This window comes from Pinus tabuliformis, chromosome Q, assembly GCF_031772625.1.
Source record: "Pinus tabuliformis cultivar Carrire ecotype Pingquan chromosome Q, CPIR1, whole genome shotgun sequence".
Classification (NCBI taxonomy): Eukaryota; Viridiplantae; Streptophyta; class Pinopsida; order Pinales; family Pinaceae; genus Pinus; species Pinus tabuliformis.
Genome location: NC_142296.1, coordinates 825,339,875 through 825,484,053, shown reverse-complemented (window position 1 = coordinate 825,484,053; position 144,179 = coordinate 825,339,875). Strand labels below are relative to the sequence as shown.

Here is a 144,179-nt window from a genome sequence, read left to right as displayed (position 1 = left end):
AAGATATTACTAGTACCTTCTTTCAATGGGATCACTCTTTTCTCTTTGGTCTGAAAGAACCTTTTATACATTGAAATTGATATCTCACAACGTTCACACACTTGATATCACCAAAGTTATGTGTAAATCATCTTATGTGTTCATTGCAGCCAAGGCACATCTTTGATATCACCTATTTGGAAACTGACCATATTTCGGTTGGGCTCGTACTCAAAATGGTGTGGGATCTAATTGGGACTTCACAGTGGGGAGACCCCCTTTCCTGTTGTCGACATCCAACACCATCAACAAGATTTTGGTGCTAGGAGGGCCAGATGACGGGTTGAGCCCGTGAAGTCTAGTTTCAATTTCTCATCTTGAATAGCTTCTTCCCATGTCATAACTTGGGGATGTTGTTCTAAATTTTCAAGTCTCAAATTTCCTGCACGCATAATCCATAACTTGTCAAATTTGAAATTTTATGGTTTGGGTGAAACAACCATCCTTGAGCACACCCTCTGCTTTCTCAAAGTTTTTTATTCTTACGAAGTTAATTGTGAGGATCTTCCTTGAGTTTTGTTCATTCTCACATTCATGGATCGTGTTAAAGAATGGTGTTATACATTACCAACAACGCCTATCCACTCTTTCCAACAACTTGGCATGGAGATTCACTAAGTCTTTGATAGGCATAATTATCAAAGTGATTATAAAAATATTATTCGTCTTAGAATGGAATATGATGAATCCGTCAAATATTTTCATGATCACTTTGTTCACTTTTGTTATGAGTTTTCATAGGATGACATATATTGGGATATTATGAAAGAGAAATTTCATTATCTTGTTTACATTTCTTTGAATCATCCTAAACTTGAATCTCCTTCAAGTCTCCTAGTTGTTCTTTCTCGTGGATCTCTTAAAGTTTCAAAGGAAGGACTCGATCTTTCTTGTGAATATTTGTCTTATTTCATTTATTTATCAAATGAAGCAACTCCATGTGCCAATGTTAAGGTTGGAAAACTTGAGCATCAAGTTGTTGATCCCATCCCATGTTCTCCTTCCCCTCATATTCAAGACTTGAAATCATGTTTCAACCTTGAATCTAATTTGATCAATGACATTGCTTCTTCTATTTATGTCTCTTGCTCTCCATCATCCATTCCCACTAATCCTCTTTATCCTAATTCATTAAATCAACCTGTTCAGCCTCTGTTGAATCTCATGAGGATCAAGTTCAAGATGGTTTTAATGGAAATCAAGAGGGTCAAGATATCTTTCATGATGATTATTTGTGGGCTTTCGATTATGAACAAGAATATGTTATTAAATATGATTTCTTGGTTCACCTTTACTTTCCTTCTCCACCATTCACTCACTTTCCGGACATATTTAATGAATTTGTCATACAAGTTTGTTCATTTAGTGATTTATGTCTTAATGTTAATGGTGTTGATTGTAATCAGGAGTGATGGGATATTGATTTCAGATTGAAAGAATATAAGGAAGAACCCATTATTCATAATCTATCTCATTCCTCTTCTTTTTAATGTTAAGAAGTAGAGGTTACATCTTAATGTTTTAAATCAAGCCCCTTTTCTGATTCATAAAATCATGTGACCCCATGGACTTGAATATAAAATATGATCATAATAGTTTCTTTCTTAATGTATTCATTGATTCATATTATAATGATTGTGTATATTCAACTGTTGATCTTTCCAAGCCACTAAAGTTTGATGATTCATCTTTTGATAGTTTGGAATCATGTCAAGAATTTGAGACACTTTAACCTTCGTTGATGGTTATGTTATGATGCAAGAGCATAAGGCTTGAAGACAAATTCAAAGAATTAGTCCAAAAATACAAAAAAAAAATATTACAGGCAAACGAGTGGGATCCTTTAGCCATCAATTTCCATGTTTTTCTAGTTAAGCATAGAGCTAGAATATAGGATTTGATCATGATGTAATAAGTTTTAGTTAGTTAGCTGTAGTGGAGATTCTCGAGGAGAATTCCTTCCAGGACAGATAGGGTTAATAAATTTTATCCTTTGAATTAGGATCTAGTTGTTAGGATGAACCATTACTTATGTAATTTTCACATTATTGTAAGGGGATTTTCACTGTTGAAGAAATTTGGCTTTCCTTGAGTGAATCCAGTAAAGTGGGAAAATTTAGGTTTTGTGTATGTGGATGAGAAATTCTCTGTCAAATCCCAAAGGATAATCTCCTTTGAAATCTCTGTGTTATTGTGAAATTCGAAGTTTAATTGGTGTTCTGTAAGATTGAATGAAATTGTGTTGACTGTGTTAAATTCCGTGTTTTATTTTTAACTGAGTTTCTCATGAATTCTGAGTGTGGAGTGGATGGTTGAGATCAATGGAGGAAGAATATGGACGCAACGCGTGAATATTTAATTTGGACTGTTAGATCTCGTTCGAGGCAGATAAATGGTGTTCGGGCGCAGAAGTTAACTGACACTTAACGAGTCGAAGCGGTTGGAGAAACCCACAAGTGGATTTCGGGTGGAAGAAATGTCGTAAGCGGTATTTTCCAATTGGCTCTGATTCCATATACATCATGACACGCAGCAGAGAGGAGAGAGGGAGAAACCGCTTATCGGGCGGGTTTAAAGTGCGCAAGTTAACCAGGCGATATTCATTTGAGTCGTTAGATCTAGGGGAAAAAGATCAATGGTTGACAGGCGAGGAACAAGTTTGAGGTCGGGAAGTGAGGTGACCATTGGATCTTGAACAAATCAATGGTGAAGAAGTGTTGACGAGTTTGTAGAAGGCAGACTTCAAATCTTAATAAACTATGGCTTGTGTTACCGTCAAGTCCAGACTAGTGGAGGTTTAGTGGAACTATACAGTTTTAGAGGAGATTGCTAATTTAGTGGAAGCTCTAAGGTTATCAGTGGATGACAGAGAGCCCATTGAACCAGAAATTACATCCAAAAATAGAATTAGAAGATATAATCTCACAGTTAAGTAGATTAACACTCCTTCCTGCACCCAGAATGCCATCATGTTAGGATCTCGCAATCTTGGTAATTGTTCCAAAAATGATCGGATCGATATTCTATCATGGGAAAATATTCATGAATTGACTTCACATGTTGAAAATAAATATATCTTTCAATTTCAGGATTCTTCACCCAGTTATCATGATCCCATTGTCGAGTGGTTGGAAGAGTATTACTTGGGGAGCCCTTTTGCTAGAAACAAGCTTTTATCTTTCTTAATGTTTGCCAAGGTTGAAAGTTAGAATAGATGTTTTAACATAAAAATGATTTGAACTTAAAAAAGAACGCAACAAATTACGGATATAACCATAAATACTGAGATTCAACAGAAATAATACTTCATTTCATTAATAGAAAATATTGAAATATGCTTACAAATAGAATGGAAATAAATTAGCTCGGGCGATGGTAGTTTTTCTCTGATAAGAGGTGGTGGCTACATGCCTTTGAATTGTGCTACAATGAAGCTCAAGGGTGTATTTATTATTGAACAACAAGGAAAAACCCTAAACAACCAAAACCCTAACCACAAGAGATGGAACGCCAAGAGTTTGTGGGCCCCGTTAGGGTTAGTTGGGCAGCCAACTTCCCGGGGTCGTAACTTGGTCATATTATCTTTGTTCAGCACATACGATACCTTGTTGGAAATATCTCTCTGATTACTACAGGATTTGTAAAAATCCCCTACCCATGGTTTTTGGTCTATTGCGAACCTAAAAAAACGTCATTTAGGTGGTCAAAACTGCTCTGGAAGTTCAGGACCCAAAAAAATGCTAAAAATAGTAAATGCTGCAATAAACAAGGAAATGGATGAAACAGACTAGAGGTCTAGGTGGAATAGGCGGGTGGCCACCAATATCTAGCTAGATCAGTCCTCCCTCCTTAGGAATAAATGGTCCCCATTGCGTGCAAAGCCTCCATGAGGTGAGGAAATTTTTGTTGAACCTGGTCCCTGGTGAACCAATTGCCCTGCTGAAGGAGTTGGCCTACTTAGACAACTCAATATAGTTGGATCCTCTATTGGTGAGTTCTCTTGATTTGTGTGTCCATGATCTAATCAGTTGTGGCTTATTCCATGTAGTCTGGGTTTAGCTCTATTGATGTGAATTATTCTTCAATGTCGGAGGTGTCTAGAAATGGTGTACAGTATGGCTGAAGGAGATCTACATTAAACATTGGATGCATACCAAGGAATGGTGGAATGTTGAGCTCCAAGGAATTTTCCCCTATAGATTTGGTGATGGTGTATGGCCCATATCAAAGCAGGTGAGGCTTGCGGTGGGGTCCAGAGAGGTGCTCCTTTTGCAAATGTAGCAAAACTTTGTTAACCACCTAGAACTTGCGCGGCACCTGATGTTTATCATGGAGCTACTAGTACTTAGCATTACTTATGTCAAATATATCATGGACCTACTGGAAAATGTGTTGAATATGCTTAATGAAGTTTTTAGCCCTGTCGACTTCAGACTGCATGTGACCAAATCTGCCTGAGTAGCTGCAAATGATATGGCCACATCAATGGGACATAATGGCTTAAATCCTAGCCCTACCTGAACGGGATTATGGCATGTTGAGATATGGAGAGATTTGTTGTAGTTTTATTGGACATAGGGGAGGCTTTCATCCCATGTGCATGGATGCTTCGATTTTTACATGCGTAGAATGTGTACGATCATCCTGTTGACAACCTCTATTTGGCCATCAGTTTGGGGGTGGAAATTCATGGACTTAGTAAGTTTGGTATCCAGCATCGACCATAAACTTGACCAAAATTCACTTAGGAATCTGTTGTCATGATCTTAGACAAGGGACTGTGGGATCCCAAAGTGTACCCACACTCGCTTAGATAAGAGCTTAGCAATGGCCTATGATGTGATACTCTTCTGGTAGGCCGCCATAATGGTCATCTTAGAGAATTTGTCGACGACCACGAAAACACAATCATTGTCGTGCTTATTACAAGGGACAGCCAACATGTAATCCATGGATATGGAATCTTAAGGTTGACTAGGAGTAGGCAGAGGAGTATATAAGCTGGTGAGCACCAGTATTGCAGCAATAATGTTGCAACTCCTGGGTTGCCTACTTTACTCTTATCAACCCGATAGTTCGTAACAAACTTGGAAGCATCGGTGATGTATGCACAAGTACTAGTTCTTAATGCAGGTTGTCACTTGGTCAGCCAGTGCAAGATCACTAGGAGCTCAAGCTAACTTTTATGGATTCCAGAAGAAGCTCTATATGTGATGAAAGGAGAGAAATATTACTCTACAGATGCTACTCTAACTGCAGAAAGGAGAAAGACTGAAATGACCCACTAGCAAAAATGACCCACTTACAAATATATTCAACGAAACCCTTTATGCTAATGTGCACTTAGATATGCAATGGAGATTCAAACTTCTTCAAAACTTCAGAATTGCTTCTAACTTATATAACAATGCAATTGAATAGCAACAACCTTCACTTCAATTATTAAATTAAACAATTTATGTGCCTTGAGTCTTTTGCCACTGATGTACTTGAATATTTCTTCGAATTTGTTGGTTGCCAAGAATATGCCTGAGGAAGTATTTTTGCTACACTGATCTGACATCTACTGGTTTACCTTCACTACCCTTATCTTTTGTTAATATTGTCCCTCGAATTCTAACACACATAGATTCCACTATTGAAGATGACGACTCCTAATGTGTGATCAGTTAAGGTTTTATACTCTCAAAGAAGCTTGTAATTTATAAATATTCATAAAGCTATTGTAGCCCAAAATTTAACCTAAACAAAATTGCTTCTTAATGACACTTATATAATTCTCAAATATAAACATAGTACTTCAAACCATACTTTTGTTTTTTATGCCAAGATTCACCTCTACTGCTTAAGTATCAACTTGTCATCAACCATTCAAAACACATATGCAATACTGTTGAGAAATCCAAAGAGGTGGCAGTTAAACGATTTCTCTTATTATGACATTATCTTGTGATGTTTTCATTATTATTTTTTCTTTAGAATTATCTTTTCTTATAATCAAGACTAATGTCATGAAACAAATAGAACAGAACACGAGATGTAGGCACGTTGCTAAGGCAAAACCCCACTCTAGGGGAAGGCTCAGTCAAAGTTCTTCCTTCAGTAGATTCAAAATGAGACAACCAAGACCCTTACATCTTAGACTCGAGACTACCTCCATCCATCGGGTCAAACTTGTCATGTCAAACCTTAGTTATTCTTTGCTCTTGTAGCAATCAGTCTTCATCACACTTGTGTCTTTAAAGAGATCATTTCTGCAACCAATCTGAGCTCCTTATCTACTGTGTTAGCACCACTATAATAGCACCGATTAACTGTGAAAGCATCATTGTAATAGCACCGAAATGAATTCATGAGGTCACTGTAATAGCACCGAGATAAGGTCACTATAACAGCACCCATATGAGATCACTATGGTCATGTGATAGCACTGAATTGAGGTCATTATACTACGAGTTTGTCTCTGTAATGACACTGAATTTATCCTTCTGCAATAGCACCGAAACTCATCTCTGAAGTTATCTAAATCGTGCTCACATAAAATCAAACTAAGTTTACTTATCTGAGCTCCTTCCTTGTAATGACACTGAAGCTTATCTCTGAAATCATTTTCCGAATTTTCTGTGTTACTAATGTGAAGTCCTCATCCTTATATATGTAGTTGCTTCCATTTGAAAATAGGCCAACATGTGATCATGAAGAGTAGTGTTTATGAATTGAGTCGACATGAGTTCTTTTGAGGAAGTCAACTAAGTGAGGATTCTCTTTGAGGCCGACATCAAGGAGACTTTGATGGAGGAGTAGTTTTACAATGACAATATAGACTTTGACTCAAACTAACAATCCTGAAGCCTTCAATGGAGGATTGACATATACATTTGTCCCAAGCATGAAACTCGTGCTTTAACAAGTCAATTAAAATAATAATAAATTTATTTTTGCTTTCTTTCAACAAATATATTACATTTTGACTTCAAGTAAAATTATGAAGACAGAACCTAGTTACGTTCTTCAACACTCCCTCTTAACTAGGGAGGCCCTTCATATTTACATACAATAAAAGAGGTACATGGAAGATCTCAAAACACATCATCTATGAAGAAGTTTAGGCATCGCAATGCCATGGACTAGATTCCTGACCAGGGCATTCTATCCATTGGTCTCTTGAACAATTTAGGCACCGCAATGCCACATACTAGATTCCCAACTAGGGAAATCTATCTGGGTGGGACTAAGATGGACTCAAGCTTTGAGTCTCTCTAGGTACCATCAGGCTTACTTGCAAACCATCAACCCCAAGATCCAGGTGTGTGTCAGATCTCAATGACCAATGCCACCTTTCCAACTTCAAGACCTAGACATCATCAGAAAGTGTTGACCAGATGTCCTCCCAGGAAATGCTTCACTCACAAAGCCTCAATACCCCTTGATCCAGTAGATCAAGGACAAAAAATATCTCCCAATCACACTAATCAGTAACCAGCATGCTATCAAAACCTTTGAGAGGTTTACCTATACAAACACAACCCCAATCAATAATACTTTCACATGTACATAATCAAATATAAACCTTTGGGGTATTTCAAACAACAGATGTCACTTCTCAACACAGTAGGACTTTCAACTGAATCTTTGACAGAAGATTCCTTAATCATACATTTTTCCTTTCCTACTTCACCATGAGAAATAGATCCTTCAAAATTCATTCTCCAATCAAAACTATGCTCTCCCTTTCAACCAGGGAGATTTCCTTCATCCAAGATCCCCCTTAACTCAGGCAGATTTCTTCTATCCAAACTCCCTCTTAACTCAAGGTTATCAGCTTCTTCTTTTCGTCATCAGATAATCTTTTGTGGCTTCCAACCATCACTATTCATTTCATGTGTATCACATCAAGAAACATCTTCACCATCTTGAAGATTGTGTACCTACACAACTTAGATAGCAAGTACAACCAAATCTATAGAAGCATGAAATTAACCATATCAAAATCTTATATAACGGAAGCATTTATAAACATAATAAGCAAGAGCCTATACTTCAACTTCTTTCCCAGGTTTTGTTACAAACCCTAAATCACATTCATGACTCATCACATATCAAGCTCATTATATCTAGGGTTTCAATATTCTTTTAATGACATGACAAGTTATTTCATATAGAAAACCCTAGAAACAAATCAGATGTATCTAACAATTTTCAAATTTCATATGTTAGACTTCCTACTAGGATTTCACGTAACCCTAGATTTTATACATGAGCTCCAACAATCAAAACCAATCAAAGCATAATCAACATCATGACTATAATCTACTAGGGTTTGATGTAAACCCTAGATTCCCATCTACAAATTCTTGGCAATCACTATATAGATTCATAGTTTTCAGATTGTTATATCACACATACTAGAGAAATTAACTACTACTGGGGTTTTTCTACAAAACCCTAGATTTCTCAAACAGCATCATCCTAGAATATTAAACTTACACAAGGGCTTATATTAAACCCTAAGACTTATGACCATCAATAATTAGGCCAACACACATATCTAGGAATTCATCAGCAATCATAAGCAAATCATATGTCAGGCAATATTAATATGTTAGACAATACCGAACTAGAACATACTAGGGTTTCAACCAAATGGACACATACCTAGGGTTTCATTCCTAGGACTCTAAATACATAACAAGGGTTTTTTCTTATAGACCCAATCAAACCCTAAGTATCTAGGGTTTCAATTCATAACATATCAAACCCTACTTTACTAGAACTTCAAAGGTTCGAAATTTCAGACAACATCAACTCAACTCTAACAAATTAGGGTTTATCAGGATCATACCAAAACCCCAAACATGACATCATCAACAAAAACTTCAAATAACATTTTCCAGTAACCCTAACCAGTTTTAGGGTTTTAGAAATTAACATTTGCATACCCTTAGGTTAGGGTTTTCCAGAGAATTTTTCTACGGTTCTACAAATTCAATTAAGAATATGAGGGGGGTAGATTTATCAAGTGATGAATCACCAAAAACAAGAATCATTATGATTCAATATAGCTAGACATGATAATGTTAGTAATAGATTATCAAATGAATAAACATTTATTATAAAGAATTGAATGTTTTGTAGTTTAATGCATACCTTTGTTCCTTGACAAACCTTGTCTTGGGATGTCCTCTTCCATACTCCTTGAGGATATAGCAGATGTTTTCCAGCAAACCTTGGAAGGATTGCTTGAATTGTCTTCCAAGATATTTTATACCTGTAATACATACTTACAAGCAAAACATGTGGTACCAAGAACATGATTTAATTTCTCAAATTAGATCTGCTACATAACTGTGGAGGATGGAATCTATGAAAAGTTATCCCTTCTTTAATCAAGGACTTTTGCTTGGAATCGTAGATTACGTGTAATCCCTTAAGGAAGAAGATTAAGGTTTTAATATGTTATCTAGAGAGTACACTCCTTATCATAGACTAGTTAGAAACAAGGATTATATGAACCATTAAAGATAATAGAAATTCAAACGCTTATGAACATACGTACTTTGTGAATTACATATCTCTGAATTTAACAATGTAAACTTTGAGATTGGAACTGATATGATTCTCCGTTTCATAGAGGTAGCAAAAAAGTGACTCGATTTTGAAAAGTGGTGATGCAGAATACACATATTTTTTTTAGCATAGTTTTTGACACTTTAAATTTTTTTATGTACATTGGTTTTGTTAGGATATTCCGACACATAGGAAATAGTTAAGTACAACTTGGTCTAGTATAGAGTTAGGTAAAGTGTGTTTCTTTACTATGTACATTTTGTAACTTACAATCTGATGGTCACGATATGTAGTGATCCGACGATTCATTCTCTCCTCGATATTACTGACACTTGATCCGTGGCTTAACACCCGATTGGTCCATGATCTCTATTTAAAGAGCATGGAGGGTCATTTGTAGGTTAACTGTTCATGAGAGAAGCTTATGTAAATTTTCATTCTTTTATTAATAAATTTCCTGAAGTGGCCGCGTTGGCTCAGGCCGTGCACTGTTTCCCTCTTTGAGGGTTTTAACCACGTCAAAATTACTAGTGTATTGGTCTGCGATCTGTTTGTGAGCGGTGTCCTTTGGTGTTCTGTCTGAGGAACTTACCCTGTAAATTCCTACATGGTATCAGAGCTATTTGAGGGACGCGTCCGTTGGTGATCCAAATCTGAAGCCGGTAGAACTACATCTGACTACCGTTTCCTAGATCTACTGTTTCTGTCTGCTTTTGGGCCTAGAGGACTACTCTGTTGTGTTGGGATCATCTATTCCAGTGAGGAACCCCTTTCGTTTCACGTGAAAAGGTTTCTGGTAGCCCTAGCTGTGTAATTTTTAAGATCTGGAGGTATACAGTGTTTATTTGCAGTTTATAGTTATTTTCTCTCTGTTTATTTCGGTTTTTGGTTTATTTAGATTTTTTTTATTACCGGATCTATACCTTTCATTTCTGTGTATGCTCTTTTCCCTGCGACTCTGTGAGATCTGGGCAAATCAAAAACAGAAAGGAAGGATTTTTCTCATGCGTATGCTCTTTTCCGCTGCGCCTTAGTGTGATCTCGGAAAATCAAAAACATTGAGGAAAATATTTAGTTTCCGGCTAAAGCTAACTTCGAGCCGCAAGATTCATTTTTGAAAATATTTAGTTTCCGGCTAAAGCTAACTTTGAGCCGTAAGGTTCGTTTTTTTTTGTATGTCCGTGTTGGGTTTTGTGTTTTTTGTTTTGTAGGGAAAAAGAGCTTTCTCAAAGCAAGCACGCAACCCAAAGCATCAACCTCTCTCTCTCACTTGGTGCAAAGCTAATTTATGAGAGTAGAGGTCTTGGGTTCAAATCTCCATTTTGTGGGGGTGGATTTTTCATTTCCGCACATTCCCGCACTTCATCGGTGACTTCATCAAATTTTCTTCAAAAAGCCATAACTTCTTCACTCGGAAGCCGTTTTCAGAACCGTTTTTTTTGAAACAGCCTAATTTTTCGAGATCTTCCATTGAAACACTTAGTTTCAGCATCTATAGCTTCAGTTTTTTTTTAAATGGAAATTCCATGCCAAGTTATTCTTGACAACACCAACTACTTCCAATGGTGGTCCTACATTGTGGATTTAAAGGTCTTTACAGAATAGCCACAGGCCAAGAAACCAAACCGAAATATAAAGACAAGGCAGCTAAATGGGAAAATAGGCAAGACCAAGCACGTGGGTTGATAGGGATGTCTATTTCTACAGATCTTAGATTCCATATTGCAGAACTTGATACTCCTGATGAAGCAATGAAACAGATTACTAAAGTCTTTGGAATTAAAAATGAACTTAAATCCCATCAACTTGAAAATGAATTGCTTACATTGGACCCCAATAATTTTTCTTACATTGAAGATTTTTTGTCCAAGTTCAAGACCCTTAGACTTCTCTTGGAAGGTGTTAAGGTTAAGAAAGAAGATAGTAGCCTTATCTACTCCATTCTTACTAAGTTGGGACCAGCCTATTCTGTGTTTGTCTCCACCTTCAATTCTACAAGAGAAGCCTTCATTTCTCAAGGACAAGCCTACAAGTCCCCTTCCTTTGATTCCTTTTGTTATTCTTTAATAAGAGAACAAGAAAAATTGTTACACCTTGGTCTTCTTCATCTTGGAAACTCTTCTAAGAAAGTGTTAGCCGCCCAGCAGCAACCAAATTCAAAGAATCCTAAGAAGTCGTATCCTAAAAGGAATGGTCCTAAACCAAACAAGGGTCCTAAGCAATTTCCGCCTCAAAATGAAAAATCATTTCAACAAAATGATAAGACAAATAAAAACAAATGGAAGAAGACTGATAGACATTGCAACTTTTGTAATCGAGATGGCCACTTAGAATCCAAATGCTTTAAGAAGATGGAAGCCTTGGAAGCAGCAATTGTTATAGACATTTTTGTGCCTTACAGCATTGAGCATGAAATGTCCATAATCTAAGGGATCCAAAGTCCCTAAACATGTTGTTCCTACCCCTAGAGGAACAAGGCTAACAAACCACAGCAATTCACAGAAGTTCTCCACCAAAAACTGCTCAAAAACAAGTCAATTCAGGATCATTTCAGTGGATACACTAGCTGTTTGCGCTGAATGTCAAAGCCAACACTGGCTACCTGCGTTGAATGTCAAAGGGAACACTGGCTACCTGCGCTGAACGAGAATGGACATGTGGCAAGCTCATTTCTCAAGGTGTCAAAACCCAGGAAGCTTCCAAAATGACACTTGCCTCAGGGAATTCGACTGGTGATGAGTAAGAGGTTCCAAATCTCCAAGTGGAAGCAAGAACCTCCAAGTGGAATCAAGAACTGACAGAGGGAGAGGACACTAGTCAGATCTCAAGCTGACTCATCCTCTCTCCAAACATATATATATGGATCTCTCCTCCATGAGATCTAGAGGCTGGAATTTTGTTATTGCAAAGAATTGTTGTTGGTTTGAGATTGGAATCATTGGGTGCTTAATGCTTTGAAGGGGGTGAAGATAGGAATTCCATTTGCTGGGAAGGAGATGCTGGATTGGAGCCCTCTGGGTTGTATCTCTTCCTGAACCTTGTTATTCATCAATAAAGCTATCTTGGTTTCTCCTATATGCTGATGTATTTTTGATGTATGAATGCATTAGTGTATTTGGTTTATTTCTAATCCTAAACTAGTTATGAATGTGAATATCTGTCTTTGTTTAGTGTTCTTCTCTTGTCGCAAGTAGTTGTTCTCTTGTGATCTTGGAGGAACCCGTTGAAGCTGGACAAGCAAGAAGGCAAGTAGTTGTTCTCTTGTGATCTTGCATGAACCTGTTGAAGCTGGGTGAGTGAGAAGGCAAGTAGCTGTGAACTCCCAAAGAGAAGAGAGACCGGATCGAGGGACAAACGGAAGACACCAGTAAGTCTATTTATCTCTCTTCTTTCACATTTCGTAAAGGAAGAAACCAGAATAGTTGTCCTTGTTTGTTGCTAAGGCACTGTCACACCTTAGGTGGATAGGATCGTCCTGCATAAGCATTTTTCCCCACAACAAATTGGCGACTCCACTGAGGAGATCTGTTTAGTCATTTTATTTGTGTTTCCATCATTGTTTATTTCATAAACTTGACAGCAACAATCGAACTGCATCTGCTATTCCCGGATGCAAAGTAGACAGTTGCTGCTTTGATCCAATTACTGGACTTGTCTATGATCTGAACAATGGACTCACAAATGATTTAATGATCCTTTGTGATAGATCTTAGTACTCCCTCAAAGCATCCCTTTGATTGTACCTTGCTTGTTGCTTTTATTTGGCCTGAAACAGTGAATTAAATAGCAATCTGTGACCCAGAACCCAGTGAGAAACGAGAGTTTCTCCTTCAGCGCAGACCCAGTGAAGGGATTCTGCATTTCAACGCAGGTCCCGTGAAGGCTACCTGCGCTGAATGTCAAAACCCCTGTGTTGAGGTTGCGCTGAACCAGTTTGCCCTTATGCAGCTGGGGTTCTGTGCTCTGTTTTGCCTTGTTTTGATCTCTGATTTTTGCAGCATGTAACCAGCATAGGTACCAGTCTAATAACTCCTTTTCTCTGCTTAGATTCCGCCTCCTTTTGTACAAAAAGACTGTGAGTGTTTTTATGTGTTTGTGGCGTCATTTACAGTTTTCCTTTGCATGAGTGAAATAGTCATCCTGTAGCCCTTGATTCAGATCTGTTGATTGTGATCTTAGAAGAGAGTTCATTGGTTGTTTGCAGATTGATTATACATTTACTCTTGCTTATTGGTTTGAGTTTGTCTCTTTTAAGTGTCGAAACAAGCATTCATTTCGAAAATCGTTAAGTGTTGTAATATCTTCTACCCTCTCTGATTTCGAAAAAGTAAACTTGTTTGTACTTGTCATTTAAAAGCAAATTCAAAGTTGTACAAAAAGCTTTCTTTGTAGGCATCAATACTAAGAAAGAGGAAAACAAACACCTGCATTGTGCATTTGCATTTTGATAGTTTGCATGTCTGATTTAGGAAAAGTGCAATAGAGTGTGCTGATTGCTCTTTGAGAAAAGATGGTGTCTTTCTTTTCCCTTAGTAGCTAGGATTTTCAAAGTTGAAAAGATATAAAGCTTGCTTATCATCTTTAGACTGCATTTAGGAATTGTATCATACATCTCGTGGTGAACCTTGAAAGGCAAACTTCTAAAAAATATCAACCTAAAATAAATTGAATGAACTTAACAACGCTTTGCAACATAACGCACAACATAGAGGTCTAGGCTAGAGACGTGTTCCGGCGTCGTTAAGCCTGGTGACTGTCGATCTCGTGGATGGTGGGTGATTCCTCCTGAGGGACGATAGCGCCAGTACGGATTGTGCTCCCGCGTACCGTCGCATATATATTGGGAGACCCCTATAGGCATAAAGCCTTTATCCTTAGGAAGCCGTGTCGGCCGCCCTACTGATCGCAATGCACTGAACACAGCATTCAGGAAGATCGACCGCCCGTACCCTAAAAAGTATTCTGCGGTTTTGCGAAAATTTTGGCACACGCTCTGCCTAGAACTCCAGAGCAGTTCCTTTTGGCCTTTTTCAGACTCTATAACGGAAAAATTCCATCCGAGCATTTGTCACTTCGGGCTCGTTAAAACATCGAAGGAGACTAGAGTCATATTTAGCTTTTTCTCGACTCTTTAAAATTGAAAAAGCAAGTTGTGTCTAAAGCGTCGTTAAAATTTATTTTAAACGGAACAATCACCCTTTATTCCTGCGTTGGTCTTTAGGTTGAAAAAATGGAGCACACCAACCAAGGAATTCCCCTTGGTGGAAATCCTAGTCCCTTCTCCTCTTGGGGAGATGTTGGTGCGCCCCATATGGCCACATTGTCACTTCCAGGATTGACAATTGGCCTGTCGGTCTGGCTCTTTTCAACCAATGTCGTTCAGAACACCACCATTCCTGAACAGTCGAGTCAACAGTTAGACCAGACCAGAGTCGCCCACCAGCCTTCTACTTCATCTAATTCCTCCTCTCCTCCTTCCTCTTCGCTTGACGGAACTGGTAAAACAAAAAACCAAGTTCCTAAGGAGAAGAAGGAAAAGAAGAAGAAAGAGAAGAAGAAGAAGGAGCCAAAAACGACTGGGGGCAAACGAGTGTCGTCTGACAAAAATCCACACACAGCACTGACCAGGTCTAAATCGCCATGTGTCATATGCAAGGGCGACCACTTCCACAGAGATTGTCCCTGCATCCCTCGGATACTAAGGGACTGGTCTCCCCATTTGCACAATTCGGTAGCATCAACCTCTGATAGCCATGTTGACTGCTCACCGTCGACTAGTGAAAGTGAAGTCCCAGGACAGAGAGGGAAAGCTAGATTTCCCTGTAAACTGTGTGAAGGTTACCATGCCATCCACCGTTGTCCCTTCTTAGATGAGGCTAAAAGAGTTCTGGAAGATCGCCCGATTTTACGAGCGCAACTTCCTCCTGGATATCAAAAACTCCTGCCAAGTCCTTCACTAGTTGAGAACCCGGCTGGCCCGCCCAGGTGGTCAGCCGAAGCACCTATCATTGAAGATGAACCGTCTGGATCCATGCCTGATGAAAGTCAAAAGGTTGAGGCGGCAGTTGACCCGGTTTTGCCTTCAAAGGCTCTATCTTCGAATGATACCATCACAGAGGAGAATAAAGACGACACCGTCCAAATTCTCTTCATCAACACAGACTCCAACGAACAAGGGGGAAATTTGCCCATTCCTTTATCGCAGGAAGGAACTTCGTCAGAGTCATACCCGGCCGTCTATTCGGTCCCACCACCAAGCAACCTAGTTGTCTCGTTCGACTGGAACCAACTAGGCAGACCCCGGTTGCCGGCAAGCCTACCATCCAGAATTATCGTTCAAATATACAGAATGGTAATGGATGGCACTATCATTGATGAGGGGGCATCTGTGAGTATCCTTTCCTCTATTGCTTGGAAAGCGCTTGGTTCGCCAGCGCTTTTTCCTGAAAAGAGAAATCTATCAGGCTTTGATAAAGGAACCAGTCGACCTTTAGGGATCCTCCCCAATGTGCCTATAACATTGAAAGGGAAGGCCGTTCAAATGAACGTGATGGTCGTTCAAGGACCCTTGGATTATAACCTACTCCTTGGACGAGACTATATATATTGCATGGGAGCTACAGTCTCCTCACTCTTTAGAGTAATGTGTTTTCCGCATGAAAGAAGAGTGGTCAAGCTCGTGGACCAACTTTCATTTCCCGGATCACGCATCGCAAATAGTCACATACCATCCCTAAATGGTCTATTCACGCAAGAAGTGTCTCAACCCACGGTCCGTCCTCCTGATGAGCGCGAGTAATCCGGGAGGATATAACTGGAACCCAGGGGGCATGCGTCCTGGTCTGCTTCGGCAGGAAAACTTTGGGTATAGGGTAGGTTTCTGTGAGAGAATATGACTAGTCCGTACCCCGTCCGTGGTTGGAAGAGGGGTTGTTCTGGAATAAGATTCTCTTGTCAAAGTTATGTGAGAGGGCGGGTCTCGTCACTCACCTTTGTTTATCTCGGTAGACATTGCTGAGGAAGTGTTTTGTTTGAAAGATTAACGAGACAATCTTTGGGTAACCTGAAAGAGGTAAGCCTCTCTCTTTAAAACAATTGTTTTGAAGGAAAAGAAGTAGAGATAACCTTGAAATCGTATTTTATGCCTGGGGGCATGCAAACCTTTTGGAGTGCAAGCAAAGAGCGGTTATTTATCTGTTTTTTGGGTTAGTCGTTTCCTAACTTGCATAAAGAAAGGATGCGGGGCATAGCTTTGTAAGATGAAGCTCCATAAAAAATAGAATCTTAATGAGACATTCTTATCATATGACTGGGTAATCGAGCAGTTTTAGCACAAAGTTCATGCTCGTTAAAAAATAAACGCAAGATCCGAGCAGTTTTAGCACATAGTTCATGCTCGTTAAAAAATAAACATAAGATCGAGCAAATGTTTCCACCCGCGTTTAAGCTCGTTAAAAAATGAACTATCCCGGTAAATAACCACAGTGAATGTAATATCATCAGCCATTAAAGCCTTGGTCGTGTTTGCACCGTCGCCTCCACTTTTCATTTGGCCGATCGTTCACCTTCATATGATTGTTTACCCATTTTGAGGAACAGCTGCGAAGAGTGATTTCACCTAGCCATCCTTGTGACACTGCCGTGATTGGAAAATTCCAACCTGTACCTGGAATCAGCTGCTAACCCTGTTTATCACTCGTTCCTCAAAAGACGAGTCTTCTTTAAGCTCTTTTCAACTGACTCGTAAAATATGAAAAGATTGCCGAGTCCTTGGCCTTCCAGCTCGTTAAAGGGACAGGAAGAGCTATCCCTCCTCTAGATTTTAATCTTTTTGGACCTGAGGGATTATTGCATAAAAAGATCGAGCACTTGTTTTGTTCGGCTCGTTAAAAATATCGAAAACTCATCCCTTCTGTATTGTTTTATACTTTTTCGGACTTAAGGGATTAGATGACGAAAAAGGAATTTTGGAGTTAACTTTATGTACCTTTTCAGACTCTCTAAAAATGAAAAGGATTGAGTTATCCTTGTCGTTAGACTCGTTAAAATCATTAAATAGCGACAAACTTGTCTTTAGACGAGAACGGGTTTCACTATCGCTAGGCTCGTTAAAACATAGCGATGGGCTTGCCCGAAGGGCAGGTTATAGACCAAGCATATGTTATCCTCCTCAAGCTTGACAAAAATAAAGAGGTACTGGTCAGCAATGACTGGGGAAAAATTGGGAGAAACTCAAGAAAACTTTGATGGTAGCAATTCGCTCTTGAACATGACACTTTTCCTCCGTACCACAATCGGGTTGGGTTGTTTCATTCACCGGTCACATCCATGGTCTCGCCATACCATCCATATTTGGGGTAATGCTACCAATCCATCGCATCAGTGTCGCCATATGTTCAAGAGAAGTCGTTCAGAAAAGTCAACCATGTCCCATCCACTGCCATACATTATCCTTCATCCTTTCATGACCGCCACCCTAAATCATATGTCACAGATCGTTTTCACCTCCATTAAAATCATTAGCTCCGTTCTGTGTCACTGATGTGGGATTCATTAAGGCCCTCCTCTGACGGATCGCTTCTTGTCAACATCAGCTCATTATCCAAGAAGTTGATCTAGGAACAACCCCTTCAGTACTTTGAAGCTTGCATGCCTCAATGGCAAGTTTCTCACTTCCGGCGACAGGTATACATCAATGACCTTCAACCGAAAGATTTTTTGTGGTGTTCGACGCCAAGTCCTTTATTCACACCACGTGAATTGTACTGCAGTACCTTGAGGGTCATTATCATTATCGGCGATTCCTCTCGCGCTTGTTAACGATTTACATCATTGACCGGTAATCAAGCGATGTCTTTCCATGTTCGACTTCAGAACATTTCTCACATGGATCGACTTGTACTTAGAGTGAAGATCGAACGAGTTTGAAGACCTCGGATCTAGTTTCATCCATCCGGGCTGCGATATATATTTAGGAAAGATAAAGACATTGACATGTACATCATTGCAGCAGATAATCATCCTACTCAAAGGATGATAATTTCATCAAAATTATCAGTCTACCACCAGACGATTGTTTGTTCTATGTACAGAAAAATGAATTTATAAAGTTGAGCATGGGAATGCCCGCCTCAGCTAGATCATGAAAGTAGTATGAAAAATAATGTATTGTATTGTATCTTATTACAGGTCTCCTCTCAGCATTGGATGAACTTCGGATCCCCCTAATAAAGAATTTCACCCGATAAACAGCCTCATACTTTAGGGGGCAACTGTTATAGACATTTTTGTGCCTTACAGCATTGAGCATGAAATGTCCATAATCTAAGGGATCCAAAGTCCCTAAACATGTTGTTCCTACCCCTAGAGGAACAAGGCTAACAAACCACAGCAATTCACAGAAGTTCTCCACCAGAAACTGCTCAAAAACAAGTCAATTCAGGATCATTTCAGTGGCTACACTAGCTGTTTGCGCTGAATGTCAAAGCCAACACTGGCTACCTACGTTGAATGTCAAAGGGAACAATGGCTACCTACGCTGAACGAGAATGGACATGTGGCAAGCTCATTTCTCAAGGTGTCAAAACCCAGGAAGCTTCCAAAATGACACTTGCCTCAGGGAATTCGACTGGTGATGAGTAAGAGGTTCCAAATCTCCAAGTGGAAGCAAGAACCTCCAAGTGGAATCAAGAACTGACAGAGGGAGAGGACACTAGTCAGATCTCAAGCTGACTCATCCTCTCTCCAAACATCTATATATGGATCTCTCCTCCATGAGATCTAGAGGCTGGAATTTTGTTATTGCAAAGAATTGTTGTTGGTTTGAGATTAGAATCATTGGGTGCTTAATTCTTTGAAGGGGGTGAAGATAGGAATTCCATTTGCTGGGAAGGAGATGCTGGATTGGAGCCCTCTGGGTTGTATCTCTTCCTGAACCTTGTTATTCACCAATAAAGCTATCTTGGTTTCTCCTATATGCTGATGTATTTTTGATGTATGAATGCATTAGTGTATTTGGTTTATTTCTAATCCTAAACTAGTTATGAATGTGAATATCTGTCTTTGTGTAGTGTTCTTCTCTTGTCGCAAGTAGTTGTTCTCTTGTGATCTTGCAGGAACCCGTTGAAGCTGGACAAGCAAGAAGGCAAGTAGTTGTTCTCTTGTGATCTTGCATGAACCTGTTGAAGCTGGGTGAGTGAGAAGGCAAGTAGTTGTGAACTCCCAAAGAGAAGAGAGACCGGATCGAGGGACAAACGGAAGACACCAGTAAGTCTATTTATCTCTCTTCTTTCACATTTCGTAAAGGAAGAAACCAGAATAGCTGTCCTTGTTTGTTGCTAAGGCACTGTCACACCTTAGGTGGATAGGATCGTCCTGCATAGGCATTTTTCCCCACAACAGTAATGAAAAAGCATAACATCCATTTGGAGCAATCTTCAACTTCAACTTCATCTTCAGGAATGGCACTTTCTGCATGTGGTTGTCAAGCATCTCGGTCTGGCTATGCACTAAATGTATATTCTTCTTCTCATTCTCATGAGTGGCTCATTGATTCTAGAGCTTCTTATCACATGGCCAAAAACAAAGCCATGTTTTCTTCTTTAAATGATTGTAACACCAAAAATATATATGTTGGTGATGATAGATCTCTTAGTGTTGTAGGGACTGGAACTGTTCATCTAGACAATGGTCAGTTTAATGATGTATTATGTGTTCCAACCTTATCCTGCAACCTTCTATCTGTATATCAGATAACCCATTCAGGTGAAGGTAAAATCGTTGAATTTTCACCTCACAATGTTGTAATTAAGGACCTAAGAGATCCTAGACAGATTTTAGCTACTGGCATTGCTGATGATTCTACAAGGTTGTATAAGTTTCACAACTTTGGGTCATCAAATCTTCCCTCAGTATTTGTTGCTCATAACGATGAAGTGAGCAAACTTTGGCATGAGCGATTTGGTCACTTAAACTATCGCTCTCTTCAGAATCTATGTAAAGAAAATATGGTGACAGGTCTTCCAATGGTATCTTGCAGAGATGGTGTTTGTTCCGGATGTGTACTCGGAAAACATCATCAGGACAGTTTTGAAAAACGTGCCTCTTGGCACGTCTCAGCCCCTTTACAGCTCGTGTATAGTGATTTATGTGGTCCACTTCCAGTTGCTTCATTCTCTATCTACAAGTATTTCTTAACTTTCATTGATGATTTCTCCAGACGCACTTAGGTATACTTCTTAAAACTCAAGAGTGAAGTATTTAACATGTTCTTGGCCTTTAAGGCCTTTGTTGAAAAACAATCTGGACATCAAATTCTTAAGCTAAGATCTGATAATGGCGGAGAATATGTTAAAAACACATTCATCAACTTTTTCACTGAGAATGGAATTCAAATGCAACATATTGTTCCATATACTCCAAAACCAAATGGTGTAGCTGAAAGGAAGAATCGCACCTTAAAGGAAATGGCTAATTGTGTGCTTCAATCTAAAGGACTTAGTCTTAATTATTGGGCAGAAGCAATTAACTGTGCAAATTACATAATAAATCGCACTCCTACTAAGGTTTTAAAGAATATCACTCCAAAAGAAGCATGGAGCTCAATCAAACCAGATGTAAGTCACTTTCGTGTTTTTGGAAGTGAAGCATGGGCCCATATTCCAGATGAGAAACATAAAGCTTTAGAACCTAAGAGTGAAAAATGTATTTTTGTTGGATATTCTGAAGATGTCAAAGGATATAGACTTATTCCACTTAAGTCCAAAAATGTTATCATTAGAAGAGATGTAAAGTTTTCTGAAAATATATCGGCATGCGAGCCTAGTTTAGCGGATGTGCCACCTCTCCCTATCTCTTCTACTTTTGAAAATATTTCTTCTTCAGATGATGAAAGCGAGGATGAAAATCCTCCCCCACCTTCTCAGGATCCTCCTTCAGCTCCTCAGCTTCCAAAATGGGTTTGTGCTACTCAGGATGCAGCAGGTGATCTTGCCGGTGATCCTACAGATCAGCGACGTACACGTTCTCAGTTCGAGAGAGCCTCTTCTTTACTGGCTAAAGCTTCAGTGAATTATGATCCTGACACCTTTGTAGAAGCTTCAGGCCATCCAGATTAGGAAGCAGCTATGAATGAAGAATATCATTCATTATTGGCAAATGATACATGGGATCTTGTTCGTCTACCAAAGGGACGAAAACTTCTTAGATGCAAATGGGTTTACAGAACCAAGTATGGACCAGATGGGAAAGTTGATGAACATAAAGCTCGTCTTGTTGCTAAGGGTTTTTCACAAGTTGAAGGCATTGACTATACTGAAACCTTCTCCCCTGTTGCCAAAATGAACTCTATCCGCCTTGTTCTTTCCCTTGCTGCCTCTTTCAGATGGGAAGTCCATCAGATGGATGTTAAATCCGCCTTCTTGCATGGGGACTTGCATGAAGAAATCTATATGGAACAACCTATTGGCTTTATACAAACAGACTCCAGCCTTGTATGTCGGCTTAAGAAATCCCTTTATGGTCTCAAGCAAGATCCTCGAGCTTGGTATGCCAAAATGGATAACTTTCTTTTATAAAATGGCTTTTCTAGGTGTCATTCTGACAATATTGTCTACACCAAGAAAGTGGGTAAGTCTCTTATCATTCTTGTTCTTTATGTTGATGATCTTATCCTGACTGGTAGTGATCCCAATCTTATAAACCATGTGAAGTCTAGCCTTAAAAGGAAGTTTGAAATGACAGACTTAGGACACTTACATTATTTTCTTGGTCTTCAAGTCTTGCAATCCAAGGAAGGTATTTCCCTTTCCCAATCCAAGTATGCATGTGATATTCTACGCCATTTTCACATGGAATACTGTAAGCCAGCCCCTTCTCCCTTTCAGTCTGGAGTCAAACTTTCAGTCACTTGTACTTCTCCTGAAGTTGATGCTACCTTATACCGTCAACTTGTAGGAAAACTTTTGCATCTAACCCATACTCGTCCTGACCTTTCCTTTGTTGTTGGCCTTGTTGCTCGGTTTATGCAAAACCCACGTGAAAGTCATTAGAAAGCAGCTAAAAGAATACTTCGTTATGTTCGAGGTACAGTTCAGTTTGGGATTCATTACAATGTCGAAGCATCTCCTCTATTGGTTGGTTTCACTGATTCCGATTGGGATGGTGACCCTGATGATCGGAAGTCTACTGCAGGTTATGTGTTCACTCTTGGTTCAGGACCTATTACATGGGCTTGCAAGAAACAAGGTGCCATTTCTCTTTCTTCAGTAGAAGCAGAGTATCGTGGTGTCGTAGAAGCTAGTAAGGAAGCCTTGTGGCTTCGTCAAATCCTGTCAAAGTTTGGCTTTCAGCAGCAGCATCCGACTACACTTTGGTGTGATAATCAAAGTTCCATTCAACTATGCAAAGATCCAGTCCAACATCAGCGCAACAAACACATTGAACTGCACATGCACTTCATCAGAAAGCTCATTCATGACCATGTTCTTGAAGTGCAATATTGTTCAACAGATGATCAAGTTGCAGACATCTTTACAAAGGCTCTCACAGAGGCGAAGTTCACTAAACTTCGATTTATGGTTGGAGTTCAGGAAGTTGTCACTAAGGGGGGATAGGCTCTAGTGCCTCCTTCCTTCTCCTATTGTGTCATATTTGTAAATCCTTCAATCCTATCCCAAGTTGTTCTTAAGGGGGGATGTTAGGATATTCCGACACATAGGAAATAGTTAAGTACAACTTGGTCTAGTATAGAGTTAGGTAAAGTGTGTTTCTTTACTATGTACATCTTGTAACTTACAATCCGATGGTCATGATATGTAGTGATCCGACAGTTCATTCTCTCATCGGTATTACCGACACTTGATCTGTGGCTTAACACCCGATTGGTCCATGATCTCTATTTAAAGAGCATGGAGGGTCATTTGTAGGTTAACCGTTCATGAGAGAAGCTTATGTAAATTTTCATTCTTTTATTAATAAATTGTCTGAAGTGGCCGCGTTGGCTCAGGCCGTGGACTGTTTCCCTCTTTGAGGGTTTTAACCACGTCAAAAGTACTGGTGTATTGATCTGCGATCTATTTGTGAGCGGTGTCCTTTGGTGTTCTGTCTGAGAAACTTACCCTGTAAATTCCTAGAGGTTTTTAGAACGTTAATGATTTGCATGCTGATTTTAAAAATTGTTGATTCTGCATCAGATCCTTTTTTTAAAAGACCTATTTTTTTACTTAAATTTTCTAATGTATTAAATATGGATAATTAATCTCCTCACCGCGGACCAGCAAGGCAGAGATGGCATGGAAATCCTTGATACGATGGAAAGCAAAATCTCTGATGCCCAAAACTCTGAGCTGGACAAAGAGATCACTGTAGAAGAGATAGAGCAAACAATCCGCAACATGGCTTCAGACAAGGCCCCGGGACCTGATGGTTTCACGGTGGATTTCTACAAGACACATTGGGACACCATTAAAAAGGACTATATTAGAGCAGTAAGAAACTTCTTCCAAAAAGGCAAGATGGGCAGCGGAATGAAATCCTCCTTCTTAGCTCTAATCCCCAAAGAACCCAACCCTCACTCCTTTAACCGCTTCCGCCCTATCTCCCTCTGTAATGTGTCCTACAAAATCATAACTAAGATCCTTGCCAACAGGCTCAAACCTATTCTCCCCTCTCTCATCTCTGAGAACCAAGGTGGTTTTGTCCCAAGGAGGCAAATAGCCGACAATGTAATTCTCATTCAAGAGGCTATTCAAAGCAGTATCAACAGGAAAGAAAAGGGTATGATAATGAAACTGGACATGGCAAACGCTTTCGATCGGGTCAACCATTCCTTTCTTCAGGCCGTCCTAAAAAAGCTTGGTATATCCGAGCTCTTCATAAGCAGGGTGCGGGAGTGCATCTCAGGCAACTGGACAGCCCCCCTCATCAATGGAAGACCCAGCAAAGCTTTCAAAAGCTCAAGGGGCCTGAGACAAGGGTGCCCGCTCTCTCCCTTTCTTTACATTCTCATGGCGGAAGCACTAAGCTCGAAGCTGGAAAACATGAGGAGGAAAAAAGAAATAATAGGGATAGAAATTGTCAGAGGGTCGAAAGGCATTAATCACTCTCTGTTTGCGGATGATACCCTCCTCATAGGAGGCGCCTCTTGCATAATGGCGAAGAGATTCAAAAAAGTCTTGGACCTCTTCCTTCATGCCTCTGGTGGCAAACTCAACAATAATAAATGTATGTTATACGCCTGGAACGTCCCCAACCATATCATACAGCGTATATCCCTCATCATGGAAATACCAGCTCAGTTAAATTGGTCCCATTTCATGTATCTGGGGCTTCCTCTGGCTAAAGAAACAATCAAATCAGGGATTTGGGTCAAGATCATCGAAAAACTCAGAGGCAAATTGCAAAGTTGGGGAGTGCACTGGTTAAACTTAGCAGGTAGATCGATTCTAATCAAGTCCATCCTCGCCTCTCTCCCCATCTATCAGTTCGCTATTGCTCTAGCTCCGGCCAGCATCCATAAACACATGGAGTTAATAATCCGAAGCTTCCTGTGGCAAGGAGGCAAGCAGAATACTAAGAAGTTCAGTTTGGTCAAGTGGGAAAAAGTGATCCTCCCAGTGGAAAAAGGAGGGCTAGGAATAAGGGTTCCTAGGCTAGCAAATCTAGCATTGGGTTTCAAACTTATCTGGCGGATTCTAAATGAAAAAGAAGCATGGTGGACTAATATAATAAAGAAGAAATACCTGAACGGTCCAAATAGCAATATCCTATCAGAAAATATCATAGAAAGACAAGGCACTCCAACCTGGAATCTCATCAAGAAATCGCTCCCCCTTTGCAAACCTTTTATCTCTAGAGCTCCTGGGAATGGCAGGGAGGTAAGTATCTGGAAAGATAGAATTATGGGGTCAAAGGCCAGAGACTCAATTCTTCATCTTTACCCCCTCCAGCGGTGGATGGCTGAATCTAATCTTAATTCTCTCTTCGACATTTCTTTATGGGACCAAGACCTCTGGGCAGGCTGGATTCCTCTCAACCTTCCCATGGATTTAGCCAAGCTTTGGGACGAGCTCAAGAGCTCCCTCAGTGGCTCAGCCCCCATCAACAGAGGGAAAGAAGATAAGTTCGTTTGGGACCCTAATGGAGGCATTTACTCGGTTAAAGAAGGTTACAAAGCCCTTCAGGACATCTCAGTGGTAAACAATTGGCCCCTGTACAAAGCTGCTTGGCGTCCTGAATGCCTCCCCAAGGTCAAACTGTTCAATTGGACTCTTCTTCATGGCAAAATCCTAACTGCTGAGAACCTCAGAAAGAGAGGTATACAGGGGCCTTCTATGTGTTGCATGTGCAGGTTAGCAGAAGAAACCATCACTCATCTCTTCATTGAGTGCCCGATTGCCAAAGCTTGTTGGCATCTTCTCTCTGGTACAATCTCTTCAGAAGCCCTTCCCCCTCAGATTTCGACCCTCCATAAAAACTGGGACAAAAGACTCTATCAACCCAAAAAAGGCAAACCCATAGTGAACAGGCTTTGGAACAGCATCCCTTCTAATTTGAGTTGGCAAATCTGGATTGCACGAAATAAGTGCATTTTCAATAATGAAAAGCCAACCATTACAGGCATTGTGGCCAAATCTATTGCCCTCATTGCTGAGTCTTTCGAAGCAAAAGGGGTTTCTCAGAAAGACATGGAGGTCGAGGATGAGAGGCTCAAGGAATGGCTGGGAAAATTCAACCTTAATCCAAATCCATGCTCTTGTATCAGAGGAAGGAATGGCAGCCAGAACTGGAAGCTTCGTGGCACCGAGGAGGAAATTAGCAACTGGTTAAGAAGCCAAAATAGGCCTATCTTGTACTTCGATGGGGCCTCAAAAAAGAACCCGGGTCAAGCTGGGGCTGGTGGGATCATAAAGGACTCGCAGGGGAAAATCATGGTATCCTTTGAATGGGGGTTAGGCCAAATGTCCAACAACAAAGCAGAGGCCTATGGCCTCCTTCTGGGCTCTCTTATCTCAAAGAATCTCGGCCTTCAGAACCTTCTTATCCTAGGGGATTCAGCTATAATAATCGCAGCCATGATCACAGGGAGAGAATTCAAGCAATTGGCCCTCAACAATATCAAGAACCGAATCATGGAGAACATCAGAGCGCTAGGAGAAGTGACTTTCAAGCACATCCTCAGGAATAACAATAAGGAGGCAGACCAGCAAGCAAACCAAGCGGCCAGAAGGAATCTCGGTCAGGTTAGGGAGAATGATTCAACCTATGTCAGGGATATCCCGTAAGCAAAAGCCCCCCGCCGACCCTCCTCAAGGGAGAAGTCACCTCAGGCACCCAGGCCATCTTTTCGAATCTTCCTCAAAATCTCAAAGCTGCATAAATTGGTACAAAGATAGATTTTCTCGATTTCGGGCCTCAAACTCAATCATCGCCCCCAGAGTATGCGTGATCCCTCGCCCCTCCAAAGCAGGCTCTCTCTGCAATCTCAGCAAAGCCCATACCTCAGGTACGCGAATGGACAACAGGGTAATCATGGGTTTTGACCGTGTTCTCTCTAACTTCGGGCTTACTCAGTCCCACTCCACCCGAGTTAGGGACCTCCCTCCATCTACAAATAGTGGACAGCTTCACAACTTCTATACAGTCAGTGATCGAGCTATAAGAGCCCTTTCAAAGTCTTGGTGCAGTCCGGAAGCTCTCTCTTCTCCAAGTGTTCTGGTCTTCCGTCCTGATCCCGGGGTAAGCCATTTCCAGATTCATGTGATTCTGTTTCTAATCAACAGTGTTTTTTGTTTTCTTAGTAGCGCCCTCCCGAAGTCTTCGAGACCCTCTCTCCTTCTCCTAAAGTCCCAGCTCCTCAGCGATCCCGCTCCCTCCAAAGCTGTCTCAGGCATCCTCACCAACAGCGCGCTCTCCGGTTTCACTCCTCAGGCCATTTCAATGGCGGATCAGCAAGGCCAGCCATCCAACCAGGCCCAGAACAGAGACCCTTTGGGGAACATCTTCAATAACAAAGAATGTAATATGTGCATGGCACATACTATTATGATTAACAGTCTGAAAAAACAGCTGAAGGAGTTAACAGAAGACTACCATGCTGATAGAAATTCCAAACGAAAGAAGCTGGAAAAAAGAAAAAAGGAGATTGAAGACTTAAAGGACCGCTGCATCCACATGGAGGCGGTAATCGATCATCTTCGCACCCTCACTGAAAGCCAACAGGCAGAAACATCGACCAGAGCCAGCGCCCGGAAGGAAGACTCGGTCACTCAACACTTTCCTTGATTTCATGCATTGCAAATTTGCTTGGTTAGGAGGATCCTATGTAAGGCAGTATAGCCGTTTGTTTTTTGCTTTGCGTTCAACTAAGAGAAGCTACGAGGATAACGGGTCTGCGCACCCGATTTTGTGCCTCAGTTCTCATACTCTCCCTCACTATGTACTAGATCTCTATTCAGAAAGTTTTTTTAATATATGAGTAGCCGACATTGTAAAAAAAAAAAAAAAAAAAATGGATAATTATTTTCTAAATTTAACAATTTTTGAAGTGGTATTTTTCTTCATATTTTTTAATTTTTTATTTTTTATTTTTTTTGTAGTGGGGTTTTTATTTTTTTGCATAGTTAAAGAAGAATGTCAATATTTTAAAGTTTTGATATTCTACATATTTATATATCGTTAACTAATTTTTCAATGCACATCAAATAAATGTCTCTAAACAACAATATTTTTAACAATTGATATAAAAATAACCATTTTTAACATAAATATAACTGAAAAAATACACATTTTGATAATGTTTTGCTAAAAATGACGTTAAAATCACGACTTCTATATATAGAAAAACAAAACAAAACAAAACAAAAATGGTTAAATAATAGGTTTTTTTATGAATTTCATGTCAAAAAATAATAATAAACATTGTTTTTTTCAAAAAATAATGATTCACATAAAAATTAAAGTGAAAATCGCATAGTACAAATATTGAACACATAAAAACATTAATTGAATGCTTATTCTTCTCATAAAATTTCAAAGTCAGAAACATTACAATTATAACTAATTAATAGTTACAAAAAATGAGCTTGATTTCCAAGCATAACTTGAATTCAATCAACAATATCACGTTTCCAAACTCTTCATCCTCTAGAGTTTCATCATTGTCTTCTCCCATAATATTTTTTGCTTCATTTTGCTCGTTTTCCTCTTCTAATGGCTCTATGATGTTTGTGAATCTTCCAATGTATGCCTTTCCAATCATTCCATGTAATGGTGGTTGAGGTTCCTTTGCCTTTTTTGCCACACGTGTTTCACTAAAATTCCCTTTCTTCAACCCAATTTCTTGCATTGCATCTGGAAGAAATTGAAGAACATTATTTCTTTGCTGAATAAATTTGCACTTTACTGGATCTCTTTCAATTGCAATGAAATTTCTTCCTTTTTGTAGGCAACATGCTAGTGTTGTACCTAATTATCAAGCACAAAAGAAATAATGAAGTAAACTAGTATAATGATATATACATTAATAAAGAAGATATTGAAATTCAATTCTATATAATAAAACTTACCTGAGCTAGAAAATAAATCCAGAACCCAATCTCCTTCACTTGAACATATTTCTATAAGAGAGTTAATCAATGACTGTGGTTTTTGATAAATGTTAACTATCTCTCATTTTTCTTCTTTGTCTTCATATGTTAGCTTTTTCACAACAACATCATGAACCAGTACTTGGCTATGACTCTTTCCATCCACCCGATTAAAAATCATAGACATATAGTTATCATCTTTTGCCTAACTATCAATATGGATGAACTCACAATCATTTATAAATGGTTGATCTTCACGGTTAAGAAGATTTGACTTTTGCCTGTAACATGAAATAGTAAAATTTCAATTAATTTGTACATAAATTAATTTTTTTCACATTAATCAAACATACATTTTCAACATCTTACCATGTAATTTGCATCCTTGAGTTTGTTTTCCCCTTGAAGTTTTACAATAACATTGCCAATTGTGTGTCTGAATAAAATGTCACAAATCTCCATAATGGTGATGATGTGACTTCTACAAATCCTGCAACCACTTTACTAAGAGCTTGATAAGTATAAGGGTCACTATCATAGTCAATGTTTGGGATATTGAAATGATGGGGAATATTTGCAATAACTAGGGAATAATCCCTTTTAGGTATGAGTTTAGCAATGTCTTCGTAGTTGCCTTATATTACTTGATATTGAATAGTGTCAAGCCCATTCCAAATCAAATGAGTAAGAGTTGGATCAAGTTCAACATTCTTAAGACGTTGCTTCTTTAGTCTTTCGATCTTAATTTTTTCAATAAAGGTTCTGAAAATATGAATAAAAATGAATGTATAAATCAATATACCTTTTTAAATGCAAGTTAAAAAAATTTAGTATTGATGTAGAACTTGAATCTGGATAGTTGCATACAACATTATCCCAACTATATTCATTTAACAATTTAACCATTTATTCTTGTATTTTCATGTGAACTTTGTGACTGAATAGATAAAGTAAAAAAAGTTAATATAATGATGTGTATCACAAATACTACCAAAAACAATACTTATATTAAAAAGAAAAGCATAATCTAGAAATAAGTAAAAATAATTCAACAGACTTACTTTTGAAATTCTTTAGACATTTCCTCCAATGATAATTCCCTTGACCTCACACGACATAATATTGCTTTGACAAGTTTTTCATTCTTCACTCCTTGCATTTCTCTCCAACGTGTGATAATCATATCTTCTGGAAGTTGCTTCATTTTAGAACCTGATTTATTGTTGCTACATATCAATGGTTTAGACTTTTTGACCTTCTGGTTTTTAATGTCAATGTTCTCCCATATGCTAAAAATCTCATTAATCAATTCCCATATCTCTCCAGTTCTAAATGCCAATTGGAAAATGTTATCAATACCTCTTAATATATGAGTATTTGCTATGTCGCCTTTTGAATTGATTTTCTCCTCAATTTGATAGCCTATTTCCATACAACATTCTTTTCAGAAATCTACAGTAAACTTTATCTTATCCCCACCACATTTTTCTTCAAATTCACTATCAATAAATCTAACCCTTTGGATAAAACTCATGGACATCCTGTATTCATTATATGAACTATGATCCCATGCCAATAAATTTAATTCTGTATCTAATAAACCAGCATAAATTATACATTTAATTGTTTCAAAACGTGGGTTATTGGGATATTCCTCCATCAATTGTCTTTGAGCTTCTACAGAATGGTTCACCCCAAGCACACAATAATAGTTTTCAAAATATTTTGACTTATCAAATGTTTCTTTGTTGGGAACTTGAACTGGATCAATAAGAAGCACATAGTTAACCACATGAGCATATGGATTGTACCTCATCAATGTCTTCAAGTTGTGAACATGAAGGTGGTGTGGCTTTTTGATTTGATATTTACATTGTCCTTCACTTGCCTTATAGATTTGTCTCAAATTAAGTTTAAATGTACGACCACCCTCAATTAAGTTTGTCTTTGTCAAAAGATGATTGGCATTTTGTTTTGTTTTAATAATTTCATCCTCTAAATCAACTCCTGGTGTAATGATTTATCTAATTTCTTTTAAAGTTTCACTAGGATCTTCACTGTTGGTAATGACTACTTAAGAATGTTCAACTTTACATTTCTTCCTCCTAACATTCCCATCGGTAACTAGAACAGAGACATTCCTGGGCATTGTTACTTTTTTACTTTTATGGCTCTTCTCCTTTCTAACATCAGTTCCAATGTCATCCTCAGTAACAGCAACATATTCTTCAGTGTCAATTTAAACTTCCTCATCTTCAAAAGTAACCTATCTACCTTTGCTAGATTTATCCACTACAAACATTTTTCCCTGATCTCTTAGATGTCGTTTTGTAGCATCATGAATTACTATTTTTTGTTTGTTTACCATATCTTATTCTAACCCTAAGTAGAAACTGTTGACAACATTCATAATATCTTTCTCTATGAAATGAATGCCTCCCAACATAATTGAAAGATTTTCAACAAAATTCTATCAAACAAAATATCATATGTGAATAAAAATTGAGTTATAAAAATATAATAAGACAGTTACAATAACGCAAAACATAAATATAAATAACAATACTTATGATATCTTGTGCAATCTCATTTACAATTTGTTTACACAACTTTGTAGATATCTCTCTCGTGTCATACAATGAATATAATAACTGATATTTAATCATGTCATGTGACTTGGGCAGTTTTGTAAGTATATAAACAACTTCAGTGTCTGGTACCAAACACATGTCTATGACCTTCACCAACACCTCATAAATTTCACTATCGTTAGGGATATCAACATACAGATATATTTGCACATCTACGTCTTCTCTTCCTTTCACATACCATACATTTTCTGGAAGTCTCACTTCTTTTGATTTTTTCTAGTATAAAATCATTTTCTTATCATTTGAGGCACTTGATAGATTTGTAGCTATCAACCCAGGTTTGGTTCGTCAACAATTCTTTTTTAGGATCCACCTTTAATTTTAGCAGTGTTTGGTCCAGAAAGATTCAAATAAATCTTATTTGATGTCATTTTCCTGCAAAAAAATACACAAATATATAAATCAATAAATTACAAAAAAATAATAGCTTAAATTAACAAACAAAACGATAAATGTTAAATAATTTTGTAAAACATAACCATTTAAAAATAAAAATAAAAATAAAAAATAAGATATTAAAAAAATGCAACTACCTGCCACCCCACCCCGGCGGCCCCAACCGTGTAGCCCCCTCTTGCCCCAACTTGGTGGCTCAACAGTTGGTCGGGGTGGCGGGTCGATTCCGGGAATAGGCCCGTCACCCAGGTTGATTGTTGGGTCGCTGGGGTGGGGCCGGGGAGCTGGCGCACAGCCCAATGGCTCGTCAAGGTTGGGCATCCGGGGTGGCGCGGGGGGCTGGGCACAACCCCTACGCCCAACCCGTTGGGGTGGCAAGTCGATTCGGAGAATCGACCTGCCACCCCGACGGCCCAGGTGGTGGGTCGTTGGGCCGCCAAGGTGGGGCGAGGGACCGACACCCGGCCCAAAAGCCCGCCACCCTGGCAGGCTGTTGGGCTGCGTGGGTGGAGGGGGGGCTAGGCAGCCATTCCCGCCCTCTGCCCGCCTGCCCATCCCCCACGAGCTAGCCGTCGGGATGGGCCAGGGGGCTGGGCGGCCATTCCCCCCCTGTTGGACCACCGGGGTGGGTCGGGGGGTTGGGCGACCATTCCCTCCCCCTCCCCGGCCCATCCCCCACGGGCTGGCCGCCGAGGTGGGCCGAGGGGTTGGGCGGTCATTCTCGCTCTCCCCTCCTGCCCATCCCCCACGGACCTGTTGGGCAGCGGGGGAGCATGATCGAACCCACCACGCCCACTGCGGACGTAGTGGGTAAATATGTCTCATCTAAATTTTTAATTTAAAAAAAATAAATAAATAAATATAAAAATAAAAATAAAAAATAAAAAATTCATTAAACCTATTGAATTTTAAAACTTGCACATAACAAAAGAAAAACTAACCTTTCAAATGTGATAATCTTTTATTGAATATGTTGTCGATAGCGATGTAGTTGCTCCACAAATTCGCTCCAAGTCTTTTAACGAACCTCGAAAAACCTTGATGTGATGTGAGGAATAATGATAATGAAAATTATTTTATAGCGGAAATTACAGAATTGTTTTACCACAAGGGTAATGTAAGACTAATTTGTTTTTATAAAAACTTTAACATGTAAATTTTGTTATGGCGATATAGGGAACTATGATAAAACGAACATTATGTAATTGTTTTACTGCATGGTGAATGTGGGTATTTTGTTTTTATAAATAATTTAACATATCATTCTTTTTATGGAAATATAGTAAATTATGATCAAGCGAACATTACAGAATTGTTTTACAGCACGGTGAATGTGGGATTAATTTGTTTTAAAAGATATAATAAAAATTTTAAAAAACATCCAATTGTGTAATAAATATTATATAGTTTATGTAAAAAATTCATTTAGGTAAAAGATTTAGTTTACACTCTTAATTTATAGATTTAGTTTAAAAGATTTATTTCATAAGAAAATTTTAGTTAAAATGATTCAATAGATTGTAGAAGAAATTTATGGAGGAAAATACATGAAATGAAAGTTTTGGAGGTAAAAATTTCGGCGAAAATTTTTGGAGGGAAAATTTCGACGAAAGTTTTTGGAGGGAAATTTTCATTCTTTAAGCTATATATTATCATTAGGAGATAGTGCATTTGTATCATTCAACCTCTTCTACTTGAAAAGCATGGATTCTTTTAATATTGATGTTTCGTTTTGTGAAGCATCAACATCTTTGTCGCGTAACAACTCTATTCATATTGATGAATATAACGGAAATTCCTCCACTATGAATAGAGAGTCAAATCTTCCACTTAGTCCTAATCCTAAGGACTATGATAGTAGCACTGATGAAAGATAGGATAAATAATTTCAAATAAATAAAGAGTCACAGTTTCCACTTAATCCTAATCCTATGGATTGTGAGAGCAGCAGTGATGAAGAACATGATGAAGATTTTCAAATAAATAAAGAGTCGTTGTTTCCACTTAGTCCTAACCCTATGGACTATGAGAGCAGCAGTGATAAAGAGCATGATGAATGAATTCAAATGAATAGAGTGTCACGGTGTCCAATTAGTCCTAATCCTATGGACTATGAGAGCAACAGTGATGAAGAGCTTGATGAAGAATTTCAAATGAATACAGTGTCACAGTGTCCACTTAGTCCTAATCCTATGGACTATGAGGGCAGCAATGATGAAGAACATGATGAAGAATTTCAAATGAATAGAGTGTTACGATGTCCACTTAGTCCTAATCCTATGGACTATGAGAGAAGCAATGATGAAGAACATGATGAAGAATTTCAAATGAATAAAGTGTCATGGTGTCTACTTAGTCCTAATCCTATGGACTATGAGAGCAGCAGTGATGAAGAACATGATGAATCATTTGAAATGAATAGAGTGTCACGGTGTCCACTTAGTCCTAATCCTATGGACTATGAGAGAAGCAGTGATAAAGAGCATGATGAAGATTCTCAAATAAATAAAGAGTCATGGTTTACACTTAGTCCTAATCCCATGGACTATGAGAGCGGTAGTGATGAAGACCAAGATGAAGAATTTCCAATAAATCGAGAGTCACATTTTCCACCTAGTCCTAATCCCAGCCCCTCGGCCCACCTGACGGCCCAACGGCCCGCCAACGCCGACCGTTGGGTCGTCAGTGTGGGGCGGGGATCCAGGTGGCCAGCCCCCCGTACCCTCCCCCATCCCCCATGGGCCCATTGGGCTGTCGGGGAGCATGATCAGGCCAACCACGCCCACTGCAGACGTAGTGGGTAAATATGTCTCATCTAAACTTTTAATTTCTAAAAAAAAAATCATTAAACCTATTGAATTTCAAAACTTGCACGCAGGAAAAGAAAAACTAACCTTTCAAATGCGATAATCTTCCGTTGAAATGTTGTTGATAGTAATGTAGCTTCTCCACACATTCGCTACAAGTCTTTTAACGAACCTCGAAAAACCTTGATGTGATATGAGGAATAGTGATAATGGAATTTATTTTATAGCAAAAATTACAGAATTGTTTTACCGCACGGTTAATGTGGGAATAATTTGTTTTTATAAAAACTTTAACATGTAAATTTTGTTATGGTGATATAGAGAACTATGATAAAACGAACATTACGGAATTGTTTTACCGCACGGTGAATGTGGAATTAATTTGTTTTTATAAAGACTTTAACATATCATTTTTGATATGGCGATATAGTAAGTTATGATAAAGCGAAAAAATATTTTACAGCACAGTGAATGTGGGATTAATTTCTTCTAAAAGATATTAAAAAAAAAAAACATTCAATTATGTACTAGATATTATATAGTTTAAGTAAAAATTAATTTAGGTAAAAAATTTAGTTTACAATTTTAATTTTGAAGATTTAGTTTAAAATATTTATTTCATAGGAAAGTTTTAGTTAAAAAATTTCAATAAATTGTAGAAGAAAATTGAGGAAAATACATGAAACGAAATTTTTGGAGGGAAATATTTTGGCGAAAAGTTTTAGAGGGAAATTTTCATTCTTTAAGCTATATATTATCATTCGGAGAGAGTGCATCTGTATTATTCAACCTCTTCTGTATGAAAGGCATGGATTCTTCTGATAGTGAAGTTTCACTTTGTGAAGCATCAACATCTTCATCACGTAACAACTCTATTCATATTGATGAATATAACGGAAATTCTCCCACTATGAATAGAGAGTCAAATCTTCCACTTAGTCCTAATCCTAAGGACTATGAGAGAAACACTGATGAAACACGAGCTAAAGAATTTCAAATAAATAAAGGGTCACAGTTTCCACTTAGTCCTAATCCTATGGACTATGAGAGCAGCAGTGATGAAGAACATGATGAAGAAATTCAAATGAATAGAGTCACAGTGTCCACTTAGTCCTAATCCTATGGACTATGAGAGCAACAACGATGAAGAGCTTGATGAAGAATTTCAAATGAATAGAGTGTCACAATGTCCACTTAGTCATAATCCTATGGACTATGAGAGCAATAGTGGTGAAGAACATGATGAAGAATTTAAAATGAATGGAGTGTCATGGTGTCCACTTAGTCCTAATCCTATGGACTATGAGAGAAATAGTGATGAAGAACGTGATGAAGAATTTCAAATGAATAGAGTATCATGATGCCCACTTAATCCTAATCCTATGGACTATGAGAGCAACAATGATGAGGAACATGATGAAACATTTGAAATGAATAGAGTATCATGGTGTCCACTTAGTCCTAATCATGTGGACTATGAGAACATTAGTAATGAAGAGCATGATGAAAATTTTCAAATAAATAAAGAGTCGCGGTTTCCACTTAGTCCTAATCCAGTGGACTATGAGACCAGCAGTGATGAAGGTCAGGATGAAGAATTTCCAATAAACCGAGTCACATTTTCCACCTAGTCCTAAGCCCAGCCCACCCTCCTCCCCGCTGCACCCCAGTGGCCCAATGGCCTGCCACGCTGGACGGTCATTGGGCCGTCGGAGTGGGGTGGGGAGTCTGGCGGCGAGTCCCCCAACCCATCCCCCACGGGCCCGTTGGGCCTCCGGGGAGCATGATCGGGCCCACCACACCCACTGCAAACGTAGTGGGTAAATATGTCTCATCTAAATTTTTAATTTCTAAAATAAAAAATCATTAAACCTATTGAATTGTAAAACTTGCACACAACAAAAGAGAAATTAACCTTTTAAATGCGATAATCTTCAGTTGAATATGTTGTTGATAGCAGTGTAGCTGCTCCACAAATTCGCTCCAAATCTTTTAACAAACCTCGAAAAACCTTTATGTGCTGTGAGGAATAGTAATAATGAAATTTATTTTATAGCGGAAATTACGGAATTGTTTTACCACACGGTTAATGTGGGACTAATTTGTTTTTAAAAAAGCTTTAACATGTAAATTTTGTTATGGCGATATATGGAACTATGATAAAACGAACATTACAGAATTGTTTTACCGCACAGTGAATGTGGGATTAATTTGTTTTTATAGAGACTTTAACATATCATTCTTGTTATGGAGATATAGTAAATTATGATACAACAAACATTGCGGAATTGTTTTACAGCGCAGTGAATGTGGGATTAATTTGTTTTAGAAGATACAAAAAAAAAACAACAACAACAACAACAATTGTTTAGTGAATATTATATAGTTTAAGTAAAAAATTAATTTAGGTAAGAGATTTAGTTTACAATTTTAATTTAAAGATTTAGTTTAAAAGATTTATTTCATAAGAAAAAAATAGTTAAAATTTTTCAATAAATTGTAGAAGAAAATTCTGGAGGAAAATACATGAAATGAAATTTTTGGAAGGAAAATTTTCGGCGAAATTTTTTGGACGGAAACTTTGAAGGGAAATTTTCATTCTTTAAGCTATATATTATCATTAGGAGACAGTGCATTTGTATCATTCAACATCTTCTGTTTGAAAGGCATGGATTCTTTTGATAATGAAGTTTCGCTTATTAAGCATCAACATCTTCATTTTGTAACAACTCTATTCATATTGATGAATATAATGGAAATTCTTCTACTATGAATAGAGAGTCAAATATTCCACTTAGTCCTAATCCTAAGGACTATGAGAGCAACATTGATGAAGGACAGGATGAAGAATTTCAAATAAATAAAGAGTCACAGTTTCCACTTAGTCATAATCCTATGGACTATGAGAGCAGCAATGATGAAGAATTTCAAATAAATAAAGAGTCGTTGTTTCCACTTAGTCCTAATCCTATGGATTATCAGAGAAGTAGTGATGAAGAGCATGATGAAGAAATTCAAATGAATAGAGTGTCACGATGTCCAATTAATCCTAATCCTATGGACTATGAGAGCAGCAGCGATGAAGAGCTTGATGAAGAATTTCAAATGAATAGAGTGTCACAGTGTCCACTTAGTCCTAATCCTATGGACTATGAGAGGAATGGTGAATAACATGATGAATAATTTCAAATGAATAGATTGTCACAGTGTCCACTTAGTCCTAATCCTATGGACTATGAGTGCTGCAGTGATGAAGAATATGATGAAGAATTTCAAATGAATAGAGTGTCACGGTGTCCACTTAGTCCTAATCCTATGGAATATGAGAGAAACAGTGATTAAGAGCATGATGAAGAATTTCAAATAAATAAAGAGTCACGGTTTCCACTTAGTCATAATCCTATGGACTATGAGAGCAGCAGTGATGAAGAGCATGATGAAGAATTTCAAATAAATAAAGAGTCGTTGTTTCCACTTAGTCCTAATCCTATGGATTATGAGATAAGCAGTGATGAAGAGAATGATGAAGAAATTCAAATGAATAGAGTGTCGCGATGTCCACTTAATCCTAATCCTATGGACTATGAGAGCAGCAGCGATGAAGAGCTTGATGAAGAATTTCAAATGAATAGAGTGTCACAATGTCCACTTAGTCCTAATCCTATGGACTATGAGAGAAGTAGTGATGAAGGACATGATGAATAATTTCAAATGAATAGAGTGTCATGATTTCCACTTAGTCCTAATCCTATGGACTATGAGAGCAGCAGTGATGAAAAACATGATGAAAAATTTCAAATGAATAGAGTGTCACGGTTTCCACTTAGTCCTAATCTTGTGGACTATGTTTTTATAAAGACTTTAACATATCATTCTTGTTTCCCGGATGTGGGTGTACGTCGGTACTGATAAGCTGGAAAGGGAACGGGATGGCAAGTGGCCTGGCCACATGGCCCTCCGTAATCCCGCACACAAAACCATAAAACGAATTAACAGCAGCAGTAAATGGCATTTACACTGGCACTCTAATCAACCTGGTTGCGTCTACCTGCCTCAGCTTTGCTTAATGGCGCCCTCTGGTAATTTCAACTCCACCTCCTTTGTCTCTTATCCTTCGCCTCTGTAATGCCATTGTCCTTTGGCTGCAGCGGAACCATGCTCTCGCACTGCTACGGGCAAGCGCTACAACATTCTATGTTGCATTGATTTTGGCCTGGGCAATCATTATTCGCAGAGCTTTACCTGCAACCTCATTCTCCATTCTTTTTTTGTTGCTATTCCTTCCTCTGAGCCGATCTCTGAACCTGTTGCGCCTTCACAATTCTTTGAGCCACCTCCTAGCAGACATTCTCTCTGCCCCCGCGTCAAAATTCCAAGGCTCCGCCATAGAATGCGAAGCAGAAGAGGGAGCAGCAGAGGCAGAGTGTGTCGCTCTCCACCTTCTCCTACCTCAGACTCCTTCCGGACTGCTCATTTGGTCTCTGGCAGCGATCCAAACACTTGCAATGGCAGTGGCCTCTCACGAGCTCTCTAATTCTAACCGACGCAATCTGCATCTCCAACCACTAACATCCCCTCCAACCCACAGCAACCCCTTCGCTTAGCCCAGTTCACTTATCGCTGCTCCCTGAACCAACCAGTCATAATAGCCACCATCTCAATTACCTTCCACGAGGAGCCAGCCAATGATGATGGAAGCCCAATCTACGAGGAACTAGACAGGGACGATGGAAGACCAGCGGATAAAGAACCAGGCAGGGACGATGGAAGACCAGCGGATAAAGAACCAGGCAGGGACGATGGAAGACCAGCAGATAAAGAACCAGCCAGGGACAAGGAGCCAGCTGGTGCAAGGGAGAAGAAGGACAATCCTCAGGACAAGAACAATGTAGAGGAGAAGAACCATAACCCTCGGGCGAAAAATGACACAGGTGCGATGCAGCAGGAAGGGGACGACATTTATCCGTACAGGTGTTTCATCATCGAGGAACACCCATCGCCACCGCATGACACCTGACTTGCTAGCACAACACGCCAATCTACTTGCCACACGTCATCGAGTCTCGGATTTTTGCAATTACATCAATAGAATTTTTTTTTTTGTGCATTTTTGAAAATCATGCTAGCTACTGTGGATGATTGTTGGTTTCCCCTACGCGGGCAGCAAGTTCATTTTTGCAATTTCATTTTTGAACTGGACTGGTTTCCCGTTTTAGGCAGTCACAACCCTGTTTTGTTGTTATATGCCTTAAACCATGGCACGGACATGCAAAGGCCAAAGCCTCAGTGTATCACTATGTTTCAGTAATAGAATTTAAAATTATTTAAAAAAAAAACAAACAAACAAACATATCATTCTTGTTATGGTGATATAGTACATTATGATAAAGCGAACATTACGGACTTGTTTTACAGCACAGTGAATGTGGGATTAATTATTTAAAAAAAAAACAAAACAAAACAAAAAAATAAAAAAACATTCAATTGTCTAGTAAATATTATATAGTTTAAGTAAAACAATAATTTAGGTAAAATATTTAGTTTACAATCTTAATTTAAAGATTTAGTTTACAATTTTGATTTAAAGATTTAGTTTAAAATATTTATTTCATAAGAAAATTTTAGTTAAAATTTTTCAATAAATTGTAGAAGAAAATTATGGAGAAAAATACATGAAACAAAAGTTTTTGAGGAAAGAATTTCGGCAAAAATTTTTGGAGGGAAAATTTCATTCTTTAAGCTATATATTATCATTAGGAGAGAGTGCTTTTATATCATTCAACCTCTTCTGTTTGAAAGGCACGCATTCTTCTGATAGTGAAGTTTCGCTTTGTGAAGCATCAACATCTTCGTCACATAACAACTCTATTCATATTGATGAATATAACGGAAATTCTTCCACTATGAATAGAGAGTCAAATCTTCCACTTAGTCCTAATTCTAAGGACTATGAGAGTAGCACTGATGAAAGACAGGATGAAGTGTTTCAAATAAATAAAGAGTCATGGTTTCCACTTAGTCCTAATCCTATGGACTATGAGAGCAGCAGTGATGAAGAGCATAATGAAGATTTTCAAATAAATAAAGAGTTGCGGTTTCCACTTAATCCTAATCCCATGGACTATGAGAGCAGTAGTGATGAAGAGCTTGATTAAGAATTTTAAATGAATAGAGTGTCGCAGTGTCCACCTAGTCCAAATCCTATGGACTATGAGAGTCGCAGTGATGAAGAACATGATGAAAATTTTCAAATGAATAGAGTGTCACGATGTCCACTTAGTCCTTATCCTCTGAACTATGAGAAGAGCAGTGATGAAGAACATGACGAACCATTTGAAATTAATAGAGTGTCATGATGTCCACTTAATCCTAATCCTATGGACTATGAGAGCAACAGTGATGAAGCATATGATGAATCATTTGAAATGAATAGATCGTGACGGTGTCCACTTAGTCCTAATCCTATGGACTATGGAACAGCAGTGATGAAGAGCATGATGAAAATTTTCAAATAAATAGAGTCACGGTTTCCACTTAGTCCTATTCCCATGGACTATGAGAGTAGAAGTGATGAAGGCCAGGATGAATAATTTCCAATAAATCGAGAGTCACATTTTCCACCTAGTCCTAATCCTAAGGACTATGAGAGTCGTAGTGATGAAGGATAGGATGAAGCACTTAGTCCTAATCCTAATGACTATGAGAGCAGCAGTGACGAAGGGCAGAATGAAGAATTTTCAGTAAGTAAAGAGTCACATTTTCGACATAGTCCTAATCCTATGGACCATGAGAGCAGCACTAACAATGCACATGATGAAAAATATCCAAGAAACATCTAGTCAAATTTTCCCTTTAGTCCTAATACTAAGGACTATGAGAGTAGCATTGAAGAAGGGTAAGATGAAGAATATCCTCCAAGTCAGTATTTCAAAAGCAAATATGATCATAGTGAGGATAACATTCGTCATAATGATGATAAAAATGCTTATACAAATGATTATCCAATGATGGAGATGTTGTCACGAAAAATTTTATCGAGGAGTAAGAGCAAATCTTTTCATATCAATCGAAGATTTTCTAGTTATACAAGCAGTAGAGCAGAATATCTGACGAGAAGAAGTTCTATCAGTGTTCTCATTTCAAGTGAATGTTGTCAAAAAGATTGCTTGAAACATATGGATTTCAAGTTTGCATTAGAGAAAATGAAGAGATATTTTTCAATGAATAAAAGCATGCAAATTTCATATTTAGTGGGTTGCAAGCAATCTACATTGTCAGGTTATGATTATCATGTTGGGTCTTTATTTATTTGTAGAAATTGTTTCAAAATGTTTCATTCAATGGGTAATTTTCTTCTGTCAAGAATCCATTAAAAAAAAAAAATGGAAAAGGATCCCACATTTTATTCAGAAGTATGTCATAAACGACAATTCGGGCCATTATCAAATACTGCAATGTCATGGATGAAATCTTTATTTTCAAATCATGGAGAGTGTATGTCAAATAGAGAGATAATACATATTCCAAATAATTTCTCAAGACGATAAATCTACAACTTATACAAAGAATATGCAGAAGGTGTTGAGGGACATGGTCAATTTATTACATATCAATATTTTGTGAAGATATGGAAGAAAGAATTCAACAATTTTGTATTCCTAAGAAGACAAGGATGGGGATTTGTAGTACATGTGTTTCTCTTGAATCAAAAATGAATAAATGTGAAGGGTCAGAAAGAGGGAATAATTCATAACTTTAACTTTTAAAATTGTATAGTCATCAACTATGAAAACGTATTTCTTAATGACTTTCTTTTATGTTGTATAGATTCCATTGTCAAATCACTTCAAGAGCATCACGAAAAACAAACAAGTGAAAGGAAAAAGTTGTACAAGCATCCAAAGAAGTGTTATTATAATCCAAATAAATATTTGAGTTTGATAATTGATGGTATGGACCAGAAGAAAACTCTTCTACCACATTTTGTTCGCACACCCAAAAATTTACAGGAGGAAAATTTTATTTGGTATCACTTGGTCGGTTGTATGGCCTTCAATGGGAAAATGTTGTCAAGGGTATACTTCACAACTCTAAATATTCATAATGATGCAAATCTGACAATAACCATAATTCATGATGTGATTTCTCATTGGTCTGGTAATCTTCCTGAAGTTTTGTATTTACAATTGGACAACACTTGTCGGGAAAACAAATATCAGATTGTTTCTGGATACCTAAACATGCTTGTTGAATTGAGAATTTTTCAGAAGGTAAAGGTTTGTTTCCTTCTTGTTGGACACCCTCATGACCATATTGATCAGATGTTCAGTCATTTTTCAGTCACATTGAGGAAGGAAGTTGGGAGCTTGCCATCGTTAATTGAATGTATTAAGAAATCATACATGCCAAAGCCTACTTTTGATGTGTTGGAAGAAATTGTTGACATGCGAAAGTTTATTCTGGGATCGCATGGTGAGGAGAAATGCATTGAACAACTTAATGACATTAGCTTCAAACATCAATTTCGTATCAAAAAAATTGATGGGAAAACACTAATATGGTGCAAGAAGTATTCAACCACTACAGAATGGGCACCGTCATCATGTTTGGAATTTTTGAAGTTCATTCCAGATCATCCAATATTTGCATTAAATATATTGTTATTACAATCAGTTTCTGAAGTTCATAATGCGCGCAGACATAATAGAGATATAAATTATTTTGATTACCTATAAGAAATTTAAAAAATGTATTGGATATACATGAGTACTTTGATATTGTTGATTCAGTTTGGTGGGAGTCTTTTTTCAATAATCAAAGTGATATCATTTCAAAAACAACAAATAAAGATATACCTTTAAAAAATCCATTTATTTGGCCACAAAATGTGTCAAATGAACATGAGGAAAGAAACATTTGTTGAACAACAATAATCTCAAGGTATTATTAATTCTTCACAAGCAGAGGAAAGGGAAATGTATATTGGTTCCAGAAGGTCTTGTGCACAACGTGAAGCCATGGAAGACCTTTACAGGGGTTCAGTACAGGATATTAAGGAGGGTTGTATGATCACAATGCTAGCAGATGGATATCCCAATGGCTATCCATTTTGGGTTGCTAAGGTTATAAAGATCATTACAGAAAATGAATATGTTGCAGGTGTTGAAGTACATTGGTATGCCACAAATACACACTCATTCAATGGTATGTATGGCAGAAAGAGAAAAAGAAAGGGTACAAATATAAATCGTCGCCGCACAGACCTCTTAAAATTGGAGGATGGTGGCGTACTTGTTTAAGACTTCAATTTAACAAAGAGGGGAACTCTTCGCTTGAAGACAATAGAGATTCTGAAGAGGTTGTTACTAGAAGGAACGGTGTTGAGATGGGAGTCTGTTGAAACCAGTCGTAGATCCAAAAGAATTTTCAAACCTGAAATGGTGGGCATGCATGTGAACTCAGATGGGGTACTAGTTGATGAAAGAGAAGAATATGGAACATCTTCATCTGCATCCAGTCATTCATCTGAAGATGTGAATTCTGATGGTGTGCAAGAAAATATGAGTGATTTTGAATAGTTGTCTAAGACAGTTTATATAACTGATGTTTGCATTGTATCTTGAAATAAAAAATTTGATTTCCATATGGTGTTAAATTATGAGTCATTTTTATGTTTGTTGGATTATATGTTTTAGTTATGATAATTTTTATTGTTTAGAATATCTACAATGCAACAATAACTTAGAGATATAATGTATGTTTCATTCAATCTACAAGTAGTAACATTTTGATTAATTTAGTCATCTAATGTGTTCATACTGTCATGGTTTTTTAATTTTATGGTTGCTTTTCTAAATTTTTTGTATCTTTAATGTTATGGTTGAAAACAATTAGAATTTTAGTGATCTTTACTGTCATGTTATTATATGTTTAACAACATAGATGAAAACTGATAGAATTTTAATGTGTTTTAGATCCCATTATTTTATCTTTATCGTCATTACTAAAAAATGTTAAAATTATACCTAGGGAAAAAAATTGTTATTCTACCAAAAATATTAGTGTGTTTTTTTCCTCATAAACAATTATTTTTTGCACAAAAAAAATTGGTTTTACTGTCATTTTTTTTAAATGTTGAAAACTGACCCTAAAAAAAAAACCATCGTTCCAGTATACATACTTTTCATTTTTAGCGTTGTTTTTCATGTTTGTTTGGGTTTTTTGGGGTTTTTTGGCTAGAATTCCCGTTTTGAGTTTATAGTTCTTATTTCAAAGTTTACATTGTTTTTTATTAGACTTGTTTCAAGTGCATCTTGTTGAATACAGAGTACTTATATTCTTAAGTTGGTTCCCTATGCTTGTACTTGATAGATCCCCATAGGTAGCAGCACCAAGTTCCATCCCTTCTCATTGTAGTGAACCCCTCACATTGTAGTGACACTGAACCATTGTGGTGGCATCGAACTCCTTTTCTTAGTAGTTACACAGAGACAGTGATTGCACCAAGATTGTGTTATTGTAGTAACACGGAAACATTTTCACCAAAACATATTCAGTGTGGAAGCATTGAATCCTTCACTATGATGTATCATTGAGATCTTCTTTCTGTGGTAGCACCGAAACTATTTCACTAAGATGAAATCTTGTCACTGAAACCCTGTCACTGTGGTAGCATCTAGACCATCTCTTCACTGAAATGCTCGTCCTATACTTTCACAAAAATGCTTGGAACCCATTCTCTGAAAATATTTGAACTATCTTACTGTGATAGTGCCGAAAATTTCTCTCTAAAATCGAACTTGTTCAATCCTCATTCTAAAGATGCTTTGAATTGTTTTCGTTGTGGAATATCAGAACCCATTATTGAGACATTTGAACCTCTTCCTTCCTCTTCAAGGTGTCTTTAATATGTTAGATAGAGATTGAACTAACTCATTGTAATCTTAGTTCCATTAGCCCATAGGTGTCCTTCTTCAAACTTCCTTTGACCATGACCATAGCCCTGATACCATGTTGAGAAATCCAAAGAGGTGGTAGTTAAACGATTTCTCTTATTATGACCATATCTTGTGATGTTTTCATTATTATTATTTGTTCTTTATAATTATTTGTTCTTTAAAATTATCTTTTCTTATCATCAAGACTAATGTCATGCAACAAATAGAAGAGAACATAAGATGTAAGCACGCTGCTAAGGCAAAACCCCACTCTAGGGGAAAACCTAGTCAAAGTTCTTCCTTCAATAGATTCAAAATGAGACGACCAAGACTCTTAGAACATAGACTCAAGACTACATTCATCGATTAAGTCAACCTTGTCATGTCAAACCTTAGTTATTCTTTTCTCCTGTGGCAGTCGGTGTTCTTCACACTTTTGTCTTTGAAGAGATCATTTCTGCAACCAATCTAAGCTCCTTCATCTATTGTGATAACACCACTATAATAGCACAGAATCACTATGAAAGCACCACTGTAATAGCATTGAACTGAAGTCATGATGACACTGTAATAGCATTGAGATAAGGTCACTATAATAGCACCAAGATGAGATCATTGTGGTCATGTGAGAGCACCGAACTGAGGTCACTATATTGTGAGTTCCTTTCTGTAATGACATTGAATCTCATGCTGTAGCATTTTTGGTTCTGATTAAATAGAATATTTGAAATGTTTCTATGCTCATGAGGCAATTATATAAGGCAAATGAAGGTCTACAGATCGATTAATTAACTTCCCATTCATATCCATTTATTCATATATTTACTAATTTCCCCTTCATATATCCACATTCATTCATTTTCCATAAAAATCCCTTTTCCTATGGTAAAAACCTTTTTTACCTAGGAAAAGTAAAAATACCATGAAAATTCTCTTTTTACATTAAAAACATATTTTCCCTAAGTATTGATGAATATATGTCAAAAGCAATTAATTCCATTATGTTTAGCCCATTCTTCCTTTCCATTCATATTTTTCATATTAAACATTAACATATAGTATTAAATCCATAATATTTCCCTTTTCCCGTATTATATAGTTCCTTTATTAAAATAGCCCGAAACCTTTAAGTTTCATTAGAAACTATGTATTTCATAATAATATCGCATCGCATATCGGCTGGACCACGGGCCTTTTAAACAATGCATATACAGTAGTTTTATTAATAAAACTATGTAGTAAACAAATATTGCATCGCAAGTCTTTCATATGAATGCACCCCTCGCATTGTGATTGCAATGAGCCCGAGATCGATCACATATATATCATAATACATTACCCATATCACATCCATCACAAAGTCCCCATACATACATTACTCCCTGCATTGCAAACCCCGATTGCGATATGCGATGGGAAGCATGAACCCGACGCTGCATATATTTCAGTCTATTCCCATATCGCGTCCGCCTCCATCGCACTGTCCCTGCCGAAGCACTAACCCTTTGCACATTTTGATCCCCGACTGCGATATCAAAGCCGGACCCGACATAGTTATATGTCATATATTATTTCATGTCGCGTCCGCCATTGTAATATGTCTTTGTGATGGGCCTAACCCCCGCCCACTTCGATAGCGATATGCGATTAACCTCGGACCCGATGTCATTATCCGCCAGTGTTAATATAATTTCAAGTCCGCCTTATTGAGTTTTACAAAGGATTTCTTTGTAAAATAGCTCTGTGATGCCTTTTCACTCTACCACTGTTTCTTTCGCCCGATAGTTAAAAAAGCAACATTGTCATTTCTCTGTTACCCCTGTTTTACACAGCATAGCCCAATAAGCCTCTACGGCCATTGTAGCCGTCATTTAGCCTCCGATACGCCCCACACTCCTCCAATAGTCTTTCAAGCTTGGCAGAGCCATTAAAGACCCTCAGCGACCATGTTTTTCTTAATAAGTTTTGTGTTTTGCAGGGAAGACTACTATTTCATGCTTACAAATAAACAAAAGCCTGTGTAACAGTTTGAAGACAATATGAAGATTTACTGTTGAAAACAAAAGTAAAACCTAAAATGCGCAGTCAAAAGGTCACTCAGCCAAGTCAAAAGTGATTAACAGAATTTAAAGAATTCAGATGAAAGAATTAAATGAAGCAATATGCCAGCGTGAAGGATGCAAACAGCAAATCAGCTAAAAGGGAAAAATATCAAACAATAAAATCCAACACAACCTGAATAAAAGGGAACAGCAAGAAGCAGTTCAATAGTTGCCCCTATCTTCTTGCCATGAAGATCTTTTCCTTTCCTTGAATAAATCTTAAACAGTTTTAAAATATTTGTAGTTTTATTGTTGTATAAATAACTCCTTTTTTGAGTTATAAATGGTTCAGAGTTGAAGATTCATAGAGCATTGCTTGTAAAGTTTTGATTGTTTATACTACTTTGAACCTAGAAATCACCTTTGAAGGAAGATTTTGTAGACACTTGATGTACTCAGTGTTTCTGGGGCCTTAATACAAAACAAAAGATTCTGAATCTGGTTTTACACAGTTTTGTGTTACCCTGTAAGTTTTTCCAATTATCAATCATTATGTTATTTCTTCATATGCTTATGACTTGCAGAGATATCTAGGTATGAACAATTAGAGTTTCAATTGATTCCTATAAGCTCCTGAAGTAGTCATCTATTAAGATATTGGATTAATGCAACTGTTTGTGTAGCTAATCCCCTTTAATCATAAATCCTCAGCGTTTTGTGTAAGCTTAGGTATACTCCCTTGAATCTTTTGAACGTAGTTCAGAAGGTTTTCCTACTTATGATTGCTCTATTTTATAGTATGGATACTATGATAATCATATTTTTAGTTGTCTTCTACTCACCACTATTTTGACCTATATCAATGTGTAAATTCTTGTAGCATCCCTCTGCTGAGATATTAATATATTCCAAAGGATTAATTACATTAATTCTACATCTGTGTTCTTTCATTGGTTTTCCAAAATTAAAACCAAAAACCCCCAAAACAATTATTTTAGAAGCTCTAGCATTGGTAGCCTAACCAACTAATATCTCAAAGGTACAACATTAGACTGGCGTCGTTGTCGGGGAGCGAAGTAACAAAGATCTTTCTACAGGGAACGATAAAGTTTAGATCTATTTCATGTTGATGAACAAGGAATAAGCATTTGTATTGGTTGCATTATTTTCCCCTGGCGACTCCACTTTGTTGAATGGCGATTCCACTGGATTACCGATCCCACTCTTGTTTTGAAATTTCAGCTGCCTCCACTGCTATGCAAGGTTCATGGATACTTGAAATCAGTGGTATATGTCTTTTCCTCCCAGCCATGGTCAGAAATCTAAAATGTCTACAGAGGATGCAACTTTTAAAGTACACGTGAGTATAAATTTTCCATGGGATTTCATATTCATATTGCATATATTCTTCAGATTTTTAGCGGCTGGCGACTTGGCTTGTCAATAAATCCACTCCGCACTTGGTTACATTGGAAAACATATTACACCTAACAGTGTAAAGTTTTTCAGTTCAGTTAGATAGAGGTGTGGGAGTGATTAGCTACTTTCAGTTTCAGGGTGCAGTGGATCTACAATTATTTCAGTTATATTTCAAGATTGCAGTATCAAATTTGGTTTGGTTGAGTGCAATAACTTCCAAGGGATTAACTGATTAACTCCACAGCCCGTGAATTAGGCACTCTTGCGCTTATTTCCGCTTACATTGTCAGTTGTTTCACTTCAGCAGTTTTCAAGTTTCAGATTTCAGTGTGAAAGAGTATCCAAATTAGTGCAGGCATATGGTTGCATTTTACAGTTGTAGGTTACAGTATGCAGTAAAAAAGTATTGAAATGACAGCATTGATCCATGGGGATTAATTATATTTTTACATAAGATGACAAACCAGTGGTTGGTGGTTTTATGGTATGACTCCATGCCCAATACTAAAGGCAACTAGTCTACTAGTTCTCTGCATTCTATAGGAGAAAGCAGTTCCCAGATGGAGCCAATGTTGTAGCATATTTTGGTTCTGATTAAATAGAATATTTAAAATGTTTCTATGCTCATGAGACAATTATATAAGGCAAATAAAGGTCTACAGATCGATTAATTAACTTCTCATTCATCTCCATTTATTCATATATTTACTAATTTTCCCTTCATATATCCATATTCATTCATTTTCCATAAAAATCTCTTTTCCTATGGTAAAAACCCTTTTTACCTAGGAAAAATAAAAATACCATGAAAAATCCCTTTTTACATAAAAACATATTTTCCCTAAGTATTGACGAATATATGTCAAAAGCAAATAATTCCATTATGTTTAGCCCATTCTTCCTTTCCATTCATATTTTTCATATTAAACATTAACATAGTATTAAATCCATAATATTTCCATTTTCCCATATTATATAGTTCCTTTATTAAAATAGCCCGAAACCCTTAAGTTCCATTAGAAACTATGTATTTCATAATAATATCGTATCGCACATTGGTGGGACCACGGGCCTTTTAAACAATGCATATACAATAGTTTTATTAATAAAACTATGTAATAAACAAATATCGCATCGCATAATGTTGCATCGCAAGTCTTTCATATGAATGCACCCCCCGCATTGCGATTGTGATGGGCCCAGACCCGATCACATATATATCATAATACATTACCCATATCGCATCCATTGCAAAGTCCCCATACATACATTACTCCCCGCATTGCAAACCCTGATTGCAATATGCGATGGAAAGCATGAACCCGACACTGCATATATTTCAGTCTATTCTCATATCGCGTCCACCTCCATCGCATTGTCCCTGTCGAAGCACTAACCCTTTGCACATTCCAATCCCCAACTGTGATATCAAAGCCGGACCCGACATAGTTGTATGTCATATATTATTTCATGTCGTGTCCGCCCATTGTAATATGTCTTTGTGATGGGCCTAACCCCCGCCCACTTTGATAGCGATATGCGATTAACCTCGGACCTGATGTCATTATCCGCCAGTGTTCATATAATTTAAAGTCCGCCTTATTGAGTTTTACAAAGGATTTATTTGTAAAATAGCTCTGTGCTGCCTTTTCGCGCTACCACTGTTTCTTTCGACCGGTAGTTAAAAAAAGCAAGATTATCTTTCCTCTGTTACGCCTGTTTTACACAGCGCAACCCAATAAGCCTATGCGGCCATTGTAGCCATCATTTAGCCTCCGATACACCCCAGACTCCTCCGATAGTCTTTCAAGCTTGGCAGAGCCATTAAAGACCCTCAGCCACCATGTTTTTCTTAATAAGTTTTGTGTTTTGCAGGGAACACTGCTATTTCAGGCTTACAAATAAACAAAAGCCTACGTAACAATTTGAAGACAATATGAAGATTTACTGTTGAAAACAACAGTAAAACCTGAAATGCACAGTCAAAAGGTCACTCAGCCAAGTCAAAAGAGATTAATGGAGTTTAAAGAAGTCAAATGAAAGAATTAAATGAAGCAATATGCCAGCTTGAAGGATACAAACAGCGAATCAACTAAAAGGGAAAAATATCAAACAATAAAAGCCAGCACAACCTGAATAAAATGGGACAACAAGAAGCAGTTCAATAGCTGCCCCTATCTTCTTGCCATGAAGATCTTTTCCTTTTCTTGAATAAATCTTAAACAGTTTTAAGATATTTGTAGTTTTATTGTTGTATAAATAACTCCTTTTCTGAGTTGTAAATGGTTCGGAGTTGAAGATTCATAGAGCATTGCTTATAAAGTTGTGACTATTTATACTACTTTGAACCTGGAAGTCACATTTGAAGGAAACTTTTGTAGACACTTAATGTACTCAGTCTTTCTGGGGCCTTAATACAAAACAAAGGATTATGAATCTGGTTTTACACAGTTTTGTGTTATTCTATAAGTTTTTCCAGTTATCAATCATTGTGTTATTTTTTCATATGCTTATGACTTGCAGAGATATCTAGGTAGGAACAATTAGAGTTTCAATTGATTCCTATAAGCTCCTGAAGTGATCATCTATTAAGAGATTAGATTAATGCAATTGTCTATGTAGCTAATCCCCTCTAATCATAAATCCGCAGCATCTTGTGTAAGCTTAAGTACACTGCCATGAATCTTTTGAACGTAGTTCATAAGGTTTTCCTACTTATGATTGTTCTGTTTTACAGTATGGAAACTGTGATAATCATATTTTTTGTTGTCTTCTACTCACCACTATTTTGACCTATATCACTGTGTAAAGTCTTATAGCAACCCTCTGCTGAGATATTAATATATCCCAAAGGATTAATTACATTAATTCTACATCTGTCTTCTTTCATTGGTCTTCCAAAATTAAAACCAAAAAACCCCAAAACAATTATTTTAGATGCTCTAACATTGGTAGCTTGACCAACTACTATCTCAGAGGTACAACATCTCCTTCTGCAATAGCACCGAAACTTATCCCTAAATTTATCTGCACTGTGCACACATAGCATCAAATTGAGGTTACTTATCCGAGCTCCTTCCCTGTAATGAAACCAAAGCTTATCTCTGAAATTCTTTTCCAAATTTTCTATGTTAGTAATGTGAAGTCCTCTCCCTTATATATATAGTAGTTTCCATGTGAAAATAGACCGACATGTGATCATGAAGAGTAGTTTTTCTGAATTGAGCCGACATGTGATCATGAAGAGCACTGTTTTTGAATTGAGTCAACATGTGATCATGAAGAGTAGTGTTTCTAAATTGAGCTGACATAAGTTCTTTTCAGGAAGCTGACTAGGTGATGATTCTCTTTGAGGTCTACATCTGGCACAAACACATTCAAATACTTAGCAAATTTATATTTATTATTATTAAAAAATAGAATATGAATACAATTGGTGGGAGGCCCCTGGCTTTATATTTCTTGGGTGCCTCTTGGTGAATGGGCATGATCTTTGATCATACCTTTTGCCTAAGATCATGTCCTTTGCCTAATAACCACTAATTAATTTTTTTTATATAACATTGTCTTCCTCCCAAAAAATGTTGTCCTCAAGGCATACATAACGACAAATGTTGTTGACCAAATGCTTAAGTGGTAAGTCCTTCCACTTGATCAAGTATTCCTTGATTACATGAGATCAAAGCTTCTTTTCCCTGGTGGATATGATACCCTCTGGTTCTAAAATGACCCTTCATCATCTAAGGACGGAAGCATTGTTTGTGCTGATCGATGGTCGCCGAGTGCCCTTTTAAGGCAGGATACATGGAAAACGTTGTGAACTCGACTTTTATCGGAAGGCTTAAAGTATATGCAACTTGCTTGATCTTTTTATTGATTTGATATGGTCCATAGAACTTTGGTGCCAATTTATTTTTTCCTTTTTGTTTCAAGGACAACTGTTTGTATGGCTAGAGCTTGAAAAATACCCATTCTTCGACTTCAAATTCTCTTCCGGTTCTATTTCAGTCCACTTGTTGCTTCATACGGTTTCTTGCATTATTTAAATTTTCTTTTAGGGTTTGGATGATTTTTTTGGTTTCTTCTAGTTGGTTTTTAGCAGCTGGTGGATTTGTCTGGACGGTAGCTAGATCCTTCTATTTTGGAGGTTTGTACCCATACAAAGCTTGGAATGGAGTCATTTTTGCTAACGTATGATAAGTAGAATTATACCACCATTTAGTGAGATGTAACCAATGAACCCACTTATTTTGTTTTTCTGTAGTGCAACAACATAGGTAGGCTTCCAAACATTTATTGACAACTTCCGTTTGTCAATATATGTTTAAGGGTGGTAAGCAGAACTCATACTTAGGTAGGTTCCTATATGGTTGAACAATTCCTTCCAGAAATTACCCTTAAATTTGGCATTTCTATCACTCACAATGACTTTCGAAAAACAGTGTAATTTACAAATATTTTTGCAAAATATCTCAGGGATTTGTTTAGTTGAGTCTGACTTCTTCATTGCAATAAAGTAAGTATATTTGGTAAGTCTATCGACTACTACGAAAATATTATCCTTGCCTTCAGTTACAAATAATCCCTCAATAAAGTCCATCAATATTTCTTCCCATTTCTGATTCTGAATGTTTAAGGGGTGAAGTAATCCAGGTGTCGTAATATTTTCACTTTTATTTCTTTGACATTTGTCACATTCTGCTACATATTTCTGAATATCGCGACTCATTACCTTCCAAAAGAATGATTTTCATGCATTGTAGTAAGTTTTAAAGAATCTTACATGTCTGGACGACAGTGAATCATGTGACTCCTTGAGTATCTTGGATTTAAACTTGGAGTTTGAATTTAGATAGATTCTTCCTTTGTACCATATAATATCATTCTTTTATTCAAATTTTGGATTGTCTGGAAGGTTATTGATTATCGCAGTTATTTCTAGATCCTTGGCATACTCACTTTGAATCTCATTAAGCCATTCAGAAACAAGAAGCGAGACTGCAAGTAATGTTGATTCTTTGCCCTTCCTACACAGCGCATCTACTACTACATTGTCCTTTCCCCTTTTATGTAGTATCTCCATGTCAAAGGCAACAATTTTTTCAATCCATTTTTGTTGTTCTTCGGAAAGTGTTTTTTGTTGAAGGAGGTGTTGGAAACTGTTATGGTATGTTTGAATGGAGAACTTACTTCCCAAAAGATATTGTCTCCAATTGGCCAGTGCATGCATAATAGTGGGCATTTCCTTGTTGTATGTGGACTTAAGCCGTTCTCGTTTATTGAGCTTCATGCCTTCAAAAGCTATTGAATGTCCTCCTTGCATTAACACTGCACCTATACCGAACCGGGTAGCATCACACTCAATGATAAATGGTTTAAAGAAATCTGGAGTTGCCAATACCGGGGTGTTAGACATAACTTTCTTCAATTCTTCAAAACACCTTCCTACTTTCTCATTCCATTGAAATGAATTCTTCTTTAAAAGGTTTGTTAGAGGTGCAGTTATATGCACATAGTTTTTAATAAATCTTCGGTAATAAGAACCCTCTTAGCTTGGATATACTAACTGGTTTGGTCCATTCCCTTATAGCTTTGGTTTTATTAGGTCCCACTTTCACTCCTTCATGGGATATTATGTGTCCAAGATATTCTACTTCTTCTTTCCTAAATGTGCATTTGGATTTCTTGGCGTAGAATTGATGCTCTTTCAGTGGTGTAAGAACTCTATCCAGATGTTGTAGGTGCTCCTTCCAAGTTTTACTGTAAATTAAAATATCATCAAAGAATACTAATACAAACTTCCTAAGATATTGACAGAATAACTCATTCATAGTGGCTTGGATTGTTGTTGGTGTATTGGTTAACCCAAAGGGCATTACTTTAAATTCGTAGTGACCTTCATGTGTTCAGAACACAGTTTTAGGTATGTCTTCCAACTTAATTCAGACTTGATAATAACCCGACCTTGAGTCCAATTTTGAGAAGTATTTTGTACCATGTAGTTCATCCAACATTTCGTCGATAAAGGGAATTGGGAATTTGTTTTTAATCGTTATTTTATTTAATCCTCTATGAACGCAGTGTTATTTAATCCTCTATGAACGCAGTTTTAGCTTATGAACACAGTTTTAGGTATGTCTTCCAACCTAATTTAGATTTGATAATAACCCGACCTTAAGTCCAATTTTGAGAAGTATTTTGTGCCATGTAGTTCATCCAACATTTCGTCGATAAAAGGAATTGGGAATTTGTTTTTAATCGTTATTTTATTTAATCCTCTATAATCAATGCATACCCTGAATGATCCATCCTTCTTCCTTACCAATACCACTAGAGCAGTGTATAGACTCCTACTTTTCGAAATGATCCCACATTTTAAAAGGTCTTGGATTAATCTCTCAATTCCAGTGTTATGGTGATGTGGATATCGATACGACTTGATGTTGACGGGGTCTAATCTTGCTTTGATTTCTATTGTATGCTTGATTTCCCTATTAGGAGGCATTTTCATGGGAAGCTCTTGGAATACTTTCTCATGCTTCTGAATTAGCTCTTGTACTTCTTACGACTCTTCGTTGATCATGTTTGCAGATAACATTTCTAATTGGTGACATTGTACTACATAAGTTGGTGCTCCTTTTCGAGTCATCTTCATCATTTGGGATGACGACGCGATTTGATTCTCTAGTGGTTGGAATCTGTATAACTTGTACCTCTACCCTTCCTAGTTAAAGCTTATGAATTGCTCTTGATGGTTGGCAGAGTAAGTGCCTAGGGTTCGTAGCCATTGGATATCTAAAGACCACACCTACTCCTAATGGTACAGTGAAGAACGGGGATTCTAAATTAAAGTCTTGATTCTACAATTTGACCTTATGGCATTTCCCTACCTTTTCAATCTTCTTACCATTGGTTACCATCACCTTCATGTTGGGCAAGGGGAATGAGAAAATGTTAAGTCTCTTTGCCACGGTAGCATCTAAAAAATTATGGGTGCTACCAGAGTCGATGAGAACACTACGTTGTTCTTCTTTATATGTTCTTTTAATTTTAAAGTCTAGGGTTGTGATATACCTATCATAGCTGATGGTGACACTTGCGGAATACCGTTGTCATCTAATTCTGGAGAGAATTCAGGGGCATCTTCTATTCCTTCTATGTCTAATTCATCATTGTTTGAACCATTAGTTGCTTCACACTTATATAGGTTCTTTGATTCATTTCCTTTAGCACACCTATGTTTAGTGTGCCACTTCTCGCCACAGCATTTGCACTTGCCTTCTTTTATCCTTTGCATTTCCACGTTGGATTTTTCACCTTCAAGAAGATGTGGTGGAACATATCTTGTATTGTCTGTATTCACAAACTGGGGCATTCTTCGTCTCGAATATACTTTTTTCTAGTTTTTACCATAGTATATGTTCAAATTTCTTTTCGGCAGCTTTTTCTTTTTGTCTTGCTACTTCTATTTACGTAATGTCATGAAGCGTGAGTTCTACTTGTAGATGAGTTTTAAGTCCAGAGATGTATGATTGAATTAGACGAGATTTTGATAACCCAAGTACTCGTGTCGCTAAGGTCTCCCATTCTCGAGTGTATTCATCCACATTTCCTTTTTGTCGCAATCTGATGAGTGTTGAAAAGAACTCTTCTTCTTTTACACCTTGGAATCTTTTAAATAATGCATTCTTAAATTTTCTCCAATTGATAGCGAGTGTGGTCTTCTTCCACCACATATCCCAATTATATGCTCCGCCTTCCATTTTCATGGAAGTGTGCCTAATCTATTCATCATCATTATTAATATCATAAATCTTGAAAGATTCTTCTGCTTTATTCAACCACGCAACACTGCATTTTTCGTTACCATCGAATTTGGGTAGCTCAATTTGGACACTGTTTTTCATGAGAATTTGTTGAATTTGATGAATTGTGTTGTTGATTTAACTCCACCATCTTGTAGTAGTTGTTCGAGTGTAACCTTCATCCTGTCACACAAAATGTACAGCATTGTCATTCTCTGATTATGATTTATTTCAGATTTGATATGGTTCTGCCCAAGCTGATGTTCTATCCAATTTGTCGTATCCTAAAGCTTCTTGATATCGTCGGAATGTCTGGTAACCTTACTCTTGAAATCAATTAATATTTGGTTAAAATCATCTAAGTGGCTAATAATCTTTCTCAAGATCAATCAATTTTTTGCTGAAATCGGTCATTGTCGTCGACGACATTGAACGGGTTTGTGGAAATGTATATTTGTCAGCCAGCATAACTTTCTTCCTTAATTTGAACCTAAGGATTTTTTTAATTTTTTTAAATAATAAGTTTTAAATTTAAATAAATTATATAGTTATAAACTATATAATAATAAATTAATTAAAGTTTAAATATATTCACTATATAATAAAAGGGCACAATTTGAATAACCAAACGGATTGAATGAAGACAGGCGGTCAACGCAAATGGAGGTGGCGATTCACATCCGCTGGATAGAAGGCAGCAAAATGGACGAGATAGAAGGCGGCAAAATGGGCGACAAATCAGGGTTCGTTTTCACTGTGCAGTGTTGCGACAAGCAAAAACAGTAAGGTGGTCGTGGGATGGCGGGCGGGCGCCGAGACACAATACAAACGAAAAGAGTGGCGGATGACAGGGACGTCGACCACAGCGACAGACTATGACAGAAATGAAACCAGACTACGTAGCTCCAAACCAATAACAAACTGCTCTGATACCAAATGGCACAAACGCATTCAAATACTCAACAAATTCATATTTTTTATTATTAAAAGAAAGGAGATGATTACAATTGGTGGGAGGCCCCTCGCTTTATATTGCCTTGGGTGCCTCTAGATGAATAGATCATGCCCTTTCCCTAATAACTACTACTTTATTTATTTATTTATATAACAATATCAAGGAAACTTTAATGGAACAGTTTTAACATGATAATATAGCCTTGACTCAAACTAGCAATCCTAAAGCCTTTAATGGAAGCTTGACCTATACATTTGACCCAAGCATGAAACCCATGCTTTAACAAGTCAATTAAAATATAATAAAATTCTTTGCTTTCTTTTGACAAATATATTACATTTTGACTTCACGTACAATTATGAAGATCGAACCTAGTTACATTCTTCAACAAATACAACCCCAGACTTGTACCATGTAAATATGAGGTTAGATTTCCTTGAGACAAGTCTTGATCCCACACGAAATTACGAAATTTTAGATCACTTTAATTTATCAGTTCCATAGATCTGGCCTCAACAAATTGAATGTACCTCAGCAATGCCTTAGAAACAATACTTTGCAAACCCTCGATTAACCTTAATACCTTGAATACCTTCCAGATACAATGAACTTTTACCAATAGTTTACCTTGAATTAGTCAAGGGAGATCGGAACAAATTACTTGTCAGGTTACCTCTGATCTGAACCTTAAGATGCCACGGATTGTCAAGGAGATTAGATGATCATTGATCTTGCCATATGTAAGATCTCAGCCACCGAGAAGAGGCCTTAGAGGGGTTTGGCTCTAGGATTATTTGTCTTGCAATATACTTCAGGATCAAATGCTCTGATCTGCTACAAAAGAACCTCAAAAACAGACTTTAATGACCTTAGATCAAGCCTTAGAACATTCAACGGATGATCGAAATTTGCACAGGAAACCCAACAAAAATGCCTCGGTCTTGTCACAAAATGATCCTCAAATCTAACACAAAGATGACAGTCATGACTCGCCTTAAATGGTCCACCAAATATGAAGAGAGGGATCTTGAATCAGTGCACAGATTGTCTTGGATCAAAAACTTGTTCAACCACAGAAAGCCTCCAACAGTCCGCAAAAAATCTTAATCATGGTCTCAAATAGGCTCAGAGAAATGACTCACCAATGTTCTGCTCCAAAACTGTCATGGAAGGTGAAAATAAGTCTCAACCATATGCCAACAATTTGTGCCCTAAGAGGTTTGAAAACCTTAGACAAGACCACCCACGAAAACAAATCAAAAGATAAACTTGTAAGCTCAAAAATCTCGGCCTCCACAAAAGATTGCTAAACTCCGCAAGGGCCTCAAGCTAATCGCAGAGATGTATCAATTCAATGATTTTGGCAAACTTTAATTCAATTTTTAGTTATTTTGTCATTGATAAAATCCCCTTTTTTGACTTTTGAGTAGACTAGGATAAGCCGATTTTAATTTAATGTTCTTGAATGAACAAAAATTTCCTTTAGGGCTTCTTGACCACAAAATGGGGTTTCAAACTTTAAGGAGTCATAACTCCTCGAACTGTGATAAATTACGAGGCATACCACCTATTATTGGAATCAGCATAACGAGAAGAATTAGATGAAGATGATCTTGAGCCAAAGAATCTTGATTTGTCTTGTCTTTTTTGACATTGAAGGTGGGGCTTCTTCTGGCTACTACTTGGGTTGGCATCAGTAACAACCATGGTTCAACATGCTATTCTAATGGGATTGTTATAATGAAGATATGCTCTAACTATTAATCAATCTAACTTGCAATAAAGAGCCATATTCGTTTCAATTATTATTCAAAACAGACACAAATATTATGTTCTTCCTAGTTTTACATCAAGCTGTAGAGTGAAATATGCCAATACAAATGGACTGGTGTGCCAGACTATGAAATCATGAACATGGCAAAGTGAGGCGCACTACACCCAAAAATGGGTACAAATTCAAGGATATCTGATTTAATGCTCCATACTTGGACAGAACATCGGATGCTAACCTTCCCCACCTATTCCTAGTACTGTACAGATTTCAAGAGAACAGTTGAACTAAATCAATTGCCTAAAAATCCCCATGCTTCTAAAATTTCCATAAAAACACAAGCAATCTGTGACAAGCAATATTGAATTTCAAAAGTACACACACAACAGGAAAAAAATCTTTGAAAAAAATCACCTTTTTCAAGTAAAGTAGATGTTATTTATCGCATCGATTGTAAAACTAAAAAATCCATTAAATGTTGAAGTGCTCACATTAGAGAAGCAAGATAGAAGCAACAGATAGTGATAACAATGAATTGAGACAAACATTATAATACTTATGATCCACAGTATCCCATCGATCCGAATTTTTTCTGATCAAATATACAGTGGGAGCTTTTCAATACCAAATGTCCACTGAAGAAGCCTCCTCACAGTAGATTGAGTGGATATACGATAGTTGATTGCAATAAAATTTCCTGTGCTGAATATGATGAAACATAGCAATATGATAGTTGATATCATGAAACATAGCATTTCTTACTATGTTGGCAAACGATCCTCAATGCTGCTTGTGGTGAAGTTTATAAAATCCACTCATTAGAATGTAAAGTTTTATGTGTTGTTTTCAACATAAAGCTGACTTAGAAAGTCACGAGTACACAGGATGGCCATAAGTCTCTTCGACATGGAAAAGCCATGCAAACATTATATATATATATATAATGATTAATTAGTGATTAGTATAGAAGAGGCATGTATCTAAAGACATGACCATTCATAAAAGGGCACCTGACGAGGTATATAAACAGGCCCTCATTTGTGACAATTCCATCATCTCATATCTTTTGTACATTCTTATATAAATATATTTATCCCATCATGAATATTTATATATTTCAGATCTTCTGAGTATTCTGCTGTATATATGAACTTTGTTCATAACATTTACAACCCTTCATAATATCTTCATGTGGCTCTAGTTCAAACCAAAGGTTGTCCCCATAACTCAGACAATTTGTTTAGAAACAGGAATTGCAGGATATGCAAACCTAAACAAAATTTGCTGACAATATTTATCATATATATAATGATTAATTAGTGATTAGTATAGAAGAGGAATGTATCTAAAGACATGACCATTCATAAAAGGGCACCTGACGAGGTATATAAACAGGCCCTCATTTGTGACAATTCCATCATCTCATATCTTTTGCACATTCTTATATAAATATATTTATCCCCATCATGAATATTTATATATTTCAGATCTTCTGAGTATTCTGCTGTATATATGAACTTTGTTCATAACATTTACAACCCTTCGTAATATCTTCATGTGGCTCTAGTTCAAACCAAAGGTTGTCCCCATAACTCAGACAATTTGTTTAGAAACAGGAATTGCAGGATATGCAAACCTAAACAAAATTTGCTGACAATATTTATCTAAGTTATGCAATTTGATAGTGGGGATATGTTTAAGAACAATTAAGCAAAACTCTGGAATAAAACTTTAAACCCAAACAACCACAAAGCACACACCCATGAAACCACAAACCCTTGAAACCACAAGATCTTGAAAATGGAATTTTTCAAGAAGGGAAAAGGTTGAAATGGAGTATATCAGGGTTTGCTATATAAGACTGAATCATATAAACATCAGGAGGCCTCAAAGTAGCATCAAAGGTGGAAGAATGAAGGAACTCTATGTGGCTCTAGTTCATATAACTCAGACAATAGAAGAAAGGATATGCAGCTGACAATATTTATCTAAGTTATGCGCAATTAAGCAAAACTCTGGAATAAAACTTTATGAAACCACAGAAACCACAAGATCTTGAAAATGGAATTTTTCATTGAAATGGAGTATATCAGGGTTTGCTATATAAGACTGAATCATATAAACATCAGGAGGCCTCAAAGTAGCATCAAAGGTGGAAGAATGAAGGCAACTCTATATAGACTAAAGAAATATAGTCTGCGCAAAACAAAATTGCTTATGAAAAAGAAAAATGTAATCATAAGAACCTGGAAAAGGCCTGGCCAAAAAAAACTTTAAGCTATGATGAAGACTTACTGAGAGAAACAGAAAACAGATGGACGACTTGAGGAAAAATATTGAGAGCATTCTAAATGGAAGGTTCCTTTCCAAGAACTGCCTTCATCTTTCTGTTAGATTTGGAGCACAATCTAAGCATAGTTCCAAATGCCACCATGAAACTGAGTGCATATAATTTATCAAGTTCACCTAGAACAGGGACAACTTTCAAAGAATCAATAAAGGGACAAAAAAAAATGCAGTAGTTTCCCAGTAACAACTCATGTCAATTGTCGGGTTGCAACCCTTTGCCAATTTCCTAGTGCCTCCATGTAACCATAAGAAATTTAGAAGCTGAGCCGTTTGGAGATACATTTCCTTTTTGGAATAACGATGGAAACTAGGATTCATTCGCTTCTCTTTTTGCAAATGTAAGTACAAAGGAAAACCCTGAAAGAACACCTTAGGTGTTGAAATGATCTCCTTCTAGAAACTGAGCTGTATCTGTAAGCGTTCATACTGATGAAGCAACAGCATCACTAAAAATTGTCACCACAACTGCTTTCCAGTTGGCAACTGCCTGTAATATACACCAAAATCACTTTCGCAATAGAGTCCTGCTGCAAGTTTAGGTTAAATAGCACACGTCAAGTGAAGGAAAAATTGTTAAGTACATAACACTATACTAATGATGAGGGAACCCATATGACATCCAACTTCAGACACACATGCAATAATAAAGGATGAAATCAAAGGAATGGGAAGGGAAAAAAAGGCAACATCAGCTTGCATAGAGACCAAAAGCTTACCATGAGATAGAGATTACGTGGAACCTTCCAATCAGATGCAACTACACTGGGAAAAAACCTATTCTAATAACCTTTTCATTCATTTACTGCACTTGCCTAGACAACCATGGTACATGCAGAGGAACTCAACCATTAACAAAATTTGCCCAGAACTTGTCCGGTTCTTCCCCCTCTTTAACAACCTGCCAGTCACAATAAAACTTGAATAAACAACTCGAGATTAAAGAAGGCTTGATGAAAAGGGGAGCACTACTGGAAAATATCAAAGGCAAAGTCAACGCTAAATATTCAGTTCATACCACCTAGGCATTATGCAGGTTCTCAAAATCAATTGTGATGAGCAGAAAGCCCCATATACAAACATCATCCTGCTGGTTGAAAAGATCCTGTACTGTACTTGATCTACATATGTATTAGCCTCTAAAATTTAAATTTTCAGAAGTTTTTTTGTATATTTTATGTCATGTTTTGATGGCCATTTTTAATATAGTGGTCATCAAGGTTATGTCTGTCACAGAACATCATTTCTGCAAGGGGCAGAAAGTTGTACATATATGATATAAGTCAGGGCTATTTGGCCTTTGCAACTTGTCATCTTGGGGCAGCATAATTGTCAGCATTTTGATCTGTTGGCTTGGCTGGAAAAAAATGCAATATTTCTAAAATGATAATATAAGACCTTTTTTCTTTGAGAACTTCATATGACATCATATATGTATTTGCTCTACTGTCAGTATTGAAAAATTCCATGGTATGACATAATGATACAATATTATCTGCCCCTTTCTCAAATCTTTATGCTATCATATCCTATCACTCAAATAGCACTTCATCATATGACACTCATCGTTATTTATTCCAATGTTAGTGATTGAAAAATTTCATGGCATGACATAAATGATAAAATACTCTCTCTGTTTCTCATATCTGTATCCTATTATATCTTGTCATTAAAATAGCACTTCATCATACGACACTCATCAGAGATGTATTTGTTCCAATTTAAGTGATTAAAAAATGGCATGATACAAATGATAATAAATACTATATATGCCTGCCTTACTCATGTCTTATGATGATTCTTCTTTGGATCGGGACGTCACTGTTCAGCAGAGATGAGCTGGAGATGAGACAAGATGAGACCCGACGAGACGATACACATGGTGCAGCCGGAAATTCCTCCCTGGCTGAGAGGGAGTGTTGAAATTTGTGACAGCTATGCGATGAATTCCCCTGAGAGAAACACATATTGCCCCAAAGAGAATTTAATTTGGGTAAAGGAAATTGTTATTTGCCTCTCCTCTTATTATTATTTAATGTCACATTTATTTGGGCGAGCAATCATTAAGGCATTTGTTAAATATATTTAAAAGCAAATTTGAATTTGTGTCACGTTTTCAAGGAACAAACTTGTAAACAGGCATGAGGGCTCAAAGGAGGATGATCAGCACAGTTTCTGAGGAAGTTTAGAGCCCTGAATTAGGGCCATTGTGACAGCTGCAGGAAGCCCTAACCAGGGGCCGAAATCCTCAGGTGTATGCACAAAAGTCAAGAAGCATTTCAGGGCTAAATCATAACGTCCTTGGTTCAGTTCCTTGTGAAGGACTATGATGTAAGGCAGTGTCCCTATGACAATAACATATGACAATGATGAAAGGCAGTGTTCTTATGTCAGTCACATGATGTATGGCAGTATGGTAGAGTTTGTATGACAGTGACTTATGACAATGTACCTATGACGAGTGATGTATGGCAATGTTCGTATAACTATAATATATAGCAGTATCCTTATGGCAGCAGTGTCCCTATGACAGTAATGTATATGACTGATGTTTGGGCAGTGGCTATTGTTCTTATATCAGTAATATATGGCAGTGTATTTATGACAGAGATGTGTGGCAGTGTTCTAATGGCAATGTCCTTATGACTAAGTTGTGTGGCAGTATCCCTGCATGGCAGAACTTCTATGACAGTGACAATGATGTATGCAGTATGACAGTGACAGTGATGTATGTTGTGCTCTTATGACTGGTGTGTGGCAATGTCCTTATGACAATGATATCAAGAATACTTGACAGATATATGTGCTACTTGTGACAGTGATATGGAGGCCTGTGTATGCCTCTTTAATACACTTGTTTGCTGCCATCTTGTATAATCTTGGATTGACCTAGGAGGCCTAATGTATTGGATGTTAAAAGATGTGTCTCATGCTTATCGTACTTTGTATCTCAGCTGAACATTTGATGAATATCTAAGAAGAATTTGGTTGGGTTTTCCCCCTTGAGAGGTGTCTCCGACCTAAATACTGGTGTCTCTATTGCGTATGTTTTTCTTCTAATGTTCCTTACTGTTCCACTGCATTGTTGATGTTATTGTTCTCTCCATATAGTTACTTATAATGACAGGGGGTGAATGTAACGTAAATTGTTGAAAAAGTTTAAAAATGTGATTATCTATAGCATAGAACAATATAGCCCTAAAATTAGCATCCAATACGTTTCTACAGATGAGCAGGTCGCTGACATTCGCACAAAGCCTCTGTCCAGATGAAGTTTGTTTACTTCAGGGACAAGCTTGGAGTGACTAAAATGCTTCCCTGTTAGAGGGAATGTTGATGTTGTAGCATCAAGGGCAGATATTCCTCCTAGGTCATGGGTATTGACCAGGAGCCATGTAATGTGGCTAGGGAGATTGGCCACAGAGCATCAAGGCCCGAAGTACTCCCTCGGTTAGAAGGTCCTAACCATATTGCCAAGGGTTACTTGGCTAATGGGTAGAGTGAGTACCCCATAGTATCGAGCAAGTGTTTTACCATTCATGTATCATGTGATGACATGAGGGAATGGTAAATTGGCCCATGGTTTTGCCATTGGTCAGGAATACTGACTTGGTTCCAACTGACAACTTGGATAGTTGGTGACACGAGACTCCACTCAAGGGGTACCTAACCATATCGCCAAAAGGTATTTGGCTAGCAGGTGATTAGATCCATTTGTAAAGGATATTTGACTAATGGGTAACTAGATCCTTTGCATGATGATGTTGATGCAGGATGCTTTCCACATGGTTCTAGGATAGAACATGAAGTGGATGGATACATTAACATAGAGGCCTCATTCAATCCTTTCTTGAGATGGAGAAATTGTTTAGCAAAGAGGTACTAGAAAAATGATGTTCCTCACCTGCTGCTGGTCGCATTGCTTACTTTCAGACCTATTACAACATAGGAAAAAACTTGCATGAGGCTGACAATGTGAAAAACTTTATGGCTACTTGTGAAACTTTCCAAAAGAAATAAAACAGAGAATGTGAGATGTCCAGGTCTATTGCAGCCCCTGCTCATATGCAACCAGAAATGGAAATACATCAGAATGGCTTCCATTGTCAGCCTAGAACAATGGAACATATTTATAGATTTGAACTATTTATGCAACATATTTATAGATTGAACGGACTTCCAAAGAAAATTGTTAGTGGTTGAACTCCATATTTAAGTGTAATTTTTGGGAGTTGTTTAAGCATCCTGGTACCACATTAGCAATAAGTACCAGTCATCATCCTCAAACACATGGACAAATAAAAAGTGTCAACAAATGTTTAGAATGGTACTTGAGGAATAATGTTGCAGATCTGCAAACTTCATTGCCAAAATGATTGCATCTGGCAGAAAATTGGTACAATACAGCATATCATACAGCTACTGGCATGTCACTATTCAAGACCCTGCACAGTTATGATCCTCCATTGGTTAATCTGTCTGTGGAAGCCACCCCAAGTGTCAGTTGTCCATATTTCCTTGAAAAAAACCAACAGATATTGAAACGATTAGAGAAGAAACTCACAATGGCCTAAGCTGGGATGAAACTTCAAGAGGCAGCACAAAAGTGAAAGGAAATTTGAGGTAGGTGATTGGGGTTTTTCGAAGTGACAACCTTATAAGAAAAAGTCTCTTTAAGGAAAAGGAGCAGAGATGCTTGGGACTGGATACTGTAGGCCTTAAAAGATATTGGCATTGTATGGCACTTTAAGGGTAGTGTGATTCTTCTTGACTTGATAACAATTTGTGAAGTCTTTATAATTTTTCTTGTTAGCTTAATCTTCTTCTTCTTATTAGTAATGCATATGTGTGTACTTCATCAAACTGCTACCAAAAAGATAAGAACAAGAACACAAGATGTTGGCTCTCTGCCAGGGCCAAAACCTCTCTTCTCTTGAGAGAAAAACCCTTTAGTTAGTTTCTCTTATTGAAGCTTCTTATTGATCAATGCCAAACTCTAGACCCTTGACTAGAATGTCCTCCAAGCACAAGGCAAGTCCTTCCTCCTTCTGCACTTTGTTCCCCGGCACTTCGTTACTCGGCACTTCATCCTTCTTTCAACTGTTGTTAGACCTTGTTTATGTGAGCTCTAGATGAGATGCTTCTCTTTAGAGATATCCTTCACTTGTGTGGACACCTTCCTTCTTTCAACCAAATGAGATCCTTCTTGAGATGTAGGTGTAGACTGAAGTGACTGTACAGCAGCCCTAGATTCTCGCACGTGTGGGAGGTTTCCCCTATACTTTGGTTCCTTTCTCCTTCACTTGAGAGACTCTCTTCTTCGCTTGAGTAGAAGGCCTTATAGGCCTAGGATACTAGCCCAAACCATGAGATATATATGACTGTTATCTTACTGCTGTAGTGACTGCAGATTGTCCTCTATTTCTCACACGTGTGACTGTTTTTCACCCTAAAAACAGTCCCTGCAACTTCGGTTTAGGTCTCTCCTTCTTCGCTGCCCTTGGAGACTCTTCTTTCGTCCTTCAACAATCCTTTTTCTGACCTTCTACCTTCGCTGATTTCAGAGAGAATTCTTTTCGTTATAGTGGAGTGGGCAGCCCCTATATATAGAGGACTGTCCCTCCTTTTAGGCCGACTAGAAGGCAGACTTGAAGACTGTTTGCAGGCCAACTTGCTATCTTTGTTTTCGGATGGCTTCTTTGGTGGTGTCACATTCTTGGAGGAGACTTGACTTTTCTTGGAGGGTTATCCTTTGACTCTTATACAAACATATACATGGAGTAACATGCCCTTAAGGTCTTCAACGTTTTCTTTTGACCATTTGACTTACCTATAGCACGTTAACATGTGCTAGACCTATTTCAATGAGCAAGAAACTCATTGACATATATTATAAAAATAATATTTCTTTTCTTGAATAAATACAAATATCAAAAGTACATTTATGAAGACCGAACCTAGTTACATTTCCTTCAACAGGCATGAGTGGGAAGGGTTGCACACACTCTAGAGCTACCAGCAGGAACTCAAGTGCACCATACTTTCCATGTCTCAAGCTAAGAAGGTAGTCAGGAAAAATGCCAAAACTTCAAAATTCAAATGCCTTGCCAACTCTAGATGAGAAGGCTATGCTATCATGTGCTAGACCTATTTTCAATGAGCAAGAAACTCATTGATATATATTATAAAAATAATATTTCTTTTCTTGAATAAATACAAATATCAAAAGTACATTTATGAAGACCGAACCTAGTTACATTTCCTTCAACAGGCATGAGTGGGAAGGGTTGCATACACTCTAGTGCTACCAGCAGGAACTCAAGTGCACCATACTTTCCATGTCTCAAGCTAAGAAGGTAGTCAGGAAAAATGCCAAAACTTCAAATGCCTTGCCAACTCTAGATGAGAAGGCTATGCTATCATGGCTCTAGAAAACATTTTAGCCACCAGGGAAAAGGATTGGGGTACAGAGTACCAACATAGTACCCAATGGAAGGATCAACCAGCAGAAGCAGCAACATGGGAAGACCCTGATATCATACAACACCTAGCACTACAATTGTTTTGGGGATTTGTTGCAGTAATCAAGGATATTTAGCATCAGCATTAATTGTGGTGCTCAGAGAGAAAAAATCAGTCATTAAAAAGACAAGTCAGCCAGTATGTAGGTCGTCAGTAGTAGCAATTACATCTGACAGTTTAATTTTAAAAAGAGAATTAATGACAAGGATCAGTCAGTCAGTAAGATTGATTATGCCAAGTAGTTTAATTACATCAATTCGCCTAGTTAAAGAAAAAGGATGATTTTTTTGCTCTAAAGGCCTTTAGGCTTTAAAGGGGGGCTTTTTTGGGAAATGTGCTATCACAGATAGCCTGTAAGAGACCTTTTGGGCTAAGGCCAGAGTCCATACTGCCTGAGTTGGCATAACACCTTCACAAGATATGTTCAGATTTGTGTTGACTATTTTTGGGAGCATTTGATTATTGTTAGTAGCTGCCAATGTGTTTTCCACCTGTTATTAACGCTATTGAATCTGCTATCAGACACTGTTGGTAAGCATTGGATTGTCTGTTGCTACTAATGAATCCACTGTTGTTAGTCCAACCGTTTCTGCTGTTGTGTTACTATTTTGTTACTGTTAGTGTTTTCCACTTTTCAAAAAAAATTGCTTCCAAATTCCACGTTTGGAACATAACACTTATGATGTGGACTCTACCTTGAGAGGTGCACCTAGAGGACAACCACTAGCACTAATGTTACATATTTAATAACGCGATCCAAAACCTAAAATTCTAAATCTGAAATTTACAATTTGTTCAAACCTCAACTTATGGCAGCAGCTTATTAATGGAACCAATTTGGATTCCTTTACCCAGTGGCAAAGGATTGCAAGGATAATCCTCAGCCAGACAAATAGTGCTTCTAGGGATGACTTGTGAGCACCACTAGAGTGTGTTTCAGCACATTCACACAAAGAAACGAAATAATTTTGAACAACAACAGTTGCACAATTTGGTTTTCATGCAATACATTGTTCAATTGAAGCACAACCAATTGACCAACACATATGTTACAGACAATGTTATCAAAACCCATTCAACTAGACTGCACTGGCTAGTTCAAACCAGTTTGAACCAAGTTATTGAGAACATCTGGGAAAAGGAAGATACATTGTTCCCCTTTCTAGAATCTGAAACAGAGGAGTTGCAGCTTGGAAACAGCACTGAAACATCCATGCCTTATCCAAGATTTTCCAAAAAAATTCAGCATGATCCTGAAATGTTTCCTGACTTTCAGACATTTCAACAACTACCAGACAATTTACCAGCTAGAAACAAGTGATTTTTTGACATTAAAGAACAAATGAAAACCCTAAAGGCAAACTATGAAACCCTGACCCTAAATTGAGCATTGAAACTAGCAAATAAAGCCTCAAATACTATAAATCAAGACCAAAGGCCGAATCCTGAATTAGCCTGAATTTTGTGTCTCATGGTTTTTTCTCAATGTATTTTTCCTTAAAAAATCGCGGCTTATTTTTGGTTCAATAAACCACTGATCTCCAGGCATTTTACTACATCAAATGCTTGTCTACTATAGTGTTGAAGTACAATGATTGTGTTCTATTGCCTTTCTCATCTTTTGTGCCAATTCATCAGCCTTGTTGCAATCAAATCCCAGAGACGTGCATATCAAAATTGATATGGTGGTAGTTTCAGCCCTACAAAACAGCAGGCTGCATATATTAATGGTTAAATGGACAAGTACTTATTAAGTTATTTCCAATAATATTCCAGCAGGCTTCCATGTTTTGCTTTTCCCTTTTTGAAGTAGACCCATATGACCTAATTTACTCCATTACAAGTACATTCTCATGTCTCTGTCCTTTTTTTTCCAAAGGAAAAAACAACAATCTTTTATTGAAAACAAAAGAGTGTTACATCTACAACATTGACCTGCAAAATCATTCCAGCAGAAAAAGAAACACAGCATATAACCAGATCACTCCTAAGTGTGCCATCAGGCAGGAAAAAAACTAAAAATCTGGCAATTACAAAAAAAGGATGTGTCATAGACAAACGCCTTACTGTCTAGTGAAAAAGTCAGACTGCCACCATAAATAACTTGAAGGAGAAAAGCATTCAAAAGCCTGAGCTGCTAGTAAGGGAATGATCCACCACTGAGAATGGTGCCATTGATATGCAGCTTGTACAAAATCCTCCCGATAGACGCATAGTATCCTCTTTTAGAGAGCCTATCTGCAGGGGTGTTCTGCTCCCGGTAGATATTTTAGAAATGGATGGATGCAAAGAGGCCTTTAACACATCGACTTGTTACATCCAATGGAGGAGAGTAGACGCCTGCAGAGATGCCCTACCAGTAGCCCATTCAATCACTATCTTCGAATCCCCTACCACCGTGATATCCTCAAGTGCAAGCCAGCTAGCACAACAGAGAACCCCCCATAGCGCTATACCACCAGACCAGTGGAAATGATAGGCCATGGAGGGACTAGTGGAGATGATGGCCCCACAACCGCATAGTCCATTTGCAGCAGCTCCATCTAAATATCCCACTGGTTGGGTATTATCATGGAGGAAATTATGATGTTGCTATATTTAGCAATTTTTCCATATGACATGCATGTGATATTTTAATGTTATTTCGTGCAATTTTATCATTACAATCTTTGAAAGTAAAGAACATACCCAAAAGAAGCCATTGATGTCTAGAGATAGTGTTATAGCATAGAGTGCAAAATTGCATGCCATAACATTTTCATCATATTGTTCACTTATTTATAGATGAGTGCCTATGATCTGAAATGGATCTGAACCGACAAATGGGTTCATGAAGGTTGGTAATTCATGAAGGTTGACTAGACAATGTAAAAGGAATTTTAAATGTAAAGATGAATAAGACAAAAAAAAAACAAAGAAAAAGAGAGATAAAAATAGAGCATTAAATGGAATAAGAAAAATGACTAGGAGAGAAGGTTGAGAAATGGGAAGTGATTTTGCCAAGAGTGGATTAGGCATAGAAAGCCATGAAAGCAATGTAACTTGAGATTGCCAGAACGAAGAACTGAGCCCCCATTTGAAGCCGGCTTTCCCATTTGGGTTTCCAGGTAAAAATCTCGGTGTCAGTGATGTGTGTGAGGTTATTATTGTGTGATGGACTTTTAGTCTTTTATTTACACTTACATATTGATGGTTGTGCATTTCAACAAATCCATATGGCATGATTGATTCACTATTATGTTGAATTAACCAGGCAATTTGATTTTGGTCTGTGGAGCTTGATGTTACTGCAAATTGATGGCTGCATTCATCAAGCTAAAGGATTCTCTGCTTGACACCATTTATTTCAAAAAGATTCTAAGAATGTATTCTGTGTAATGGTTGAATTTAATTTCTCAGTTTTTTGTTGATTTGCAACTGCCAAAGGACTCAGGTTGTCCATCTTTTGTTAAGATAGATCAATGGTAGTGGCAACAAAACTGTTACAAGTATATCTGGAGAAGTGTATCTCTCATGCATACTGCCCTTCTGCTTCATGAGCTAAGATTCAGTGCTGGCTGAGACTGTACCCACCCCTGGACTACAATTTTATCAGTATTTGGGTGAATTGCACCTACACAAGCATTGTACAGCCTCTCCAAAAAAAGAGTTGAATGCTGCTATGTCAAATTCCTTTAACCATGCATTTTACAAACCATTCACACACCGTGCAGTTGCTCTAATTGAGCAATTTCTCTGCTGGCTGATTTTCCCATCTCTCCCTAGTCAATTTTCCACTCTAGTCGAATTAATTATCCCTCTAGTTGATTTAATTTTGCTTGGTCAACTGGGAAATAAACGAGTTGAATCAGACCTCCCTAGCCAACTTGTGTGTTCCGTAGTCAAGTTAATTCTCAGCCCATCCTTTTTTTCCTCTTTACGTAAGCTAGCACCAACTTTATTATCTCTTAGCAATTTGTTGATTGTACTTTGGGTTTTCTCTTGAACTATGGGGATCTTTCATATACTTTGTTGATTGTACTATGGGGGTCTTCATACATATTAACTTATTGTCAGAACATATATATGAATGCTGGAGCTGGAACTAATTAGAAGTATGATAACTGGTTTGATGGTAAAGAGACAAGGCTCCAATCACGGAATTGTTAGACTTCATTTGGTGCATATATCTATGTTGCTTACTGGTCAAGAAACTGTGCAGACCACCATTCAAACAGAGCAGCCACATTAATGCTAGAAGCAGAGCTACCTAGTTTATTAAGGATTGATTGATCCTCCATGTGCCAAGAAGGTGCTACCAAATTGACACACTTACTAATTGCTAATGAGAAGGATGACCTTACAAAGAATTGAAGGTTCATTCTATGTGGGTTGAGTTCTACACATTCAACAAGCAGGCTATACACAGACATTATCTACCTAGATGAGCAATGCCTTGCACTGGAAGTTTGAATCAAATTCTGTGTTAATCTCCATCAGACTTCTTGTGGTTGCCTTCCACAATACATAGTGTATGTGAGGTAGTTGGTTTGGAAACCAAGCAATGTAACTCAGAACTCTCTTTCCGTGTCCAGTGGAGAACCATAAAGGAGAAGTTGGCTCTCAGAACTTCATCAACAGCTTAAGCTTCGAAGACAACCAGTAGAGGCATTCATTTTGCCTGTTGAGGCTCAACAACAAAGAAACAACTCAGAGTCCTTTGGGTATTTACAACCAATTACATTTATAACTAACCAATAGTGGGTTTAGTATTTACTAATTGCCATTGTCCGTTGCATGTTGTGTGCAGGATACACAAGAACAGAGGCCTTGCAGCCAAGATAAGAACAAACAAGAGCCAAGATCCTTGTGCTCAATTATAATTATAATTATAATGCTCATTTTTCATAGTGCAGTTTTAGCCATAAACTCCTAGAGGGCAACGGCCTAGTAGCCTCTCTGAAGGCAGACCACTCTGTACAAGACCAAGAGTGAGATCATAAACATACTACAGCACAATATCCATGTTGGTGATGCAAGCGGACTGTAAGACCCTCATTTACTGATCAACCTAACCAATCCCCTTGAAACGTGGCGGCTTAAGTCGACTTTGATCATCCAAGTCAGTTCCAAACAAGTGGACAAACCCATGAAATTAGGCCCTTAATGCATTGCTAGTTAATTGACAGACTCTCACAGCACCCAATTCATTGTCCAATCAGTTAGTGAACCAAGCCAAATACACCTTATCCAATCAAAATTGGGTCTAATCACAGATTCCAACAGTTTTTCTAAAGGTGCAATCAATGTATTCTTTTAATAGATGTTAACAATAGTATTCAGCCTTCGAGTAATTTAGTCGATGTTTAGAAGTAGCTGACATTTTCTTGATTTTATATATATATATTAGATGCTCTGTTCCCGAGGATTTTGGTAAAATGAAGTTCCTGCTCTCGAAAGCACTCCTGCTCCATGCAACCTTGATCCTTCATCAACCACTTGGTCTCCCTTTCCCCACAACCCAGGTTGGTATGACTTAGATTGTAAAACACTTCATCGCCAACTCTGAAATGCCTTCTCTCACAAATCTCCCCTTGTTCCCAAGGACTTTTGTAAAATGATGTTCCTGCTCTCAGAAACACTCTTGCTCCATGCAACCTTGATCCTTCATCAACCACTTGGTCTCCCTTTCCCCAAAACCCAGGTTGGTATGACTTAGATTGTAAAACACTTCATCACCAACTCTGAAATGCCTTCTCTCACAATCTCCCACCATATTTGGGTCTTCGAGCATCCTACCGTTGCCTCCTCCACCACAGCAAATGTCCCTTGAAGCTCACACAGGAGACATAAACTGTGTGCTTCCCTCAAACTTTCTTTGAAACACTTTTGGTGCACTGTATTCCCATGTCACTCCTCCTTTCCATCTGATCTTAACCCTACCTCCTTGTTTGCTCATAGTACCACCCTTTATAATGTCCTCGGGCAGCCCTTGATTTAGGTTACTTCTCCACCGTCTTCATGTTTCTTATTCTGATACTGGGATATCCCAGATGGCAGATACTATTTAGGCAATGAATATCAGCATATGAGGTTTTCAGGTAGAATTATTCAAGAATGGTCTCCACGCTTTGGGCAACTACTTAGTTGATCTCTTCAACCACGTGGCTCACTGTGGTTTCCCATTGACATTGTAATATTCCTAACCCAGAATATTCCTCAAATCCCAGCAAAAACTCCAACCAAATATATGCAAATGATATAATAACCCAGAAGTGATAAAATAACAGTGGAACGGCATATAATAATGTAAACCAGAAATGTAAGTAGATACACAAGAAATGCAGCGAGAAATGCTAAGCCATTTTGTTATACTGAGTAATATAATGAGTACAAGAGGTGATTAGACAGATGGCACCTCGACTTGCACAAGGCAAGTGAAGAAATACTCTCAGAATGACAAGAATGGCCTCTCTGCATGGATGTTGGTGCTATGTTGTTGTCGTTGCTAGGAAACAAATGATGATTTGCGGCTGCTCCCCTCTGAAAAAGTTGAAACTGTGGATTCGAGCTCTACTCAAGAAACCCAGAAAAACCCAGAAAGCTTTCCTGGAATGGCTGACCCCCGAAAAACACCCCCTTGGGGTTCTACGCAGTTCCTCAATGTCCTGCGCTGCCAATGAAGAAAACCCCTCTAAACTCTGCCTGAAACACTGCCTGAAACCCTGCCAAAAATCCTTCAACGAGACAAGAGCTGGGCCCCTGCTCAATCTCCCAGCATAATCCACCTGCAAAACCCCAATCCAGCACTACAACCAAAAAGAACTGCATCCCTCTCCAAGTACTGCGCAGTCCTCCAAAAATGCTAATGAAACTACTGCTGAAATGTTGATAAAACTACTGCTGAAATACCAATGGAAATATCTTGCCCGAGCAGGCACTCGAAATCCCCCGGGGCTAAGGGTGAGATCTCCAAACGGAGACACTCAATGCACTAAACAATGCTGCCGACTAGCTAAACAACCAGCGAGCTCAGAAGTCAAAACGACTAGCTCAAAATGCACATAACTGAATGATCCAAAATGAGGGGGGCTCCTCTCTATTTTATAACCTCTGCCTCTCACAATCCCTAGGCTCACCTCCTCCTGCGTGCTTCTCCTCTTGCCACGTGTTCTTCCCTCCTGCAGTCTCTCCATGTGTCTGCGTGGGCTCCATTTCTGCGTCCCCCTTTGGCCCCCTTGGCTCCCCTTTAAGTCACAATGTTGTGCTACCTAGGAAGTGACTTTTTATTCTAAAGTGAGTTATGTCCCCCTTCCTCACTTTTTATTTAAAAATAACTATAGAAGGCAAAAATTGAACAAAATCAAATATTCCAACTACCCATAGCTAATTAGGAATATCACAGACATGGTCACATCAAATTATTCACCCGGTACACAAATCGATTCCAAATATGAATCCCAGCAACCACAAAATGATCATGGTAGGCCACACATTCACAAATCTCTATGCAATAAGTCCATATGAAGCTCTCTAGAGAGCTTCAGGTGAAAGGCCTTAGAGCTAGAGGATAGGCAGGACTCAGGGCAACTCATCAAACCATTGATCACATTTTCACCCTCTATGCTATCATTCACAAGGCACAACAAGAGTCTAATGCTATTTTGTAGACTTTCGAAAAGCTTTTGATTAGGTTTCCCATAAACTCTTGTTTCAAAGGCTTGAGGACATTGGCATATCGAAGACCCTACTAATAGCCATTATGTTACTCTATGAGCCCGTCATTGGTCATCTCTGCATTCTTCATAGTGCATCAAAATTTATCCAAAGCACCATTGGGGTTCAACAGGGTTGAACCGTATACCCCCCCCACATTTTTTGGGATCTATATTGATGAGTTGGAGAATTTTCTCCATCACCATAGACCTATCCAAGATAGGGACAAATTGCAAAAAATCGATAAAAATATTGTTTATTGCAATCAACCAGTAATTATCCAATGTATTTAATTCTGAGCAAAATTATGTTACTGCAAATACTGAATAAAAAGATGATTGCAATATTCACCAAAAAAAAATTGTGGAAACTCTGATAAAAAACCAACCAAGAAATGGGCACAATATTTTCAAACAAAACATCCCTGGAAAAACTCCAAAAGGTAAAACCAGTTCTTCAGATCTAAGGGTTTTATTGTTATTTAGCAAATTCTGCAATTGATAAATATTACAACATTGCTTACCAAACACCAGTAAAACTTCGGCAAAATATTTCTTCACCTCCACAATTTGATCTAATCCCTAGAAGGTTCACGACCTCCCTCCGCAACCTAACACGGCATTTCCTACAATTCGCACTGTGAATTCCTGCAACAATCGCATTGATTTCTTGCAATTCGCTCTACAGCTGGAAATCTCGATATGCTAAATTGGCAACTCGTATACCCTCCTCTTGGCAATCTCGTATGGCCTCTCTATCCGCAAAATAACTCTGGGAGAATTTCTCCTCCATATCTCAAAAACTGGAAGGATATTGTTGAAAAAAGCTCTAGAAATATTTATTGCGTCAACTGTTATTGAAACCCCCGTCGGTTTCAAACCCCACGCTGTCATTGCACCCTCTTCACTGCAATGAATGATCTCCAAGGCCGCCCATCGATTTCCTTTATCATCTCTCGTGGAGAAATCAACAACCAAGATCTAGATCTCAAATGATCTAATCAATGGTTAGGATCACATAGAAACTTTACTAGAAGTCTTTAGAGGAAAATCGACCATGTCTCAACTATTACAAATTAATTAATCAGTTTACTAATCTATTAACTTAGGAAAATAATTAAAATTGATTAATTAATTTAAGTAAAAAATTTACATTTGAAAGAATAACTTGGGCTTCGAGATATTTTTTGCTCGTGTTCCTAGCCTCACTGACACCACATGAGGCTAAAACACTTGTCTGAGCTACATCAACCAACCCAAATGTCTCCTACACCATTGTTTTGATATCTCTTCTACTATTTATGGATGACATGGTCCTCTTAGCCTCATCTCCAGAGGGATCAAAGAGATAGTTGGATGTCGTTGCTCTCTTTTGCGATATTCAATAGCTAACACTTAAATTGGGTAAAACGAAGGTCACAGTCTTCAATGGGATGAAGAAGACCATCTTCGACCAACATTTCTTCAAGGGGAAGAGGTTGAGATCGCCAGCACCCACACATACTTGGGAGTACAGTACTTAGGACCTTGTTGTAGAGTGTGACGAATTCCAGCCTCAGGTTAGCAAGGGCTATGAATCCCTAGCCCTTCTTGAGAGAGTGTTTCCATCACCATTTTCAGGACATCTCATCCTCATGGACCTATTATTCGACCTGTTGTGCTCTATGGTTCAAGGGCTTGAGAACCTTATTGACTAGAGTCTAACTACGCCTCATTCAAGCGAGTCCAGGCCCTTCTCCTCCATCGCATCATCAGGAATAGGAAAACTCCCTCTGCATATTATCTTAGTAGAGTTTGGTGGACAGCCTTCCCAACTTAAGAAAATATTCAATATGATCTCTTTTTGCAACAAGTTTGGAGCTTGGAAAAGGCGCGAGACAGATGCCTATACTTAGCCTATCGTTCCTCAAATAACATTGCCTCTTCTAGTCCATTGGGACAAGCTTGTTGTTGGTTTACGAGGGTCTCGATTCTCATGAAGTCCATTGACCGACTCCCTCTATTCAAGTACTCCCTAAATGCTCCTAGTCACCTTCTCCCACCTAGAAAGGAGTTGAAACAATTTATAAAGCATGAAATATACAAGCATTTTATCTAAACCACTTGGGTTAACCCTCAGGAAGGAGTACGCCCAAATATCATGTAATGTCCCATTCGAAATGAAGCCCAATATGGCTTAGTGACCTATCTAATTCTCGTAGGTCATAGTCTAAATTATAAGGGAATTGTTGTTTAATGTTACTTAGGGGGGTAAAAAACCCATTCTTATAAAGTAACATTAGATAATTAAATTAAAAGTTTGTTTTGGAGGGAAATTAGAAAGATTACTTAAATTTGAATTTAGGAGGGAAAGCCCAAAGGAAAACTATATAAGTAAGGGAGAGGAGTCATTTAAGGGCACGCATCATGGATTGTTGATATTTCTATTTTGGTGACTTGAGGCTGTTATGAAACCAGCTCAAGAAAAGATAGAACAACGCCTTAGAATTCAGCCTCTTCGAGGGGGCAACCTCCTTTACATTACATAAATGAACAATTCTTGGATGATACAAATGAAAAGACCTCCTTTCTATATATAGGAGTCTAAGGGGTCATAACATAATCAGAGCCGACATAACAATAATAATGTAAGGGCACAATAATAACAATAGTGGGCTTCTATGGGGCACAATAGTAACAATACGGGCACTACATGGGTACATCAATATAATAAGTGGGTTATACTAATAACAATAAGGGGTTACACTAGTAGTAAAGGGGCCTAACATGCCCCTCCCCTTCAAAAAGCGTTGTCCTCAACGCTTGAGTAGTTCTTGATGCTTCTGTATAAAATCCTTGTCCTCCCATGTGGAATCTTCATGGGATAAGTTCTTCCACTTGATGAGATACTGTGAAATTGATCGATTTCGTAGCTGTCGGGTTCTTGTTTCTGTGACTGCTCCAGGTTCCAATATGATTTTTCCTTCCTCTTCAATTTCTGGCAATATTGTTTGAATTGGGATCTTTTGCAACTTTTGAATAAGTGGCGATACTTCTTTGTCCTTCTTCCATTCATCCCTTGCTTCATTTATCCAATCTGGTTGGATAATATAAATAGGACAAAACAATGCTTCCACATCCTCATCCTTGAAGAGTCTTCCCATTCAGTAAGGTCGCCATTTTTTAAGTGCATGTAGTATTGCCAACATTTCCTTCTCATAAATAGCTTGTGTTAGATGTAGCAGTAAAAATACCCAATCACTTACATCAAAACATTTTTCTCTATGATGTTGTTCTACCTGTTGTTTCATTTGATTTTGCACCGAAGTGGCGTTATCCTTTAAAAGTTGGAGAACTTGTTGTTGATGCTCGATGTGATCTTTCACTGCTTGAACCTTTTTCTTCTTGATATGTCCTTCTATCTTTAGAGTTTGAGGAGTGGTAATTTCTTCCAATCCTTTACAAGATATGGTCGGATTCATTTCTTGACGCTCGATGTGATCTTTCACTTCTTGAACATTTTTCTTCTTGATATGTCCTTCTATCTTGATAGTTTGAGGAGTGGTAATTCCGACCAGTGAATTACAAGATATGGCTGGATTCATTTCTTCTTTCTTGATGTGATCTTTCACTTCTTGCACCTTTTTCTTCCTGATATGTCCTTCTATCTCAAGAGTTTGAGGAGTGGTAATTTCTTCCAATCCTTTACAAGATATGGTCGGATTCATTTCTTGATGCTCGATGTGATCTTTCACTTCTTGCATCTTTTTCTTCTTGATATGTCCTTCTATCTTGAGAGTTTGAGGAGTGGTCATTCTTGCCAATAGTTTACAAGATATGTTCTGATTCATTTCTTCTTTCTCTGGGGTCGGGTCCTGGCATATATCCTCTTCTTTTGATGTTTCTTGATCCTTTTCTTCCTCCTCTTCATACTCTATGTAAAATAATTTCTTCTCAGCACACTTGCTATCACAATTGTAACAAAGCCCTTTTTCTCTTTTTTCATCCAATTGTTGTGGTGTAACCCTTGTAGGTTGTGGAAGGCTAGGAGAAACAACACGTCCATCTTTATAGTTGTGAGGGGTAGAATTCCTTGTTGCCATAATTTTACTTTCAAATATGTCACAAAGCCTTTTTACTCTTTCCAATTGTTGTGGTGTTGCTCTAAAGAAGGTGTTGCTCTTTGTATCCTCATAATGTGTTATCATTTCCTCCGTGAAAATTGACCATGTAACAAGTTGTTTACGAGAACAAAGTCCTTTATACCATAAAAATTGATCCAGTTCTAAATATGAAGATGCAATACATACCTTTTGTAACAGTGTTACACCATGTAGATCAAAATATTGCTCCATCTGAAGTATCCAATTTACCGGATCCTTGCCATCAAACTTCCTCATCTTGCTTTTTCTTGATTTTAGAACCTCGATCTTGAAACGATTGTAACTCTGTACTTTTGGATATTTAAGTTCTAAAATTCCTACCTGCAGTAGCCCTCTGTGTCCTCTTTCCAATGCAACAAGTCTGACCCAAATTGAATTCTCCAAGGAAGAGTTATGCGAAATCTCCCACAGTGACTTGATTATAGACTAGTTCAGTAGAGCGAACTTGTATGACGTGCCATGAATCACTGTTTCGACCTTTGGATCTGAAAAATGCATACAAGAAACTACAGTCCGTCCTCTTTCTGTACCTTCTTATGAAATTTCAATCCGATGCTCAGAGAGAGTTATGACGATTTTCCCCAAGTCACCTGTTTGGAATGTAATTCAGGAGTCTGCAGAAGGACCAACTTCCTCAGATCATATCTCCGCAAATATCACGCGAAAAGCTCTGAAATTCGGACCAAAGGTTCAGCGCGATTTCTTCTCAAATGGGTTTTTTTGCGACTTCTGAAACGTCACAGAAAAAATGTTATAGCGAAAAATGCCACGATGACCTGTTTGGAGCAGCAAAACCCTAGAATCCAAAGCTCTGATACCAAATGTTATGAAACCAGCTCAAGAAAAGATAGATCAACGCCTTAGAATTCAGCCTCTTCGAGGGGGCAACCTCCTTTACATTACATAAATGAACAATTCTTGGATGATACAAATGAAAAGACCTCCTTTCTATATATAGGAGTTTAAGGGGTCATAACATAATCAGAGCCGACATAACAATAATAATGTAAGGGCACAATAATAACAATAGTGGGCTTCTATGGGGCACAATAGTAACAATATGGGCACTACATGGGTACATCAATATAATAAGTGGGTTATACTAATAACAATAAGGGGTTACACTAGTAGTATAGGGGCCTAACAAAGGCTCTTGAGGGTTTTAAGACCCCTTTTCTTTTTAATTGGTTTCGGTGGTGAAAGATTCCACCCGAGCCACTCCCTTATCTTTACTTGTTTCAAGGGCAGCGGTATTCATTCATTTATACATGGCAACAAGAATCTCTAAAGGGCTAGTTTTTATGGCAGCAAGGATTGTTGGTATCTATTGATGCAACAAATTATCATCCATACATCTCCTAGGGTAGTGAAGGTTTTTATGCTGATATTTTGAATTTGTGGCCCATCTTGAGGGCACCTCTTGTTGCAGTGTAGGAGATAACACTTTGTGGCAGCATTTCTGAGGCTCCATTCTAGGCAACAAGGGCCCCTGAGGTCACCCACACCTAAACATTACCTATCTTGATCACGGTTGCAGGGGAGCGCCCTCACCCCCCTTCGAACCTACGCTTTTATCTTTCATTTTCATCCTTTTACTTAAATTTTTAACATTATCATCAAATGACTCAGGATGTTTGAGAGTGGTTCCGACCTCATTCAATTTCATAAGGAGAAAGTAGAATTTTAAATCTCACCCAAAATCCAGCAGACTTATCTATTTTTTAGGATTTCAAGATTGGGGGATTGCAATGTTTCCAATGGATTTTGTCATGTACTAGGATATGGAACTCGTCAAGGGCACCAATCCCTCTATGTACCATGATGTTGTTAGTGACATTGGTTGTCGAAATCCTCTATCATGACCCTACTAAAAATGTACCCATCACCCAAACAAAATATTGACTTGACATGCTACGTTTTTTCTATATTATGTTAATGCTTAGAGGGTGGTATTAATGACAAAGATCCCAAGATAGGCAATGATTTTGATCATATGTAGGTATTTGTCGTAGCATGACTTTTTTGAATGATAGACGCCATCTAGAGCTTGTTTGTTGATGTATTTTCGGTTCATAGATGGATTACACTCTATGCTATTTTGGTTATGTGCATCCTTACATGCTATATAAATCAAAACTTGTAACTTGTGGACATGTGGTTGACAAAGATTGTAGCTACTAGATTATTGATGTTATATGGTTTAATCCATGTTTTTATGATTTTTATAACTAATTCATCATTCTACATGCTTTCTCAGAAATTAAACATTTCTCGTGGCGGCAAGAGGCCCAAGCATTAGCAATAGATAATATATTTACTTGTCTTTTCTAGTTCTAGTAGTGTTTATAACTCTTGACTCTTCCATATTTATTAAGATATTTTTATAAACAATATATGACAATTTAAGTTTGAAGTTTGAAGTTGGCAATTATAACTCATTGGTAATGAATTATGAAAGAATCATGAATATGATGTGAAAGTTGAAAGTTGAAACACTTCATTTCATGTTAGATATTCTTTGTTATCATTTGGTTACTTGGTAATGGTAATGGTTACAAGTACAAGTTACAACTTTAGTGACCAATGATGATAAATGTTATATATCGAATTTTGAAAGCTTGAAACTTTAAAATTGATGAATCATGAGACTCAATATGTTGTATGTCACTAACTTTTGGACGTGGTTGATGAGGATTATAACTTCTAGATGATTGACGTTATATGGTTCAATCCATGTTTTTATGTATTTATATCTAATTTATCATTCTACATGCTTTTGTTAACATATATGCATCAAAATATATAAAAGTATATATTATATAAAAATTCGCTGCCAAACCGGGAGCTTTTGAAAATCTCGCTCCCCACTCCCGCTCCCAAGTAATCTTCATCTCAAGGCAGCGAGCATCTCTAAGACCTCTCTTCTAAGACAGCATGAACATTCGATGTCTAGAGAGGACAGCGAGGGACTCTAAGACCATTCACTTGGGTAATGAGGGTTGAAAGAATCAACCGGTGGCTGTGGGTCACTTCTGAAGATCTCTTTAGGGAAGCAGCCCCTCCTTAAAGCTATGCCTGCGCAGCAAGGTGAATCTGGTAGCATGGGTTTAACAGGGATATCATAGGTCTGCTCAAGACCTAACTCTGTGGCAGCGAGTTTTCTGAAGTGTATCAGGGCAGTGAGGAACTATTTAAAGGAACGAAGGCGCTCAAGGTAGCTGGAGCATTGGCTCATATATTCTAAGGAAACCTGCAGAATAGGCTTGATCAGGGCAACAAGCCAGGCTTGTGGCAGCAAAAGAGATAGTGAGGAGGCAGCAAAGTTGGGCTGATTTTGGAAGCTTGATGTAAGGCCCGGAAAGGAATTGTAGGCTAAGTCACCAGGTTCGTGTTCGAGTTCGAGTTCGGCAACCATGAAATTTGAATAAAGTTCGGCAACTAAAATTTTGTCGATAAAGTTCGACATAAAATTCGACATATAGAAATTCGAAAAAAAATGTATATATATATATAATCAATTTGAAGTCAAATTCAAATAAATTTTTGGCTTAGCAAGAGAACAGAGGCTAAATTTTCAAAAAATGAAATGCAATTTATTACTCTTTCAACAGTGAAAACTTGAAAATCTATTCCTATTATCTATTAGATTGTGTATTGAATGAAATATTTCAAACTATTAAATTTTTAATCCTTCATAGTTTTAAAATATATACACCACACTTATAACTTAAATGATAAATTAAAACATTTATTTATGAAAAAAAATTAAATGATAAATTTAAACTTTTATTTATGAAAAAATGTATTAATAGATTTAAATGAAAAATGTCAAAAACATGTTCAAACTAAAACGAATATCTATGGATGTCGTCACTCTACCAACTTCGTCTTCATCTGATCTGACAGTTTTCATTATTTAATGAGAGTTTCTTTCCTAACCTCTTATGTCATATTAACCTTAGACACGAGGACATCAGAATTGTTATGCGGAAGCACAGAGTTATTTAGGATTTTATGTTAGAAGCCTAGCTAGCAACAACTATATAAAGAATCAAAACAGCGTGGTAGGGTAAGGATGAATCTGCAGACTCATCATCAACTAAAATATGAAAAATTGCACGCAAGCGTTTACTTGGATAACGGCCAACAGATTTAAGGAGAATAGACAATTACGTAACTACAATGAAATATTTTTATTTTTACATCAAAATAGAAACATAGATGCAACTGTGTTGAAATCATTCGGATTCAGACCGACTATGCTTAAAATCATTCTGATTCTCAAAGCAATACGACAAGACTCTACATGTTTGAAAACACGACCAAATATAAAAAAAGAGCATGGTTAGAGAAGGAGAAGCCTGTTGACTGGTAGGTCTTAATTTGCACAGAAACCCTAATTTATTTCACCTTTTATTACTTATCGTACACGACTGCAATTAGTTATCGTGTTACAAGATTTTAACTATGTGCTACGGGCAGACTGTTTGTGAAACCCGCAAGGCTGCAATTAGCTGTATAGCTACAAGTTTTTAACTATGTGCCACCTGCAGAGTACTATATAAGGCATTCCATTTACAATTGTGTACATGCAACTGAAGAAACATAGATCTGCATACTGTCAAGAAAGAAATTATTAGTGTTAGAGTTGGCCATAAAATCTGAAAATGGATCCTCAAGGAGCTCCTGGGGGACCAGGAGGCAGGAATGGTCCTGGTCCTCGTTTAAGTTTTAACCCGGCGAACGCGCGAAAAAAACGAACTTAAACAAACTTCTTCGAACCCTAAACGAATTTGTTCGGCAAAAAATTCGAATTCGTGATGAAATTCGAGTTCGCCATAAAATTCGGTGAACTCTAACGAATAAATTCGTTTTCGATTAAAATTCGCCGAATTTCGAACTTGTTCGTTGAAATTCGCCAAATCTGGTGACTAAGATTGTAGGTTACTAGGGTTTGCTGGTAATTTAGCCATTGCTGTGTATCTAAATTGTAGCGTAGAAGGACTGCAGGTTGAACTCAATAGGTACTAAGGACTGGTTTCATGTACATGAGTTGTTGATGGAATTAAACTTGGGTTACATTGTTTATTGTATTTAACTTTGTTTATTTATTTGCAAAATTTGAAGAAACATTGTGTTACTGGTTAAAAAATACAAATCTGCCATGTGCTCTCTTCCAAACATAAGGACACATTTACCCTAAGGGATACTACAGTGGTATCAAAGTTGTGCATCCTATCAGCCTGAAGGGTTAACAATGAAATCTGGTTTGTTTGGGCGAGTGACCAACACTATTTCAAATCAGAGCAGTGACCCTCCCAGCCTGTGAAGCAGTCATCAGGAATTGGAATGAGTTTTGGACCAGTCTTATCCCTGGTTTTCACAAGTATCCATACTTAGAGCAGCTGTTGAAGAACCGAGTGAAAATAAAAATAATCATGACTCTAAAAGCACTGAAGATGACAGTTCAGATGAAAGTCCAGATGAAGAAGAATTATTTTCAACACTCACCAGATTGTGACAAAAACAAGATGTGGATGATTACACTCAAGAATGGGAGACTTTAGCAACAAGAGTACCTGGATTATCAGAAACTCGTCTAATCCAATCGTACACCTCTGGACTTAAAACCCATCAACGAGCAGAACTTGAGCATTCTGACATTACGTCAATAGAAGTAGCAAGACAAAAAGAAGAAGTTGAAAATAAATTTGAAAAGATGTTGTGGTCAAAGCCTGAAAAAGTATATTCGAGACGAAGATTTCCCTAGTCTGCGAATATGGATAACACAAAATATGTTCCACCACATCTTCGTGAAGGAGAAAAATATGATGTGGAAATGCAAAGGATCAAAGAGGGCAAATGCAAACGTTGTGGCGAGAAATAGGACCCTAAACATAGGTGTGCTAAAAGAAAAGAGACCAAGAATCTGTATAACTGTAAAGCAATTAATGATTCAGACAGTGATGAATCAGAGGTAGATGAAATCGAAGATGCTCCAGAACTAGATGACGAAAGCATTCCACAAGTGTCACTATCGGCTATGACAATTATATCACAACCCCAGACATTAAAATTAAAAGGACATATCAAGAAGAACAATGTAATGGTTCTCATCGACACCGGTAGCACCCACAATTTTTTGGACTCAACCATGGCAAAGAGACTCAACATTTTCACATTTCCCATGCCCAACATGAAGGTGATGGTAGCCGACGGTAAGAAGATTGAAAAGGTAGGGAAATGCCATAAAGTCAAATTGCAGATTCAAGACTTTAATTTAGAATCTTCGTTCTACACTGTACCATTAGGAGGAGTAGATGTGGTCTTAGGTATCCAATGGTTACAAACCCTCGGTACTTACTCTGCCAACCATCAAAAGCAATTTATAAAATTTAAATGGGAAGGGCAGAAATACAAGTTATATGGATTCCAAGCACCTGAGAATCAAATCATATCATCATCCCAAATGATGAAAATGATTCGAAGAGGAGCACCAACCTATGTAGTACAATGTCACCAATTAGAAATGTTAACTTCAAAATTGATCAGCGAAGAAGCACCAGAAGTACAAGAGCTAATTCAAAAGCATGAAAAAGTATTCCAAGACCTGCCCATGAAAATGCTTCCTAATAGAGAAATCGAGCATACAATAGAAGTCAAAGTAGGATCAAACCCATCAACATCAAACCGTATTGATATCCACATCATCAAAAAATGGAAATTGAGAGATTAAATCAAGATCTTTTAAAGAATGGCATCATTTCAAAAAGTAAAAGTTTGTATGTTGCTCCAGTTGTATTGGTGTGGAAGAAAGATGGATCGTTCAGGTTATGCATCGATTATCAAGGACTAAACAAAATAACAATTAAAAACAAGTTCCCAATTCCCTTCATCAATGAAATGAACTACATGGTGTTAAATACTTCTCAAAATTGGACTTAAGGTCGAGGTATTATCAAATCAGAATAAGGTTGGACAACATACCAAAAACTGCATTCCGAACACATGAAGGTCACTACGAATTTAAAGTAATGCCTTTTGGGTTAACCAATGCACCAGCTACATTCCAAGCCACTATGAACGAGTTATTCGGTCCATATCTAAGGAAGTTCGTGTTACTATGTTTTAATTTACAGTAAAACTTGGAAGGAGCACCTACAACATTTGGAGAAAGTTCTTTCACTATTGGAAGAGCATCAGTTCCATGCCAAGAAGTCCAAATGTACCTTTAGGAAGGAAGAAGTAAAATATCTCGGACATATAATATCCAAAGGAGTTAAAGTAGATCCTAACAAGATCAAGGCTATAAGGGAGTGGCCCAAACCAGCTAATATCTCCAATCTAAGAGGATTCTCAGGGTTGACCGGATATTATCGAAGATTTATTAAAAACTACGCCCATATAACCGCACCCTATCAAACCTTCTAAGGAAGAACTCATTTCAATGGAATGATGAAGCAGGAAAGTGTTTTGAAGATTTGAAATAAGTTATGTCTAATGCCCCTGTATTAGCAACCACAGACTTCTCAAAGCCATTTGTAATTGAATGTGATGCTTTGGGTTTTGGCATAGGAGCAAAAAAAAATGCAAGATCGTCATCCAATCGCGTTTGAAAGCAGAAAGCTCAATAAGCACAAACGTCTCAAGTCTACATACAACAAGGAAATGGTTGCTATTATGCACACATTAGCCAAATGGAGACAATATCTCTTGGGAAGTAAGTTATTAATACGAACAGATCATAATAGTCTTCAACATCTTCTCCAAAGAAAACACTATCTACAGAACAACAAAAATGGATAGAAAAAATCGTTATCTTTGACACGGGCATATTACACAAGAGAGGGAAAGATAACGCAGTGGTTGGTGCCTTGTCGAGGAGACACGAATAACCATCGTTGCTCGCAGTGTCAGTGGTTATTCTTGAATGGCTTAATGAGATTCGAAGTGAATACGCAAAAAATCCATAAACAAGTGTTATTATCAATAATCTTCTCAAAATTGAAAATTTGAATAAAAGAACGATATTTTATGGTACAAAGGACGAATTTATCTGAATGCAGATTCAAAATTTAAAGCCAAGGTTCCTAAAGAGTTGCATGATTCACTGTCGTGTAGGATACTTTAAAACCTACTACAACGCACGCCAGTCATTCTTTTGGAAGGGAATGAGCAATGATATTCAAAAATATGTCGTAGAATGTGATAAATGTCGAAGGAATAAAAGTGAAAATATTATGACACCTAGACTACTTCATCCCTTAAACATTCCGAATCAGAAATGAGAGGAAATATCAATGGACTTTATTGAAGGTTTACATGTGTCTGATGTGAAGGAAAAATTCTTGTAGTAGTCGACAGACTCACCAAGTGTGCTCACTTTATTGCAATGAGGAAATCAAATTCAGCAAAACAAATCGCTGAAATATTTTGCAAAAATGTTTACAAATTACATGGATTTCCCAAGGTTATTGTGAGCAATAGAGATGCCAAATTTAATGGTAATTTTTAGAAGGAATTTTTCAATCATACATGAACCTACCTCAACATGAGTTCCGCTTACCACCCTCAAACAGATGGCCAAATCGAGGTTGTCAATAAATGTGTGGAAGCCTACCTGCGTTGTTATGCCACAAACAAACAAAACAAGTAGGTTCAGTGGTTACATCTCGCCAAATGGTGGTACAATTCCACTTACCACACATCAGCCAAAATGACTCCCTTTCAAGCTTTGTACGGTTATGAACCTCCGAAATGGAAGGACTTTGCTATCATCGAGACGAAGCTGCCAGCTATTAAAAACCAGTTAGAAGAAACCCAAAAAGTCGTCCAAACTCTAAAAGAAAATCTAAATAACGCAAGGAATCGTATGAAACAACAAGCTAACCAAAAATAGAACCGAGAGAGAATTTGAGGTTGCAGATTGGGTATTTGTCAAGCTCCAGCCATACAAACAGTGGTCCTTAAAACAAAAAGGGAAAAATAAATTGGCACCACAGTTCTATAGACCATATCAAATCAACAAAAAGATCAACCAAGTTGCATATAGTTTAAGCCTTTCGGATAAAAGTTGTGTCCACAACGTCTTCCATGTATCCTGCCTTAAAAGGGCACTTGGTGACCATCAATCAACACAAACAATGCTTCCATCCTTAAATGATGAAGGAAGAGTCATATTAGAACCAGAAGTTATCATATCCACGAGGGAAAAGAAACAATGATCACGAGTAATCAAAGAATACTTGATCAAGTGGAAGGACTTACCAGAAGAAGAAGCTTCTTGGGAGACTGAAGTGTTTCGTCAACAACATCCGTCGTTACATATGCTTTGAGGACAAAGCATCTTTTTGGGAGGAAGGCAATGTTATATAAAAAATTTAGTATTTTGTAAAACTATTAGTTAATTAGGGCATAGGGCATGATCAAATATCATGCCCATTCACCAAGAGGCACATAGGGCTATATTTAAGCCTAAGCCTCTCACTTTGTAAATCATCCTTCAATCATTAATATTAAATACATACATACATACATATATACGTTGTTTAATACGGAGTTTCTTTGTTCCACCCTCTTTAGAAAGTTGGTTGGCTATAGATTCCACTCCCTATAGATGTAAGAACAAGAGAAACTAACAAAGGAAAGCTTTAAACAAACAATCTCTTCCAAAATAGGCACCAAAAGAAGATTTTGACATTGTTGTACTTCATTCCCACAATTGACCACAAGCAAAGAATCCCCATAAATTTGAAGTTGAACACATCCTTTCTCCCTTGCTAATGCTAATAGGTTTTTGCATGTCGAGTTCTTCTTGGTTGTTTGTGCCATTACCTAAAGCCATTTTTATCTTGAAGAAGTGCGACTCAAATAACTTTGAGATAGCCTCGCCTCCACTTTTATGGTCCTCCCTTGAGATGCCCCATCGAAGTACCCCCATGGCTTTGAGAAATCAGGCTCTCTTGCAACAATAGACCTATGAGTAGTTTCATCCTTTGATTGAGGTAAGTGAACCAAAATTTGCAAACCTTCAGCAGCCACCCAATCTGAGAAGGATGGCTTCTCATGAAAAATAGCCTTATTTCGTCCCAGCCAAACTCCCCAGTAGATAACTAATGGAAGAGCTTTCAACAAATGACTATCAGGAGAGGAGTGTCAAGATCTCCACAATTCTCCCACTATAACCCCTACCCAGTGTTGTGAAAAGCGCGATTAAATCGCGATTTTTTCGCGATTTTTTCAGCTTGCCGATCAAATCGCGATTTTTATACGAAAAAATCGCCTACTTTTTTTTGTCGATTTTTACTGAAAAAATCGCGCTTTTTTCAAAAAATCGCGATTTTTTCGAAAAAAGCGCGATTTTTAACGAAAAAATCGTGGGGGCTCAGGACAACATAGTTTTATAACTTTTTTTGGGTTTTTTCATGCAATGTTTTTTGAAAGAAACAAATAATTTTTGAGTGGGGTAGCTTAATGATCAAGTCTAGGCCCTAGTATGGATATGCTATTCATGGTAATGTTAAATTCTTAAAGTAAAAGTGACATTCTCCTTGATCTTCATTTTCATCCTTTTACTTAAATTTTTAACATTACCATGAAATGACTCAGGATGTTTGAGAGTGGTTCCAGCCTCGTTGGATTTCATATGGAGAAAGTAGAATTTTAGATTTCATTTAAAATCCAGCAGACTTATCAGTTTTTCAGGATTTCAGGATTGGGAGATTGTAATGTTTCCAGGTGACACCACCTGCCCGGGCTACCCCTGCCACCAGTAGAGGACGTGGTCTACCTCCTATAGCTCCTACTTCTAGTTCTTCAACGTCTAGAGCACATCAGACTCCACTGCCATTTCCACCTGCACGGGCACCAGCATCTACATCTAGAGGGAAAGGGAAAGCTGTGGCATTTTCTCGCAAGAGGGGCAGAGGAAATCAATAGGATTAGACTTTCATTTTATTGTATATGACATTATGACATGATGAGATACATTATCATATTTTTTGTTGATATTTTGAGGCTGAGTTGGGACTTACTATTCAGGACATGATTCAATGTTATGTGTGATTTTAGCGCTAGAAATGATATTAAACATCTTATATATTAGTTTTTTTATCATATTTATGTGTCAATGTATTTATTTTATGTTGTAGATGGTTTAGATATTAAAAAAATTGAAAAAAAATGAATATTTTTGTACCAAACGATTTTTTCCCGCTTTTTTCCAATTTTTTCCCGATTTTTTCCGATTCGTTCCCCGCGCCGATTTAATCCCGATCGCGCTTTTCACAACATTGCCCCTACCCAAACACAGAATTGTCCAAACATAGATTGAGAAGTTTCAACACTTGTGTAGTGAATGGGCAGCTTATGAAAAGATGTGTTATTGTTTCTTCATTTTGTTTGCAAAGCGAGCACTGACCCAAACCTATTTTATCATGCCATTTATGTTGTCCCAGGTAGGGGTTTTATTGTCCATTAAACACCACTCGGAATGCCAAACTGCCCTCCACTACCAGTGCGGTTCCTCTTGCAATTGTAGCATGTTGAGATGGATATATCCAAGTTTTTGCATAAAGGAATTGAAAGGTGAGAGAGACCGGATAAAATAATCCTCCCTATCTGGTAGCCTACTGTGACCCTCTTGAGAGAGACCAGATTAAATCATCCTCCCTATCTGGTAGCCTACTGTGACCCTCTTGAAGAGCATCCAAGTAATTATTCTAGACTTCATGAAACTGTTCATCCAAGCCTAAGGTATCAACAAACTTCCAACCTTGTCACCATATCGATGTTTTTGCAAGGTTATCAAGATGTGAAAGTTAGAAACACCAATGTGTCTATTCCTGCAACAATCCTTACTCTACTTTCATTCCCTACCCTCCAAGCAAGCCCAACGTTGATGATATTAAAGGGGTTTAAAACCACACTCCAAATTACTGAAATATTGGTTCTTGGTTTTTCCTCTCTCCTGATCCAATCTTCAAGAGAACTCAAACCTACATATTTATGTACACCACTGTCATCCATAGACTATTTGTAGAAAGCAACCTCCAACCACTCTTAGCTAACAAAGCTTTGGAGAAAAGAAAAATGTTTTTTAAACCCCGCCATCCAAATGGCTTTGGAGCTATGTTTTTTTCCATTTTACCTAGGGGAGTACAAACTAGTCCTTTGTTCCAATCCAGAGGAATTTAAAGCATATCCTTTGTGCTTTTTCCAAGATGCACTTAGGAATCCATACCAAAGACATCCAATAAATTAGGACAACTTCCAACACCAATTTCACCAGCACCAAATGACTTGCTCTAGAGAGCCATCTATGACTCTAGCATTTCAACCTCTTTTCTAGCATTGCTATTAACCAGAGCCAATCTTCCTTCGAATAGCTATTGGATTTTAGATGCAATCCCAAGTATTTGAGACCCTCATCTAAATAATTCACTTCAAATAGGAACCCAGTTGGAATGTAAAGGATCTCTCTATCCTCCAAGTTGTGGAAAGAGAGTGCATTTCCTATCATTTACAACCATACCAGTGGCCTTGCCAAACAGAAATAATATTTCATGAAGTTTGTATACGTCTCTTTGATAACCATTACAAAAATTAAGGATATCATTGACAAAAAGTAAATGAGTGATAGCTAAAGCATGAGTTATCGCTACACCTTGAAACTCACCTCTTCTTTTGGCTTTTGCTAGCATTCTACTAAGGCCTTCATCCACTAGAGAGAACAATAAAGGAAATAATGGACATCCTTGACATAGGCCCCTTTGATCATGAAAGAGCGTTAGGTCAATCCATTGATTACAAAAGCAAAAGACACAGATTGCAAACAGCTCAGTATCCACGTTATGAATGCTTGGCTAAAGCCCACATGGGTCAGCAAAAGTTTAATGTATAACCAACTAACCCTGTTGTACACTTTAGACAAGTCTATCTTTAGTACAGCCCCTTTTCGTCCTTGAGTCTTTATGCTATGTAGACCATCCTGTGCCACCCTTATGGCTTCATGGATTTGCCTTCCTTCTATAAACCCAAATTGTTCCATTGAGAATATTTTTGTCAGGATGGGTTTGAGCCTCCTTGCAATGACATTTGCAATCACTTTGTAAATACAATAGCATAATGATATGGGTCTAAAGTCCTCGAATGACTGAGGGTTGTCCACTTTTGGAATGAGGTAAATGAAGGCAGAATTGAAAGTAGCTAAGATTCTTCCTATTCACCTGGATTCCTCTACCACAAAAAGAAAATATTTTCCGATCAGGTCAAATAGGCTCGGAAAGAATTCCACAACCCAATTATCTCATCCAGAACTCTTGCCTTTTTGGAAATTGTGGAGCACCTCTTTTAGTTCTTCTACTAAGACCTCCTCCATTGATGACCTAGTTTCTTCCTCTTCAACGAATCTAGGAAATAATTGAGCTACTTTGATGGCTTCTGTAATGGTGACCCCTTTTGCTTCCTTAAAGAGATCACAAAAACAATTTTTCCCTAGTTCTGCCATCCCTTCAAAGTTTGAGACATCCTTTCCCTCAGGATCCTAAAGGTTCCAAATTGTGTTGCACATTTTCCTTCCTTTGGCATATGCTTGAAAAAACTTGGCGTTTTCATCCCCGCACTCTAGCCAAATTGCCCGACTTTTCAATCTCCAAGTCACTTCCATAAATTCCAGGATTGATTTCCCTTTGGCTTCCAAACAAAGAAGAGCCTCTATGGAATCTGCAACATTAAAACCTTCCCTCTTCGAGTTGAGAAAAGATATATTTTTGTCTCCACCAAAGAAAGTTCCCATTTATCGTAATTCCTTTTCTTAAAGGCTCAATCCTTTGTAAGCCCTCTGATAAGTTTTAGGTTTTCCTTAGACTAACCTATTGTCATGACCCCTACATGTGGATCATACACTTTCCAATGTTGTTTTACAAGAGAAAGGAATTCCTCCTCCTTCAACGAAGAAGAGTTCATTTTGAACGAGCTTGCAGGCTTTGCCTCATTCCCTTTTACTTCTAGCATAATATGAATAAAGAGAGTGATCAATAATCCCCACCCCCCCCCCACTTCCACCCACTTTCTAATAAAACTAAATCTATCTAGGAGAGCTTCAAAGATCACAAAGCAATCTAGCTTCCTTGTTATTCTTTCTTCTCCCACACAACAATTTCTCTAAGTAGGCTTTAGTTTAGTACACTCAACATCCACCATTTCACTACTTTCCAGTTTGTCAAAGAAATAATCAACAAGAGGATCCGATCTTTCCCTACGCCCGGAAACTTTTGAAGCTCCTAAGGTAAAGTTCAAGTCTCCTCCTAAAATCACAGAGTTTGAACTCATCAATAATTCTGCAAAAATTCTATCCCAAAACTCAATCTTGTCAAGATAGGGTCCATAGATGTTGGTGATTGTTAGGAACAAATACATACCAAGATCTTAAGAGAAAAATTCAACGCCTTAACATTATTCTATACTCCATAAGTTTGAGACTTGGATGGACTTGGGATTCCATCCAGCTGCCGAGCCTCCCAATCGACCTCTTACATCTAGACCAACGAACATCCAACCACCAAACAAAGATTCCAACACCTTCGAAGCAACATCCCCATCTCCCAAGGTTTCTTAAAGCATCATAACATCCAAATTGTATAACTAAACAAGTCTTCTAATCGCAAGTTTTTTTGAAGGACTTGTTAAACCTCTGCAATTAAAGGAAAGAACTTTCATTGGTAACTCCATTAGGGGCTTTTACTTCTCTAAGTGCCCTATCAATAGATTGTTGAGTTCTCACAACCAATTATTCATGAGCTTTTTCTTTTGCTTTCGTGAGGTGAGCTTTTTTGCCCCTCCACTTACCTCGATTGAAGAGATAGAAAGCTTCCCAAGGCCACCCGTCAAAAATTCAGTAAGAGGAAACATCATTCTAGATCTCAAGTTGTACAAGATATCCCCTTTTACCACCTCATCAAATAGACCTTTTAAGGTTGATACTATTGGGGAGGCGTCGTAGGGATCAGCGTGAGAGTACGGACAAATTGTCGAGGTGGGATACAAGGATGCGACCAACGAGGGGTTATATGGGTTTCCACCAAAACCTTCACCCAGTGTTTTCCAATCTCTTAAACAGAAGTAACTAATAAAGAAACAGAAGGAAGCATAATGGAATTACCCAAGGAGATCACCAAGTTGTTTTCATAGATGACTGCCTAAATCGAAACTGGAAACTGGTTCCTCAAGCCTCAGGATGTCCTCCTACTGCAACCTTTATGTCCATCATCTAAGAAGTGGCACATCTTGCGAGAACTTCTTGTAACTCTCTATCAACCTGATCTTCCATCAACACTGCCTCCCTAGATATAGAAGAATTCAAAACTGCTTTCTTTTTTCTAAGAATTAGCTTGTATATTTGTGGTTTTTTGTGCATTGGCAAGTTACATTCCTTTGCCAAATGTTTGCAACTGAAAGGCACCCCCTCGTAGTCTAGAACATGTAGCCTTTCTTCATCTTTGTCAATGTCAATCATCTTTAACAGGCCTTCATGAAGATCTATTTTAACTAGAACGTGAGCCATAGTTTTGTCTCCAGATTCCTCATATGAAGAATTGTGTTCCAAGTAAGTGCCCAGAGAGTTCCCCAAGTCAATGAAAACATGCTTATCCCAATAGTTTGATAGTAAACATGAAAAACGAACCCAGATCGAGAGTACATCCAACCTTTCTCTGCTTCAATCAAAGAGAGGAAACCAAAATTTAGAAAGGAGTGGGGTTGAATCTATCCTCCATACCTTCTTTAAGACCAAAACCACTTCTTCATGGTTATTAGAATTAAGTTGGATCCAGTCGCGAGCAAGCATAGAAACCCCGGGTGAGGTTTATAGGGATTTATACACAATATAAGGGCTCCATCAATTCACCTGTGTGGGCTTGACAACTTATCACAAGGTCTCTAAACGCCTAGCCGACATTCACCAAACCCACATATTAAGTTTAAAAATTAATATCTCCACATAGACAACTCAGAATTCGATGATTTTCGTTGCGTTGGATTCATCTCAACATCCTCTATCATCTCCATCCATCACATGTCAAAGTCTTGTCACCGTTTTGGCCCAAACATTGATGGGTGCAAAACCCTAGGCTTGGGTTTCAAGCCCACAAGGCCACTTGTGCAGCTCCTTCCTCCATACCCTCGATCCTCACGGCTTGGAGTACCTCCCAAGCTACAAAAATCAACACGCCTTTCTCTTGGATCTGCTCGCAATCCGCAACTAATCCGTTCCATAATAGCAAATCAAGTTGTCGCGCTTCCATTTTTCTAGAAACCACGAAAAAATGCGGAGCCGCAGATCCGATTTTTGGATCCGCAATTCCACCTAAGGATCGGTGACAGATCCATCGAGGACGGGAATCCAACTCCAAATCCTTGGAGGGGGTCATTGAAGAGGAAGTTTATATTAAACAACCTCAAGGTTCTGAGGTCCACGATAGAGAAACACATGTTTACAACTTGAAGAAAGCCCTATATGCACTGAAGTAGGCTCCTCGTGCATGGCATTCCCTTATTGATGGTTATCTAATGAGTCTTGGTTTCAAGAAGAGCAATGTTGTTCTGAACTTGTACTTCAAAGTTGTTGGAGGTGAGCCTTGATGTTGGTTATATGTGTAGATGATCTGTTTCTGACAAGGGTTGAAGTTCTGATTGTCTAGTGTAAGAGGGTGTTGATTTCTAAATTCGAGATGAAGGATCTTAGTCTCATGCATTACTATTTGGGATTGGAAATTTGGCAAGAGTCTGATGGAATCTTTGTTGGTCAAGGCAAATACACTATATTGATCCTTCAGAGATTTGGCATGATTGACTATAAGTCCATGGACACTCCTATGGTGACGAATTTGAAAAGGTTTTGGGATTGTGACTCTAATTTGATTGATCCCTCTATGTATCACAAATTGATTGGTTTGTTGAATTATCTTGTTAACACCAGGCCTAATATTTGTTATGTTGTGAACACAATGAGCCAATTTTTGGTTGAGCCCCGACATGTGCACTAGGGGGCAGCAAAAGCATGTATTGAGATAACGGACCGGAGCAGCGAAACAGGTAGAGCCCGACTTAAACCGGTTGGCCTTGGCAAAGAGAAAAAAAAGGCGAGTTGGGTGGACTTGAAAGCAATTTTTTTTTAATTATGTCCTAACCCCTCTACCCCTGTTTCACGTCTATAAAGGTGACCCAACCCCCTCATATTTTCTCACAGCTATATTATTTCATTTATGTGAGCATTTGTGAGGAGTTTGTGAGGAGTTGAAGTTGGTTTTTGGGGCAGCGTTGAAGAGGTCTAACTCCAATTCAAAGTCTGAGCCAAATGATGTTGCCTTGTCTAGCAGTAGTGACTAGTGATCTCTAGATAGTATTTTGTATTTAGGGCCTCCTTGGTTATGTGTTCTTGTTTTGATCTCTATATATTACATGTATTGGACAGTGCACTGGGTGCCATTTTGATATAATAGATATATTCATTACCATACTTTGACCATATGTTGTCTTCTCTCTATTATTCTAATGCTTTGAGTTTGGAAACATTAATGTGTTGACCTAGATTGTCATTGATGTCATTAAGGCAATATTCTAAGAGAAGCGGAGCAAGAAGCCATGAGGAGAAACCAGAGAAAAGCCAAGACAGTCAAGCCATTGGAGAGAATATCGGAAGTCATAGGAGCCATCAGAGCAGAGCTATCAAAGCAAGGAAGAAGTTCATTAGAAGGAACAAAGAGGAACACGCATCAGGAGGAGAAGCCAGCGGAAGAGCAATTAACAGAGGAGCATCGCATGTAATATATGCTAAAGAAGAATTATCGAAATCCAAAGGGAAGACCGATCAGAGGAACAAGAGAAGCATAGAGGAAGAGTCATTTGAAACCACGAGAAGCAAAGAGCAGAGAGTCGTTACTCTGTGTAACCACGTTCAACAGTTAACCGGCGGGTTTGTAATAGTGGCAGTGGTTATTGGGCGAACGTTAGGCAGTAAGTGGTATTTAGAGGAGAGCGCCCGATTCCATTAACCGAGCGACACGTAGCACTCGGGTGGAGAGAGAAAACCACTTTTCCGGGTGCTTATTTCTCTTGCAAGTGGCTCACCCGAAATGCATGTAGGCCGTTGGATCTAGCGCAAGTTGATTGACGGCGAAGGACCAATGGACGGTTTTGGGTTGATCGGGTTAAGTCGGGACCGTTAGATCTGGAGAGAAGATCAACGGTGGAGGATCGCTAAAGAATACCGCAAGAGTGTAAAGTCGTGACATGATAAAATATGCGATTGCATATATATATATATGGACCCACGAGACCATTACAATATCGCAAGCCTCTGTAAAAGCCTTGCCACATTAAAATGCCAATTGCAATACGTAGGCAAACCCGTTGCAACGTTATAACATGCCCTATTGTATATCGCGTCCGTCGCAATATCGCAAGCCTTGTTAAAGTTTTGCCACATTGAAATCCACCAATTGCGATATAATTGCGGACCAGACTATGTAAAATTGGCAACTAGGGCCAAACTCCATGTGGGTCAGCTTATTTATGGCAGCTGATATTTTTATTGGATCCCTCTCATCGAGAAGTGTAGGATTGATCTAAAGATCATCCGATTCCGATAATTATTTATGAAGTTATGAATTTATTTATGTTATGGACAAATTGTTAAGTCGGCCAGCAACTAATGTAGGCTCAAGAAGCCCAGACATCATGTCTATTCAACCTATATGTTTTTGGTATAAATAGAAGAGAACTTGATGTCATTTGGTACACACATTCTTGAGGTGATCCACTCCTCTCCACATCTTGGGTTTTTGGAGGAGTAAGACACCAAGAGTAATACGCTGCCCTAATGGAGATGCCTTAGCTGCAGGTTGATCTACACAGCAAACAGAGACACCTATACGTTGTCCAAGAAGCCTTATGAACAGGCCCTAATACGTTGTCCAAGAAGCCTTATGAACAGGCCCTAATACACTGTCCAAGAAGCCTTATCCCTAACACGTTGTCAAGAAGCCTTATGAACAGGCCCTAATACGCTGTCCAAGAAGCCGTATGAACAGGCTCTATCACGCTGTCAAGAAGCCTTATGAACAGGCCCTAATACGCTGTCCAAGAAGCCTTATGAACAGGGCCTAACACCCTGTCAAGAAGCCTTATGAACAGGCCCTAATACGCTGTCCAAGAAGCCTTATGAACAGGCCCTAATACGCTGTCCAAGAAGCCTTATGAACAGGCCCTATCACGCTGTCAAGAAGTCTTATGAACAGGCCCTAACACACTATCCAAGAAACCTTATGAACAGGCCCTAACACGCTGTCAAGAAGCCTTATGAACAGGCCCTAATACGCTGTCCAAGAAGCCTTATGAACAGGCCCTAACACGCTATCAAGAAGCCTTATGAACAGGCCCTAATACGCTGTCCAAGAAGCCTTATGAATAGGCCCTAACAAGCTGTCAAGAAGCCTTATGAACAGGCCCTAACACACTGTCAAGAAGCCTTATGAACAGGCCCTAATAGGCTGTCCAAGAAGCCTTATGAACAGGCCCTAACATGCTGTCACGAAGCCTTATGAACAAGCCCTAATATGCTCTCCAGAAGTAAAACGCAGTCAAAGGAGACATGTAACACTTGGCCTCCAAGTATAGTAGCCGCAGTTAAGAAGTGATCTGAACTCAAGTACAGGGACCAGCATTCAAGGGTGATAGAGAGCAGCAAGGTCATTAAATAGACAATCTCAACATAGAGATGTCTCTAAGGTACAGTCGTAACTAGGAGGTGTAAATGATGAACAACAGTGATAGAATGGCATACCTGTAGCAGCCCTAACACAATGAACAGCAGTAATAGAATGCCATCTCTGTAAGGGCAGCTTGATGATGATGCACATCTGTAAGGGCAGCATAATGATGATGCACATTAGTAAGGGCAGCATGATGATGATGATAATGCACATTAGCAAGGACAGCATGAAGATGAATGAAACAGTGGGCATGATAAATAACGAGCAGCATGATGATGAGAGCAGGAGCAGCTCAGTCATCAAGGTTCAACACATGTGACAGTACAGCATGGTGTCACACAGTTATGTGCAGCAAATGGACGAAAGGCAGCACTACAATAGGTGAAGCCGTCACCTTGGAGAATCAGTTGAAGCAGAATGTCTTCAACTGATCTCATCGTTATAGGAGATGATCTATGCTCAAATATAGATAAGTCAAAGTGTTGACTTTTGTTGTAAATGTACTATCTATCTCACTTTCTCTGCTGAACTTTGAAGAACATAAAAGAAGAATTGATCAAGGGTTTCCCCACATTGTGGGGTTTGTCCCTAGCTGGCGCCACATCTTGTGTCCTCTTGTCTTGGCTTGTCTTCCGCAATTTATATTTATGCTCTATCTGCAGTTTATCTTAATGCTGATGTGATTGCTAACTGTGAAAATTTAAATAATTGCTCTAGCATAGAACATACCTAAAATTAACAGACTACACCATTATAGCATGGCTTAATCAAATGTCGCATCTGCAGCAATCGCAATGTACAAAGGAATGTCAAACCGGTGATTGCAATAAGGGTGTGGACCCGACAGACTTATTAATAATTGTTTAATACCATATCGCATCCACTCCGTCGGTAGTTGGGAATCAGCTATGTTATGTGTGAACCTCCGGAAGCTGCAATTGCGATAAAAGGATAACGTGGCATGTGGGACCTCTATATGGGTATAGCCTATTCTATATGATTTTCGTGAATGTCTATGTTTTTAATATTCAAGTCGGTCGGTCTTCTTCCACTAAACACGTCTTTCCATTGGTGAGACTCATATATCTACGATAAGACGTATCATTTCAAATGATCTACTGTGGGCATCAATCACAGAACAGAACGGTAGTTCATAACTTGTGATTATGAAAAGAAGACGAAAGGACAAGCGAGCGTAGATTACGACGCTGAAGCTCAAGCAACCGAAGGAGGGAAGCCAGAAGGTCGAGCGAGCGTTGAGGAAGCCGAAGCTCAAGCGAGCAAGGAGAAGCCAAAGGTCAGACGTATCAGGCATATAAAACAGAGAACAAGGAAAGTTTAACGTAGCTAACGAACTGTCTGGAGCCTCACAAAGAGTCCAAGTTGGTGCTTGGCAACTGATTGAAACCATATATATATATATATATATATATATATATATATATGTACTTGATTTATTGCAAAGATCACATTAATAAAAGTATCTATTCCTGCTATCTATTTCTATGTTCCAAATATAAATGTTTTTAACTGATAAAAATAATAATTGAAAAGAAACACTAATCCCCCCCCCCCTTCAATATTTCCAACATAATGAAAATCTTTAAAAATAGTTTATTGCAAAGATCACATTAATAAAAGTATCTATCCCTGTTATCTATTTCTATGTTCCAAATATAAATGTTTTTAACTGATAAAAATTATAATTGAAAAAAAACATTGATTCCCCCCCCCTTCAATATTTCCAACATAATGAAAATATTTAGAAATAGGTTTTTCATAAATATATATATATATATATATATATATATATGTACTTTTTAACAAAGATCGAGTCATTGGAATCAACTAGTCTGAGTCGATACCGAGTCAGAGTCTGAGTCCAAGTCGACCCTCGGTCGGTTCCAAGTCCGAGTCCGAGTTTTAAGACTATGGTATCATTACCTCTGAAACATTGTCCAAAGGGGCGTTGTAAGGCTCAAGCATATCCCTATTGATGAGCGGGTTGCTGATGTGTTGACAAAATCGTTGTCCCAGATAATGTTTGCTTATTTCAGAGAACAACTTGGAGTTGTTGAGAGCCCCTCTCTTAGAGAGAGGGAGCATTGATTGTATAGCATCATATGATGGGCAATCTTCCTTAGGTTGAGGCTATGAGACCTATGGATATCATGATGACATTGTGGAAGAAGTTGATGAAAGAAGGATAAGATCAGGGGGAACTAACATTCTTCTCGAAAGTTGTTCTTCCATGGCCTACTAGTGAGGATTGCATGGCCATATTGAAGGTTGCCAATAGCTTTGGCAACAAAGTGAAAAGTGGAAGAGTGAAGCAAAGCTTGTGACAAAAGGATTTGTCCTAGAATCGAAACTTGAAGATCTGAGCTTAAGAGGGAGCAAGCAGATAAACAAATTTGAAATATACTTGCTTGTGACTAGGGATGCGAGAATAGAAGATTCTCCCAGAAAGAGGGAGGAGACGATGATGAAGTCTTTGCACCAATTGCCAGATTAAAGAAGGCCAATATGGACTCAAACAAGCTCTGAGAGCTTGGTATTCTAGAATTGATGGATATCTGACGAGACTTGGTTTCTCTAAAAGTGTTGTTGATCCAAATCTTTATATCAAGGTTGTAAAAAGTAAGTCGGTGATACTGATACTATATGTTGATGATTGTTCTTGACCAGTGTAGCTCAGGTATTTATAAGTGAAATTTTCAGATTTCATGGAGTAACTAAGAAGATCATATAAGATAGAGATCGACGATTTACTTCAAGACTTTGGGCTTGTATGTAGTCAGCCTTAGGAACTCAACTAAATTGAAGTACAACTTATCATCTTGAGACTGATGGACAAACAGAAAGGGTGAACCAAGTACTAGAAGATATGTTGAGGATGTATGTTATGGACCAACAGACACACTGGGAAAAGTATTTACCCTTAGTTGAATTTGCATACAATAACAGTTACCACAGTTCAATCGGGATGCCTCCATTTGAAGCATTGTACAGCAGACCTTGCAGAACACCATTAAGTTGGGACAGGTTAGAAGATCGGGTAATAGTGGGACCAGAATTAATTCAAGAGATGGAAGAACAGGTGAAACAAATTAGGCAACGATTGAAAGAGGCACAAGATAGACAAAAGAGTTATGTTGATGCGCATAGGACAAATAGGAATTATGAAGTAGGAGATCAGGTTTTTGTCCGCATCAGACCAAATAAAAACACTATCCGATTCGGAAAATGGACAAAGTTGTCACCCCGATTTATTGGACCATTCAAAGTCCTGGAAAAAGTTGGACCTGTCGCTTATCGCCTTGCACTGCCACCCACTTGCATAAAGTTCATAATGTTTTTCATGTACCCATATTACGACATTACAGAGCTGACAAATCTCATAACCTTCAATGGAAGGAACTGCAGGTATTAGACGAGGGAACCATTTCGGTCAAACCATAACATATACTGGAACGTATATGCTGATGATTGTTCTTGACCGGTGGAAAGCATCTTATTACTCAATGTAAAAGGGAGTTGACCTATGAATTTGGCAAAATGGTATTGGCTTGATGCATTAATATTTGGGGCTAGAAGTTTGGCAGAACGCTAGTGAACTCCTTGGACAAGGAAAATATGTTGAGAATTCAATAGGGTTGTGAATATGTTAATTCTCTTTAACTTGATAACTACTTGTGTTACCTTTTACATTATTAGCTTTATTCCTTATTATTACAGTGTGAGATACATTAAACGATTACCAAAACAAAAGAATAGTGACACAGAATATAAGCTACAAGCCAGGGCCAAAACACAAAATGGTATTGGCTTGATGCATTACTATTTGGGGCTAGAAGTTTGGCAGAACGCTAGTGAAATCCTTCTTGGACAAGGAAAATATGTTGAGAATTCAATAGGGTTGTGAATATGTTAATTCTCTTTAACTTGATAACTACTTGTGTTACCTTTTACCTTATTAGCTTTATTCCTTATTATTACATTGTGAGATACATTAAACAGTTACCAAAACAAAAGAATAGTGACACAGAATATAAGCTACAAGCCAGGGCCAATACCCCTCCTCTTGAGTGGAAAACCCTTAAATCTCTTCCCTTCCTATAGATCTTCAACTGACGAATACCATGACCTAATGACTCAGACAAATACCCGCCAAGATCAAGATCAACTCGGCCTCCCACTGCAAGAACTTCGACATCCTACTGTAGATCCAAAATTTCGTCTCCCAACAACTGCTACAAATGTTGTTGCACCTCTTAGAGACTCCGATCTCCTTTGTATAGCCTTATCTTTTCTTCACTTGCCTTTTCTTGAGACCTAGGGCTAGTGAGACACCCTAAGTGACCTTCGCTTGACTTTCCTTCTCTCCTTTCTCTGAGAAAGAACCAAAGATAGCCCCAGCACAAAAAGCCTAGCTTCGACTTTCACAAGAGAGAGAGAACTAGCCCAAGCACTTCGACTTCTTCGTCTTTCTTCTTCGACTCTTCCTTGTCCCCTACTTCGCAAAGAATGACTGTGAGTGAGTGTGTCTAATGGAGGACGAGTTCCTCTCTATATATAGGCAAGCTCCTTCAAAGATAAACGTGGCTCTTCATGTAGGCCGACTTGACAGCTTCTAGGCCGACTTGATCTTGAGGGTATTTCGATACTTTAAAGACAAATATTTTTTTCTTTACAAGATATAATGTGCCCATAGGTCTTCAATATATGACAATGGCTCTTAAACCTGCAAACCCTAGAAGCACTCAATGGGTGCTTGACCTATAAAATAAAAGAACTTGAGCATGAAACCCATGCTCCAATAATAATAATAATTTCTTTTCATTTTAAATTTACAAATACATTTCATACTTATGAAGACCAAACCTAGTTAGACATTTTTCAACACTCCCTCTTAACTAGGGGGTATCCATACGAGGTACATGGTCATTCTCAATCTGAAGAGATCTCATAAAAAGAGTTGGATTGGTAACCCATTTGTCTAGCATCATATTTAACCAACATTGTCACATAGCAAGGCCTTGACTAACAGCTCTATCTCTCCACAAGATCATAACACAACACTAGCGAGACCAATGATTTATAGATACCATCATCATTGTCTATCAATGTACATACTCCACCTGGGTGTTCAACAAGTATGACCTTCCTTTGGACTACTCTTATCTTGGATAGCTAGTCCTCACAGAATATCGATCCACGACTACTCTTGTCTTGAATGCCCTACCACATTCTCAAAGAGTATCAAATGCCAGATGGTTACCCAATCCTCCATTCTTTCTTCCGAAGTGAAGACAAGAATGTAGTGTCTATCTCTCCCTCTCAATTAGGGAGGATACATAAACCAAACCAAGCTTGTCTCTCAAATACACAAGCTTCTTGTTTGGAAGTGACTTTGCCAATATGTCAGCTACTTGCTCATCAGTGGAGATATACTGTAGCTGCAGAACGCCATTTTGTACTAGCTCTTAAATATAGTGATACTTGTTGTTTATATGCTTTGTCTTTCCATGAAACATTGGATCTTCAGACAAATGTATACAACTGGTGTTATCACAAAGTATCATTGTAGGGTTCATCAGTCCTTCAAACAGATCGGATAGTAGCTTCCTCAACCATACTGCTTCTCTGCTTACTTCATAGGCTGCAACATATTCTGCTTCAGCACTACTCAAAGCAACTGTGTCTTGCTTTCTGCTCATCCATGAGACCATGGAGGATCCCAAACTGAAACATCCTCCCGTAGTGCTCCTTCCATCTAGCTCACTACCTCCCCAGTCGGAATCTGTATATCCAATCAGTTGGACATCATTCCTTTTATCATACCTCAGACAGAAGTGGATGGTTCCTCGCAGATATCTCTGAATATGTTTTGTTGTTATTCAATGATCATGCTTCAACTCCACTTGGAATTGACTAAGAACATTTACTGCAAAGCATATGTTTGGTCGAGTAGTCACCAAGTACATTAGAGAGCCGATAAGTTGTCTACTTGGAAGGATCATGTTGTAGCGACTACAACACCCTCCAAAATTTTGGCCTGCATCCAAATTTCAGAGCCTTCCTTGGTTTTTCCCCTTGATGGTTGTAAACACTCAAGCTCATCCCATGAGCTCTTGTCGAGTCTTCACACACCCTTTTTCACTTGATTGACCACTAGTCATCCCTTAGCATGTTGAGCGCTATGTCGTGCTTGCAAGTTTGTTCTGGCATTTTCAAAGGTTTGTTTTTGTGTGCATGAGTTGTTTTCGCTCTGGCAACATCAGTCGCACTCACACACAAAGTGGTCTTCGTCGGACATTAGACAGACCATCTTTGTGTTGTCTTGATTTTAATGAATGTCACCCTCATGTGGATTATTTCGTTGGACGGTGTATGTGTTTTCCCTTGAACTTTGGTTTTCACAACCACTGCACCCATTGTGGACTATTTGGCTAGATGCTAGACAGACCCTTGTTGTTCTTCTTGGGTTGGGACTATTCCCTCTCATCAAGAGGCTCACTTTACTTTCCCCCATTTCGATAGTAAGAGAACTCAGACATAGAGTTACATTAAGCATGTTGGAAATAAAACTGAGAGGGGGGGTGAATCAGTATTATCAGGTCAATTATTTTTCATTTCACAATCAGATTTGTATACGCTACTTCAGTTAGTAAATACCGCGTATGTACGCAACTTCAGTTAAGGAAACAAGTGTATATGAGCAGACTTGTAATTTAAATTATTCTTCAGATGTTGATCATTAATCTGTGCATCAAACCATATGAACAGTAACCAGGAACAGTAAAACAGAACATGCAATCACACATAAGGACACAAGATATAAGGTGGAAACCCAATGAGGGTGAAAACCACCTGCTGCAATTCGTCTCTATCTTCTTTCAATTAGAAACTTCTTTTTATAATGTTTCCGTACTGGTGCAATCTTATACCATTACACAGGCTGCTACCTGCAGAAGGCTACAACCTTCTCTCGTTCTCCATCTTCTCCTGGAGTGGAGCTACAACCCCCTTAGCTCTTGTATTAGCTGAGGTACTAGTACGTAGGTGCTAACCTACAGAAGGCTACAACCTTCTCTTTTCTTTCAGGGACCTCGTTTCATAAATTTTCAGATTGGATCCATGTATATCAATCAAACATCAAGTATATCTGCATTAACCAAACTCCCTTGTACAAACAAACACTGAATCAACCAATAACTTCTCAGAATGTTGTAACCAGAAAACAGTACCAATAACCAAACACCAATCCTAAACCCAGAATACTGCAGCAATAAACAGAAGTAGCTAAAACATATTTCATGAGATATACGCTCCTTCAATATATGGAACATGCGTGCATACGCTTCTGTATCAAGGCCATCTAGCGTATATGCTATTTTACGTTAGTGAACCAGCGTGTATACGCGCCTCTGTTGCGCTAAACCTGCATACAGATCTATAAAGATAATTTATCTTTTTACTTATTTAGACATTAGTTATAATACCCAGGTCATCATATTTATAGATCATGTCATGCGTCAAAAATAACAGATCAAAGATTTCACAAAGATACTTCTCTTCAGACCGCCTTAAGATCTTGACCCATCAATAGAACTTATCCTTCTCCTTGCGCTCAGGTTCCTCCTTGATTCAGATCTAGTTATGCACCATAACCCAATGACAGTATTCTCGATCTTGCTCTTCATAAGATATTCAATACTTCAGTTCCTCCTTGCCAAATGATCTCCTTCCCTTTTTATAGACTTGGGCCTTACTCACACCATGGTCCAAAACTATAGAGATCCAATACTAGGGACTCAATACATGGGTTCAATTGGATGCAATACCCAGGACCAAAACCATAGGTTCAAATATGACGGACTAAATAACATGGACCAATCATAAGTTTTCCCACATGTACGTGCTTTTCTTTGCATGAAAGTGTGTGCATACGTATATGTGCCTTTTGATCGGTACACCCGCGTGTATACGCGATTTTGTTAAGATGAACCTGCGTATACCTCATTTTCTTTCATTCTGAGAGCCTGAACTGTGATCTGCCCTTTGAGTGAGTTGCCATCAAGGACAATACCTGTGCCATAGTGTCAAACCTGTGCCATAATGCCAACAATCTCCCCCTTTGGACTTGATGGCAACCCCAAGTCACTCAAAAGCATTCTCCCCCTTTGACATCAAGGGCAAAGGGTTATGCTCCCCTTGAATACATGCTAAATCCTCTGCTCTACTGTGCTGTCCAAGCTCCCCCTGACTGTGGGCAAGGTCTGCAAGAAGATGATCCACACAAGAAACATGACTTTATACATTATAAAAGACCTTCCTATCACCAAATACTCATACATACATCCATCTCCCAACCAAGTGGGGATATTCCAGAATTGACTCATCCACCCAACCAAGTGGGGATATTCCAGAATTGACTCATCCACCCAACCAAGTGGGGATACACCAGAAGTTTACACATGACAAATAAGTACATTACATCATTCATCCCAGGCATAGTGGGGAAACCAACATAGGCTGTTACATGACCTTGATAAGAAAAGATATACATGACATAGAGACGAAATATCTATAACAATTCTATGAAAGTCATCAGCAGCATTTGTCAATCATCATTCAGATCAGCAACCATAATCTCCCTCTCCACCTGAAACCAAAACAGCTGTGAATGTAAACCAAGATCTTCTAAGATAATGCCAACAATGCATTATTAGAAGAATATATGCTCCCCCTGAACCTGTGCCAGATAGTCTCTGCCAGACCTATATCAGACTCTTTCCAACCTGAGTCTGACCACACTGCTTTCCTTCAAACAATCATATACGCGACTGTATTCACATAAACCGGCGTATGTACGCGGATCCTCCTCATTAAACTCGCGTACAACCACTTTTCTCTGGAACAGACAAGTTTCAACAGCAAGATGATGCATCAACTACTCCCAGCTTCTGTCTGAGGTATTCAAATGTCTCCCTAGGCAGTGGTTTGGTGAGTATATCAGCAACCTGTTCCTTAGAGGGAACATACTCCAACTTGACCTTTTGTTCAAGCACTTGTTCTCGGAGAAAATGATATTTGATAGGTATGTGCTTGGTCTTTGAATGCATAACTGGATTTTTTGAAATGTTGATTGCACATGTATTATCACATAGAATGGGGATGGGTGGAGTACAAATGATTTGCATGTCTTGTAATGTTTGCAACATCCAGAGGAGTTGTGCGCAGCAAGATGCAGCAGCTACATATTCTGCTTCAGCTGTAGATAATGCAATTGAATTCTGTTTCTTGTTGAACCAAGATACTAACCTAGGACCCATGAAGAATGCACCACCACTAGTGCTTTTTCTGTCATCCACACTTCCTGCCCAATCTGCATCTGTATATGCATGAAGTGTGAGATCTGTACTTCTAAGATACCATAAGCCATAGTTTTGAGTTCCTTGAAGATACTTAAAAATTCTCTTAACTGCCTGAAGATGAGTTTCCTTTGGATTTGCCCGAAACCTTCCAACTATTCCCACAGCATGCATAATATCTGGTCGGGTACCTGTTAGATAGAGCAGACTACCAATCATGGATCTATAGGTTGGTTGATGCATTGTTGTTGATTCATCATTTGCGCTAAGGCTACATCCTGTTACCATAGGGGTACATATTGGTTTTGAATCCTCCATCCCATATTTCTTCAAGATCTGCTTGAGGTACTTGGGTTGTGATAGAAAAATGTCGTCTTTGTTTTGTTGGACTTGTAAACCAAGAAAATATGTGAGCTCAACAAGCATGGACATTTCAAACTCCTTTTGCATTATCAAGGCAAAATTTTGACTCATGTCTTCTTCATTGCTACCAAAGATGATATCATCAACATACACAACAAGTATTAGAAACTTATCATTGTCAACTTTTATATATAGATTGCTATCTGTGGAACCTTTTGTAAAACCTTGTTGATGGAGGTACTTATCCAAGCGATGATACCAAGCCCTTGGAGCATGTTTAAGGCCATAAAGAGCCTTTTTGAGTCTGCAAACAAGCTTTGGATCATTTCCAAGGATAAACCCATCTGGTTGCTCAATATACACTTCTTCATCCAAGTCTCCATTTAGAAAAGCAGACTTCACGTCCATTTGAAATACTTTGAACTTCTGAAAGCTAGAAAGAGCAAGGAACATCCTTATGGCCTCAAGTCTGGCAACTGGAGCAAAAGTTTCTTCAAAGTCTATGCCTTCTTGTTGAGCATACCCTTTACAAACAAGTCTGGCCTTGTTCCTAATCACATTTCGATTTTCATTTAGCTTATTTTTGAATATCCATTTTGTTCCTATGACATTCTTATCTTTTGGTCTAGGAACCAACTCCCAAGTGTTATTCTTTTCAATCTGCTCAAGTTCTTCCTCCATGGCCTTTACCCAACAATCATCTTTGCATGCCTTTCTTACATTTTGTGGTTCAGTGGAGGAGAGTAATGCTAGATAACTTGAAGCTTCTGAAATGGTTCTTCTTGTTTGTACACCTACCTCCTTTTGCCCCAAAATTTGAGTTTCTGGATGATTCTTTTGAACGTACCTGGATGGAGTCTTTTCTTCTATCCTTATCTGTTCTTCTGGTGCCTCCTGGGTTTCTTCTTCATCATGAGTCTGATTTGTCGTAGAAGGATAGTCCTCGTCATCTTCAAACTCTTCAGATTTTACTTGCCTTGGAATGTTTCCTTCTTCATCAACCACTACATCAATACTTTCAACAATTTTTCCAAGTCATTTATTGTAACACTTGTATGATTTGTTGTGGGGAGAGTAACCAAGGAGAATGCCTTCATCTGCTCTAGGCTCAAACTTGCCAAGGTTTTCATCAGTCTTTTTGATGTAGCATTTCCTCCCAAAAATTTTGAAGTATTTTACCGTGGGAGTCTTACCATACCAAAGTTTGTGAGGAGTCTGAGTGTTGTTTACCCGGACGTTTGTCTTGTTGAGAATAGTAACTACAGCAAATGCGGCTTCACCCCAGAAGGTTGCGGGAGTTCCAGACTCATCAAGCATAGCACGAGCCATTTGTTGAACCGTTCCATTCATCATTTCCACTACTCCATTTTGCTGAGGAGTCCTTGCAATAGAGAATTCCCTTCTTATTCCATGTTCTTCACAAAAATCGAAAAACTCATTCGAGGTAAATTCCCCACCTCTATCAAACATGACACATTTGATTTTGCGATCTGATTCGTTTTCAACTAAGGCTTTGAATGCTTTGAACTTTTCGAAAGCTTCGTCTTTATGCTTCATAAGTCCTAACCAACAAATCCTGGAAAAGTCGTCAATGAACAAAATAAAGTATTCTTCTCCTCGAGGTGACCTTTTCCTAGATGGTCCACATACATCAGTATGGACAAGTTCAAGTGGCCTGCTAGTTGATCCTTCCTTCTCTGGGAAATTAGTTCTGGTTTTCTTACCAAACTGACATGATTTGCATATTGTATTGTCTGGAATTCTGATGTCAGGGAGATCACGAACCGCCTGATATTTACATGCTTTCCTTATCTGAGAGAAGCTTAGATGCCCCAATCTTCTATGCCATAGCCAGTGTTCATCATTCTTGCTAAGATAGCATTGTTGTTGTCCTCCCTTGAGTATGTATAAATTATTTGGAGTTCTTATGCCTTTGATCATTGTTTCTCCTGTATCAAGCTCACGAACAATACATCCATTTGATCGAAATATTACCTCATTTCCTTGATCACACATTTGACTGACACTTAATAGATTATGCTTTAAGCCATCAACATACATAACATTCCCAGCTTTGACCTTTTCTTTCAAAAGAACTGAACCTTTACCTTTTATGAATGCAGGGGTGTCATTTCCAAATGAGACCTTCTTTTCCTTTTCTAAGGCGCTATATGATTGAAGTTTTTCTTTATCACCTATCATATGTTTCGAGCATCCACTGTCGATGTACCACTGATTTTCCTGTCCTTCCGCATATAAGGCTATACCACATCTTTCTGGTTGCGGTTCTTTCTTCCTCCATGTTTTGGGGCTCAATGAAGCTTGCTCCTTTTGAGTTGTTTGCCGAAACCTACTCCTACATTCAGAATCTTCATGACCAAAGTTGTTACAGATAGAACATTCTATTTCATTTTCAAGAGCAGAAAAGTTGTTGTAGGTTCTTTTCATGATTCCAGTCACACTCCTTTGATTTCGTGCTTCTCTGGTCATGATGGTCTTGTAGGCAACGCATTGAGCTACTTTATGTCCAAAGTTATGACAAGAGAAACATTGGCCATTGAAGAAATTCCTGCGATCATCAAACCTTCCATTGTAATAGCCATTCATTCTTGAGGTAAATTGAGAATGATTTACCTGTGGTTGGTTGTAGCTTTTGTTCATCCTTGAAGTAGATTGCCCTCGATTTACTTGGTGATTTTTGTTCATTCTTGAAGTAAATTGTCCCTGATTTACCTGGTGATCTCCATTGGGCCTTTGCTGTCGATTGTCAACCTGTTCACTTCTCCTTGCAGCTTCAAGATAACTTTTGGAGGTAGATGGCTTCTGTGCTTGAGATGTTTCTTTAGTATACCCAAGACCTGTCTTGATTAGAGGAGAACGCTGCACTTTGATAATCTCATCTAAAGTTTCAGATCCTTTAGCAAATCTAAGATTAAGAGCTTTCGTTTTCTCAATGTCCTTTCTAAGTCCCACAATTTCACATTCTAACTTTTCATTGTGTTTCTCCATTTCAGCAAGTTGGAATGTCAGAGTATCTATAATCATATTTTTCTCTTCTAAGCAAATTTTGAGTTTAGAAATTTCTTCATAAAGACTTTCTTCATCTATAGCATCCAAGAAATCATCATCTTCAAAAGCCATCAAAAGTCTATAATCATTACCTTGTTCATCTTCATCGCTATTTGAAAGTCCATCACTGTCTTCATGTGTGTAATAGCTCTTCTTACTTACATTCTGTTTTCTGTTCCATCTAACTGGTTCCTTACCTTTGTCAAGCTTATCTTTATGAGGACACTTGGCAGCATAGTGACCGACTCTTCCACAAGCAAAACATTTGAAAGGTAGCTTACCTATGAATCTTCCAGAACCCCGTTGAAGGTTCTTGACAAAATTTGACTCTTCCTCTTCTTCCGACATATGTCCTGAGTCATTGTAATCTCCTTTTCCTGAGGCTTTGAATGCGGCTTCTCTCTTGTCTGATTGTCCCCCTTTTCTCATTTCATAAGCGGTTAGGATTCCGTGAAGCTGTGACATGGTAAGACTCTGTAGATTCCGTTTTTCTTCTATGGCAGAAACTTGTGATTCAAACTTAGAAGACAAAGATCTTAGAACCTTTTCAACCAAAACAACTTCTTTTATTTCTTCACCCAAATTTTTCATACAATTAACAATCTTATCTATACGTAGGAAATGGTTAACCACACTTTCATCATTGTACATTTTGAGATTTGCATATTGATTTCTGAGAGTTTGTAATTTTGCTCGTTTTACCTATTCATCTCCTTCATAGCTCAGAACGATCTTGTCCCGTATTTCTTTTGCGGTTTTGAGTTGCATAACCTTGATGAATTCTGATTGAGATAGGGTCCCTAATAGAGTATTGACAGCCTTTGCATTTGTTTCATACTGCTTCTTACCAGCCGAATCTGTAGGAGTTGCTGATGGAAAAGTGTATCCTGTTTCCACAATATCCCAAACTTCTGTACCAAGAGATTGAAGATAGGCAGTGATTCTTACCTTCCAATAGACGAAGTTGCTTCCATCAAAAATTGGTGGCCTGATTGATGCTTCTTTTTCGTAGTTGCTCATGATGATAGATCTTCCTTCAAGCGATCAAGCTTCTTCTGAAAGACCTGCTTTAATACCAATTGTTGGAAATAATACTGAGAGGGGGGGTGAATCAGTATTATCAGGTCAATTATTTTTCATTTCACAATCAAATTTGTATACGCTACTTCAGTTAGTAAATACCGCGTATGTACGCAACTTCAGTTAAGGAAACAAGCGTATATGAGCAGACTTGTAATTTAAATTATTCTTCAAAATCTGTGCATCAAACCATATGAACAGTAACCAAGAACAGTAAAACAAAACAGGCAATCACACATAAGAGCACAAGATATAAGGTGGAAACCCAATAAGGGTGAAAACCAGCTGCTGCAATTCATCTCTATCTTCTTTCAATTAGAAACTTCTTTTTACAATGTTTTTGTACTGGTGCAGTCTTATACCATTACGCAGGCTACAACATTCTCTCGTTTTCCAGCTTCTCTTGGAAGGGAGCTACAAACCCCTTAGCTCTTGTACTAGCTGAGGTACTAGTAAGTAGGTGCTGACATACAGAAGGCTACAACCTTCTTTTTCCTTCCAGGGACGTCGTTTCATAAATTTTCTGTAAAAATTTATGTTTTCCCACCCCGGTTTTCAGTTTCACCTTATTTCTCCCATGTAGTTAAATGCCCATTCCCATAACCATACATTTAACAGACTGAAAAAAATAAATATGGCTGAAAACACAAATTCTGGAAATTTTTCAGAATGCTGGAAATTGCAGAAATAAAAATCAGCGATTAAAAACAGCCATTAAAACACTGATATTTTTGGTCAACTTGACCCTGGAAAAACCCCCTACAACTCTTGGGGAAAACCAGTTTGAGAGCTCTTCTTTATTTCTGAAAATTGTCTTTTTACAGCGAGAATTATTCAGCAAAAAATCAACAAGCAAATTTACAACTTATCTCCTTTCCCGTGCCTCACAGCAATCTGGAAATTACAGCAAAAAGGACAGCAATAAATGCTGTACGGCCTCCGTTTTGTGTGCAGAAAAATCAGCAAACTGCTCCTCGATTTTTGTGCAAAAATCTGTCTTTCACTATGTGCTGAATCAGCTGTACCAATCTGCTCAACTGCTGCCTTGGAATGTGTGCCAAGCTGCTGTCTCCTTCTCCTTCCTGCTCAGAAATCTCTCTTGCTCTCTTGCTCTCCTTCTCCCAATCTGCTCATGAAAGAATGAATGACCTTTTCCTCTTTTTCCTCCTTTAATATAACTCCAAGTGACTTTTGGGTGATCCAAGTGACTTTTGGGTGATCTCTAAATCCAATGGCTAAAATAGATTTAGATCAATGGTTGAGATTAAATGCTCATTTAAATCTCACTTTCTATTTTTTAATTCACCCCACTTTAATAAAGACCCACTTAGTCATTTATTTCCGAAGTCACTTTTCCTTTCTAATTTTTCATTGACTTTATAAAAGTCACTTTAAAATTAGACTTAATAACTTTATCACTTAAAGTCACTTTTAAATTAGATTTAACTTTATAAAATTATAAAGTCACTTTAGGAGAAAAATTAAATTCTTTTGGACACTTTTCCCTAGGCCAAAGATCAAAGCCTAAGGGAACCACCTGTCCTCCGGTACCAAATTTCAACATTTTCAGACTGGATCCATGTATATCAATCAAACATCAAGTATATCTACATTAACCAAACTCCTTTGTACAAACAAACACTGAATCAACCAATAACTTCTCAGAATGTTGTAACCAGAAAACAGTACCAGTAACCAAACACCAATCCTGAACCCAGAATACTGCAGCAATAAACAGAAGCAGCTAAAACATATTTCATGAGATATACGCTCCTTCAATATATGGAACATGCATGCATACGCTTCTGTATCAAGGCCATCTAGCGTATACGTTGTTTTACGTTCGCGAACCAGCGTGTATACGCGCCTCTGTTGCGCTGAACCTGCGTACAGATCTATAAAGATAATTTATCTTTTTACTTATTCAGCCATTAGTTATACCCAGATCATCATATTTATAGATCACGCCATGCGTCAAAAATAACAGATCAAAGATTTCACAAAGATACTTCTCTTCAGACCGCCTTAAGATCTTGACACATCAATAGAACTTATCCTTCTCCTTGCGCTCAGGTTCTTCCTTGATTCAGATCTAGTTATGCACCATAACCCAATGACAGTATTCTCGATCTTGCTCTTCATAAGATATTCAATACTTCAGTTCCTCCTTGCCAAATGATCTCCTTCCCTTTTTATAGACTTAGGCCTTACTCACACCATGGCCTAAAACCATAGAGATCCAATACTAGGGACTCAATACCTGGGTTCTACACTTTGGATGCAATACCAAGGACCAAAACCATAGGTTCAAAGATGACGGACTAAATACCATGGACCAATCATAAGTTTTCCCACATGTACGCGCTTTTCTTTGCATGAAAGTGCGTGCATACGTATACGCGCCTTTTAATCGGTACACCCACGTGTATACGCGATTTTGTTAAGATGAACCTGCGTATACCTCATTTTCTTTCATTCTGAGAGCTTGAACTGTGATCTGCCCTTTGAGCGAGTTGCCATCAAGGACAATACTGTGCCATAGTGCCAAACCTGTTCCATAATGCCAACAAAGCACTCACCAGGCACACTCACCTCGCTTTCTTGAAGTTACAACCATAACACTCTCATGTGCTGAACAAGAAAACCTCTAAGATAATGGCAAATGGGCCATCGTACCGGATGGGACTCCTATACCAAACGGTGTGAGGTCTAGTTGGGACTTCATACCGGGAAGATCCCCTGAATGTTGGCGGGTCCAGCACCGTCAACTGATCCATAGGGCTTGATTAGGAACTTTTTAGTCTCTTCTAAGGCTATGATCATTAGATTGGTCATAGGTTTGCAGTCCATCATGTCAAACCTCTTCAGCATCTTGATCACTTTCCTTGACCCAAATAAACTTCATCAGGCCCTTGCCAGACTTCTAGTCCCAAATAGTAATGCATTAGCCCTAGAGCCTTCATGTCAAATTACGCTGCTAGTTGCTTCTTACATTCTTCAATTCGACCTTCTACACCTATCAAGAGAAGATCATCTACATACAAAAGAATAATTACAAGTTCACCATCTACAACCTTAATATAAAGGTTCGAGTCAGCAAAACTTTTTGTGAAGCCAATTCTTTGTAGGCATGCATCCATTCTAGCATACCATGCCCTTGGTGCTTGATTGAGACCATATAATGCTTTCTTCAATCTGCAAACATATGTCTTCCTATCTTTAACTTCAAATCCCAAGGGTTGCTCTATGTAGACTTCTTCATCTATCGTGCCATTCAAAAACGTAATCTTGACATCCATTTGGTGGATGTTCCATCCCATTGATGCTGCCAAAGAGACAAATGATCGAATCGTTGTATATCTTGTTGTAGGTGCAAATGTCTCTTCATAGTCGATGCCTTCAAGTTGAGAGAAGCCGCTAGCCACAAATCTTGCTTTATACTTATCTATACTTCCATCAGCAACATGTTTGATCTTATAGATCCACTTGGAAGTAACCACAAATTTGTCTTCAGGCCTAGGTACGATCTCCCAGACTCTATTCTTCATTCTTCATTCATGGCATCCTTCCCTTCTTGATTATTTACAGCCTCTTCAAAAGTGGATGGTTCTGCTTCTATCAGTTTTGTCATGTATGCAACATATCCAGAATATCTCTTGGGTTTCTTGCTTTCTCTAAATGAGCCTTTTGTTGCTCCATGACCTTTTGCATCAAGTAGTGTAGATTTCAACCAATTAAGTCTTTTCCTTGTTTCAGGGATGACCACAGGTTGAACAGGTTCACTAGGACCTTCTTCTTCATGATGTGATTCTTCTTCCCCCTTGTCAACTTCCTCCTCAAATATCAAAAGTTCATCATCATCAGAGTCTATGGAAAGTTTCTTTGATTTCTTGAATGTTATGCTTTCAACAACTATGACATCACGACTGACTTCTATGTGATGTCCATCTTTCATGTAGATCCTATAAGCTTTTGATGAGTTGTTATACCCAACAAAAGTTACCTTCATGTCGGACGGATCCAGCGTCTTTCTTTTGTTCTTTGGTATATGGAGATGCTCTACAGATGGCTTCTTTCCAGTGAACACTTCTTCCGCAGTTTTGTAATCTAAAGATCTGTGGGGACTTTGATTCTGAATGTAGACGTTTTCGTGGCTTCCCCCCACGGAAACTTAGGTAGATCCTGATCGTGTAACAATGCTTTTACACTTTCTTCAATGGATCTACACTTACGTTTTGCAACTCCATTTTGTTCGGGATTATATGGGACTATAAGCTCCCTCTTAATCACAGACTCCTTACAGAATGCTATAATCTCTTTGGATGTATATTCTCCTCCATTATCGTATCTTAGTATCTTGATTCTTCTTTCTGTAAGTTTCTCCACTTCAGCTTTGAATTCTTAAAATTTTGTAAATACTTCGTCCTTGGTTTTCATTAAGTAAACCCAGATCTTTCTTGAATGATCATCTATAAATGTGACATAATATAGATGACCTCCAAGTGATTTGGGAGTCATAGGGCCACATACATCAAAGTGAATGAGATTCAAGATTTCTTTTGACCATGAAGCACTGCTTCCAAATGGTCTATTGGTATTCTTACCCAATGCACATCCCTTACAAACACCTTCATGATCTTCCTTTAGATCAGGAATTCCATTTACTATGGAACTTAGAGTTGGAAGGATTTTAAAGTGTAGATGACCAAATCTTCTATGCCAATGTTCACATGGACTAGTTTCAATGTGAACTACGGCTTGGGCCTGAGGAGATATCAGTCTGTAGAGTCTTCCTTCTCGAATGCCAATGACTTTAGCTTGATCTTGAAAGCAAGTTCTTGTGCAAACTTGGAACAAATAGAATGTTGTTAAGGTGAATGTTGATTCTATCTTCCAACTTTATGGAGGTCGATCCAATACCTTTCACGAAATAGCTCTTGTTATCTCCAAGTTCCACTGAATAAGCGAATTTTCATTTTGATAAGGTCCTAAACCGATTGGAATGGCCAATCATGTGCCTCGATGCACCATTGTTAATTACCCAAATGTCTTCATCTTGGAATGTGCTAGAGAGAGCCGAGAAAAGTCCTTCATTTGTTTCTTTGACTAATACATTATTTGAAAAAGACAGGAAACTCCATGCTTCCTTGAAACCTCTCTTGAGATGGCTTGCGATCTTCTTGATGAACTTCTTCACTGTAGGGTAGATCTTCATGATGCTCTTAGATAACCTTAGCTTTGATACCATGTTGAGAATCAATAAGGCAGTGAATATGTTAATTCTCTTTAACTTGATAACTACTTGTGTTACCTTTTACCTTATTAGCTTTATTCTTTATTATTATAGTGTGAGATACATCAAACAGTTACCAAAACAAAAGAACAGTGACACGGAATATAAGTTGCAGGCCAAGGTCAAAACCCCTCCTCTTGAGGACAAAACCCTTAAATCTCTTCTCTTCTTATAAATCTTCAATTGACGAATACCATTGCCTAATGACTCGGACAAATACCCTCCAATATCAAGATCAACTCGGCTTCCCACTGCAAGGACTTCGACCTCATACTATAGATCTGAAATTCTGTCTCCCGACAACTGCTGCTACACCTCTTAGAGACTTTGATCTCCTTCATATAGCCTTCTCTTTCCTTCGCTTGCCTTTTCTTGAGACCTGAGGAGTGAGACACCCTAAGTGACCTTCGCTTGGTTTTCCTTCTCTCCTTTCTCCAAGATCAAACCAAAGATAGCCCACCGCAAAAACCCTAGCTTCGTCTTTCACAAGAGAGAGACAGAGAACTAGCCCAAGCACTTCAACTTGTTCGACTTCTTCTTCGACTCTTCCTTGTCCTCTACTTCACATAGAATGAGTGTGAGTGAGTGTGTCTAATGGAGGACGAGTTCCTCTATATATAGGCTCCTTCAAAGGTAAACGTGGCTCTTCATGTAGGCCAACTTAATCTTGAAGGTATTTCGACATTTTAAAGACAAAATAATTTTTCCTTTACAAGAGACAACGTGCCCATAAGCTCTTCAATATATGACAATGACTCTTAAACCTAGGACAAACCATAGAAGCACTCAATGGGTGCTTGACCTATAAAATAAAAGAACTTGAGCATGAAACCCATGCTCCAATAATAATAATAATTTCTTTTCATTTTATAGTTCACAAGAATAAATTTCATACTTATGAAGACCGAACCTAGTTAAACATTTTTTAACAAAATATGTCATCAATATCCTTCAGAAGTTTTGGCATGATGGAGTGCAAGTATATGGCAACTCCTCCTATGTTGATGAACCTGAGAAAACTAAGAGAGATTTTGAGTCTGACTTGGTGGATTTGCCCATGTACCAAAAGTTGACTGGATCATTGATGTATTTGGGTAAAACCAGGCCAAGTATTTGCTTTGCAGTAAGCACCTTGAGCCAGTTCCAGATGGAATCGAGACATGAGCATTGGATTGCAGCAAAGCATATATTGAGATATTTGCGTGGTGTTGTTGACTACTGCTTGAGATATGCTTCGAATGGTGAGATACAGCTGTAGGGATATACGGACTCTAACTGGACAAGGACTGCAGATGATAGGAAGAGTACATCTAGCGTATGTTTCATTTTGGGTTTTGTTATGATATCCTGGATGAGCAGGTAGCAGACATTTGCCACACTCAATACTGCAGAAGCAAAGTATATTGCAGCTTGCTTGGCATGTTGTGAGGGAGTATGGATTCAAAAGTTACTCTCTGGATTATTCGACCAGATGTTAGAATCGTCTGTGTTGTTATGTAATAATCAATGTTGTGTGAAGTTGACAGACAATCCATTGTTTCATGATAAGACAAAGCAAATTGATATCAAGTACCACTACATTCATGGTATGATACAAAAGGGGGCAGTGAGGCTCCAATATATCTCTACTAATGAGCAGAGGGCTAACATTCTCACAAAGTCTCTATCTCAAGTGAAGCTTGCATACTTCAAAGACAAGCTTGGACTAGTGGAGAACTCCTCTATCAGTGAGAGGGAGCATTGATGTGACATCAATAGGGGCATGGCTCGGATTGTTGGTAACAACAAGAGATTGGCCTGGACTATTGATGGGTGGAAAATACGGGTACGGCTCAGACTATTGGTGAGAACAAGAGCATGGCCCAAATTGTTGGTGAGATAGCATGAGAGGTGGAAATTCTTGAAAGGAATTATCTCTGAGGCTCAGACACTTGTGTAGTGGGTGCCTCTTCAGCATCATGGCCCAGAGAGAGGCTTTGGATTTGGGACATAAGTTTACCTAGGGTTATACAATGGGCGGTGGCAACCCTAAACTAGTCAGAGTACCATAAGGTGAGGCGCTCATCGAATCATGGTGATAACTTGAGTAAGTACCATCAATTAGGTGAGCTAACCTATGTTGCGGTACATATTGATGATGATGTTAATGTTGACCTAGATAAAGATGTTATCAATGAGATTTACCTTTCTTTTAGAAAGAGAAAACATCCAGATAGTCTTTACGAATACCTCCCTAGCTAAGAGGGAGTGTTGAAGAATGTAGCTATGGTCGGTCTTCATAATACTTTATGTATTTATAATACTATGTAAAAACACGAAAGAATAGTAAATCTTAAATTAGAGGAAAGAAAACTAAAAGAAAGGAAATCAACAAAACCACCTAAATAGCTCATACTCACGTAAATAACATATTTACCATAAGTTACAACCCACCATAATTTAAGCAAGTATTTGGGTAAAAGATGGGATAAGGAACAAGATGTAAATAAATATACTTACCAAGAGTTATTGCCCACCATTATTTATGTGTTCTTCAACACTTCGACAAATGAGTGGAAGTGTAAATGTGCAGACTTACTAGAATTTAATTTACAAAGAGACGTGACTTAATTTAAGAGACGTGTCTCTTGGTTGTAAAATACACTTGAAATTTTTCATTTTACATTAATTCATTTATCACTCATGTATATCTCTCTCTTACACGCGTGATCTCACATATCCTAAGTTTTCAACATTGTGATCTCTACTTTCCTTTCATGGTTATTGGTTGAATTTTTGAAGTGTGATTGCTTGATGAAGATAAAGGAACTATAATATATATTCACAAGTAATTACCATAGTTCAAAAATAGTGCTTGTATCCATTGCACTCTATTTTTTCAACAAAAGATTGCCATAATTGATGTGCCCAAAAAAATAGTGCTTGTATCCGTTGTACTCTATTTTTTCAACAAAAGATTGCCATAATTGATGTGCCCAAAACTAGCATGCTACAAGAGACTAGAAGACAATGTACCTTCATTTTGGTGTGAAAGGTATGCAAAATTTTGTGCCCAAGCATATGTCCCTTTTAACTTCAACAAATTCTCGTCCTCCTATTCTATCATGATGACCATATTGTCTGAACACCTCCTTATTTTTATTGTTCCATCCAACGTGTGAATGAAATGGCCTTGCTATCGAATGTGCAAGAGGGTGTAGCTATTATGGTGTAAAAGGTAAGTAGAATTTTGTCCCTGAGCAAATGCCCCGTTCAACTTCAATAATTACCCTTGATTGGCATATAAATCCGGAATATAACATTTATCATCATTGATCACCAAAGTCGTACTTGTAAGCTAAGTGTAACCATTACAACAAATAATATCTAACATGAAATGAAATGTTATAAAATGAAATGAAACAACTTTCAAATTTCACGAAATAATTCATTACTAAAGAGTTATAATTGCCAACTTCAAACTTAAATTGTCATATATTGTCTAAAAAAATATCATAATAAATATGAAAGAGTCAATAGTTATAAAAACTGCTAGAAACTAGAAAAGACAAGTAAATCTATTATCAATTGCTTATGCTTGGGCCTCTTGCCACCACGAGAAATGTCTAGTTTTTTAGTCTTGTTGGAAAATCAGGATCTTTGTCATTAATATCACCCTCTAAGCATTAATATCCAGAGGTATCTTTGTCATTACCTCTGTATTTGTATAGGGATCTTTGTCATTACTATCACCTTCTAAGCATTAACATAAGATAGAAAAAAGCATAGCATGTCAAGTCAAGATTTTGTTTGAGTGATGCGTACATTTTTAGGAGGGTCATGATAGAGGAGTTCGACAACCAATGTCACTAACATCAAGGAACATAGAGGGATTGGTGCTCTTGATTAAATACGAGTTCCATACCCTAATACATGACAAAATTCAATGGAAACATTACAATCCTGAAAAACTGATAAGTCTACTGGATTTTGAATGAAATCTAAAATTCTACTTTCTCCATATGAAATCCAATGAGGTCGGAACCACTCTCAAACATCCTGAGTCATTTCATGGTAATGTTAAAAATTTAAGTAAAAGGATGAAAATGAAAATTAAGGAGAATGTCACTTTACTTTAAGAATTTAACATTACCATGAATCGCATATCAATACTAGGGCCATAGGCTTGATCATTAAGTTGCCCCACTCAAAACTTATTTGTTTCTTTGAAAAAAATTTGCATTTGGAACATTACTGCAAAAAAAGTCTAAATGCTCCCGAAAAGGCAGGGAGCATTTTTTTTAAGGGAGCACACTCCCGACCCGCTCCCAAATTGCTCCCGCTCGGAGCGCGGATTGGGAGCGGATCGAGGGGGGGCGCTCCCCCACAACACTGGTCCAAACGCTTTCAAAAGAGGGTCCACTTCCTTGTGCAAATGTGGCGTTTATAGAAAGAAGAGTATAAAAAGGAAAATCTCCAAATCTAGGCTTCAGTTCCTAGTGGGCTATATTGCTAGGTTTCTTAGGTCGGAAAGTATGCCCAGAGAGTTGGAGGGGGCACTCTATAGCCATGGAGCAAACTGAAGAGGGAAGAAAACCAGCTCCAAATCATGGAGTTATCAAAAACAACAACCTTATGTCAGGGAATGAGTAACTCCATGCATTGAGAGTTTTCATTAAAATGAGCCATATATAAATACAAGATGAAGTGACCTTTGATTTCATCCTCCAAGAGGTCCAATGACTCTTCATATTTCTCCTAAATTAATTATTTACAAAAATATTTACAAAATACCATAATCACAACAGATTGAAACAATAACATTTTATATGACAAAAAATATTGATAATCAATACTAGCATAAAAAACTACATAATTTTTTTTTAAATCAGACTGACAATGCATGGCATCTACATCAGTATTTCACTTAGCAAGAAATAATCACATGTCAATAGTGCCTTTCAACTGTTTTCATGTTTCTTTAGTTTTAGCAGTACATATAGATGTTTAATTTACAGTATGAAATTACATGTCCTGGAATCGACTAGAGATTTTAATTGAGAGTTTAAGGAATTTCTGGCAGACTGCAACTCATTGAAGAAATTTGTGCAATGTCTGAGGGGGACTCACATCTCATGAAAATGGCATGCAATGGTTTCTTGTTCTTCAGGATTCAGTCTCTCTATGAATATTCTTCACTACATACAGCAGCCACCTTCTATCAGCTCTGAACGAAAAACAATACGAATGTCCATTTGATGAATAGGTATAATATTGGCTAATTCAGAGTGTTTTTTTAATTTTCCCTCAAAAAAATTGTCATTATTAAAAGCCATGTTTGGTTTTTGCAAACATTGTATACCCAAAATTGTTGGGAGTACAAATCTAATGTCTTTAACTTGTCCATTGGGTTTTTCTTGGGTGGTTGGGAGGAATGATTGCCATCCTCCCCACCCAGATTCAATTCCCACAAGTGACACAATAAGCTTTGTTGAAATGGCTTCAAGAAGTCCCTCGAGGAGTGAAACATGCATATGCATCATATGAAAATATAATGATATTTCTCATAGAAAAAATTGGCTTAGACTGGCACTTTCTATAGTTCCAACTGGCATCCAACTTACTCCTAAAGTAGCTAATGGTAGCTTATATAGCACACTCCTTTCAACCACCATTGCCCTTAGATTTCTGTTCTAAACCCACAGATTCTGACTTTTGTAAATGCAGGAACAAAAAGTTTAAAACTGCCATTTTTTCATCTTATTTAAATTTGGCATTAGCTCTTGCATTTCATAGAATTGACAACTTGCTGCATAATAGTCCTCCCTACAGCGAGCAGATTCATCAATTGAAGTTTTGATAGGATTAGGTAGTCCAAAATAGTGTTTAGCATCTATAATGTACTAAAATGAGCCATGCAACATGTTTTATTCTCTTTCTTTCCTAGTTAATGCCGAATGTTTTGACTAATCACACCAGTTTGATTAAAAAAAAACACAAAACAAGGGGTAAGGAGAAAACAAAGAAGATAAGTAGACTTGGAAAGTTTCCCTGATATGCTTATGGGTAAAGAGTGAAAACAGAGCATTGAAAAAAACCTAACCAACCAAACCATAGATTTGAAATAGTATCTTAAATTATTACAAAACACTAAATGTCCAACTTGCAACAATCTAAGGAATTGAAAAATTGCAAATACTAAGCAGAGTTTGAGAATGTTTGTGCATACCCTGATAGGAGTATCCGTCTTTAAATCCATTTGCTCGAGGAATTGACGTCCAATTTGCATCCAATAAACTTCACTTGTTTCTCCCCCGTCATTGTTGTTGTTGACTTCATTCCTTTGTTTGTCGGCAATCAAATCGCAACCCACCCACACATAGACTTCATTTGCATATTCTGGATCTTCATGTCCTTGGCTAGGTACTAGAAGAAGGAAAATTGTACTAGAATCAAGATCAACTATATCAAACATGTCTATGCTTTCTAACTTGGGCCAATCATACAACATTGGCCGTGTCCATTTACAGCTACTCTTCTGCTCTGGCTTAATAGGGCAAGGTGACTTGCTCTCTTCTATACAAGCATCAATCATAACTTCACTAGGACTAACTGAATTTCCTTCCCAGGAAGTATCTATATTCAGGCCAAATATTGGGAACCTTGAATTACAGGAGTCTAAACCATGATCTTCTCTCTCATGGCATGATCTACCGCATGGTACATGAGGCAGATCATATTGAGCTCCAGAATTTTGACTTCCTTCCTTCTGAACTGTCTCCCTCTCGTCAATACAAGGATGAACTTGAGACCCTTTTGACAAAACTCTGGAACCAAGAAAAGAATTTTTGCCTAACACTGGCAGTTGTAAAGAAGGGGAAACACTCCCCCGCCTTTGTGCCAATGACACTGGAGAGACTTTTGACGGAAAAGTCTTTGTACTGATCTGCGAAGGATTCAGAGATCTCTCAAAGGTTTCCATTGAATCTGGCACTGGAGACTGTGAATGAGATGAAGAGGATGGGGACCAAGAAACAGAGGAACTAGAAGAGGGAGTAAAAGGAAGAGACGATGGAGAGGGTGAAGGAGATTTTGAACTAAATTTAGAATCTGAGGAAATGGAACTTGGTGAAGACTGAGGAGAAGATGAAGATGTTGAAAGATCCATAGACGAGAGTTTTATGTCCTGCTTGGCAGACTCGATGCCATTTTGCATGTCTGCCTGGGAAACTGTATTTGAAACTGTAGCAGCCAATTCTTTCATGTTTCCTGCCACAAATTTACGACGCAGAATTCCCCAACCATTTTCTCTTGTTGGAAGACGAGTTTCGCATACAGCTCCTGAAGAGGGAACAGGGGGCACAACCCCTCCCACAGTTGCTCTTCGGAACAGCTCAAAATCTACATCATATGATTCTACCCTCTTATTCCCGACAGAAAGCCTAAATTCTTTTGCATGACCTTTTAAGAGATCCTCGGATTCCTGTGTACCCATTCCAGGTTTCTCTAAACGTCGAGGGGCCTTGCAGAGAGCATCCCAAAATTCAGGGTTTTCCTCTCCTTCTAAGACAGTAATAATCGGCCCCTGAGCTCGCTCATATCTTACAACTTGGAATGCAGAAGCCTTTGCTGCTAAAGCAATCGTGTGCTCACAACTTTGTCCAATCCACACATAAATTGCAGAAGGCACGTGAACAATAAATGCACCTCTGGAATCCAATGCAGCTGGTGAAGGATTATTTAAAATATTTGGAACTAAATGTAATGGATCGTAGGGTGAATGTGGAGCCATTCTATACAATCTTAGCAGAGAGTTTGGACTCAATGGTGCTGCATGCACCCTCTTTTGACATTGCAATAACTGGCATGCGAAACCCATATTTGGATTTGTGATACCCCGTGCAGCTTTTACATACTGAAAAGCATCTTCGAAGCTCTGACCTTTCCGCCACATGAGATAAGCAATAACCAATGAAGTTGAGCGGGATACACCCTGGTAACAATGGACAAACACTCTCCCACCTTGCTCACTTACCTCCTCAAAATAATCAAATACATCATACAATATACTCGTTATATCTTCACATGGAGAATCTTGTAACCACAATGTCTTATATATCAAATCTTTTTTGAAATATTCTGGGCATACAAATCCAACACAGTTCAGCACATGGGTGATGCCATTCTCTTCAAGAATCTCTCTGTTTCTGGCGACTGCATCACTACCCAAGTAAATATGATCCGCCACTCTTGAGCAATCCTTATCAAAGAAGGCGAATTTCTCCCTCTTGACCTGAAATTCTGTGGGTTCTGCATTTCTTTGAACAGAACATAAATCAAGCCTCATATCTGTGCCGTTTCTCAAATTACTGCCGTCCTTCTTCTCCCGAGGGGTAGCTGGAGTCAACCATTCTCCAATGTCATCCGACCCTGCCTTTGGCCACTCATCCAAGCTTCTTCTAGCGATGGATAGGGGCTGCAGCGGTGGAAGGGCCGACCTCACTTTATTGAGTTGCTGTGACCGAGGAGTAAGAGGAGGTCCTCGGTTTGTAATGCTCGGCACCTCTGCCGGTAGCCGAAAAGAAGACTTCACATCTGCATGGTTGCAGGTAGCAGGACTTGCAGGTGCAGAGCGAGAGGACGACCATGAGACAGACCTCCAAAACGTCTTCCGAACATTAGGAATTTGTCGTTCTCCCTTGTTGTCGCCATCGCCATCTGCATCCTCCCCTACCATGCCCCCTCTCTCTCTTACTTTTTCCTTGCTCTCTTCAGTCCCTGAAAATCCTGCTTCCGACTCAAAGTCCTGTTCTTTACCCCAATTCATGACATGAGAGTCCCTTAAAAATTTAAGGTTTGACTGCTCAAGTGGATTTCACCTACCACAAAAATGCTTGAAGGGGAGCATTTATTCATACAATACACATCAAACGCATGATGATGAATAATCCCAACCCCGCTGGAGGAGTTGACACTTTCTGGGCAACTCTGCCCTTTATTTCCACCGTTGAAAATAAAAGCAAGGTAGACGGCAGACATGAAAAGGAACAAGCGCGGGTCCCAAAGTCGAAACGTCAAGTTTTACCCTAACACCCCACACTTCTCATGACTAATTTTCCCAAAGCTGTCATCTCCCACTGCACAAAAGACACCAACTGTTACTGCGTCGAAATTTTTGAAGTTTTCATGTCAGCATGGCCATGACTGCCATAAACTCGAACTCGACACTAAAACCCTTCTCCCTGTTTCTCCTTCTTCAGCAGCTATCACCTCAAACCTCTGTGCCTTCAACCTATATTATTATAAAGCAAAAACCTAAGTCCAGCGACATAAGAGAGCCTATGTATTTTGCAAATGAAGGGCTGCATGCAGAAGACCTTAAAGGGAGTGTGAACAAAATCAACCCTAGAACAAACGAAACTGCATTCAAATTAAAATTTGCACCCAAAAAAAACAAATGGAGTTTCTTTCAGAGGGCTACCTTGTAAAAGAATGCGGCGATTTGAACACGCTCCCCCTAATTGACGCAGCAGCGAAGTTGCGCATATGGATCGATCAGAACGGAGAAGTGAAATGACGAAATCAAACAGTGATTTTCACACCAAATGGAAAGGGGCCGCCGCTGGTCGGTCAGTAAAATGGTCGGGTCAATGTCGCCGGCGTTTAGTCACCGCCGGTAAACTTTATCTCGTTTTCGGTTTCTTTATTTGGTTGGCACGTGTCCAATTGGACCGTTTGAGTTATTTTCCGATAACAAAATCTAAAAATATCAAAATTCGATAATTAATGCCATTAAAATGCAAGACACGCGACGATGTGGACAAAAGACCGTTAAAAATGACCAATGAATGCTTTTTATTTAGAGGAATTGGTGTGCCGCTAATTTTGGGGCTTTTTTATCACTTATTATTAATTGGTACATTGCAACTCATGCCCACATGCACAAATAATTAGGCCACGTTATTTATTAATAGTAATAGCAAAATAGTTGAATAACCATAATCAAGGGTTCTCCCAACCTTGATGAATTATTTATTTCAGAAATTCGTTATATTTGATATCATTATTGAAAATGTAAAAATATCTGAAATAATAATATACATTCCAATTTATATATAAATTAATTAAAAATGTATTTAAATTATTATTATTATTTTAATATAAATTAATAAAAAAATATTTAAACGGTGATTGTTTTTATCATTTCTTTAAAATGTTTTTGAGAATCTAGAAATGGAAACTAAACGTCAAAATTGGGTTAAAACAATTATGGAAACTTGAGAGTTTTAATTATGAAGAAATGAGAATTTGGAAATGAAGTAAAATATTTACATTAAAATTATATTTTTAAATTAATAAATTTAATATTTATTTAATTATTAAAAGTGTATATTTTTTATATATTTAAGATATTGCTTAAAAAAAAGGGGTTAGGATGAAAGATGAGTGAAAAAGTTACGATAAGTGTCTATGTGTAGGTAGGATGTGGTGAAATTTATTGTCTTTCAAAGGAGTTGATGGATCTTTTAATGCTCAATAGAGGTGCACTCTGACCCCAGGTGGCTCACCGAGAGAGACCATCTATATGGCCACAGAGATGGGTTAATGCTTTTCAACTGAATCTACCAAGATGGCATGGTCAGTGGTTGCTCTCAATTCTTCACATGTCAAGTTGAGGGACAAGGTAAACCTGACAAGGTGGATACATTGAGTTGGGTTGATTTTACTCATGGGGAATACTTGTTAAAGTTGAGATACTTATATATCAATGTAGACAAAGAGCCAAAAGTTCTAGCCTTGTGATGGAAGAAGTTTTTGAAGCTTTTGTTGTGGTGCATTTTAGAAAATAAAATTCCACAAATGAAAATTTAAAAAAGAGATGTTTTTTTTTTCTTAATTGGTGTACATTGTGTAAAGATGCAAAGGAAATAGTGGAACATCTTTTTCTAGTATCTCTTGCTCGTATTCAAGAATATTGTGTAAATCATTATCTTTAAATTCTTTGTGGCGAGATATCTCTTGCAAAGAAGCTTGGCAACTTTGGTGGGATCGAGCATACCCAAAAAAAAAAACTTAGAAATCAACCTCCTATCATAAACTAGGCCATTAGGATTGCTTGGAATAATGTCATGTTACAGGAAAAACTACAATCCCTCAAAACGTGGCAGCTTGAGTTTTAGCCACTTATGAATTAGTTTTTTTGATGTTATATCTGCCCACAAGCCACGGAATATCACTCCAGAAGAAGTGGATGATGCTCACCCCTCGGAAGGCCACGGAATATCACTCCAAAAGAAGTGGATGATGCTCACCCCTCGGATTTCTTTAACAGTGCTCCCTTTTTTAGGCAACTACGAGGGTGTGGTTCTTTATTTCAATAAAAATCATTTCTTTAGACTTCAAAGCGGGCTTAGCAAGGGTACCAATAATTATGTTGAATTATGTGGTCTAAAGCTTTTATTTCTTTTTCCTACTCAGAAGGGATGCAAGCAGCTTCAGATATTGAGAATTTTATGGTTATTATAAATTGGTTTAATTGGGTCACCAAATGTCACATGCACACACTCATCCCCATTGATGAGATTATGGAATTAAAGAAAAGCTTTGGTTAGATTTCATGTTGTCATATCTACAGGGAGAGGAACTCCATTGTTGATGGTCTTTCCTAGGCGAGCGTGAAAAAGAACTTGGGCTCGAGGAAAATTGTGGAACAAGCAAGAGACACACAATAGGAGTACTACCATAGGCCTTTTATAGAAGGCATGCAGTCAGATCTCTGATCATATTTTGATGATGTATCTATTATATTGAATGTGGGTCTCTCTTCATAATTTTGATGATATATTTGTTATATTGAATGTGGGTCTCTCTTCATAAATTTGTGGATGGCAACATGACTTTTATTTTGACTTATGTATATTTCTAAGAAATTTATGGATGGCAATATGCCTTTTATTTTGACTTGTGTATATTTTTTAGTAATGATATTCCCAAAACATGTTACTAATAGGCAAGACAAGCGTGCATAAGCAAGACAAGACTGCTATTTTTGTTTTGAGTTTGGAGGGATGGTTGTTTCCAAAGAGCCTTTTTTACTGCACTTGCATGCATATACAAATGTAATTTCCAATTCAAGAAATTTACATTTTTTTTGACAAAAAATAAATTTATTTAAACTACATACAAATCTTATTTCAAAATTTATTTAAACAAGCATAGATCCATCTTACTCTGACTCTACCCAAGGGATCAAGTATCTCAAGATGCAATTGTCTTTGCACCTTAAAAGATTTTATTCCTCTCACATGTTGGTAGATATGGGGTTAGATGGATCTATGCTAAGAAACGTTTTATTACTCTCTCTCTCTCTCTCTATATATATATGTATATATATATATATAGGCCTAGTCTAACTTATAGACGAAATAACCTTTTTTCACGAATTCACCAAAATCTTGCAATACAATTTCAAGATTTGTTGTTGTTTAAAATGCATTTTTGAATGCATAAATGGATTGAGCACCATGAAAAACCCTTGGGGCACTGGAATTATGTAGATTAAACAATTTAAACTCAAAAATAAAATAAAATTAAAAAAAAAAAAAAAAAATGTCATGAAAAAGGTCATTTAGTGGATACAATTTCAAGATTTGATGTTGTTTAAAATGAATTTTTGAATGCATAAATGGATTGAGCACCATGAAAAACCCCTGGGGCACTCGAATTATGTAGATTAAACAATTTAAACTCTGAAAAAATGTCATGAAAAAGGTCATTTCCTCCATGAGTTAGACTTAAGCCTATATATATACACACATCCCTAATTTATGGATATGTTTGTAATATTCATGCATGAGTTAAAGATATTTTTGCATTATATTTTATTCTTTAGCTTTGCATGAAAACCATCCAAAAATAAAATCATCGAAAATAGCTACTTAGGTAAATAACATATCTGGTCCTATGATGAACCACACTTGGTTCTAAAAGCATGGGCCAAAAAATTCTCTCATTTGATTTCTACCGAAAGACTTTGTTTAATTAACATATTTATCATCATTTGTCGGCTTAGGGTAGCTTAATTGGGTGAAATGAAGTCTCACCGAACGAGAAGTCTTGGGTTCAAATCTTGTGTTAACCCCCCATTCGGGTGAGAAGTTGGACATGATGAAGATGTAGTCCTACCAAGCTTACAAAAAAAACATATTTACCATCATTTATTTTCCACTACAATTTAAGCAAGTCTTTGCATAAAAAATGGATAGGAATAAGATGTAAATAAGGGAGTTGTCTTTAGTGCAACTTTTTGGACTTTTCGGGAATCCAACAGAAAAATTTGAGGTGAAATCTTGATTTGTGGTTTTTTGACTGTATATATGGATTCAACACCCTAAAAAACCCTAGGGCACTTAGATTATGTAGGGTTTACCCATCAAGCTTGTGATTTCAATAAATTTCTACGTGATTTTAGATAAATTATACCATAAATATTTTTGGGATTTTAGATAAATTAGACTGGAAAAGCTTTCAAAAATTCTCACTAAAGACAACTCGGTAAATAATTATACCTACCAAGAGTTACTTCCCGCCATTATTTGAGTTTTCCTCAACACTTATAGTATTATTAATTTAGCATTGACCAATGTAAATTATAAAAAAATTTATGCAATTTTAGACATAACATAATTTTAACTTAAGTGATAAGGGCTAACAACATTTGTTTAATTGAAATATTTTACTTAAGGTTGATAGTAAAATAGTTTTAGTTTTTAATATATTTTGTTTTACATATTACATATAAACTAACATAGTATTATTTTTTGTCAACTCCATATTACATATTATGTAATGGAGAAATTACATATTACATCATACTAATACATAAATTAACTATTTTTTACTTTGCTTTCTTTAAAATTTAATAAAAATAAAATTGAAGTATTTTATTTATGGTTGAAATTAATTGTTTTATATTATTATTTTTAATTTGTTAATGTAAGTTTTATTTTATTATTTTTAAATGTAACATTACCTAGTAGTCTCTCCACACAAAAAAAATACCTAATCAAACTCACTTTATAATTGTGGATATAAATAAATTTTAATGCATATATGTTTGTTTTTAAGCCAATACCAAACATGAAAGTCTAATAAATTAGCTCTCCACTTTGTTGTTGCGGTGGATTAACCATGTCATTGATTTCATACGATTTTGATTTTTTCCCAACGAGATCAAAACAATGTTTAAAATTTACAAAATGTTGGAAGTTTATATATTTCATGTTTAATTTTATATTAAAATTTTATATATGTATTTTGTTTTTCATTTTCTAAATTAATATTTATGAATGTAATGCCCATTTCATAATTTGATTAGGTTATATAAGATTATAACTTACATGTTAAGTGATTGATTTGATTTCTGATGGCACATGGGAGATTGAAAGGTGAAATTAGCTCAATTAAAGCTCAAAGAAAATTGGTTGTATGCACTATAAAATATTTTCGTAGCATTTTTAGAAACTTCGTTTTTTACTTTGGAAGGTGAAGCGACTCAGTTCTCTGCCAAAATGATCTCTCACTATCTTAACATGTCTCCCACGCTCAGGGAGTGATCTCTCATTATCTTAACATGTCTCCCACACTCAGGGAGTGATCTCCCTCTTCTCCCTTGTTGAGAAATGGCACCAAGAAAAGAGTTTAATTTGTTCTTGAATTAAATTGTGCATTAAAATCAAATTCTATTCTTATAGCAACTTGTAAATAGTTAATTAAGTTTAATTAACTTGATTAGCTTAGGAATTTTGAGTTAGAAGTCATGTATATGTTCTCCCTAAATTTTAGGGGTCTAGTATGAGTTTAGATTGAGTTGTAATTAGATAACTCAGTTTACTGAGTTATAGTCAATTAAACTAGTTCTAACTGTTTGTTGAACTAGTAAAGGATTAGCAGTCAGTTAGTGCACTGGTGCATCCACAAGTGCTACTCCAGATAATTGAAGATTCACTCATCGAAAACTCATGCATGTTAGTTCTGAGAAAGACCCAATTGAGACTAGAGTGCAGGGACAATGTACTATTAGTTGTATGATTTACTGAGTTGTAAATATCATGCATGCAATCAGGAAGAGGACCTAAATAGGATTATGTAGTTTTGGAAGCATGAATTCCCTTTAAATACATGTTATTAATCTTAGGAATTTCACAAGGAAATAGGGGCTTGGTAGGCAGTGGAAATTGGCTAAGTGTTGGCTAAGAGCGGGCTTGTGAGGCAGAGATTTGAGCATACTTGTGCATAATTGTTCTAGTGAGAACAAGCTTTGTATCTTCACTCATATTTATGATTAATGAAATACATATAGGCGGGGTTTTGAGCAGTGGCTTTCCCCATAAAAACTTATTGTGTTTTGTGCCATTGATTTGTCTTCTTCTTATTCATATTATTTTCATCGATATATTGGCTTCCGCTGGTTGAAAGTAGAAGTAGATTTATGTCTCCTGCTTTAGTAGATTACTTGAGCTTGTGAATCTATGGGAAAATCTACATCCCTTACCAAGGATTATGCTCACGCTCCTAACAAAAAGGTGTGGCATCGTTCAGACGAGAGGCTCTGTTTCAATGCTCAAACTTACTTAGATTCCCACGCATCCCTACTCCTGAATGTCATAGCACATTCATCTACAAGTTGGGTGGCTATTTCGACATGCATACACAAAATATGAACAAGCAAAACGATTTAAAGCTTCATGCATAGATCATTAACTAAGTAGATGGAATAAGTATCGATTTCCAAAGGTAAACAACACACATGAATGAAGTTACTATTAATCACAGTTCATAGCATACAACAATTTGATTCAACCTCTAGATTTCAATTCAAATCGAATTGTATCACTTACAGTCCCATTGCTATACAACTACACCATTCACACAGGAATGAAGATCTCTCTGTTTTCACAAAAAGGAAAATATATCAGAATGCAACAATAGGACTGCAATTGCACAGAGAATCACAACCCTTTCTTCTCCTTCCCCTCTCTCGTTTTCTCCAGGCGTTCGTTCTCTTTTAAAAAAACCCACATGGGACAACCAAGAGTCACCAGTGATGAATCGTTTCATATTCTCTACAAGCTAGGAAACTAAAATCATATTTACAACAGAAAAATATCTCCACTTATTTAAAAAAATCAAAACTCCCCTAAATTAAATATTTACAACTCTAACAAAACAACCAAATCGTTTGCCATCATTAACATGTGGCCAGTCCACCACATTGTTAAGCTCACTCCATTTCTTCACCTCTCAAGTTCGGTCTAAATCTCTTGCATCAGACACCCCGGGAAAGGAAAACTCATGAGCTCCTGCTCATAAGGTCCTCTACATAGAAACTTGCCTTCTGTAGACTGCAACACTCATTTATGTAGAATCCTCCATCAAACGGTCCTTCCACTTCACCAAAAACTCTAGATAGTCTTTTCCCCTAATCTGCTTTGCAACTCTGGTGTCTAAGTTTTTTTCAGCCTCCGGATTCTTTGTCAAGGCATCTGCTTCATCCAACTCTGCTCACGGACTTCTACACTTCTCCCATTCACTATAGTGGCACCTTCATTGCCAACTCGATAGGGGTACAAATCAGACACATTAAAGATACGTGAGATAGTTATGCCCATAGGTAACTCCAATTCATAAGCATTTGCAGAAAATTTCCTTATTCTATAGGGTCCTATTTTCTTCATTTTCAGTTTGTTATATTCCCCTCTCAGGAATCTCTCTTTCCTCAAGTGTGTTAAGACCATGTCCCCTACCTCAAAGTTTACCTCTCTTCTTCTTAAATATTCTCTTTGTTTGTACTTGTAGTTGTTTTCATGTAGCTTATGTTTGATCTCCTCATGTAAGTCACTCATTGTTGCTGCAAAATCCTCCCCATCAACACTCCTCTGCTCAAGTTTTCCCAAATCTCTCAGCTCACAAACTCCTCTAGGATGCATTCCATACAAGATCTGAAACGAAGTCTTCTCGGTGCTCTTATTTGGTGAATCATTGTATGCAAACTCAACTTGAGCTAACACATGATCCCATTGCTTGGGATGCTCTCCCACAAGGCTCCTCAATATGTTCCTGATCCCAAAAATATTTTCCTTGTGATGCATTAAAGAATTACATTTTAAGCTTGCATTTAACCATGAAATTACAAGTGCATAAAAGAAGAGGAAGAGAAGAATAGCAAGTCATGTATAGAAGACACATGATTGATATCGGAGTTCGTCCACAAGGGACTACGTCTCTGGGCCCTGTTTGAATTAGTGGGGAGGCCCTGTTTTCATTAGATGGCAAAATAATGAAAGTACATCAAAAGTTAAAATGACGAACTTATACCTCCAAAATTGAATAAACCCAAAAATTTCAGATCTTTGATGGAGAAACGGACAACATCGTTGAGTTCGTGTCGTCGAGAAATGTTGAAACCATATAAAATTTGTCAAAAACTGACAAAGTGAAAATCTGGACCCCTAGAGAAATTGCTCAGATCATGGTTTCAGCCCCCTCTCTGCACTGCTCAGGGTTCCACCTGCATAGAAATGCGTGCCCGCTCGTGCCTGCTTGACGCACTGTGCAAAAAGGTTTAAATACATTTTGGTGGGTGGATTAAACAAGAGTTCCGTTGTAGACGGATTGTAAAAGGTTCAAGTTATAAGGAGGAGGTCAGGTGGTCAAACCCCGACCCCTCCATATTTAACACCATTCTGTTTTTTGTTTTTGAAACGACATAACATTTTTGGGGGTCAGGTCCGCATTGGGCGGCCCACCCCTTAACCCTCGTTGAATGCATCAGATAAACTGGCGATTGGGTTATTAAACGGTGGTGGTTGGAGTTTGGCGTGTGAGGGTGCCCGGGAGGCGGGGGGTTCGAGCCCTGCCACCCTCGGTTCAATACTTGTCAATGGTGAGGCGTAGGTCGGGTCCACCGGAGGTGGCCTGCCCTGCAATATATAATATGTCACAGTCATATGGCTTGGAGGTTGGAGGGTCGGCGGGGGTCATGGCCCATCGACCTATATTCAATATTAATTTTGTTATACTATAGTCCCGGGTGCGATGGGGGTAGCGGGGGTCATGGCCCGCCATCAAAAATATATCTATTTTTTTATGATAAAAAATTATTAGGCGTTTTTGTAAATTTGGAAAATTCACTGAAGGAGTCAATTTAAGCAGACCACAATTTTTCCCGGAATTTGGCCCAGGTTGGTCGGAATCTAGTGGCCGGATTTTGTCCAAATTATTGCATCCTTAAGCCTGCCTAGTCACCCAAATCAACCATGAACTGTGATTGCTCCTAACTTTCGCATACAGACTCGGTTTGATGAACTGTTCGCACCACCGTGATCACGATGACGAGATCTTCAACATGAACTTGGTTTGAGCACAATCCAAACACTTTGATTTTTGACCCTTCCTGAGTCCTCTTGGACTTCTACATGTGCCTAGAGCCACCTGGTTCAATCCTCCCCATTGAGGAGCTTTTGGACCCCAAAAGCATTTACACTTAGCACAATGTTTGTGTCATTTTCAATCCACACTTTCAATCACCTGCACGTGAAACTGGTACATTCTTTGCAATCATGCACACCACACATGACTTAACAACCCTTCCTTGCCAAGAGTTTATAGCACACACTCCTTGGCCAAGGATTACATGAAAGGTAATCAATAACTCAACTACTAATCAAGAAAGGCCAAAATATCATTTGTTTTGTTTTGAAGTGATGGGAAACACAACATCACTTTTACATTTACTTGCAACGTATGATTGACAATGGTGGCCATAACAAGCTACTACCTTAAAAAAACCAACTTAATAAAGCAGACCACTGTGAATGGGGTGGGTTCATTTGTTGAACATGTTCACCTTTCGGCTCCTCCAGCGATGTTTCTAGAGCGTGGAGCATCGGACACGTGGTTTGTTGGTGTCCCTCTTTATTGTAATGACTACAACAATTATTTTTCCTCCAAACTTTCGGGGCTGCCTTGGGGCACTTTGTTATAGATATGATCTGAAAAACCAATATACCCAATAACTGCAAATAATCACCAAAAATAACAAGATCTAAATATAGATAGAAATGTTTCTTTATTGATATTAAACCCTTAAGGTAGGGCAACACCATACATTCACTCCTTAAGGAAGAAGAACACTCCACAAGCCATATGCTTGTTCATACAATATTCCTTGACATCTCTCAATGTGGAGTCTCTAGCCTCTATATAGGCCTCATACATACAATACCATGGGTCAATACCATGGTTCCCTCAATACCATCTATCTAATACCATGGGCCCATTACATTATTACAAACTACTCATGGTCCCTTACATGATACTGGTTAACCACCTTATTTATTACTATGGCCCATCCCATTATTACATTATTCCCTTGGGTACCTCCCTTTGTACCCCATATTATCCCCCTAGGTATATAACATTCCACCCCCCTTAACATGTTTCGTCCCCGAAACATGAGAAAAACACAAATAATAAGATCTACTCAAAAGAGTAGTCCACTGGTACCATGCACATGCATCTAGCCATCCAAGAGAAAGGTGAACCCTCGATCTCGCTGGTGCCTCACTCGCTTGAGATGGAAGTTGACCGTGGCAGCTCTTCTGTGTTGATGTGTAGTAGGTGGATCTTCGCTCTTCTCTATCTGTCATGCGGGGGTTGTTGTCCTTGTGGCTAATTGGTTGCCATCTTATTGGTTGTTGTCATGCGAGGTGATGTGGGTGATGATATGTTGAAGTTTTAACCCATGGTGTCTTTTTCTTTAATTCACCCCTTACTGGAGCCTGACTGTTATCTGGTGCACGTTGTGGTGCCTGCTGTGGTGTCTTATCTTCCAATATTACTTCAACCACTGAGCCCTCATCTGATGTATCAACACCTGTAACTTTTTATGCTTCAGCCTCTGTTTGTGTTTGATTGTCGATCATCACTAGCTCATCATCTGATACATCAGTCCCTGGAACATCTTCTGCTTCAGCCTCCTTGGACTCTACCTGTTTATTAATGGAAATATCATGTAATGTAATTTTCTTCTTTTTATACCAGAGCTTCAGGAATTTCTTCTGCACATTAATATTGATAGTACCCACTGATTCCATCCAAGGGCATCCCAAAACAACATCCATGTTATCCATATCTGAAGTATAGAAATCATCATGCAACACATACTTATCCATAGAAAGCTTCAAATCCTTATAAACTTGAACATCATCATCATCAACCTGTGTGTTTTCAATGTGTTTGGCTGGAAGTTGCAATTTTTTTGCCACATTAACATTGATAAAATTATGCTTGCAACTAGGATTTATAGACACAACGATCTTCTCCTTCTGAATCAATCCATGAACCTGTAATAAGGAGATACCAACAGAAAATAACCCTTTAGGTTTCTTAGTTTCCTTCTTTCCTGTAAAAATAAAATCTTTGCTAAGTTTTCTGGTTTCCTCTTTTCTAGAATGAGACCATTCGTCCAAAAGTAGTTCTTCTATTTCATCAGCACTACTTAACTTCAGAAACTCACTGTCAAGTGATTGCCACCATATATAGGCCTCATTTTTCAAATAAGACCCTATTTTGTCCTTCCAACACCCTGGACGGTCCAACTTACGATATGCTATAAAATCTTCAATAGAAAACCAATCATATTTTCCTTTAAAAAACTTACTGTTATAGGCCATGAAGAGGGTTTTTTAAAACAAATCGCTTACTTGGCGAAAATTTGAAATGGACACAATTCCGTCAATATTGCACAAAATCTCTATTATTACCTGTTTTCGGAAATGGAACAACCATTATGCATCTGCTTATGTAGTAGAAATCCCGATCTAGGCACTAGAATTTTAGATCCACGCTGCAACTCTCCCGCCGTCACCAAAATTTCTGGCCAAAAAAAAAAAAAAAACTGATTTTAAATCAGCGATATCTCCTTCATCGAGACTCCGATTTGACTGATTTTGTTTTGAAATTGGGTATTTTTTCACAAAGAATCCACATCTGCAATTAGATTTTGCAGATCTTGCACCAGGATGTCCAGATCTACGCCGCAAACTCGTTGCCCCGAAAAATTGTCTGCAACACCACTGATTTTTAGATCAGCGATATCTTCTTCATCCGGACTCCAATTCAGTTGTTTTTTTTTTGAAATCGGGTATTTTTTGACAAAGAATCCAGATCTATAATTAGATTTTGTAGATTTTTCCCCAAAACATACAGATCTGTGCCGCAAACTCGCTGCCCCAACAAAATATCTGCAACACCACTGATTTTTAGATCAGCGATATCTCCTTCATCTGGACTCCGATTTGGCCGATTTTCTTTTTGAAATCGGGTATTTTTTCACAAAGAATCTAGATCTACAATTATATTTTGCATATTTTGCCCCAAAACGTATAGATCTGATTTGCAAACTCGCCGCCCCAGAAAGTTCCTGCAAAAAATAAAAAAATTCTCCACTTTTGCCCAAGAAGGTGCTTTGATACCACTTGTTATAGATCTGAACTGAAAATATATGAAATGATACCAATATATCCAATAACTGCAAATAATCACCAAAAATAACAAGATCTGAATATAGATATAAATGTTTCTTTATTGATATCAAACCCTTAAAGTAAGGCAACACCATACATTCACTCCTTAAGGAAGAAGAACACTTCACAAGCCATATGTCTGTTCATACAATATTCCTTGACATCTCTCAATGTGGAGTCTCTGGCCTCTATATAGGCCTCATACATACAATACCATGGGTCAATACCATGGTTCCCTCAATACCATCTATCTAATACCATGGGCCCATTACATTATTACTAACTACTTGTGGTCCCTTACATGATACTGGTTAACCACCTTATTTATTTATTACATTATTCCGTTGGGTACCTCCCTTTGTACCCCATATTATCCCCCTTAGGTATATAACACACTTTCCCCTGGTGTCCTCCGATAAGTGTTCATGGAGCCCTCACTATTGCTGGACTGTGAGGAAGGAGTTTCATCGTCTGTCATTGGCTGGTTACTCGTTGTATTGGAGCTTTCTCCATTCCCTTTCCAGCGTATCCAAGTCCTGCACGACGCAACAATTCCTGGACTTTGATGGGGTTTACGATGCCTTTGATGCCAAGGCCCTTTCCTTGATACCCCATCTTCTTCAATAGTCTGACTCCAATCCCTGCAGTATGTTTTTCAAAAGTGGCGAATTCATCATCATGAAAATCATATGAAATCAGAGAATCACTTTTTACCTCCAGATAACTATGTTGCCGCTTTTCCAAGTCCTCATCCTTGGCTTGCAACTGGCGTAGTAACCTTTGTTTTTCTTCCCTTGCCTCCTATAGAAGCTTCCTTAGCTCAACATTCTTTGCTTGGATGCGGTGATTGATCTCCTCAAGTTCTTGGAGTCCTGCTTCAGAGAGTGCCCTTTTCGTTATGTTTGTTGAAATCCTTGATTCATTGCCAAAATCAGACCCCAAATCTAGGGGTCCTCTTGTCGCGATACCAAGGGCTGAAAACTTCGTTTCATCGCCGAAATCGGACCCCACGTCAATGGGCCTACCTCGTGCAAATCCCGCAGCTATGACCTTCTCATCTTCCTCTGACTCGAAATCTTGGTTTTGTTGTGCGGCGGTGGTGGCCTTCTACTTCCCCTTTCTGTCATTCCTTTCAGGTCTCAGCTCAGGGTCCAGCTTCCAACAATTTTCTTCGTCATGCCCCTCTTTCTCACAATGTGTACAAGAGGGCTTTGCTCCCCTTCTCTTGGCTGCTGCGGTTCTCTTTGGGTGGTCATCTCGTCCATGTGTTCTCCTGTTTTCCAGATGAATGACCTTTACACTAGCCAAGTCAATGGTAGTAGGTTCAAACAATAATAACGAATGTCTAATGTAACTATGTAATGATCCAATATATTTTGTTTCTACTTTAGGTGAGTCAAGTGTAATGCCCAAATTAAGTGCTTGTTTTCTAAACTCCTCGGTAAAGCTCTAGATATCCTGACCTCTACCTTGCCTTAAGTATTGCCAATCCATTAAGGCTTTTTGCTTATAACCCAAGGGATAAAATTGTTCTTTTAATGCAGAAATGAAAGTAGGCCATGAGGAAAAAAGATTACCCACACTCTTACTGCTTCGTAATTTGCTTTCCCACCAGACGAGAGCGGTACCACTCAGCCGAAGAGAGGCCAACTGAATCTTTGCCTCGTCCTCTTTGATCTGCTGAATCCTACAGTAGATCTCAATCTGCCTAATCCAGTTATTAAGCTTTTCTGCATTACTTTCACCGTTGTACATGGGAAGATCAAATTTGACATCTAATTTAAAGAAAGGTTTATTAGATTCACCCCTTGAATTTCTATAATGATGGTGATGAGAGGAAGAAGAAATTTCACTCGTGGAAGGAGAAGGGGGGGGTTCTTCTCCACCATTTCCATGCATTGAACCTTGTTCTTCTGCCTTTTTCCCTTTTGCTTTCTCCAGCCTTGAAAGCAACTGACCGACATTTTCTGCCGTTGTATAGAAGGTTTTGCAGAAATTGAGCTCCTCTTCATAACGAGGCTCTTCATTTGCCATGCTCCTCCTTCGATGTGCATGCCCCGCTTCGGGATCGAAAGACTTTAGTTTCCCTTCGCCTGTTTCTTGTTAGCATACAAATATGCAATTCACATTTACAACGACCGGCTCTGATACCACTTGATCCCAAAAATCTTTTCCTTGTGATGCATTAAAGAATTACATTTTAAGCTTGCATTTAACCATGAAATTACAAGTGCATAAAAGAAGAGGAAGAGAAGAATAGCAAGTCACGCATAGAAGACACAAGATTGATATCGGAGTTCGTCCAAGAGGGACTACGTCTCCGGGCCCTGCTTGAATTAGTGGGGAGGCCCTACTTTCATTAGATGACAAAATAATGAAAGTACATCAAAAGTTAAAATCACAACCTTATACCTCCAAAATTGAAGAAGCCCAAAAATTGCAGATCTCTGATGGAGAAACGGATAGCACCGTTGAGTTCGTGGTGTCAAGCAATGCTGAAACCATATAAAATTTGTCGAAAACTAACAAAGTGAAAATCTGGCCCCTGGAGAAATTGCTCATATCATGGTTCTGGCCCCCTCTCTGCACTGCTTAGGGTTCCACCTGCATAGAAATGTGTGCCTGCTCCTGCCTGCCCGGCGCACTGTGCAAAAAGGTTTAAATACATTTTGGTGGGCGGATTAAACAAGAGTCCCGTTGTAGACGGATTGGTAAAAGGTTTGAGTTATAAGGAGGAGGTCGGGTGGTCAAATCCCAACCTCTCCATATTTAACACCATTTTGTTTTTTGGTTTTGAAACGGCATAACATATTTTGGGGTCGGGTCCACATTGGGTGGCCTGCCCCTTAACCCTCGTTGAATGCATCAGATAAGCTGGTGGTTGCGTTATTAAACGGTGGTGGTTGGAGTTTGACATGTGAGGGTGCCCAGGAGGCGGGCCGGCCACATCGGCTGAGCGGGTTCGAGCCCCGCCACCCTCGGT

General features: G+C 38.1%; 1 protein-coding gene across 9 annotated transcripts; it reads right to left on the bottom strand.

Annotated features, from left to right (window-relative positions):
* Window positions 1-62,320: 62,320 nt before the first annotated feature.
* Window positions 62,321-129,246, bottom strand: LOC149222173 (protein-tyrosine-phosphatase MKP1-like). Of its 9 annotated transcripts, none has more exons than XM_089385290.1 (5): window positions 129,091-129,246; window positions 125,839-128,901; window positions 64,104-64,273; window positions 63,041-63,222; window positions 62,321-62,851 (listed from the first exon to the last, which is right to left on the bottom strand). In XM_089385290.1, exons 2-4 carry the CDS (start codon window positions 128,434-128,436, stop codon window positions 63,120-63,122), a joined length of 2,871 nt encoding a protein of 956 aa, XP_089241416.1. In that variant the 5' UTR covers window positions 128,437-128,901; window positions 129,091-129,246; the 3' UTR covers window positions 62,321-62,851; window positions 63,041-63,119. The 9 variants fall into 9 exon arrangements, with proteins under 9 accessions (XP_089241416.1, XP_089241419.1, XP_089241418.1 ...); XM_089385293.1 differs by having other exon boundaries at window positions 62,321-62,848; XM_089385292.1 differs by having other exon boundaries at window positions 125,839-128,746; window positions 129,091-129,245.
* Between the last annotated feature and the right edge of the window lie 14,933 nt (window positions 129,247-144,179).

What these genes read in the sequence shown, in the direction of transcription:
- LOC149222173 (XM_089385290.1), bottom strand. Translation starts at nt 128,436, where the DNA reads ATGAATTGGGGTAAAGAACAGGACTTTGAGTCGGAAGCAGGATTTTCA. An exon ending in AGACGGATACTCCTATCAGG is followed by an intron (nt 64,274 to 125,838) that starts GTATGCACAAAC and finishes TGTTTCTCTCAG; the next exon opens with GGGAATTCATCGCATAGCTG. An exon ending in AGAATCATCATAAGACATGA is followed by an intron (nt 63,223 to 64,103) that starts GTAAGGCAGGCA and finishes TGTGACTGGCAG; the next exon opens with GTTGTTAAAGAGGGGGAAGA.